We start from the raw sequence: 144,179 nt of genomic DNA on the forward strand, positions 1-144,179 counted from the left end.
GAAAATACATGATTAGTATTGTTTTAAGACACCACTCTACATCTCCTGGTTTTTTGTTATAGACCAAGAGACAATGCAGTGCTACTAATAAAAGTATGTATTTTAAGTGTTCTATTGACTGAACTAGTCACTTATAAATTGAAATCTTGTTTTCTACACAGAATTGGGTATATATATTCCGAGACAGGAAATTTAATATGAACTTTTCATTGAGAAATATGGGTTGTAGCTGTGATACAAATAATCTAAACTCCAACTTACACCAACTTTACTGCAGTGATATTTTCTATCAGGTTACAGCTCTGGAAATGGGAAACATGAAAACTATACCTTTCCTTTATACAGTACTGTAGTTCACAACTCATGACAACCTTTAACAAACATCATCTCAGTAAGTTGTTTACCATAAAGCTAACTGTATTAGTCTGTTCTCATGCTGCTGATAAAGATATACCCAAGACTGGGTAATTTATAGAGAAAAAGAGGTTTAATAGACTCTCAGTTCCATATGGCTAGGAAGGCCTCACAATCATGGCAGAAGCCAAAGGAGGACCAAAGTCACGTCTTACCTGGTGGCAGGTAAGAGAGAGAGCATGTGCGGGGAAACTCCTATTTATAAAACCATCAGGTCTTGTAGACTTATTCACTACCATGAGAAAGACCCACCTCAATGATTCAGTTACCTCCCACTGGGTCCCTCCCATGACACGTGGGAATATTGGAGCTACAATTCAAAATGAGATTTGGATGTGAACACAGCAATACTATATCACTAACAAAGCTTTAGCTTCTGAGCTTTTCAATGGTACTAGCCCCTTTCAATGGAAAACACTGCTAGCAATGTATTCATATAGTCTGCAGTTTTTGGTAAAATTTGCAAAAGTAGGCATTTAGCTGTGGTTTGTTAAGACAACTTTCTTTACTTCAACTTCCTCTCTATCATGTTCCTCCCCCTGGCTGCTGGCTTTGGTGTGAGCACAGGTATTTTTGGCAAGTGGCTAAGATAAATTTGAGCTGGGAGTACAGTTTTGGCTTGTTGTTGTTTTAGTTTGTTGTTGTTGTTGTTGTTTGAAGGGGGGTTACAGGATTTTTCATAATGTATTATGATTTCTTTTCATATTCTAAATTTCTATCTCTATATCTTTTTTTTTTTATAATTTTGTGATCTTTTTTCTTAAAGAGGGTGTCCCAAATTCTGTTAGTTTCAGGCTTCACAGAACCTGAACTTTCTCTGATCACCTTTTGCTATAATTGCAATAGCCCTGTGAGGTTACTAAGGAAAATGCTATTAACCCAGTTTTACAATGAGAAAACCAAGATTCTAAAATTCCCAATGACTCATCCAAAGACATGTAGTTTGTAAGAAACAAAGAGAAGATTCAAACTGCATACCTCTGATTTTTGGTTCAATTCTCTTTCCACCAACCCACTCTACTGGAAGCATGTGTTCGCTCTTCTGCTTCCTTTAATTTCCAACAAAACTGATCTATCCTATGTCCCATTCTTCCCTGCACCTTGGTCTCTTTTATGATTAATATGATAACGTGATTCAGTTCAATTAACTACAAAAAATTGGAAATATTTAAGATCTTCCTTCAAAGTTATAACCTTTGAAATGACTGGTGTGGGGATTTCAGGCACCAGAGCAGACTCACATCATTTACATTTTAAGTGCAGGAGTTTTCCCAGTGCTCAAGAATCACATAATCCACCTGTACCTCAGACTAGAAAAGGGAATTCTAGGCAGAGGGTACACCAAGTGCAAAGTCAGGAAGGTCTGATGATACTGGGCTGTAGTTTCCTAAAAGAGTCATGGGAGGTATAGCATAAATAATGTCCCCCTGAAGATGATTTGGTTGAACCATTTTAACACTGCCTCAGGGAATTGCCCCTCAGCTTCACATGCCCTTAAGCTGAACAAGCCGTCCCTCAATGAGTGTCATGGCATCTTCCCAGAATCCCTCCTGCTCTGGCTTCTCATGAGAAAGCATAGACCCCAATTCTGCATTCCAGTGAAAACACAGTTGGTTTTGTAAGCTGAATTATTAATACATCATTGAGGCCTCTTGTATTTTTGTAACAGAGCTAGCAAATCTGAACCCTGTTTGTTGACTCAGATGTGGGAAGAGATAAAGTTTTCCCAAGGGCAAAACAAAACTGGGCAGAGTTGAGGCACTGGAACAATTGATTTCAATTAGTCTTAAATAGTAATAATGGATGCTCAAAAGAACTCTTCCCAAAATGTCCTTCAGCTGATAATTTATTTCCACTCCTTTCCCTCTTCAGAGGCAAAACTTTAATGGACTGTCTTTTTGCAGCAAATCTTAATATAACAGTTAATATGCAGACAAAGTGACCGAGTCCCCTTGACACATATGTCTGATTTCCATTTAGCAGGAATGGGGGGGAGACAAGGAGGAGGAAGTACTTAAGTGAGATGCGATCCCCTCCTCCACTGCAAAGTGCAATGCCTGTCTGTGTCATTAAGATTCTTCCATTAGTTTCTTACACATCTCTCCAAACCCAGCAAATTGTGGGGCCATCATATTCAATTCTGCTTATGGCATCTGAGCTAAACTATAATTTCTTCATTTGCTATCGTGAATATTACTTGCAGTTGATATTTTCTATTATGTAATATTTTAGTCATTTCATTTAATCTGTTTCATGTTAAACAATGAAGAAAATGGCAATAATTTGACTAGCTCTTTTTTCTTCATTTTATATCTAAAATATCCTAACTGGGCCCTTCTCCTGTCTTTCCTTTGCTTTATCTACAATTTCCTAATAAGCCACTCATTAAAATCCCCCATTAATCGGCACATCATTTGGGTCTAAGCCTTTTTGTCCCCTTCACTTCTTAATTTTCCCAGGATTCCACATCTTGTTGATAACGGTTTTTTATTTTCTTCCTTTCTTTCTATAAAGAGGTTTGTATTCTAGGGAGATGCCCTCAGAGAGAAGTGAGCAATCAGACCTGGATGGACTGGATGTTCTGTGTGCTGGAAACTGCTGCAGGTCAGCTACATGGCCGCAAGTGCCAGAGCTTGGGGAAGGAAATAGGACGTGAGAAAGGCAAGAGAAGTGAATGAAGGGAATAGTTGAGAGATGATGTGGCACCAAGTGGACCCAGACAAGAGAATCTGGGAGAGGAGATTTGTAAGTAGCCCTCATGAAGACTTCAGCAAGATGGGCACAAGAAATTTCAGTATGCTTTGCTGTGATTTGTTGTGTTCCTTTTTCAAGAAAACCTAGAGTAAAGAAATACTTTATTCTCTAAATTTTTCTGTAACTGAGTTGTGTGTGTGTGTGTGTGTGTGTGTGTGTGTGTGTGTGTGTGTGTGTCTGAATTGTGTAGGGGATTCAGAGACACAACTATCAGCTTTGAGGTAGCCTAGAAACATTTGGGGACAGCTCTCTCCCAGATCTTCCTTCACAGCCTTTACTCAATTTCACTTACAAAAAAGCCCCAACCACTTTCATAAGAAAAGGAAAAGATTCCCCAGTAGACAGGACTGGCCTTGGGTTGCACTTCCATTGAGAGTTTATTGTAGTGACATGGTATTATTGATGGCTCAGGGCACCATGGTTGTATTGGCTTTGACTTCTGGCAACAGGTGAGACATCCTTGCTGCAATAAGGAAGTTGTTTACAATATTTAGAAGTGAGTGGGAATGACCAAGCTGCAGGTCATGAGTGTGATATCTCAAGTTTCACAGCCATGAGGACTCCCTCATTCACACCCAGGGATTCTTTCTTTTCTCAGGCAAAAGTCTTGTAAATGCTGGTTGCTAACCATCACAGCCCATGTGCCAATTTGACCACTTCTATTTCTGGAGCAAAGCTGTAGTCTTTCTCCTCATCAGTCTTCATGAACAAAATAAATAGGAAAATTAGTTACAATTGTGTGTTCTGGGGTGTGTGTGTGTGTGTGTGTGTGTGTGTCACCCTCTTCCCCTGCTGTAAACAGTTGCTTTGAAAAGACCTTAGAGAAAGAATCCTGAGCCACCTACAATCTCAGCATCATTCATTGGTTAGTTTCAAGGAAAGGACTTTATGCATTGAATTGACTTCAAGAACAGGAAAGAATTTCAGGAGGTATCTGGTTAGTGATGTGGATATATCTAGCTGATAAACTCTTTTGTCAAACAAAATTCTTAAGCCAGATCCTGATATGTGAGGTTGAAGCTGCCAACTGGTTGTGACACCTGATCCCTGTTCCAGGTTTCTCCTTACTACCCTTCCCAGCCCCCTTCCCCTCATCACACAGCTGGGTGACCTTGGGCAAGGTCTGACCTTGCTGAGTATCTTCCAGAGTCTTCCTCTGCCAAAGAGGAAAGATAGTAGGACCTGCTGCATAGAGTTGCTGTAAGGATTAAACAAGAGGGTACTTGGGAAACCCTTAGCACCATGCCTGGAAAACAGCAATCCCTAATAAATGTTGCCATGACAGTTATTATTATTAACGGCACAATGAAGACTAGAGACCTTCTGACTCCTCATTTGTGCTCTTACATTTCTCTACACTGAAACACATGCACAATCTGTGTTAGCTTTACTTTTGGTAATCCTGTGGTGCATTTTTGCTTTCCTGTTGTTTTCATTAGTCCCTCACTTGCCAGTTCCTGGTTATATCACTGCCTGCAGCACAGGACAGCTTTAAGCTGTCTTATCTCTCAGTGCTGTTTGTCAGGTCTCCCTCTCCAGCAGTGTCACTTTCTGTCTCAGCCTCAGTCTTGGCCTCTTCCCCTTCACCTTTTAGGATGAGATTTTCTCTCTCCTCCTTCTCCCTCCACTTTAAAAACTTTTTCTGCCTTTTCCTCCCCTTGCTTCCCTTACAAGCTTCTTTTGCCTCCCTTGTCTTTCCTCTCTCCCACTCCTGCCTCCTTTCTGACAGACGAGCCTACTTAATGCTGTGTCTGGTTCTATTTTATTCATTGTGCCCAGTGAGTTTCCTCAGCCCCTGCCTTGTTCTGGGGGCATTCCGTTCAGAAATGGAAATGTCATGCTAATGCTTGCGGCAGTGCCATTGTCTCATAGCAGGTCTGAAGGCCACAGCAGGGCCCTGCTGGAATAGATACCAGGGACCACAGGTGGCACCAGGAAGAGGACCCTAAGCCTCATCCAAGGGCTTTACAAGACCACCGTGATTTACTGCCAGATGAATGAGTGCCATCTGCATACTGCAGGTCTGGCGAGGAGGGCAGTAAAGTCATGGTGCTCGGTATTTAATTTTAATTTCCCCTGAAAAATTCAAAGTGAATTTTGTAATTCACAATATTGTGAATTTTGTCAAAATGTGGGGAAGTATAAACACTGTTTATCCAGTGCACTCTGGCTAATCACACCCTGACTGTCCTTCTGATTGCAGATTCATTTTGTTCATTCTTACAAGGAAAGAAATGTATTCCAGAGAAAACATTCGTCTAGATGGGCTTTGAAGACAAAGCAAAGGCTGAACTACTAAGGATAATTGGGTTCAGAGTTAAAATGTGCTGCTTCCAGGGGAAAGTAAAGTTATGAATACCAAAGGAGTTAATTTCTTGGGTATAACAGGGATAAATCAATGAGCCTTGAAGTTAAATTTACTTTCCCAGACTCCCTGGTCATTCAAGGTAATTATTTCTCCATCATATCTTCTATTGACCAATGACCAAACTAGATTCTTTTACCAAAAATTCTGTCAACTAGAAAATTCTATTCACCAGAAATTTCTATTATTGGTCATTTGCTATGTATACTTTTTAATGTAATATGTTATATATAATATATAATAGATATAATTATATGATATATAAGCAGATATTGATATAATCTATATCATATAAATAATCTATATCATATGGAATGTATATACTGCATGTGTAACATATAATTATTGTATTTTGCCAGTAAAATTAGATATGTAATAAGTATGATGTAATGTGTGTAAAGAACTCTTGGTTTCATTAAATTATAAGCCACATCTCTAATAATTTAATAAATTTATCCATCATTTTGACAAATATTTAGGAAATTTCTGTAGGTGTGATAGGATGTGGAATACAAAATTGTGGTCATTTAGTTTCCATGTTAAGAATATTTTATTTCATTTTAATCATTTAAAGATTTATGTGCATATAGAGGATCCAGTTTGGTTTTCCTTTCTTCTTGAATGCCACATATTGCATGATAGAGATGATTCCATATATAATCTGTGCAAAGGACATATGCTTCCTTTGTCTGCCCAGCATGTCTTTCTTCTTCATGTGAATAGTACACCCATGTATCTTTGGGGAACTACCTCTGCCCCACTGCAAAAAGTGAAATAATATGTATTTAAAGGGCATATATTTAATCAAATAGCTTCCACAGATAATTTACTTATTTTTCCTCTTTGATTATTTGCAAATCAAGTGGTTCCCTTTTGTTTCCTCTTCAATACTTTCCATCTTCCCCACAAATCAATTACATTGAGGCCACTGGGGCAATGTTTTTCCCAAATTTATAATCCAAATGGTTTTCTTTTGTCTCTGCCCCTCCCCATAACGTCCCCTTCCTGAGAGCTCATGATTTCAACTGTATTTGATTTTCTGGGGTCTCTGTGGCTTATAGGCTCCTCAGTCAGAAGAGCAGAGAACAAAGGGAGTTAATAGGAGCATGTTGAACAGGCATATATACCACTGTGTCTCACCTCTTCTGCAATGTTTAGATGAGTTTAAGGATATACTTGAGGTCTTTTTCCTCTCCAAGCTGGGAGATTCAGCCATCAGCTAGCCTGAAGGACCTCATTATAACAGTGCCCCCCATAACCTAAGCCCACGGCCTGGACCCAAGAACTGCGTAATAGAATGAGGTAGCAGCATCATGAATAAATGGGAAAAGCTTGAAGCTTTAATAACATTTGCAAGTTTTACATCCCAGTGACTTTTTGGAGGATTAACTACAGTTTTCTCTAAGAGCAAACTGTGAAACTTAGTAGCTCACCCGACTTTCCTGCGGAGATGATTCTCATTTGGCTAAAATTAATAATTTAAATAGGTAACCCAGGAGCCCAGGTAGCTTAAGAACTGCCTGGATCCTCCTTACAGCCAAGTTATGTGCTGCGAACTCCTGTTAGAGAAACCACCTGTGACTGGGATGCTGCAGAGACTGCTTCTCATATTTACTTCATTAATTCTTTCCTTCTCCTTCTCCCAGTAAAAACCTGACAATTCGGTGGCCTGTGTGGGTAGATGACAATGATATTCCTGTTTAGGAAGTCCACCGAGGTGTTTTGCCATTCCTCTATCAATGAACCACATTTCTTTCAATTTTCCTGATGTGATATATTTGCCACTCTAATTCTTTCCTCTCCTATTTACATATTTCTCACATTGTTTACTATATAAGATCTTGGGGGAAAAAGAGAAGGCATATGTGTTGTTGCCTTGGTTGAAAAGCACCTGGTTTGAGTGAGAAGATAATTACCTCCCACCCACCCATCCCACCAGCCTACACTCTACTTACTGTTTCTTACTGAGAATTGCTTCACCTGAACTAATTTTGATGTCTGTAGAAAAGTGAATGTTTTTGTATCATCTATCTCTAAACGAAAAGCTTCTTTATGTATCCATTGCACTGCATCATCAATGAATTCTTGAAATAAATATTGATTTAATCTAATTGTCTAATTTTCTAGATCGAATGATTTGGAATCAGACACCATGCCTTTAAATTTGAACTCTGCCCCTTAACTGTGTAACCTTGCTCAGGCTATTTATCTCTCTGTACCTCAGTTTTCTCATCTGTAAGATGGAGACTGATAATAATGGTACCAATCTCAGCGGGCGTTATGATGAGGACTAAGTAAGGCAACCTGTGAAAGTGCTTACCCCACATCTGTACCTGGTAAGTATTCAATTAATGTTAGGTATTAAGTTGCTACAGGAAAGATCACTGTAACTGGGCCTGCATCCTTTCTCTACTCAAACATTCACCAAGCATCTACTGTTCAGGTCTTTCTTGTCTCTGGGCAACAATGATGAATAAAATACAATTCTTATCCTTAAGGAGAAAACAGTCAGTCCAGGGAGACGAACTGCTTTCTCCTTGAGGATAAAAATTGTATTTCTTATCAGTTACGTGTCCTATGATATGGTTAGAGAGAGTAATAACCATTAACATTTATTGACTCTTTAATACTGTGCTGGATTACTTTATTTAATATTTTTAGAAACTTATGAGGTAGGCACTATTATTTTACTATTGTTCAGATAAAGAAACTGCAGCTTAGAAAAATTAAGTTCAACTCTGTCAGACTCCAAAACTATGATTTTCACCATTTTTTTAACTGGGTGTTAACATATGAATACGTAACCATGTGCAATGGGTGCCCACAAATAGAGAAGATAATGCTGTGTTTTGAGAACATGTGAAGTGGCAGTGATATATGATACAGGTATTGATGGAAAAAGGGAAACTTGGCTGGGCGCAGTGGCTCACGTCTGTAATCCCAGCACTTTGGGAGGCCGAGGCAGATGGATCACAAGGTCAGGAGATTGAGACCATCCTGGCCAACATGGTGAAACCCCATTTCTACTAAAATACAAAAAGTTAGCTGGGCATGGTGGTGGGAGCCTGTAGTCCCAGATACTCCAGAGGCTGAGGCAGGAAAATCGCTTGAACCTGGGAGGTAGAGGTTGCAGTGAGCCGAGATCGCGCCACTGCACTCCAGCCTGGTGACAGACTAAGACTCCGTCTCAAGAGAAAAAAAAAAAGGAAAAAGGGAAACTTACCAAAAGAATGAGGGCATGAGGGAAGGCAGTTTACACCATGTGGTGTGGCCAGAAGCATGGCAGGACAGAGGGTGCAGAGGAGGGGAAGGAGATGAAAGGGGGTCGGGCCATTGAGAGTGCCCTGGTGTACAGTGCTAAGGAACTTGGATTCTGGTCACATGCTCAATAGTTTTTAAGAAATGAGAACACAGGATCAAAAAAGAAAAAAAGTTTGCCAATGCCTGGCCTATGGGAGACACTTGAACAAACCTCAAGAATAAAATAGAGGTGTGAGTCCTCTGGTATGGAGAGGAGGTGTGCGGAGAGTGTTGGGCAGCATATTTATCGGGGTGGTTATTTACTGACTTTCTATTTCCACCTCTGGACTGTAGATTTTATAAATGCAGTGCCCATGTTAGTTTTGCTCATGATTTTAGTATTAGAACTGAACACAGTACTGGTACTTAATAGACGCCCTATAAATGTATATTGCTTATGTTTTTGGATGACGGAAAACTCACAAGAGGGATCAGACATCATCCGTGGTCAGGCAATCAAAATTTGGGGATTCTTGGGCTGGGCCTTCAAGGGCAGTTAGACACTAACAGGCAAATTATGGCAAAGAGAGATATGTTGGAGAAGAAAGATCATTGATCCCAGGTGTGGAGGCACAACAGGGTATAGTGCATCCAGAGAACTCCAAGTAAGTTAGTCTGGCTAGAGTAGGGTTTTTCAGCCTCAACATTATCAACATTTGGGGTTGGATAATTCTTTGCTGTGTGCAGCAGTCCTCTACATTGTAGGATGTTTAGCAGCATCCCTGGTCACTCAATGCCAGTAGTTTCTCCCTCCCCTAGTTGTGACAACCAGAGGTGTTTCCAGACATGCCAGTTGTAATCCAAGGGGCAAACTCCTTCCCCTCCACACCTAATTCAGGACCATCGTCAGGGGTTTGCAAGAGAAGGAAACAAGTATGAGGACATAACACAATATGCTGCTAGAGAGAAATGCAGAGGGGAGATTATAAAAGACATATGTGTCATGACCAAAGAGGATGGGCATTTGCTGAGACCAGTGGAAAATTCCTAAGAGATTCAAGCAGGGCAATGCCATTGTGTTTCAGGAAAATCTCTAGGCCTTTGTGGTCTGCAGAAGGTCAGAGTTACCTACAAGGAGAATGGGTGTTCCAGTCTTCCAGGCAAGAAAAGATGAATGTCAGAACCACGTGGTCACTGCAGGGGAATGGGAGTGGGGCTGAGAGATACCTTGGAGATGGAGCCAAGATAACTTGGTCCTGAAGAAAAGTGATGGTGTCAGCATAGACGAAATGAAAGGAACCCTTTCAGGCATGAAGGGAAAACTAACCAAGAGCTCACTCTGTGGAAGCTAAACAGTTAATTCGCAAAAGGAAGCTGCTAATCAAATGAACAAGCATAAAATGAAAATGCCAACCCCAGTGAAGACGCCGCCAAAGCTAGCAAAGGCAAATGGAGAAAACGCAGGCAGCATCAGTGAGCTGTTCCTGGAAATGGAGTCTAACTACATTAACGCATTCAGACAGAGGGAAACAGATGGTCGGTGTGATGTCCTCAGTCACTTCACAAGCTGGATAAATAATTGTTGCGAGGGAAGGAATAATAAAAGCAAGATTTTGCCAACATGAGCTGTTGCCCTGGACTTTGGTTCCGGGAGTGCTTCTGGAGGCGAGGAAAAAGAAAATAAATCGAGAGTGAAGGGAAATCAATTAGCCCCTCACAGATGGGCCTCTGACATCCTAGTGACTCTTATTGTCACTAATAGGAGAGGTTAAGGAAGATGGGAAGAGAAATAACATGGAGAGCGTTGTATCCAGGGCTTTGTGAGATAAACTCACAGCAGCAGGAGCACCCAAAGTGCTCGTGGAACAGCTGTGGAGGACAGGGCAGGGACCAAGCCAGTCAAGCCAAGCTCCCCTGAGGGTGTGGAAAGTCAGGTTGACAGGAATGGCCTGAATCCGTGATGGATCCCCAAAATTCCACTGACTGGAGAAACCCACAACGTATATATGGGGTTCTAGTGTGGGGAGAAGATAAGTTGATTTTCTAAACACAGGCTGTTTCCTTCCAATTAAATATATTACTTACAAAAGTGTATATTATGCAAATTTATATTTTGAGGTAAATATTCAGCACAACTGGCTTGATCAGGGAACAGAAAGAGTATAGAAAAAAGAATAACACGTAATTAAAGGTGAAGAATTATATAAGAGACATGCTAGACTCTGGCTTTAGGAAATGCTTAACAAATTGAGATGGAGAAGGAGGGAGAAGAAAGAGGGAAGAAGGAAAGAAGAAAGTAAAACAGGATGAAAGAGGGGAAGGAGGAAGAGAAGAGAAGATGAGGGAAAAAAAGATGAAAGAAAAATCATATTTTTTTTCTAACCAGAGAGAGTATTTATCAAGCCAGAGCCTGGGGCAATAATTTGAGATTTTGCTAATGGCTCTTTTATCATGCATATTTGAAATGTTATTGACATTTCTTTGGCATCTGAAGATGAGTTTATTTTCATCTTTTCTGAATTTGATATCAATAATACACATGAAGTCACACAGTGCCTAAATGAAACTTCAAGAGCAGTTGCTGTAAATAAAGGAATTATTTGCATTTTTTACGCCTTCTTTACATGATTTTTTTTTTGATCCTGACAACAGTCTGGTGAGGGAGGTGGGAGAGGTGTGATTAGCCTTCATTTTTTTGTCGGCAGATACTGCAATACAGTCTTACAAAGCCTAGCGAGTCTTCCAAGCTTCTCCAGCCTGTTGTGTTAGGGTTAGGATGAAAAATCAGGTCTTTTAATTCTTGGTCTAGTGTTCTTTCCACTACACCATGATGCTTGCTAAAGAAGACAGATTTACACGTTAGAATCACAAACCCAGAGCAACTGTGAGACTTCCTTTGTCAATTACCTGGTTGCATCTTTTGATGATTAATGTGAAGTCCCATTTCTCACTCAATCAATTTGCCTTTCAAGCAATTCATCACCACTAAAACCATTCCAGCACCTAATGTACTCTATCTGAGTGTCCCTGGTAGCTCATATCCCTGCCTTAAGACCAATACAGCTCATTTCTTCTGGTAAGTTATCTTTGACTAATTCTATCTTAGTTAACCCACTTTCAGACTAAAAGTTTCTTAATTCTTTGCTTACACCATGTTTGGTTATGCTTTTTTTAAAGTAGTAATTTTTGCTACAGTAAAGCCTTTTGATAAACTTTTATGTTGGTAAAAAAGGTTTAAAAAATTAGTTGAACAATTTGAAATTGCTATTTTGTAGGTAAAAAGGGTTGAATACTGGCAGTTTCATATGGTTTAGCTTAATCTTAGCTATGATTTTTGTGGAGATTGTTTTCTTCCAATTTTCCTTTCCTCTCATTCAAGCAACTATGCTAGCCTGAGCTAATTGCTTGCCTAGGCCCCAAAATAAAAAGTGGTAACGGAGAGGAAAATGAATCTTTTCTGCCTTTTTTAGATTTCAAAAACCTGGGCCTCTAAGAGAAGAAAATGGAATAAAGGAACAGATAAAGGTTTAGGAAAAAACATTTTGTGTAAGATCCTGACCTTTTTACCCACTTGGCTGGGGGAAGAAAAATGATTCATCAGAATAGAGAGAAGATGAGAGAGGGAACACAGATGAGGGGGGATTAGAGCAAGCTCTGTGACTCTGTGTGGATTAGCCCATTTAAAATGGTCTAAGACAAGAGGGCTGGATCTGAAGGGACCATGGTTATGAGATCTAGGTGTACAGATCACCTGCACACCTCTCAAGAGAACACTGCAATCATCAGTGAATGGAAGCCACAGGGAAGCCGAGACAGCACCTGGCATTTGCTGGGCTGGCAAACACCCAATGGTGTCTGAATTAGGGCTGTATTTACAGTCCTTTGATGGCCACCAGTATGATGCTTCTTGATCATCCACAAAGGAATGACTGCACTCTGTTCCCTGGGACCCTGCATGGCCCCTATCTATCGTCCTACAGGCAACAGGCCCTTTCACTCAGCACTCCAGCCTAAGCATTGTCTTCATACTTTTGCAATGTGCTTGAACAATTCACCCAAGGAAGAAATGTCTTTCAGGGACACTATTCCCACCTTACACTTGCATATGAACTTACAAACCCAGAACCACTTTTCTATCCAATCTTTCTTTAGGTTTTTCCAACAGACTTTTCAAGGAAGCAAAAAAGACAGAAAATTACTAAGAACGAAATTCTCTTTTTAATTTTTCCCACTGAGTCTTCATCAAGGGATAATCCCTATCTATCAGGACATGTGACAGTTCTCCCTCATTTCAATGTTGTATTCATAAAAGGGAAGAAACGTAATGAAAATTTTATTCTAGGCACTTCAGGAAGATAATCTGACATTGATGGGCTACCCTGATGAAGTGAAGGGAACCCAGATCTGGGGAGGTTTTTGCAGTCGTTCCGGTATGTGGTGATGCAGTACCTCTTCAAAGGGGCACTATTGCACCAGGCTTTGTTATCTAAACCTGAGCTAGTCACTAAAACAAATAATTTATTCATAGAGTTCTCATTCTTTGGGACCCTAAAAATGTTAGGCTAGAAAATATTTATGAGACACATTTAAAGGCCCAAAACAGATTGTTGAAAGAAAGAAAGATTAATTTCATGGAGATTGCTTCCTCTTCACTAATGTGGCCTCTCTCCTCTTTAAACTCCTTCCCATGTGTTATCTTAGCAGCAAAGTCAGAACCTTCATTTGAAATGGAATTATAAAGGACTCTGGCTGCAATGTTATTTGTTGATAAAGCAAAAATTGATTTTCAACAGAAGTTAGAATGAGGAAAGTCAAATGTGGAGGACGGTGCAAAACCTCTAACATTTTCATGAGCTTTAAAGGTAGACTCTGCTGTTCAGAGATTGCTCAAGACTGAACTGGTCCCTGCCCAGGTATCAGTGGACTGTGAGCAGAACCCAATTTACAAAGCACTTGCACATTGTTTATCTTGATTTGTATTTTTCTCTTTACTGCCCAGTTGCTCAAGCCAGAAATTGGACATTATCCTCATTTCTCTTTCTCTCCTTCAATCTGCACATCCAATCACCAATTTCCATAGCTCGATGGCTTTCAAATTTTAGCATGCATCAAAATTACTTGGTGGGCTTGTTAAAGTACAAATTGCATGGCCTCAGCTTCAGAGTTTCTGGGATAGGGTCTGAGAATTTAAATTTCCAACAAATTCCCAAGTGATGCTGTTGATTCAGAGACCACATTTTGAAAACCACTGGTGTAGATGGATTCCTTAGCATCTTTCACATTCATCCATTTCTATTTCTATGATGACTAATTTGAGTCATCATGGTACATCACCTGTGTTATTGCAGTGACCTCCTTGGAAACACAAATCAGTTAATTCAGGCCCCTGCTTAAGACTTCAGTGGCCCTCTGGAGCCCAAAGGATGATATCCACACAGACCATCCATAATTAGTCCTAGACTTACTTCTCTAAACTCAACTCTTGCTAGATCTGCCCTAAACTCCCACAGTAGTAGTGGGTGTGTTCTCCCAATGGCCTGGAGCTCTGTCACACCTCCAAGCCTCTATTCTATGCCATTTTCTCTGGAATATTTTCCCCACTGTCTTCTGCACAACCCCCAAGGGTCCTTCTGATCTCAGATTTCAAGTCATCTTTCATACAATACTATCTGCAATTTCTAGGGCTTCTGTAACAAACTACCACAAACTGGGTAGCTTAAAACAACTGAAATGTATTGTTTCTCAGTTTGGAAGCTAGAAGTCCAAAATCAAGGTGTCTTCAGGGCCATGGTACATCTGAAGGCTCTTTCTTGCCTCTTCAGTTTCTGGTGGTTGCCAGCAATCTTTGGCATGCCTTCATTTCACTCCAGTCTCTGCCTCTGTTTTCATATGACCTTTGCTGTGCGTCTCTGTGTCTCTCTCTTCTTACAGGAACCAGTCACTGGTGCTAGGGTCTATCCCATGCTGATATGACCTCCTACTAGTTTATTACATTTGCAAAGACCTAATTTCCAAATTAGGTCAAATTTACAAGTAGTAGGGGTTAGGACTTGAACATGTTTTGCGGGGGAGCAAAATTTAACCCACTACAGATGTCTTCAATCTATCCTCTAGGCTGGGTTAGGTCATCTATGATGGAGCACATTACTTTAATTGCCTATTTGCTTGCCTGTTGTCTCCACTAGACTACAAGCTTCTTGAGGATCGTCAGTCTTATTATTATTGTATCTCCAAAGGTCAGCACATGCTATATGTCATAAATATAAGCAGATTTTGATCAATGAACTAAGAAATTTGTTTGTGTGAACTTCTGCAAACTGTTTAAGACTAGCGGAAGTAGAACTTGCCAGAAATTGACAAGTGATAAATTATTAAGATTTTTTGAATAGCGAAACTTGTATTTTATAATTTATAGGACACAGTTTGAAAACTGATCCGATATTATATTTCTGGCACATGTGTTGTTTAGACTCAATAAATGTGTGTGTGTATGTGTGTGTATATATGCGTGTGAGTGTGTGTCAATTAAGCAGAGGTTGGAAACCTAAAAAATAAAGCATCAAACACATATTTTGGTTAAGAACATAAATATTAGCACACATAGTTTCCCATTTCTTTGTTTGTAAAGTAACAAAATGAAGTTTACTTAAGATACACTCAGAAGATGAAGCAAAGGGAAAATAAGGTAAGATCAAGAATAAGGTTGCTAAATAAAATGTAGTTTATTTATTTCACCATCGTCATCCTTTCTGCACTAATCCAGCACCACTGAAGAGAACATACTTTTTTTTTTTTTTTTTTTTTTTTTTTTGAGAGGGAGTCTCACTCTGTTGCCAGATTGGAGTGCAGTGGCGTGATCTTTGCTTACTGCAACCTCCAACTCCTGAGTTCAAGCGATTCTGCCTCAGCTTCCCAAGTAGCTGAGACTACAGGTATGTGGTGCCACCATGCCCAGCTAATTTTTTTATTTTTAGTAGAGATGGGGTTTCACCATGTTGGCCAGGATGGTCTCAATCTCTTGAAATTGAAATGAACATTCTTTTATATGTCTTCTTGTATACCTACTAAATAATTCCTCTGTTATGGAAAGTCATGGAAACATAACTTCAGCTGTACTGGGTATTGTCAAGTTGTACCCTAAAGTAGTTGGGACACTATTCACTCCTCACTCCTGACTGTAAATGGCAAGCTTTTGTGGTTTAGCTACTATTTGGAATTTTTGCCATGAGCAAACATTTATGGTGTTGAATTCTATCAGATTTTTAAGTGTTCATTGAGTTGATAATTTAGTTTTAATTTGTAACAAAGTTATATATGCATATAGTTTGAAGAGTCAAATATTTCTACACTTTTTTTTTTAAGCCACAGTTGCTTTCCTACCCCTCACATCTTTCCTACCCCCATCCTTCCTCAGAGACAAAATTTTAATCCTTTACTTGATTTTTTTATAGCCCTACGTTTTGAAATAATACACTTGAATTACTATTTTTTACATGTCTAGTTTTAGACATTATCAATTGAACTACTACTATTGAAGGTAAGAACTTACCTCTCTGTAGAGTTACAACCCTTTGTAAATCCTACACATCCTCCATTCTCTCATTATAATCCTTTTGGTTAACAATAATATTCAGTGTTTGTATATTATGACTATGTAAATGCCATTCACAGTCCATCTACCTATAATAATTTTGTTTCCTGAACAACTTTTTGTTTTCCTTACAACTAATAATTTCCTAGGCTTTGTTTGCTTAATTTTGTATATACTTGTTAGAATTCAACCCCAAACTTTGCCACGTGTTTAAATCTCATCCTAAGAAATTCTATTATTTTATTTTTCTAAGTGAGTTTATCTTGGAGCCTTCTGACTTGCTGCTTTCTGGACAGGTGCCTTCTACTTATAGCTGCTATCCTGGCATCTCCCTAAATAATAGTTCCTGGGTTCTCTTCATGTCTGTTTCATGTGTGATTTTCTGTTTACTGTATCTGTTGTATGCTTTTCCCCAGATTTTCTTGGTAGCTTTTGTGAAGTATATTCTCCCGTAGTTTTTAGGAAAAGGTTACATGGAAAATAAATTTATTGACATCTTATATGTCAAAAAATGTTTTTATTCTTTGTTTAATAGTCTGGCTTAGTATCAAATTTGAAGATGAAAATAATTTCCCTTTAGATTTTTGAAGGTGCTTTTCTGTTGCCTTTGAGTTGTCAGTATTTCTTTTGATGATCTTTTATTTTCTTCTGGAAATTTATAGGATGGTTTCTTTGTCCCCAGTGTTCTGAGATTTCTCTATGACGGACCTTAGTGTGAGCCTGTTTTAGTCATTGAGTTAGGTACTTGATGATTCCTTCTATCTAAAAACTGATATATTTCACTTTTGAAAATTTTAACTATTATATTAATAATTTTATGCCTTTCAGGTTTCTATGTTCACTTTTCGTGCAACTCTTAAGTTTTTATGTATATTTATACATCTATACACCTACATACTGAAAACATTAAAAATAATTTTCCAAATGCATGTATAAAAAAAAGGAAAGAATGAAAATCGATAAAGAGTGCTTATATGTACATATATATTTTATACACACACACACAAATGTATGTTTGAATCCAGTAACATGGTTTTTCTTTGGGATTTTTGCATTGTAGTCATTCACATGTGAAGTTTTGCCTAATTGTTTCTTTTTTCATACTGCCCTTGTCCAATTTAGAAATCAAAATTTTACTATACTTTAGAATGGATGAGAGTTATATTAGTTTCTTGTGGCTGCTGTAACAAATTACCACAAACTTGGTGGCTTAAAACAACAGAAATGAAGAAGTATGAAATCCAAGCATTGGCAGGATCATGCTCCCTCCTCTCTAGAGGAAAATTAGCTTTCTGACTCTTCCAGCTTCTGGTGGCTACAGGCAGCTGTTGATTTGTGGTCATATCACTCTAATCTCTGCCTCTGTGATCACCTCACTTTCCCCCTTCTGTCTCAAAAGTCTTTCTGCCTCTGTCTTATAAAAATAAATCTGATTGCTTGACCAATTAGACATAATAGATGTCTACAGAATACTCCACCCATCAATCACAGAATATACATTCCTCTCCTCTTCATATGGAACATACTCCAAATCAACCACATGCTCAGCCATAAAACAAGTCTTAATAATTAAAAAAAAAATGAAATCATACCAACTGTATTTATTCCTGGAACACAATGGATTAAAACTAAAAATCAATACCAAAAGATCTCTCAAAACCACACGATTACATGGAAATTAAATAACTTGCTCCTGAATGACTATTGGGTAAACAATAAAATCAAAGCAAATATAAAAAAATTTGAAATAAATTAAAACAGACACACAATATACCAAAATTTCTGGGATGTAGCAAAAGTCACTATCTTTTTAAGAGGAAACTTTATAGTGCTAAATGCCTATCTCAAAAAGTTAGAAAGATCTCAAATTAGCAATCTAACATCACACCTAGAGGAACCAGAAAAACAAGAACAAACTAACCCCAGAGGTAGCAGAAGAAGATAACTAAAATCTGGGAAGAACTGAATAAAATTGAGACCCCAAAATCTATATAAAGATCAAGAAAACAAGAAGTTGGTTACTTAAAAAGATAAACAAGATTGAAGGACCACTAGCATTAACAAAGAAAAAGAGAGAAGATCCAAATAAGCACAATGAGAAACCACAAAGGTGACATTTACAATTGATCCCACAGAAATACAAAAGATCCTCAGAGACAGTTAGGAACACCTCTATGCAAACAAACTAGAAAATCAAGAGGAAATGGATAAATTCCTGGAAACACACCATATTCCAGGACTGAATCAGCAATAAATTAAAACAGAGAAGACCAATATCGAGTTCTGAAATTGAATCAGCAATAAAAACATATCAATGAATAAAAGCCCTAGACCACATGGATTCACAGCCAAATTCTACCATATATACATAGAAGGGCTGGTACCAATTCTACTGAAACTATTCTGAAAATTGAGGAGAGACTCCTCCCTAACCATTCTATGAAGCTGGCGTTACCCTGATAGCAAAACCTTGCAAATACATAATGAATAAAGAAAACTACAGGCCAATATCACTGATGAACCTGGAAGCAAAAATCCTCAACAAAATACTAGCCAACTGAATTCAACAGCAGGTCAAAAAGTTAAATCACTATGATCAAGTAGACTTCATTCCTAAGAAGCAAGGTTGGCTCAATGTATGCCAATCAATAAATGTGATTCATCATATAAACAGAATTGAAAACAAAAATTATAGGATCATCTCCAAAGATGCAGAAAAAGCTTTCAATAAAATCTACCATCTATTCATGATAAAAATCCTCAAGAAACCAGGATCAAAAGAACATACCTCAAAATAATAAGAGACATCTAGGACAAACCCATAGCTAACATCATACTGACTTGACAAAAACTGGAAGCATTCCCTTTGAGAACTGGAAAAAGATAGCGATGCCCACTCTCACCACTCCTATTCAACATAGTATTAGACATGCTAGCCAGAGCAATCAGGCAAGAGAAAGCAATAAAAGGCATCTAAACAGAAAAAGAATAAGTCAAACTATTTCTCTTCATAGACAATATGATTTTACAGCTAGAAAACCCTGAAGACTCCACCAAAAGGCTCCTGGAACTTATAAATGACTTCAGTAAAGTTTTGGAATAAAAAAATCAATGTACAAAAACCAGTGGCATTTCTACATATCAATAATGCTCAAGCTGAGAGTCAAATAAAGAAGGAAATCCCATTTACAATAGCCACAAAAGGTACCTAGGAATACATCTAATCAAGTAGGTAAAAGATCTCTACAAGGAGAACTACAAAACACTGATAAAATAAATCATAAATGACACAAATGAAAAGACATTCCATGCTCATGGGTTGGAAAAATCAATACTGTTAAAATGACCATACTGTCTAAATAAATCTACAAATTCAATGCTATTCCTATCAAACTACCAACATCATTTTTCACAGAACTAGAACAAATCTATTCTAAAATTCTTATGAAACCAAAAGGAGCCCAAATAGTCAAAGAAATCCTAAGCAAAAAGAACAAACCTGGAGTCATGGCATTATCTGACTTCAAACTATACTATAAGGCTACAGTAACCAAATCATCATGGTACTGGTACAAAAACAGACACATAGACCAATGGAACAGAACAGATAACCCAGGAATAAAACTGCACACCTACAGCCATCTACCTTTAACAAAGTTGACAAAAATAAGCAATGGGGAAAGGTTTCCCTATTCAATAAATTGTGCTGGTATTGTTGGTGAGCCATATGCAGAAGAATGAAATTGGACCCCTACATTTTGCCATATGCAAAAGTTAACTCAAGATGGATTAAAGCTTTTTTGTAAGACCTCAAACTCTAAGAATCCTAGAAGACTAACTAGGAAACACCAAGGGCTTTGGGAAAATATTTATGACTAATTCCTCAAAAATAATTGCAACAAAACCAAAAATTGACAAGTGGGACCTAGTCAAATAAAAGAGCTTCTGCACAGCAAAAGAAACTATCAACAGAGTACACAGATGACCTACAGAATGGGAGAAAATATTCACAAACTATGCCTCCAATGAGCTCTAATATCCAGAATCTATAAGGAACTTAAAGCAACAAGCAAAACCAAATAACCCCATTAAAAAGTGGGCAGAGGACATGAACAGACACTTCTGTTGTTGTTGTTGTTGTTTTTTTTTTTTTTTTTTGAGATGGAGTCTCGCTCTGTCACCCAGGCTGGAGTGCAGTGGCCGGATCTCAGCTCACTGCAAGCTCCGCCTCCCGGGTTTATGCCATTCTCCTGCTTCAGCCTCCCGAGCAGCTGGGACTACAGGCGCCCGCCACCTCACCCGGCTAGTTTTTTTTTTTTTTTTTTTTTTGTATTTTTTAGTAGAGACGGGGTTTCACCGTGTTAGCCAGGATGGTCTAGATCTCCTGACCTCGTGATCCGCCCGTGTCGGCCTCCCAAAGTGCTGGGATTACAGGCTTGAGCCACCGCGCCCGGCCAGAACAGACACTTCTCAAAAGAAGACATGCAAGCGGCCAAGAAACATACGAAAAATGCATCACATCATTACTCATCAGAGAAATGCAAAATCAGAAGTCGATAACCTCACACCTGTCAAAATGGCATTATTAAAGAGTCAAAAAACAACAGATGCTGGCAAGACTGTGCAGAAAAGGGAAGGCATATACGACATTGGTGGGGATGTAAATTAGTTCAGCCACTGTGGAAAGCAGTTTGTAAATTTATCAAAGAATTTAAAACAGAAGTATCACTTAATTCAACAACCCTATTACTGAGCATATATCCAAAATATAAAAAACTATTAGATCCCATTTGTCAGTTTTAGCTTTTGTTGACATTGCTTTTGGTATTTTAGTCATGAAGTCTTTGCCCATGCCTATGTCCTAAATGGTATTGCCTAGGTTTTCCTCCAGGGTTTTTATGGTTTTAGGTCTTACGTTTAAGTCTTGAATCCATCTTGAGTTAATTTTTGTATAAGATGTAAGGAAAGGGTGCAGTTTCAGTTTTCTGCATATGGCTAGCCAGTTTTCCCACCACCATTTATTAAATAGGGAATCCTTTCCCCATTGCTTGTTTTTGTCAGGTTTGTCAAAGATCAGATGGTTGTAGATGTGTGGCATGATTTCTGAGGCCTCTGTTCCATTCCATTGGTCTACATATCTGTTTTGGTACCAGTACTGTGCTGTTTTGGTTATTGTAGCCTTGTAGTATAGTATGAAGTCAGGTAGCGTAATGCCTCCAGCTTTGTTCTTTGTTCTTTTTGCTAATTAAACTAAAGAGCATCTCCACAGCAAAAGAAACTATCATCAGAGTGAACAGGCAACCTACAGAATAGGAGAAAATTTTTGCAATCTATCCATCTGACAAAGGGCCAATATCCAGAATCTACAAGGAACTTAAACAAATTTACAAGAGAAAAAAAAAAAAAAACACCCATCAAAAAGTGGGCAAAGGATATGAAAAGACACTTCTCAAAAGAAGACATTTATGCAGCCAACAAACATATAAAAAAGCTCATCATCACTGGTCCTTAGAGAAATGCAAATCAAAACCACAGTGAGATACCATCTCATGCCAGTCAGAATGGTAATCATTAAAAAGTCAGGAAACAACAGATGCTGGAGAGGATGTGGAGAAATAGGTACACTTTTACACTGTTGGTGGGTGTGTACATTTACTCAACCATTGTGGAAGGCAGTGTGACGACTCCTCAAGGATCTAGAACTGGAAATACCATTTGACCCAGCAATCCCATTACGGAGTATATACCCAAAAGATTACAAATCATTCTACTATAAAGATAAGTGCACATGTATGTTTATTGCAGCACTATTCACAATAGCAAAGACTTGGAACCAACCCAAATGCCCATCAATGATAGACTGGATAAAGAAAATGTGGCACATATACACCATAGAATACTATGCAGCCATAAAGAAATAGTTCTTTACTGAACTATTTCATTTATATTCCAAACCTCAGCATCACTCAATATACCCAAGTAATAAAGCTGTTCATGTACCCCTGAATCTAAAATAAAACTCAAAACAAAATTTTTTTTTACTAAGAATCCTTAAAAAGTGTGTGGAGAAATTGGAACTCTTTTGCACCATGGTGGTGCAACCACTATGAAAAAGAGTATGGCAGTTCTACAAAATATTAAAAATAGAATTACCATATGATCCAGCCATTCTACTTTTGGATATATAGCCACAAAAAATGTTAATGCTGGATCTTGAGGACATATTTTCATACCCATGTTTATAGCAGCATTATTCAAAATAGCCAAAAGGTGGAAGCAACTCAAATGTCCATTGACTGATGAATAGATAAAACAAAATGTGGAATATACACACAGTGGTATATTACTCAACCTTACATGATAAGGAAATTCTGACTCACGCTGTAACATGAATGAGCCTTGAAAATGAGCCTTTCACTTATGCTAAATGAAATAAGTAAGTGACAAAGAGACAAATATCATATATTTCTACTTATAGGAGGTATCAAGAATAGTCAGACTCATAGAAATGTAAAATAGAGTGGAGGCTGCCAAGAGCTCGGGGAAGGGTGAAGTGGAGAGTTGTTGTTTAATGAACATCGTTTCAGTTTTGCAAGATAAAAAAGTCCTGGAAATTGCTTGAACAACAATGTGAATTTACTGAACACTACTGAACTGTATACTTACATGGCTAAGATACTAGATTTTACATTATATGCGTTTTATCACAATTGTAAAAGTTTTTTTAACATAAAATGAAAATTAGATCCTTCTATTTCAACACACACACACACGTGCACACACACACTAAAGATCTATGTGATTGGGTTTAGAGTCCACCCAAATAATCCAGGATAAACCCTTCCTCTCAAAATTCTTAAATTAATTACATATTTTGCCACGTACAAGGTCATACTCACTGTTTTGCTATGTCAGGTAATATTCATAGGTTCCAGGGATTAGAACTTGCAAATATTTTGAGGGGACCACTCTTCAACCTATTGCAAAGAAATTTAGCTCTTTTTTTTTTTCAATATTCTGGAGTAATTTTTATAAAATTGAGATCAACTATTCCATGAAAATTCCTGTAAAATCCCCCACACACTTTATTTTTATAGCCAATTTTAATAAATTATTTTAACTATTCAATTTCTTTAATGTTTACAAATGTAATCTAATTTTCCTTCTGATCTTGAATTGGTTTTGGCTAGTTTTGTTGTCCTAGGAAATAGTTCAGTTTCTCTAAGTTTTAAGATTTATTGGCATAATGGTATTTGGAATATTTGGTAATGGATTTTTCCATTGCCACTGCATCTCCAGTGTTTTGTCCTTTTCATGCCAAATGCTATTTATGAGAATTTGTTATAATTTATAGATAACTGTTGTCTAGGATGTATTCACTTTATCACTCTAGTGGATAAAACAAGTTCACTTGTTTTAATCCCCTATTGCATCTTTGTTTGCAATATTATAAATTTCACTCTCATAACTATTATTTTTCTCTTTCTACTTTATTGAATTATTTGGCTGTTCATTTTTTAGTATCTTGGATTATGATTCCTATTCCATTGATGTCATCCTTTCATTTTTTCTAATACATGCATTTAAAACTATTCATTTATCCCTAGCTGACTTAACCGCATTTGGAAAATGTTGACATGTAATGGTTTTACTATTTTTCCGTTTTAAATATTATGTCTTCCACAACCCATGATTTAGAAGTACATTTTAAATTTTCCAAATACATTTTTGCAATAGAATTCTAATTTTATTGCTTTGTCATTAGAGAATGTGATCCATATGATAGGAATTGCTTGACATCTTGTTAAGTATATTGTGGACTAATTTTCAGGTAATTGTTGAAAATCATCCCTATATAATTGAGCATAATATGCATTGTCTAATTTTTATGTCAATCTAGCCTCTTTTCTTTCAATTTTATTTTTTTGTTATTGTTCAACCCTATATCTTATTTTGTTGTTCAATTTTTATCCTTACTAGTTTTTTGATTGCTTGATTTATATATTACAAAAAGAAGGTTATTAAAAGTCTCTCGTTATGATTATGGATTTGTGATTATCCCTTTCTTCTTCTTATTCTATTAATATTTGCTTTTCATATTTTGAGTCTGTTGTTAGGTGTGCATAAGTTCAATATTGATATATATTTTTACTGAACTATTTCTTCCACTATTTTATGTTTATCCCTAACATTTCTTTTTTTGGCCGCAAGTAATTATTCTAATATTAACAGAGCCACGTCAACCTTATTTATGCCTTTTCCAGGCATATTTTAAAATGATATATTTCAATACTTTGGGATTGTATTGACATTTTCATAAAAAGGATATAGTTCTCTACATATATTTATAATTGTTACTGATCAATGTGGATGTATTTCTCTTATCACATATTGAACTTTTTCCACACTTTTTTCTCCTTGTTTTCTATCTTCTATTAAAATGTTACACTCTCCTTATTCATTTATTCTTCTTTCACAATGGTTTGGAAGTTTTATCATTTACAATGCATTTCTATTTAGATTTTAACTTTTTCACATTGGGCAAGTTACCTAATCTATGTATGAGTTTTCATATCTGTAGAAATGAGTTGATGAGAAAAATATTTTTTTTAAAATTATACTTTAAGTTCTAGGGTACATGTGCACAACGTGCAGGTTTGTTACATATGTATACATGTGCCATGTTGGTGTGCTGTGCCCATTAACTCATCATTTACATTAGGTATATCTCCTAATGCTATCCCTCCCCTCTTACCCCACCCCACAACCAGTTCCGGTGTGTGATGTTTCCCTTCCTGTGTCCAGGTGTTCTCATTGTTCAATTCCCACCTATGAGTGAGAATGTGCCGTGTTTGGTTTTTTGTCCTTGCAATAGTTTGCTGAGAATGATGGTTTCCAGCTTCATCCGTGTCCCTAAAAAAGACATGAACTCATCCTTTTTTATGGCTGCATAGTATTCCATGGTGTTTATGTGCCACGTTTTCTTAATCCAGTCTACTATTGATGGACATTTGAGTTGATTCCAAGTCTCTGCTATTGTGAATAGCGCCGCAATAAACATACATGTGCATGTGTCTTTATAGCAGCATGATTTATAATCCTCTGGGTGTATACCCAGTAATGGGATGGCTAGGTCAAATGGTATTTCTAGTTCTAGATCCTTGAGGAATCACCACACTGTCTTCCACAATGGTTGAACTAGTTTAAGTCCCGCCAACATTGTAAAAGTGTTCCTATTTCTCCACATCCTCTCCAGCGCCTGTTGTTTCCTGACTTTTTAATGATTGCCATTCTAACTGGTGTGAGATGGTATCTTATTGTGGTTTTGATTTGCATTTCTCTGATGGCCAGTGATGATGAGCATTTTTTCATGTGTCTGTTGGCTGCATAAATGTCTTATTTTGAGAAGTGTCTGTTCATATCCTTTGCCTACTTTTTGATGGGGTTGTGTTTTTCTTGTAAATTTGTTTGAGTTCTTTGTAGATTCTGGATATCAGCCCTTTTTGTCAGATGAGTAGATTGCAAAAATATTTTCCCCATTCTGTAAGTTGCCTTTTCACTCTGATGGTAGTTTCTTTTGCTGTGCAGAAGCTCTTTAATTTAATTAGATCCCATTTGTCAATTTTGGCTTTTGTTGCCATTGCTTTTGGTGTTTTAGATATGAAGTCCTTGCCCATGCCTATGTCCTGAATGGTATTGCCTAAGTTTTCTTCTAGGGTATTTATGGTTTTAGGTCTAACATTTAAGTCTTTAATCCATCTTGAATTAATTTTTGTATAGGGTGTAAGGAAGGGATCCAGTTTCAGCTTTCTGCATACGGCTAGCCAGTTTTCCCAGCACCATTTATTAAATAGGGAATCCTTTCCCCATTTCTTGTTTTTGTCAGGTTTGTCAAAGATCAGATGGTTGTAGATGTGTGGTATTATTTCTGAGGGCTCTGTTCTGTTCCATTGGTCTATATCTCTGTTTTGGTACCAGTACCATGCTGTTTTGGTTACTGTAGCCTTGTAGTATAGTTTGAAGTCAGGTAGCATGATGCCTCCAGCTTTGTTCTTTTGGCTTAGGATTGACTTGGCAATGCGGGCTCTTTTTTGGTTCCATATGAACTTTAAAGTATATTTTCCAATTTTGTGAAGAAAGTCATTGGTAGCTTGATGGGGATGGCATTGAATCTATAAATTACCTTGGACAGTATGGCCATTTTCATGATATTGATTCTTCCTATCCATGAGCATGGTATGTTCTTCCATTTGTTTGTGTCCTCTTTTATTTCATTGAGCAGTGGTTTGTAGTTCTCCTTGAAGAGGTCCTTCACATCCCCTGTAAGTTGGATTCCTAGGTATTTTATTCCCTTTGAAGCACTTGTGAATGGGAGTTCACTCATGATTTGGCTCTCTGTTTGTCTGTTATTGGTGTGTAAGAATGCTTGTGATTTTTGCACATTGATTTTGTATCCTGAGACTTTGCTGAAGTTGCTTATTAGCTTAAGGAGATTTTGGGCTGAGACGATGGGGTTTTCTAAATATACAATCATGTCATCTGCAAACAGGGACAATTTGACTTCCTATTTTCCTATTTGAATACTCTTTATTTACTTCTCCTGCCTGATTGCCCTGGCCAGAACTTCCAACACTACGTTGAATAGGAGTGGTGAGAGAGGGCATCCCTGTCTTGTGCCAGTTTTCAAAGGGAATTTTTCCAGTTTTTGCCCATTCAGTATGATATTGGCTGTGGGTTTGTCATAAATAGCTCTTATTATTTTGAGATAAATCCCATCAATACCTAATTTATTGAGAGATTTTAACATGAAGGGCTGCTGAATTTTGTCAAAGGTCTTTTCTGCATCTATTGAGATAATCATGTGGTTTTTGTCTTTGGTTCTGTTTATATGCTGGATTATGTTTATTGATTTGTATATGTTGAACCAGCCTTGCATCCCTGGGATGAAGCCCACTTGATCATGGTGGATAAGGTTTTGATGTGCTGCTGGATTCGGTTTGCCAGTATTTTATTGAGGATTTTTGCATCGATGTTCATCAGGGATATTGGTCTAAAATTCTCTTTTTTTGTTGTGTCTCTGCCAGGCTTTGGTATCAGGATGATGCTGTCCTCATAAAATGGGTTAGGGAGGATTCCCCCTTTTTCTACTGATTGGAATAGTTTCAGAAGGAATGGTACCAGCTCCTCCTTGCACCTCAGGTAGAATTCAGCTGTGAATCCATCTAGTCCTGGACTTTTCTTGGTTGGTAAGCTATTAATTATTGCCTCAATTTCAGAGCCTGTTATTGGTCTATTCAGAGATTCAGCTTCTTCCTGGTTTCGTCTTGGGAGGGTATATGTTTCCAGGAATTTATCCATTTCTTCTAGATTTTCTAGTTTATTTGTGTAGAGGTGTTTATAGTATTCTGTGATGGTAGTTTGTATTTCTGTGGAATCGGTGGTGATATCCCCTTTATCATTTTTAATTGTATCTATTTGATTCTTCTTTCTTTTCTTCTTATTAGCTTTGCTAGCAGTCTATCAATTTTGTCGATCTTTTCAAAAAACCAGCTCCTGGATTCATTGATTTTTTGAAGGATTTTTTGTGTCTCTTTCTCCTTCACTTCTGCTTTGATCTTAGTTATTTCTTGCCTTCTGCTATTTTTTGAATGTGTTTGCTCTTTCTTCTCTAGTTCTTTTAATTGTCAATTTTACGGAAACTGAACAACCTGCACCTGAATAACTACTGGGTACATAACGAAATGAAGACAGATATAAAGATATTCTTTGAAACCAATGAGAACAAAGACACACATATGAGAATCTCTGGTACACATTTAAAGCAGTGTGTAGAGGGAAATTTATAGCACTAAATGCCCACAAGAGAAAGCAGGAAAGAGAAAAAAATTCTTAACTGAGTTTCTGTTAGAATTAAATCAGATAATATAGCTAACACATTCAGATATTTAGCATATTGTCTGACTCACAGTAAACAATCAAAGTAGATTGTCATGATGATGATGATGATTAATATTTTGAACCTTTGCCAAAAATGATCTGAAAATCTTTCCAGACATTCAACTAATAGACAATGTTTGAGAACTAGATTGTATATTCTAGTGCGATAGTGTAGTTTATTAGTGTGCAGGGAGTTTAATTATGTGCCTTCCTGCTAAAGCCTTTAGTGGGAAGCTGAAATATCAGCACTGTGGGAAATTGATTGATTAACTCAATCAAGATCATTCTCAAAGATGACTCCAAAAATATATCTGACAGCTTGTGGCTGAGGAAATCAGCCAGGCTTCAGGAGTAGGAGGAGACAGGTAGAGAGATCATTTTCTTTTAATTATTAGTTCTGTACAAGAGGGATGGCATTTGATAACCCCATGTGAAGAGTCCTTCCTTTTGCATGTGGAGTCTTGAATATATCTTTTTAAAATTCACTCCAAGAAGATTTTTGTTTCAACCTCTGGGGCTTACCGGTATTTATTTGCCCTTCAGGATGTATTTTTTAACATAGAATATATACGACAAAATAAACTATAATTTTAGTGGAAGTGTACTGCAGAAAGGTCATTATGAAGCACTGAAATAGAGAAGGGTCTATTTCACATAAACATGTAATGGAGGCACAGATCACTGCCCATGCTTTCCAGTCCTGAGATAATAATTACAGATACCTACGTAATGTACCCGGGGCAACTGCAGGGCAGGGCATCCTTCTTTCTCTCCCCTTGTGCTTGACAAAGTGGCTTACCAATTAGATTTATGAAAAGAACTGAAAAAAGACCTCTGGTGGGTACTCCATTTTTCACCTCTAGCAAATGTGCATGTGCACGTGTGTACAAGCCCACTCTCTCTCTCTCTCTTTGCTCCTCTCAGTTTCTATTTCAACTGTCAGTGTCAAGAAGAAAGTTGCCACCTCACAAGTCACTTCATTCCATTCTAGGGCTGCTCTAACAGTTAAAAAGATAAAATCCTAATGCTGTCATTCCAAATCTTAGATCTTAGACCTAACCACTTATGTCATCAACTTTTTTTTTTTTTTTTTTTTTTTTTGAGACGGAGTCTTGCTCTGTCGCCCAGGCTGGAGTGCAGTGGCCGGATCTCAGCTCACTGCAAGCTCCGCCTCCCAGGTTCATGCCATTCTCCTGCCTCAGCCTCCCGAGTAGCTGGGACTACAGGCGCCTGCCACCTCGCCCGGCTAGTTTTTTGTATTTTTTAGTAGAGACGGGGTTTCACCGTGTTAGCCAGGATGGTCTCGATCTCCTGACCTCGTGATCCGCCCGTCTCGGCCTCCCAAAGTGCTGGGATTACAGGCTTGAGCCACCGCGCCCGGCCTATGTCATCAACTTTTTATCAGCATGCCTTCTGTGTGCTCATTCAAGACCCTGAGAAAATTTTAGACAGGATAGAATTCAGAGCAGAACTTGCAATACATCATTAAAGTCATGTTTGTTAATCTATATGCTTTGTGTATATTCATTGTAAGAAGCTAAAATTTAAAGGAAACATTGGAATGTTTCATTGAAAACATTTCAGTGGCTCTATGTCATCTCCATCAGTGTCACCTAAAGTGTGGTCTATGGGCTGGCGTTGGACTGCAGCTGTTCATTTTCATTCAAAAACAAGATAAGTACAGAAATGAAGAATAAGTATAGTTACTTGGAAGAGTGAGTTTATGTATTTTAATCTCATAATTAAAGATTTGGGTACTGTGTCATTATTTTTTTTAATTATTCATTTTAATGTGTTTTACAAAAAGATTGGCCTGTGAAAGAATAAAAGTTAAAAAGAAAAATGAATCTTTTGCCAAAGCAGTTTGCTAAATGTTGAACTATAGGGTTAAGTCCCAGATCTTGGTATAATCCACAAAGTCACTGATATCCTGGTCCCCGCTCAATTCTCCAACCTTAGCACCTGCCTCTTGCTCTCCCATTCATAGCACTGCGATCTCACCATATAAAGTCACACACTCTGGTCTTTTAGAAATTCTGGTCCCTCTGCCTAGAATGCCTTTTATATTCTTAGCTGGCCACTAGATTTCTACTTATCAGTTGAGCCTAACCTTTCTGTGTGAGTCAAGGCCCTTAGCTGCAAGTGATAGACACAACTCAAACTATTTAAACAGGAAGGAAATCATGGACAGAGATGGGGTTGGCTTCACACTCTACAGGATCCAGGTACTAGAACTACAAGAAGTATTTCAGTTATCTCTCTCTGTGGGTGTTTCTTCTCCTCACACTCTCTCTTTCTGACAACCCTACCATTCTCTTAGTATTACTGTTTCACTCAGTTGTACAGTAGACAGGCTTGCCCCATATGGCAGAAGACATCGTAGAACCAGCTATGTCAACCTAACTTAACAATGCAAGAAGAAAGAGAAGATGTCTTCCTTGGCTTCAGAATAAAATCATTCTAGAAAGGATTCATCTTGTTTTCAATTGTATTAAGTGCTCACTTTTGGCCTTTGGAAGGATTTCTGTGACCAAAGAGAAGGGACATTTTCTGCAGTTTAATTTCCACCCTTCCACTGCAGAGATTGTTTTAAATTTACAATTTTATCTCTCTCCATCTTTTAGCCCTCTTTTTCTTCTGCATCTACAGGAAGAAAATTCTAGATATTTTGTACTGTGCAAGCAAGGTTTGCTGTTTCCCACCACTTTTACTGGAGGAGTAAAAAAAGTGCAACCATTTCTTGAATCTGTGTCTTTCATATGCTGAAATAGCCTTCTCCCAATGGTTCAGGTCGCGAATCTCTAAGCGTCTCTTAAAACTGACTGCGATGTCACCTTCTCAGCAGATTTTCTCTGATTGTCTCTAAATAAAGGTACTAATTACTCATGGAGACTGTTTTACACTTCATATACTTTTGTTGGTGTACCTCCAATGTTCTACTATAATAACATGTCTTTCTTTTATAATACATTTTCTACTAAACTCTGAGCTTATCCACAGTGTCTAGCATAATGTTTGGCATATAGTAAATGTCAATTTTATGTTTGTTGAAATAAATTATAGCACTGATTCTTTTTGTATTACAGATGCCTGTTTATATACCTTCCTTTCATACTAAAGTCTGAATGTGTAGTAGTCATCATTGCATCCTCAGGAATTCACACACTGTTTAACACATGGTAACTGAAAAGAAATAAAAAATGAATAATTAAATGAATAAATTAAGTGGAAAATGAGTATATTTGGATTGTCCTTAACGACTCTACCAAGGCTTCATGTGCTAAAGACAGTGGCTGGTCTTGTGGGATCACATGGGCCTTGTTTTTGAGTCTCCCTTCTTTATAACTTATCATATGATATTGGGTACAAGACAGGTGAGCAGGGGCTACTTAGCTTACAGAGACAGAATTGGTCACTGGACACTGGGCCATAGCTGAGGCCCATGACTACATCCTAGTTCTACTCAATGTTTGTTAAATAACTCCTCAGGTCAACTCACTTCCTTTGTAGTCCCTGGGGTCTAAAAGGCAGGGATCTTCTACTCTAAATTATTGGCTAGCTACAAAGAAACATACACCTCTAGCTGAGCTGTTTATACAGATTCTCTTAAGGCATAAACAGCCAGCTAGTGATCTGGTTCTGCCAATATTTGCCTCAGGAAATGTGTGTATATCTTACATATGGGGTTAAAGTGGGCAGCACAGAAGGGAGGAGCCACGGGAAGGGTGGCTAACCATTGTAAATAAGAACAAAGTCTGACCATGATAACCATTGCCATGGTGACAGCCATTCCTGTCTCTCTAGAGCACACGTAACTTATCATTAGCTGTCCCTTCCACAGTGTCAGGCTGACACAACCAGAGGAGTCTTTAATGTCTCAAAGCTGCACACATGAGAGGGTTATACCTTAGCTGTTCATTTCTGTTAAGCAAAAGCTAAGAACAATCTCTTATGTCCTTGTTTTCCGGGATTCCTCATCACGTTGGGAGACTGGAAAGCAGACATATTTGGTGTAGGGCCTTGATGTGTCTTGTTTGAAAAAATGCCACGATCTGATTAGAAATAATCACTTTGGAAGGGACTTTTCAGAGTAAGATATTTTTGCTATTCTTGAGCATTCTATCTTTTATACAAATGCTTGATACTTAATACTTGATAATTTGTTGATCTCCTGTAAAATCCTCTAGAGAAGGTCCCTGTTAAGTTCAGTCTTTGATCAATGCATAAATGGGCACAGGTCTGTTTCAAAATATGTTTATTGTGTTAGCATGATTGTGCATTAGAATTTGCTAGAATGATCGTGACCTCCACAATAAAATTGCATAGCAGAAACATTATTTAAAACTTTGGAACATTTAGCTGCTATTATTCATTTACCTCTTATGAGTACAATTATGAGATTTGACTATATTAATAGGATCAGACTTGCTATGTTGCCTAACACATAGTTGATACTCAAAAACATTTATGAATAAATAAGTAAATTAACAACAACAAACCTGTAGGTGTGTGATTATAAATGCAGTGACTGGAGTGAAATCCTGAGAAACAGAAAATGAAGACAAACACTATATCCGATCTCAAATATTTGCTATTTTTCAAATATGTCAGGCTGCTCAACCTTCAACATCTTGGAGCATGTTATTCTTTCTGCCTTGAATGTCCTTCTGCACTTTGTCCACCTAATAAACTCCTACATAATCAATCCTGTGCTCACCTGTCCCCAACCTCAGCCTCTCTTACCATCTCATCTAATGGAAGAATTAGTGATTCTTTCCTGCACGTCACACTATAAATTGTAACTTCCTATCAGTGTTGATTCCACTAACCACATGGGACAGGACTGTCATGACATCTGCATTTAGAACTTCATCCAGCTCTCTCAAGGCCAAATATGTCTTACTTAGCTTTGTATTTTCAAGGACTGCATAGAGTTAGGACACAATAAATGTTTCTTTGAAAAAATAATTTCAGTATACAGATGAGAATAAGATTCACATGCACCCAGAATTCATACACTGGAGATAGAGGAGCATTGACTCAAATCCAAATTATTTGAAGTCACATAGCACATAAGTGGTGGCCTCTGAAGGCCTGCTAAGATTGGAAACCGGCTCTAATGTCAAAACCCATGTTCTTTTTGCCATGTTGTGAAGTACGTCTGGGGCTGTGGAAGTGGACTGGAGCAAACATTCCTGAAGTAGGTCATTACATTTAACATCTGTGAGTGCCTAGGATGGCGCTGGTCCAGAGAAATGATCACAGAAGCAGGGAGAAATGGAAATACAATGCCATTCCTCTAGGCTCCATAATGCCTAGATTTCACACGCCAGGAGAGGATTCCTGGTATACCTCTTCAAATCATTCTCCACAACTAGTAAAAGAAGCAAAGGCATGCACTCTATTTTGAAACAAGACTGTAGTAAACCCTGAGAGAAATTCAAGTTTTGCTTCCCACCACATTCAGGCACATAGAGGCACTTAAATACTTAGTGAACAAATATGTGGCTGGACTAACATTTCTAGCTCTCCTTACGAAGTTGTAGTATCTCAAATTTTAGTTGGGTTTAGTTTTACCTTAGAGTTAGGGGAGGTGATGGAGGTAAAAACAGAACTTCTCTGAAGGAATGTGATATGGCTTGGCTGTGTCCTCACCCAAATCTCATCTTGAATTGTACTCCCATAATTCCCAAGTGTTGTGGGAGGGACCTGGTGGTAGATAATTGAATCATGGGGGTGGTTCCCCCATACTGTTCTCATGGTAGTGAATAAGTTTCATGAGATATGATGGTTTTATCAGGGGTTTCCACTTTTGCATCTTCCTCATTCTCTCTTTGCCTGCTGCCATCCATGTAAGATGTGATTTGCTCCTCCTTGCCTTCTGCCATGATTATGAGGCTTCCCCAGACACATGGAACTGTAAGTCCAATTAACAATCTTTCTTTTGTAAATTGCCCAGTCTTGGGTATGTCTTTATCAGCAGCATGAAAAAGAATGGTGCTTGTTTTGAATATTATTCCTACCATTTGATGTAGTGAAAAGGAATTTTTCAAGAGTTCCCTTAAATACTTCACATCTCCAGGCAGTGGTACTTTAATATCTTTTAAAATATTAAAAGCTTTTCCCCCACAGTCTTCCACCTGGCTCTATCCCCAGGGTGACTTGCTGAACTGCAGAGCATCTCTGCTGCACCTGTGTTTGATCTTGCAAGCACTGAACTGCAGTCCTTGGGCCTTGGACTAAAGACAACTTCCAGCACTTACATAAAGCTGCTTTGAGCACTCTGCCAAGGACTTGGGAGTCACTTTTTTCAAATAAACAAATACATTTGGTTTCTGGAGTTAGCAGAAGGCCAGGCCAATTTTTTTTCCTGCCTTTTCTTTTTCTCTGTCTCAGTCTGAGATATAACTAATTATATACAGGGGCTAAGGGAGAAGCCACCAAAATCACTTCTTCGCACAGACTATGGGCTACAAGGAAATCTAGGTCAGCACTGTCATCCAGAAATGCAAATTAAAATAATAGCCTCTGTCTGCATGATCAGGGATTACAAGCTTGAAAATACGGTGGCAATACAGGAAGTACAGTTCACAAGCTCACAACTGGAAAAAATGTACTCTTTCTTCTTGGATGATATAAATCTATTTTCTGAGGCTTTGAGCATTGTCCCAGAATGCCTTCAATGTTAAATCTCTGAAGTGTCTACAGAAAACAAGAAGGTCTCGGTGCCTGGAATGAACTTTCTTTGGCCTTGAAGACAGGCTGAATGTCTGGTTTCCTAATAGCAGCATTGCAGTCAATTCCAGGGCAGAAGCTATACTCAATTGCATGCTGCATCCTAGATGTACATAAGCAGACTGTGTTACTAAATTTAATCCATGCACCAAGGTTGGTCAACATCTACGAATATAAAGGCATATATCTGGTAGAATTTTGTATAGCCTTAGTGGAATCAGTTCATGTAGGAATTAATATAAATGGAGAAATCTTCAATGGACTCTCTCCTCTACCTACTGGCATCCTGATACTTTTCCTAGCCTGATAGTGGAGGTCATCCTAGCCTAGTAGTATCTCATTACACATTTTTTTTTCTGATCTCACATTACATTTCAAATTGCATAACTTTTAAATAACTCTCTGCATGTGTACATGTGATCAACAGTCTACTAAGAGCTTTACAAATATTTTTTATATTCCTCATTCTTCAGAAACTATTTATTGAGCACCTACCATATGCCATGCATTGCTTTAGGCTGTGGTGATAAAGTTTCGCGAAGCTTGTGTGCAAGTGCAGGGACACAGAAAATATCAATGTGTAGCTCATTAATTCCAGAACAAAAGTGATAATGAGACAATAAATTCAAGTAAGGCAAAATAAGTTGTAGGGAGAGGCATTTAATGAGGGTGTTTGGAAAAGCCTCTCTGAACGGCCATCTGAATTATCAAAGGCATGAGTCATGCAAACATCTGGAAATAGACTCTTCCAAGCAAAGAGGACAAGGAGACCAAAGCTTTTACTTGGCTCCTATTTGGTGCATTTGAGAAATGACTCAAAACAAGTGAGTAGAAAAGTAACAGGAGATGAGGTCAAAAACCTAAACATGTTGGGCTTTGGAGACCATGGTAAGGAGTTTGCATTTTATTCTAAAGATAATGGAAAGCCTACCTGTACATTTTATTTTATTTTATACTTTAAAAAAATTGAGATAAAATATGCACATGAAATTTACTGTCTTTACAATTTAGCTGTGTATTTTAAATATTACTCTGGCCATGGAGTGGAAAATCAATTACAGAAGGCAAGAGTAGAAAGAGACAGTTAGGAGGCTCTTGCAATTCAGGTCAGAGGTGATGGAGTAGTGAGGTGAATTTGGGATGTCTTTGAAGGCATAGCTAGTGAGTCATGCTCATTTGATCATGCAGTAATTCTTTCAGATGAAGACACTGAGATGGTGGGGTAGAGTTGAATCTAATAAGTTAACCTTATAATAACCCAGAGAGGTGAAAAATAACTGATAATAAGGAAGTAAGCCTCTATTGCAAATTCAGGAGAGGAGTTGGGGCAGCTAGGTAGTTAATTTGTGTGAAAACCTCTCATAACCATTTTCTTCAATTACTATCTGGAAATTTCCAAGAAAAGTTTCTATTTTGGCTGATTCTTGCAGACAAAGGCAACATCATTCCTTCACTTGATGTCTTTTTACCCTGAGGAACACTCAGAAACTCCATAGTTTGTTTCTTACTTATTTTGATTGTTCACTTTTCTGTTTGATGCTTGTTTCTCTCTCCTTTGCTGATGAGTCACCAGAAAAAAATGCTTTTACAAACTTCTATAGCTGCCTTTTTTGCTCTGTGTTGACAAAGAGAGAATGCTGTTGGGCAAAATTTGATGTAGCTGACTGTTTGTTTTCTTGGAGGACCCAAAGGTGAATAAATAATTTAAAATAGCCTTCATGATCAATGTGTCAGTATCTGGGTGACAAAATTAAAGGAATCAAGCTGAAATACAAGAAAAAGAAATATAAAAGATTTGAAGGAAAACATAAGATTTGATTTGGCATAACACACATTTATTCAGCACTCAATGTTCAAGAGCCACAAAAAAGAGCTAAAGGCCTACACATACTGAGTGCCATGTGCCTATATAGACTTGAATCCTGAAAAGACAATGCAATGGGTATAATTATTATCATTATTTTCTACACGAGGAAATGAGCAAGTTTAGAGAGGTTAGAGCAATTACTCCAACCTTATATTCAGAAAATGGCAGATTGGGCCTTGGCTTCTGATGGCCTGATTCTAAGGTCCTGTTCTCAATGACCTGAGGGTATGCTTCTCAAATAAGAGGCTCTTTAGGAATTCACTATCTGGTGGTGCAGGATAAAAGAAAGCTATTGTATTAGTCTGTTTTCACACTACTATAAATAACTTTCTGAGACTAAGTAATTTATAAAGAAAAGAGGCTTAATTGACTCACAGTTCTGCATGGCTGAGGAGGCCTCAGGAAACTTACAATCATGGCAGAAGGTGAAGGAGAAGTAAGTACCTTCTTCACAAGGCAGAAGGAAAGGGGGAGGATAAGTGCCACACTTTTAAACCATCAGATCTTGTGAGAATTTTATTACAAGAACAGCAAGGGGGAAATTGCCTCCACAATCCAATCACCTCCCACCAGGTCCCTCCCTCCACACATAGGGATTATGAGAATTACAATTCAAGATGAGATTTGGGTGGGGACACAGAGCCAAACCACAGTATTCTGCCCTGGCCTCTCCCAAATCTCATGTCTCCACATTTCAAGACACAATTATGCATTCCCAACAGTCCCCTAAAGTCTTAACTCATTGCAGATTTAATCCAAAAGTCCATGTCCAAAGTCTCACCTGGGTCAAGGCAAGTCCTTTCTTCCTATGAGCCTGTAAAATCAGAAGCAAGTTAGCTACTTCCAAGATAGAGTGGGGGTACAGGCATTGGGTAAATATTCCCATTCCAAGTGGGAGGAATTGGCCAAAACAAAGGGACCACAGGCCTCATCCAAGTCTGAAACCTGGCAAGGCACTCAGTAAGTTTTAAAGCTCCAAAATAACCTTCCTTGACTCCATATCTCACATTCAGGGCATGGTGATGCAAGGGGTGGGCTCCCAAGGCCTTGGAAAGCTCTGGTCCTGTGGATCTGCAGGGTTCAGCTCCAGCACCTGCTTTCACAGGCTGGTGTTGAATGCTTGAGGCTTTTCCAGGTGCATAGTGCAAGCTGTCAGTGGATCTACCATTCTGTGGTCTGGAGGACAGTGGACCTCTTCTCACAGCTTCACTAGGCAGTACCCCAGTGGGGACTCTGTATGGGGGCTCCAAACCCATATTTCCCCTCTACCTTGCCCTAGTAGTGGTTCTCCATGAGGGATCCTCCTCTGAAGCAGACTTCTGCCTGGACATCCAGGCATTTTCATACACCCTCTGAATGCTAGGCAGAGGCTCCCAAAGCTCAGCTCTTGTCTTCTGTACACCCATATCCCAATATCATGTGGAAGCCACCAAGGCTTAGAGCTTGTACCCTCTGAAGCCATGGCCCGAGCTGTACCTTGGCCCCTTTTAGCCACAACTAAAGCTGGAGCAGCTGGGTCACAGGACACCATGTCCTGAGACCGCACAAAGAAGTGGGGCCCTGGGCCCAGCTCATGAAACCATTTTTTCCGCCTAGGCCTCTGGGCCTGTGATGGGCCATGAAGATCACTGAAATGCCTTGGAGACATTTTCCCTATTGTCTTGGCTATTAACATTTAGCTTCTCTTTACTTATGCAAATTTCTGCAGCCCGCTTGAATTTGTCCCCCCAAAATGGGGTTTTCTTTTCTACCACATGGTCTGTCTGCAAATTTTCCAAAGTTTTGTGCAGTGCTTCCCTTTTAAACATAAGTTCCAATTTCAGAAATCTTTTTGTGAACTCATATGACTGCATGCTTTTAGAGAAAGCCCAGTCAAATCTTGAACACTTTGCTGCCTAGGCATTTCTTCTGCCAGATACCCTAAATAATCTCACTCAAGTTCAAAGTTCCACAGATCTCTAGGGCAGAGGAAAAATGCCACCAGTCTTTTTGCTAAAGCATAGCAAGAGTCACCTTTATTCCTGTTCCCAATAAGTTCCTTATCTCCACCTGAGACTACCTCAGCCTGGACTTAATTGTCCATATCACCATCAGCATGTTTGTCAAAGCCATTCAATAAGTCTCTAGGAAGTTCCAAACTTTCCTCATCTTCCCGTCTTCTTCTAAGCCTTCCAAACCGTTCTGATTTCTGCTGGTTACCCAGTTCCAAAGTTGCTTTCACATTCTCAGGTATCTTTATAGCAATGCCCCACCACCTTGGTACCAATTTACTGTATTAGTCTGTTTTCACACTGCTATAAAGAACTACCTGAGACTGGGTAATTTATAAAAGAAAGAAGTTTAATTGACCACAGTTCTGCATTGCTGGGGAGGCCTCAGGAAACTTACAAACATGGTGGAAGGTGAAGGGGAAGCAAGCATCTTCATAAAGTGGCAGGAGAGAGAGGGTAGGGAAAGTGCCACACTTTTAAACTAATGAGAAATCTATCACAAAAACAGCAAGGGGAAAACTGCCTCCATGAGCTAATCACCTCTCACCAGGTCCATCCCTCCTCACATGGGGATTATAATTCTGGATAAGATTTGGGTGAAAACACAGAGCCAAACCATATCAGCTATTAACAGCCAGGAGTGATTTGAGGGTCCTTGAGCAAAGTTATCTGGAAGAGCTGTCATTTATGGTGGGATTGGAACAAAGTATACGATTTAAATAAGAAGAAGTTATACCTTATCTTAGGCCAATGGATAAAAAGTAAGGAATCCAGAGTATTGTATAATGATTTTTTGTCTCTGGGTTGTCAAAGAATAAGTTTTGCATATTTATTTGTTTTAACCTTTATATAGAATCTATAAGAGGATGTATATTAGGCACATAAAAGCATTATTATATATAATATATGAGACATTATTTAATAGTAAATATAGGTTATATATACTTGATATAGATATACAAACAACTTTACATACTATAATTCTATATTTTTATATTTAAACATTTGTGATCTGCAACATATTAATATTCTGTTTCACCATGTATACTGTATATATATTACATATAAATACACACACACACACACACACACACACACACACATCTTTCCTAGGTTTGACTAGTTGACTTGGTTTAAATGACTGAAGTTAGGAGTTACGAGTTTCCATAATTTTTGTTAAGTCCCTTGATTTCTCAGTTCTCATGTGCCTTCTCTAAACCATGAAAAGGCTGAACTAAATAAATATTTCTAGGATCTTGAATTTGACATTTATCAAAAAAAACATACAAATGGCCAACACATATATGGAAAAATGCTTGACATCACTAATTACAAGAGAAATGCAAATTAAAATCACAATGAGAGATCATCTTACATCTGTTAGAATGGCTATTATCAATAAGACAAAAGATAACAACTGTTGGGGAGAATGTAGTGTACAAGGAAATTAGTATAGCCATTATGGGAAACAGTATGAAAGTTCAGTTACCGTTCCTAGACCATGAGCTTTCTAAGATATGGATTGATGTCTTACTCACTTTTAACTCTAACATCTAGCCTATAGTAGAGGCCCGATAAGTGAAATACTGTTTCTCTTGTAAAATATTCTGTTTTAGATTATTCCATCTCAATATTTATTGAAAAATATCACTCAATATATGCTTCAGTCCTCATTATTTCAAAATGGTTCATTTCCAACTTGATAAAAATAAACGGTTCTTGTTAATTGAGGTTTCGATTGAAATCCCTTGTTGGAATGTTGCTTAAAAGGCTTCATAATTACTACATATTTATCCTTTCAACAAGAAATCTCAAACAATTTACTAAGAAAGCTATTACTTCATATTTTAGGCTGAGGTACAAAGAGATCAGCAACTTATTAAAGGTTAATAAATTATTCACTGATTGGGACTTGAGCTCCTGAGCCCCAGCCTCACAACTTTCTGTATAAACCCCCAAAGAGCAGGCAAAGGAAATGGTGTTCAGAGATTCTGTGTACCCAGTGTACTTAGCATAATCAGTTCACCTGTGTCAATTTCATTACCGTTTATAAATAGGGATGCTGCCTCATGGGAAAAGAAAAGCTTCCCTACTCTTTTTCCATCTTCAAGCAGGGTAATTCGCTATTCAAATCGATTCTGAAAGGGTACAGAATTTATTTCAGTAGGCTCTGAGAAAGCAAAGAGCTCCCTGCAGAAACAGTCACTTTGGGGTTTGATGGGGTTGAAAGTATCCTAGGTTGGGTGTTACACGTCCCTCAACCATTCATTTTGGCTGCCTTCTTCATCAGAACCGTGTTTGAAAATCCCTTTATCTCCCTTTGACCCTGCTAGGCTGCTACCCAAAGGAATACACTCTAATCCTCTCAGCCTGTCTGGAGAGATTTAGCTCTCAGTCAAAGGGCTTTCAAAGAAAAGAGTTTCAGCAGTCCTGGAAGGGAAACATATTGTTTATAAAGAAATTGGTCAATTTACTTGTTTTTGTGAGTGACTTGGAGATGCTTTGGGAAATTTATATATGTAATATATACGCATCTATATCATATACATATTAAACATGTATATAAAAAATATATGGCATTATCACTTCAATATTTCACTATTTCAGGGAGAAGATAAGTCATAAATTTGTATAGACTTGAATAAAGCCAACTTCTTGTTCCAGAAGAGCTTGAATTAGGGGATATTCACACCAAAAAATGCTCTTTTGTTACTTTCCAACACAGAAGTGACTCAGATTAAAGAAATTGTGCCTAATGAAAATCCTAAGGAAATTTGCTTTCATGCATAGAAAAGAATTGTTTAAAATTAGGTAGGTTGACTGAATGATAATATAGAACAAATTTTCTTGAGGATATTTTAAAATTTTACTTATCCTGTTTCTTTATCATTTGAAATATTTCTTTCACAAACATATTTACACTTTTAAATTGCACAAAGCTTGTGTCTAAGAAAAGAAACAAATTGTGTCCTAGAAATAAAACACACTTTGGAATCATACTTCATTGCAATTCCCACCTGGCCACTTGCTGGTTGGATGTACTTGGAGTGTTTTGTAACCTCTCAGAAACCTCAGATTCCTTTTCTGTAAGAATGATGAGAAAATGCTTTTCTTGAGAGATTGTTGTGTGAATAAGATAACTAATGCACGCTGCCTGGCAGTTGGTAGAAATTTTAAAAATGTTGCTTTCCATTTCTAAGCCAAGTCATGTCCCAGTTTCCCTAAATGCCAAAATAATTGAATTAAGAAGTTATTTACTCTGTGTTATTTATCTCTTCCTGTGCTCACTTATCTCCTTCTGTGTTTTCCCCATGGTCTAGGCATTTTGTATATCTCTAATTATGTTTCTCTAATGTTCAGTTTTTAAATTTGAATTGTGGTAAATTAGAAAAGAGTTAACTTTTGTATTTTTCTTTGGGAGGAAGAAATGTCAAATTACAATTACTGGAAAGCAGTCACTTTTTACCCCTAACTCCAACACTATTACTAATTTACAGACATTTAAACTCACAGTTGTATGAGTCAAATGGTAGAGACATACATGAATTTGGGGATTAATACGATGAAATAAAGCATATTAAATTTTTCCCATCCCAATAAATTTCTTGTTTATCAGCTGTGAGACTTGAAATAAAACATCTGAATTCTCTGAGAATCTAGTTCTTCAATAACAAAATGAGGAAGTATTATTATAGGGATTGAAATCTGAAATCACTGCAGGGACCAGACAGACATTAATGAGATAAGTGGGCCGGTTGAGTATAATATTAGTTGCTAGCAGCTAATTCAAATTATTTTTTTAAAAGTGGCCCAAACAGTGACCTCCACTTTAGAGGTTCTTGTCGGTTCTTCCTGCTAGGATTTAAACCTTATTAGAAACAGACTTTAATAGTTTCCCTTTCACAGAGCTCAATTTGTCTAATATTACAGGGGTCTTGTGAGAATCAAAAATTCTTGAACAGAATTTTTGAACAGTGGAGATGATCAAAGATGTAGTGTATCTATACAAAACCATAAGAAGGAGAGTGATAATGGAATGTTTCTGAAAGGTCATTTTGAGTTCATAAACTACATTGCATTCCTTTCAAGGAGGAAACTTCAGTTCTTTGATATTGGTGACTCCCTGGAACTCTTCCCTGGACTTAGGAAACTCAGCGTTACGTGCACAAATAACCAATTTGTCTTGATCCTCTCTTCTTTCTCCAAAGGGACGTATTACTCTATGCATCTTTAAATGAGAAAATATACATAATTTGAATATCTAATTGGCTGTCCTGTCTTCTGAACTAGAGAAAGTGTAGAACCTGTATACTTTTATAGGCTTTATTATTCCCAGTAATATTGCACTTAAAATTTTTTAAGTGAATACTTGATTTTTGGTGATTTAAAACCTGTGTATCTTTTTCTGTGAAGTGTGTTTATACGCACATAATTACTCTCATTCAGTGACATTAGAACTTACAGAAAACGAAATATATCACCCTGTCCTGACTAAACAAACAATAATAGCTGGCTTGGAAACTCCATTAACTGAGCAACACTGTAATATAACTTTCGAAGCCAATTTGTTTAATAAGACAAGACAGAAAAATGCACTTTTCAAGTATTCTTGCTGGTGGTAAGAGAGCGTCTAGGAAACTAATAAAGCTATAATACAGTAACAATCACTTTATTATTAGATGTTAAAGAACATCAAGGAAGATTTATATCTTCTTTTAACTTTACCCTGAGACAATTTCAAATTCAGTTGCTAGGTTGTTTTAGAGTAAAACAGAAGTTCAAGAGGAGAATGCCTTTGAACAGGCTTATGATAATTTGGAGTAGGTTTAATCATCTTCTGCTTTCTCCCAGAAGATTACTGACATGACTTAAGCAGCAGCATGTACACTGATTTCATCCTCAGAGAGCAGGAGAGATACTAAAAGCTCATTATGAACAAATGCATTCGCATCAGCCTGCTTCACATTCAGACTGAGTGCAGATGCACAACGCAGAATCTGAAACAGAGCATTTAGAATGTAGAACATGGTGTGGCTTCTAATGTAATAAACAGAATTCTTAGAGCCTCAAGGCTGTTAGCATAAATGAGCTATTTCGTAACTGCAAACTTAACGCCCATATTAAATAACTTTAAAATCTGCATGTGTATATGAGTAAGTAGTTTTTGAGTGAAAACCAGTGGATTCCTCTGTTTGGGGATTTATGTGCAATGTTTTTATTTTCTGAATATAGTCCATCTCTCGCTTCTTTGCTTTTCACATCCTGATTTCCAACCAAGCAAGACTATTTCCAATTCCCTACACACTGAATTTGTTTTACCCTTACTTTGAGCCATTGATAACACTTTCTTATATTTCTAGAATGCCCTTCCTACACATTCAGTAAGCTTAAGTCTTAATTATCCTTTAAGGCCCAATTCAAGTGTTAACTGCTTCTGAAAAACTTCACTAATCTTTGCAAATGGAAGTAGTATAACTCTTTTTGAACTTTAATAGATTTAATATGTGCATAACAATGCCACTTTCTGTTTCATAGTACAGGTATATATATTAATACATCATATTTCTTATTTCCCTTACTCGCTCCTCAAAGGCAAGACTCCAATTCAAGTTTCTATCTTTCACAGTACTGAAAACATCCTTTTATCCTTAATAGATTTCTCTGAAAATTCATCAGACGGACTTAAAATTTCAATCACTGTTATTCTTTGGTATGCAAAAAAAAAAATCTTACGTGATGGTAAGTTTTAATTTATTTATTCCACAAATATTTATTGGATGCCTGCTGGGTACCAAACTCTGTACTAGCACTGGGAATACACAGATGAACAAGATCACTTACATTCTACTGAATAAATAAACATGAAAACAAATAGAGTTGTAAATAGTACCCCAAATTAAAATAAGGTAATGTGATGGTAATGACAAAAGGAAGCAGTCTGTTATCTAAAACATCAGGGAACAAACATAACATTACAAGAAGAAAGATGAAGATGAAAGAAAGGTATAAGGCATAAAATTTGACATATGTATTAGTCAGGGTTTGGACAGGGAAGTAGAAATCATTCCAGATATTTCAAGCAGAAAGGGATTTAATACAGGGAATTAGAGGCTTTGAAACCCTTTGAAAAGGCTGGGGGATCAAAAGTTAGAGATTGCACCATCTAGCATTTGGAAAACCAACACTTAGAGGATTCAAAGGAAACTGACAATAAAATGTGTAACTCTCAGGCGGACACCTAAAAGCAAATACAGGTGATGTTACAACAGGCTTCTATACTGATGGAAATGATCCAGGAGATAGGAATATACTGAGACTACAGAGAGAAAGGTGTAAAATTTCAGATGTATATTCCCTGCAAAGTCTACAAGGTATGGGACCTAGAGCACAAGTGGAGGTGCTGACCTTTGATGAGAGTGAAGACATTTCATCTAGAGGTACACAAGAGTAGGCAGAGGATACTGGAATAGATGCAGGTGGTGTTGTAAGTTATGGAGTAGAGAGAGGAGTGTGTTCCTTTCTGGCAGGTTCTATCTTATTTCCATGATGTATGTGAGGATGTGTGGAGGATGGTATGTCCCTGAACATTTTAAGGAAGTCAGAGACTTTATGAAGCTTCTGGAATAAAAAGACCCCTCCCTGTTCTTGCTTGTGATTCAAGCTTTCCATGTGTCTTCTTGTACTGTTTCTTGTTTATCTATTAAGACGAATAAAGATTTGAGTACATTCAAAAGTAACTTAAAAATCAGTAAAGGCCAGTATAAAGTAGACAAGACAGTAGAAAATGGATTCTGATTTATTTTTAAAATGTTTTAAAGACCAATAGAGTCCTTTTACTTAACCTGAAAGACCTGAAATAAATTAACAATGCCCTGTGCATAAAAAGAAAACCTTTTGCCTTGCCCCTTCGCAAGAGTTTGAATTACAACGATGATGATAATTAAAATGATGACGATTATGATGCTGATGATGACTTTTTTTGAGCACCCACTATGTGTCAAGCACTTCATATAGAATTAATTTTCCATTTAATTATCTCAATGATCTATTTTATAGATGAAGAAACCGAAACACAGAGAAGTTAAGTAACTTATCCAAGTAAATAAAGCTGGTAAGCTTAAAACTCTAGACATTTTGACTCCAGAGGTCCCCCCTCTTAGTGACTACAATTTATTAGCTCCCATTTCCATGTGTGCCTGTATCATAGACCCACAAAGCCATCTGTTCATCTGACCTGCAAGTCAAGTCAGTCTTTCTTGTCAGCTAACTGGAGACTGACCAGACAAGGGTTATGCTGGAAAAAAACAAAGCCACAGGATTCATGCAGACCAGGGTAAGAATTACAGATTGGCCACATACTCACCACCCATCTTGAGAAAATTATTTAATTTTTTTGAGTCTCAGTTTTCTTAGCCGTAAAGATGGAGAAAATATCAATGCACTTACTAGCATTAATGGAAAGATGAAATGAGACAACCTTTGTGCAGCTTATGGAAGATTTGTTCCTTTCTTGTCAATGTGAAGAAAATGGGTCCTATTCATCTTTATGTTACCTAAATAATCTGCTAAACACCTTGCAGATAATGAGTGCTTAATAAATATGAGACAATGGATGAATGGATAGATTAATGGATCATCATCTTAAGGTTATGGTAGCTTAAAAAAAGAAATAAAAGAAAAGTATAGGTGTGGAAGAGGTATATTGACTCACTGACTATCATTGACTATCTATTATGCCTGCTCTAGCTTCACATTTCTTAGCCCTTTGCAGTAGGGCAGCACAGTATGATCAGTTTTGGTCAATGAGCTGTAACCACAATGATGTGTGTGACTTCTGGCCGAGATATTTAGGAGCCAGTGACTGATTATTATAGATTTCTCTTGCTTTGCTGCAGCAATTGTGGAGTACCCGATTTAGATCAAACAGCCACAGGATGGGAGCAGCCAGGATAATTGAATCACTATGGGAAAAAACTGGCCCTGTAGTTAAAGGACTCCCAGACTTTGAATAAGCTATGACTTTATTGAGCTAATTTGTTTCTGCAGCATAACCAACCTTATCTTGCCCCATATAAAAAGCTAGGTTTGTTTTGGGGGGGGGCACAAAATCATCTTTCTGACATACCAAATTGTTGAATTTCAAACTTAACTTAAAATAAATAGAAATAATGTCAATGATAAAATAAATAAATAAAATTGCAACAGAGCAAATGATTTGGATAAAATTTGATGGTCTCAATAGCTTAATAGAAGTTACTGATGCTGTATAAAAACACAATTTAAATGGTGTCATCTAATTAGCTATAGAATTCATATTTTGGGGTATCAGAATATTTTGTTGGGCTCCATCTTATTATAGACTTCAGAATCTCAGGTATAAAGAAATCTCAAAGGACCTAGAGTATGACCTCTTCATCTTACCGATGAAAACACTTGAGACTTTAGAGTGGTTAATCAAGTTCTCATGGTGACTCAGCAACTCAGGGGCAGGGCTGAGCTAAATACCCATCTGTGACCCCTCACCATCATTTCAGCTCTACACTGGAGGCTTTTTCCATTGTTTTGATTGCCTCATGATATCTGTGTGCCCTGAAAGAGTTAATGTGCCTTCCAAAGGGTTATTTTTCTTAAGCTCTGCAGAGAGCCAAACTGGATAAAAGCCAGCAGAGAATTCTGTTCCATCCTTCTTGAGGGTTCTCATCCAGAAAATGATAGATGGAAGTTATCCAGATGGGGTCTCAGTGAAATACTTGTAGGAGAAAAATAAAAAAGAATTCTAGCTACCCAATTTAGAAATTTACATAAGTCTTTCGAATATTGATGTCAGTGAAGTCAGCAGTTCTCTCAGGAGGATAATGGGATCATGCCTTAATTCTCTTCATTTTTTATTTTTGAAGTTCCACCACTTGATATATCCGAGTGAGTCAGCAGAAAGTGAATCTTGTTAAAGAGATGGTCTGTGAAATGCAGTGTTTATCACATGGTGATTACTTATCCGTTTGGAGCACTTTTCAAAGTTTTCTGAAGTGCCTAACTTTCTCTTCCCTGATTCTCCCTGCTTCCTTAAGAAAATTGTTATAAGGCCCCTACCTAAAGTACCAAGCATATGCCTTCAAAAAACTCCAGAGATTTGATTATGTACGATAATAGGAACAGGTGTTAATTCTACATATTTGTCACACTTCAGATTTTCAGAAACTCCTGATTAATTCTGGTCTTTGGAATAGCACATGTCTTATGTGTAAAAATAAAGCAAAAAAATAGCCTGTGGTTACAAATGTTGTCTCCATGAAGGCATCCATAATCATGAGAGGAAGTATCTAACGAATAGCAAAAAGCTGTAGTTTCCCAGGAGAGTATGGAATAACCATTATAAGTATGTTAGATTTTTGTGTTTTGTTGTAGCTTTCTTATGTAGTTATGGGTTTATCAATGAAAAACTATCACTTAATTTCAACAGATAGAGAAAAATTAATATGGCTCTTTCAATAATTATCACTGGAATTTCCAAATCATTGCACACTGTTTAATTCCTGAGAATCCAATTGAGGCTTTCCTATCTCTGAGTCAAACAAGGACGTGTATTCACATCCTAACGTAATTCTGCTATCAAACTTTTGAATGTTTGCAAATTAAAAAGATGAAAGTATCTCAAAGCTTTCATTTGCTCTGATTATTAGCGATATTAAGTTAGCGCTATTAAGCATTGTTTTGTATGGGTGTGTGGCCATTGTGTTTTGTCTTCTTTGATTTGCCTTCTCCTGATTTATTTCTTACCTCTTTGGCTTGTTCTTTTTCCATTGATTTATAGGATTTCTTTAAACATCATCACCTTCTTTATGGGTAGGTGGCAAATCTTTTTCCCCAAGTAGGCATTCACATTTTAACTTCATGTGTGGCTTCTTTGACTACGTCAAGGTTCTTGTTTGTCATATAGCCAAATATGTCAATTTTTTCTTTTATGGCTTCTGGGTTTGGTTCATGCTTAGAAAGACCTTCCCCATCTCAAGATAGATAAATATTCTTTTAAATTTTCTTCTGGTATTTTCCCAGATTTCTCTGGTGCCAACCCTGTGCATATCCAAATGACCACATGACAGACTGTAAACCACATTAGTAAAGAATACAAACTCCAGAGCCAGGTTGCTTTGATTCACATGCCAGCTTCAGTGATTACTAACTGTGCAACCTTGAACATCTGGAAAGGGCCAATAGTAGTTCATATATCCTGAAGTTGTGGTGAGAATTAATAAATTTTCATTGATATATTTAGAATAGTGTTCCATAAGCATTAGCTATGTAAAGGTACAGAATATCATTTATTTCTCGGAGCCTAGTGCAAGCATGCTTTCTGGCATATAGTTCAAAACTCTGATAATAAAAGATTAATCAATTTATTCAAACTATGTTTACCCCTTCTGCCTTTTCATAAATTATTTATTACTAAATCTATCTGGCCACAGTCCACATAACCATTTCAATAACTCTTAGCATAAATAGTTGTTCTGATTCTCAGTTGATCTTAGGGCTCTTAGATGCAACATATGAAATTGCTTTGCAGAAAGATTTAAACCAACCTATAGGAGACTAAATGTGAACTTTCCTCACATACCCATCATGGCCATAATTCTTTGAAAGGCAATGAATATTTGTTAGCCTGAAGGCATAAATAAGGATCTTACATCTTTCTTTCTCAAGTTTTATTGATGTATTTTCATCTTGCAATCTCTACCCAGTAGCTCAATGATGATTCCCATGGTTATTGGAAATATACTCCCCATTCTTTGGTACTGATAATTCAGAAGCCAAACCATGGGGTATGGGAAGTTTGTTTTTTTTGTTTTTTGTTTTTTATTTTGCCCTGGAGGATCTTACAGCTTTACAAGAAAGAGAAAATGAAATTGAAAAGACATAAAATACAAAACCTCAAAACTCTATGTGACATAGTTGTTGATGTTATTCACAGAATAGAAGCCAGGGACCAGGGCAGCATATCCCTCAATTTATCAGATATCTTTCTTACAACTCGTGTCTGAATTATACAGACTTAACTGATTGCTTTAGCTCCATGTGCCATTCACTTTTCACGAGCCACTAACGCTACAAAAAATGGGCTTTTCCCTCTTTCACTGTTGTATATTCTTTCCAGCCAGGGCAACAAAGCACATGGGCTAGTTATCATAGAACTCACTCCATTTGTCCTGTGAGTTTTGATCTTTTTACTAATAGATAGAAACTAGGAGAATTTTGAAAACTTTTTCCTGCTCAGAAAACCTGACCGCAAGCTCTTTTCCTACTGATAATTTCTATCGTGAATGTCAGAAGTTCAACATTACCTTGTTCTTCTCAATTATTTCTTAGGGTAAAATTTTATTTTCTCTTGGTGGATGGATGCCTTAACCTCACTAGAGGGAATATCATGAACCTAAAAATGCAAAGGAGATAAGGGCATTCATATTTTTCCAAAACATTATCTTGACTAAAAATGTATAGTGGCTCTGAGGCAACTATCAGGGACGTTGTATGAAGTGCACAGTAACTGAGAGGGTCAGGAAGTCAGAGCAGTGTTGTGGGAAAAACAATTTGATAAGAACCTTGAGGCCTAGGAGGAAGCATTTTACTTTAATTTGATGGAAAACTAGAAGCTTTTTGGAAATTTTTTATAAGAAGGGGTATTCTGACCAAAATGACACCTTGGAACAGGAATCTAATACTTCGTATAAAAACAGGGCATGCAATGTTAAGGGTAAGAATGAAACATAGTAAAAAGAAGTAGAATAACTAAGAGTCTCATAAAATTATTCTGGAAAAATATAAGTGGTTCTGGCCTGGACAAGCTTGCAGATCACATGGAGGAATGGGCAAAAGATTATTGCACCACTGGAAAGCAATAATTAATAAACTAACATATACCTCAAAGACTATATCTATGTCACAGAGTTACTAAAGTTATATGGAAAACTGAAGTCAGGAAAAGAGCAGTATAATTCTCAATTCATCTGCTATACTCCCCTACCTTTATCACATCCCTTTTTCTTAGTGACCAGTAAATGGTAGTGATTGTGTGAGGTAGGTACTATGATCATCCCCATTTTACGGATGCATGGAAGAAGCCTGGGGAGTTTAAATAATTTGGTCAGGGTCATAGACTTAGGAAGTGGCAAGGCCAGGATTTGGTCAAGACTCTCTGACTCTGGAGACTGTACATTAAACTACTGGTCCTTCAGGTCTCTGTAGATACCTTCTCTGATTAAAGAAGAAATTAGGGACTTGGGATGAATTGACTGCAATGGACAGTAAGGAAAAAGATTTGAGATGACATCAATGTTACTAATTGAATGGGAGTGCCAAGGATGGAGACAGAGAATTGATAGTTTCATAGGGGAAATATTTAAGCTCTTCAGTATTTCAACAGTCATTTCTTGAGGACCTACCAGGTACCAGCATCCACCAAGCATTGTGCAGGTTTATGGAGATAAGAAGGTAAAGGAGAAGGTTTCCCATCTTCAAGGAACTCAAACTAGCAGGACGGTTAAACTGTGTATTTTATTTATCACAATAATGAATTTGTTTAAATTTAATACCTCATGCAAAGCATGCAGATCAAGGAAAACATCTAGGGTACTATCAGTGCTCAGAGGAATGTGCCTACCTGGGAGAGGGATCAGTTAGACTTCTTAGATAAAGTGATGCACAAGGTAAGTCATAATGTATAGTAAATGACATTAGATGGCAAGGTTGGTACATCCTCCTGAACAGGAGAATATGCCAGGAGCAGGGATGGCATGTACAAAGGGACATAGGTAAGTTGGACTGTGCAGGGTGACCATGGCACAATCTTGGGTTTCATCCAGAAGAGAACAAAGCCCCATCACAGAGTTTTAAGCAAGTCAGGCTCATGGTTGGTTTTACATTTGGGCTAGATCTCTCTGACAAATGTGTAGATGCTGTATTTGAGTGGGATAATATGAGGAGTAGGGAGGCACATTGAGAAGTTCTTGTACAAGTCCAGAAAAGATAACAATAGCTTGAAACCAGAGAAGTAGCAAATGACTTTGGAGAAGAAGGCTAGAAGGGAGAATTAATCAGATATAAAGTTTGGCAATTGGTTGGGTGAGGGAGCCAATGGTGGGGGTGAAGTCAAGGATAACAAGCTGTGTTGTCTATGTGATAGTGGTGTCACAAAATAAGTTAGAAAGTGTGGGCAGAGAAAGGCATTCATAGAATCAAATGACTAGTTCAGTTTGAGATATTGGATTAGTTAATATCTAGGGCTGCCATAACAAATTACTACAAACTTGGTGGTTTAAAATAATAAAATTTTATTCCCACAAAGTTTCTGAAGGCCAGAAGTCCAAAGTGAAGGTGTCAACAGGGTTGTATTTTTCTTGAAGACATGAGGGAGACTTCGTTCCATATCTCTCTTCTACCTTTTGCTGGCTGCCAGCAATTCTTAGTGTTCCTTGGCTTGGAGATGGAGCTTTCCAATCTGTGCCTGTCTTCACATGGTCTTCTCCCCTATGTCTGTGTGTCTTCTTTTTTTTCTTTCCTGTAAGGATATCTGTCATTGAATTTAGGTCACACCCTAATCCAGGATGATCTCCTCTCAAGAACATTACCTCAATTCCACCTACAAGGACCCTTATTCCACATAAAGTCATGTTCTGAGTTTCTGGGGGGCATATCATTTTCATAGCAGCAGGAGGCAGTCAAACGCCCAGATAGGTAGGGAAAGGTCCCCGGTGAAACTCCACCTTCAAGCAAAAGACAGTTGAAAGCCTGAATGCCAAGCTACAAGTCAAATCCACAGACCAGATTGAGAATACCTCTTCCTGTTTGGTGTGCTTTCTTCTGATTGATCCTCAGCCTTTACCTATTTACATATACCTACGCTTCCCTAATTGTTTTTTTCACATTGTTGTGCTCACCTTTGAGTGGTGTCTTCATTTTAGCTTTTTTGCATACTCACAAACCAATCAGCGTGCACTCTTCCATTCTGAGCCCACAAAAGTCCTGGACCCAGCCATACTGGGGGAAGAGACCACCTGACTTTGAGTGGAGGAATCACCCTTGCATCCCCTCTCCACTGAGAGCTGTTCTGTCGCTCAATAAAATTCTTCTCCACCCTCCTCACCCTTCAATTGTGAGCATAATCCCATTATTCTTGAACATGAGACAAGGTCTCAGGAACCACTGAATGTGGGTATGAGCTATAACACAGGTGGGCTTGGGCATACCTGACCCAGCCAAGGGGCTGAGCGAGGATCCTGTGATAAGTGCAGGATCCAGGCTGGTGTGCAAGCCATGCACAGCACAGTGGGCCTAGTTGACAGGGTGCCTCCTGTGGCAGGCCTGGGGCCAAGCACGACCTGGGTGGGGACGTCGCCAGCCACGGAGATCCCCAGCTGGAAAAGTGACCAGGAAAAGTCCTGCAGCATTTTGGGGGTTCACTATTCAACTCACTACAGATACTTTGGAGATACTCAGGGGTGAGTCTGAAGCTGAAGAACCCCAGGAGTGAGTCTGAAATCTGAGTCTGAAGTATGAGCTCAGAGGCATCATCATTTGAGTGCTAACTGAAACCAAGATAATGGATGAGAAACACAGAATAAAGAGATCAGTGAGCCAATAATGAAACCTGGACACATTCATATTTACTTGACAGGTGGGAAACAAAGTTTTCTGCAGGGGCAAAAAGAAAGCATGCACATGTTGTTTCAATAAGAATCAAAGCATTTTACGGTTTTTATATATCTACAAATGATTGAGCACTTATCATGTTCTAGTTCTTTAGATCAATGTTCCCAAACAGGTTGTTCACAATAGGTGTTTTCATCTCTATTTTATACATGAAGAGACTAAGGCTTGGGCATTTTAAATAACCTGAGCAGGATCCAAGAGCTAATTAGTCACGAACTCAGTATTTGTCTGAGTTCACCTTTGTCGCATTCCGAAGCTTCAGTTCCTTTTTCTCATTGTTGTCTTTTTAGCATTTCAACAAAGGGAGCATTTGAGGATAGAAGAAATGGTTTAAGATATTATGGCAGTAACTATGAGTTGCCTACTCAAATTCATTGTTACCTTTTATCTTTTTGACAGAATCCTTTTTTTTTTTAAGGTGGTAATATGCCAAGTTTTAAAGGATTCTTGTCTTTCCTTGCAGATAGGGCTGGCCATGCAACAGAATGCTGACCAGTGAGATATAAGCAGAAATTGTTGGGTCCAGGAAATCTCCTTTAAAAGATGACTAAGTGGAAAGATATCTTTTGGACTTGTTTTCTCCTTTCCTCCTCCCTACCTCCAGGCATGTGGACACGATGGCTAGAGTTACAGTCCCATTTTTATTTAATACCATGAGGCAAGTCTTTGGATGAAAGTTAAGTGTTAAGTAACGAGAAACAGAAGAATCAAAGACACCTGGGCCACTGTTGTCACTACAGAGCTTCTGCACCAGCTCTACCTAAGTAGAATATCTCTTCCTAATCTTAGTGATATGTAGGAAAAGAACTCTCTATCTTGTTTAAGCCATTTTTTTTTCCCTAGACTCTCTTATAAGCAGCAAATAAGTCCCAATGTGGTGGTCCCTTCCCATAGCCTCTAAAATGGATTAGAGGGCAGAAGTGGATATAGATGAATTTTGGCAGGACAGTTAAGGGACATCAAACTCAATGGCTGCAACTTTAGGATGAAGTAAAAGGCAGCAGTTACTAAGATTGAGTGTGGCAGGATTTGGAGTAGGGAGGTTTTAAGCACTTTAATGTGGTGCTAAAATGAGATATTGTACTAACTGCTGATCCAATGTAGCTTGCCTACTTTGTGCTGTAACCTGCCTGTGAAAAAAAGTGGAATAGCATTTCTCCCATTCTGAACACAGAGAACATTTGGGTTTTGTAATTGTGCAGACTAATTCCATTTTGGAAACTCATCACAAACCTTTTCGATTTTTTAGTGGCAGTATAATAACCTGCAAGCTGGTTCAACCTGAAGAATATTCTTCTGTTTTTATACTTCAAAAGGGCTACTAGAACTTACTTGACCTTAAAAAAAGTCTTCAAAGTGGATCTGGAGGTGGTCAGACAACAAGGGAAACACAGGGTAAAGCTTAGCACTTACCTGAAAGAGCCTCTTCTTGAAAGACAGTGATTGAGATAAGATGATTTCTGGGAAAGACTAAAGTTTGCTAATGTTTTTTCCTCTTCCTAGGGTATTTAATTAATTTCTTAAGTCAATTTTCAGTGTACCTAGAATAATCAATATTCTGAGATTTTTATCGCTAACTTCTTGGCTACAGTCCCTAAATTCACTGCATCTTGATCTATGCTCAAGTGTGGGTAGTTGTGAGATGAATTTTTATTTTTATCAAGATTTGCTTTAATTATAAGATCCCATGGTGTTTTCATTTTCACAGCCAGGATTCATATTCACAGGAACATGCCCTTTTAAGAGAAAATGATTTTATTCTTCAAAGTCCTTTTTTAGTGACAATTCAACCTGAGATTTTAACACATTTTAACCGATGCCACATTGAAATAACATGAGAGACAGAGAGAGAGAATCATTGCAAAATATGCAACATCACTATCAAATAAGATGACACACACATATACGCACATGCTGAGACAGGAGAAGACAAATGTTAAGATTACTGGGTTCATCTGACTTTAATTTTTCAATCTTATTTGTTTGTGTGTCTGTTCTTTCTTGTCCTCTGTGAGCTACCAGAGAGCACAGATGATGTCTCCATCATCCTTATGTCCACAATGTCAAGAAAGCACAATTCTCATCACATAGCAAGTCCTCCAGAAATGTAAGTTGGGTGAATTATTAAATAACTGATTGAATAAATAATAGATGTCTAACACACAATTCCTTCAACAAGCATTTCATGTGCAACTCCCATGGTCCAAGTATAGCATTAGGCACTGGGAATGGGATCAAAGACTGAGAAACCATAGGCTCTACCCAGAGTTCACATACACATGTGCAAATCCACACATATAACACCATGTGACTAGTGCTTCAATACAAGTAATTACCAAGTGCAAAGAGGGATATAGTAGGAAACAAGTGGAAGTCAAATTGTTAGAATTTGGAAGCCAATGGGGTAAAGGAAGTACAAGGAGAATAGAGTCCATAATGATTCTGAGATTCAGGCTTAAACTGGTAGCGACTGGTGGTGCCCTTAACCAACACATGGAATATGAAAGGAAAAGCAAGTATAGGGAAAAAATGCATTGAGTTTTGGACACATTGAAGTTAAAGTTCTCATGTTAGAGATATGCAGTAGGAAACAGAATGTGAATCTTCTGTAGAGAGAGGATGGACTAGAAACATAAAGCATGCCATCATTAACACATAGAGAGAGGATTTGAAATTGTAGCAATAAAAGAACTAACCTAGGAGGAACGTGTAGAAACTGAAGACAAAGCAAAAATGGCATGGCCCCAGTCACATACTCCTCTTCTGTACATGGATTGGACAGCTATTTATTTCTTCAAATAATGTACCATCCTTAATGATACAAGCATGGCCACCAAACCCACACTCTCTCTCCTCTCTGAATTACGAATGCCATGATGTTCTAACCAGGTTTTTTACAGATAGGGCACATGCTTCTTCATGACTCCACATCTAACACAGTCCTTTTTGCAGATAAGCACTCAATAAATGCTTGTGGATAAGAATGATGACTACCTGTTTTGACCAGTAGATGATGCAGTCTAATAATAGACAAGAGACTTTATCAGGTGGGACACCAAAATCACTGTCCTCCCAAACATCACTTTGTTTATTAAGAAAAAAGAAGTGTTTTGAATTATTCATACACCGACCTTAGTCACAGCAGCAGAGATGCCGTAAAAGAAACCAGACATTTTTTATGAATTTTATCAAAGTTCCCAGCTAGGTAGACCAGTTTTTCCTTAAGATAGGTTTTATTATACAACTTCAAATGCTATGTGGAAATTCTGTGAGTAAAACTCTTTCTCGTTAACTTATTCAGGAATCCAAACTTAATTAAACCCTCAGTCACTTTTCCTGGAACTGAGATGATGTGATGAGATTTGGTGATCTGTAATTTCTGGAATCTTCTTTCATTTCCTCTGTTTTTCCCCTGGGTGTGGCATTAGCAATTTTTCCTCCAACCTTCAGGAGAGTTGCTACTTATAGAGAGAATTTATTACATCCTTACTGGCAGTGCAACTATTTCACAGTTTATTTCCCTCAGAATTCTCAGATGAATATCAAGGAATACTAGTGATTTACTATATTTGAGTTCCTCAAAGTTGCTCAAGAAGTACATCCTTAAAGACTGCAACACATTTGAATTTCCCATAAGGAATATTTTTGCTATAGAAATGCAAGTATTTTAACCTCTACTCAGCCAGTTAGAACACAATAACAAACAAGATTTTCTTTTTCCAAATGGAATCTCTTTTATGACTTTTGGCTATAATTTATAAAATTAAAATAATAGAAAACATATCTTCTTCTTATTTCATATGATTTTCTGTATTTGAAGATCATTTAGAACCCAAATGTGCAGATCCGTACTCAGTAAATGTTTGTGGATAAGAAACTCTGAATCTTGTTCAGAGTCCAGACTTGTGTTTACTGTTTAGATGCTATCTCTCAAGTTGGCAAGATAAATTCTGTTGACTGTAAGAACAATAACTTCCAGAATACAACAGGGCTCCAACACTTTTACAATAATAGTAATCACTCTTTGCTCAACCCGAATAATGAGCAGATGTGTTTTTGTTGTTTGTATCTTCCCAGCATCCATTTAATCTTCTTCTGGAAATACCATCTCAATGTGAGAACATCACCCTCATCCTAGTTTCAGTCCATGTAGTTCAGATGGGGTCAAATTCACCATCTGGCCTCAGAAATAGGATAACCTAAGATGGGTCAATTAAAGCATTGCATAGTGACTAATTTAAGAATGGCACATTACCCAAGCCAGACTAATAACTTTCAGCCCTGGTTTATTGTTGGGAATTCCTCTCGACTACCCTTCAGGATGATCATTTTAAAAAAGGGTAACATCATATCACTTGGCTAACTTCCAATAACTTTCACTGTAACAAGGATTAAATCCAAACTCCTTACCATGGTCCATAAAGTTATTATAATCTAATTTCTACCTACATGATTTATCTCATCATTTGTTATTTCTTCATATTCACTTCACTCTATACCTCAAATAGGCTATGTTGGTTCACATCTCAGGAGCCATGCACTTGTCATTCTTTCCATTTGCAATATTTTTTTCTTGCATCATTCTCTTGCTGCCTTTTCTCCATAATCATTTTTGTCTTAAGCCAAATGTCTGCTACACAGATAGGCCGTCCTGGATAACCAAAAAAAGCATCCATCACATAGTCTTTACTGCATTCTCCTGTATTATCTTTTTCATATTAATTTCAGGGTCCCAAATTATTTTACTTGTTCACATCTTTATTGGGTCTCTCATTTAACCAGAGTGTAAGCTGTTTGGGGGCAGGCACATTAGTTATCTAGTTCATCATTGTATATATCCCATATTCCCTAAGTATCAGGCTTTCAATAATTATTTACTGGCTGATGGAGGAACTATCTTTTTGCTGTGCTTGCTAACCTGGCAGAATATAAGCCAAGAGCTGCTAATGTCAAATTGTCGGCCAAGGCCAATGCAGGGGTAAGGAGAGCTGAAAAATGAAGAGAGATGGATTCCCCACCACATAACTGAAGCCAGATACCAGAGATGTTGTTTATATAAGCCAGTCATTCTTAATTCACTTAGAGCTAGGTTTCTGTCTTTTGTACCAACAAGAGTCCTGATGGAAAAGTATGTAAAAGAACTTCTGGAGAGCCAAGTACCACACTTATATAAGTGCTGTGTTCTTGGACAATATCCATATCCTGTCACTTACACCACATCTCTTTCCTTTTTTTTTTCCTGCTTTTGGCCAAAATTATAGCTAGCTAAAAGGGTTAAAGGTCTTATTTGAAAATATTCAGGTAATTTATCAGTGAAAAGTTATTTGAGATTTATCTGCAAAAACGACCTATGTATTAAGGTAACCAGAACACTTGACTTTATTGTATGGCAATGGTATTTTTATTGTTGTATTTAGTTGAAAAAGTGAATTGCTTGGGTATCTGTGTATCTAAGCATGGTAGAGTAACTTTACTAGACTTGATCTCCCACTAAAAATAATTATAAATTTAAAAAAGAAAATAAACAGTCAATAAAAATAGATAAAATATGTGAGGCAACTTTTTAAAGCATTGAACAACAGACAGCACAGTACTGCAATCTTTGAAAGAAGAAAAACAGAGAATATAGGGGCCATAATAATATCATGATCACTCAGACTTCTCTGCTGCAGACCAGGAAGAAAAGCTCAAGCAGAATTGGGGTCTCACTAAGGTAAGAAGGCAGAAGTTGTAATTACAAATTTCTGATGTGACTGGAATTTGTAAGGCAGGATATCTGAGAAGCAAGCACTGCAAAGGAATAGTGGGAGTAGAGTAGATAAAGACTGCATTGAGATTAAATAATTGTATAAAATGTAAATGGACTAATTACTTCCATTAAAAGGCAGAGATTTTCCAGTAAAAACACAAAATCCAATGGTTATCCTCTATAAGAAATTTGCTTTTAATATGAAAAGAGTCTGAAAATAAAAGGATAGGAAAAGATATACCAAGAAAGCAGTAAGTATTAGAAAGTTGGAGTAACCATTTTTAATATTAGGCAAAACAGACTTTGCAACAAGGAGTATCACCAGAGACATCCTTAAATTTGCAACCATGAGTTTATTTAGCAATATTAAATTTTTATACAAACCCACAAGGTACCTTCCATTCTTCCTCCTTTCCATATTTCTAACTTCTTTCTCAGAGCGAAAAACCTGGGTACCATTCTCCACAATATATCACTCATTTTCTCAAACCTACATAGAATATAGTTTTGGAATTACTAACAAATACTATTGTGAAAAGCAAGCTTACTGGGGAAGGAAATATACAACACAAGCCTGAAGCATCTTACAGTGCCAGAAACTAAGGAAGTGCTCAAAAACCAATCAACCCAAATGAAATTGATATGGGAATGTCAAAGGGACAGAGGAGCCAACTGAAAGAGCTCTCAATGTCCAAAGCAAAACCCATTAATTTTTGCAACAAAATAAATTAAGTAGTGTTGGATTATAACTCAAAGTATAACATAAATATTCATGAGGTCATATTGATATGAATAAATGAATAAGTAAATGAGAGAGAAGAGACAAAGCTCCCAGGCAGAAGAATTCCAAATAATTTATGGAAATACTTGGCTCTTAAGGAGGGAAGCACAGTGTGGGCTTCCAGTAGTGATCTCCCTGTAAAGAGTACAGTATAAAAAGGTGGGGATGGGAGAGAGTGACTTTACAGTGGAGAAACCTGATAAACACACTGGCAAAGTGACCCAGATCAATTTCAACAGTAGTAAATCCTGTTGATAATATATATTCCTAATATGATGTGCTTAAGTTGGCCTTTACTTCTGTGGTCTTCTTCCAAAAAACACACAATCCCAGTATAACCATAAGAGTAACATCAGCTGGGCGCAGTGGTTCACGCCTGTAATCCCAGCACTTTGGGAGGCCAAGGTGGGTGGATTACGGGGTCAGGAGTTTGAGACCGGCCTGACCAACATGGTGAAACCCCATCTCTACTAAAAATACAAAAATTAGCTTGGTGTGGTGGTGCGCACCTGTAATCCCAGCTACTCAGGAGGCTGAGGCAGGAGAATCGCTTGAACCCAGGAGGCAGAGCTTGCAGTGAGCCAAGATAGCACCACTGCACTCCAGCCTGGGCAACAGAGGGAGACTCCGTCTCTCCAAAAAAAAAAAAAAAAAAAAAAAAAAGGTCAATAGTAAAATATCCTATACTCTTCAAAACTGTCAAGGTCATAAAAACAAGGAAAGTCTGAGAAACTATTGCAGTGAAAAGGAGCCTAAAGAGCTGTAACAACTACATGTAACATGGTATTCTAGATGGAACCCAGGAAAAGAACATCAAGTAAAGCTAAGGAAGTCCAAATTAACTATCTGCTCAACTTTTCTGTAATCTTGTAATCTAAAGTTGTCCTAAAAAATTGTGTCTATTTAAAAATACGATTCAATATTGATTGAATAAAGCTCCTTCAACACAAAGGCCACAAAAGTGACACCAGAAGCAATAAGCACAGCTATGACTAGTTTCTAAATCACATTCTCCTCTGAAAACCAATAGGGTGACTATAGTCAATAGTAGCTTAGTTGTATATTTTAAAATAACTTAAACAATGTAATTGGATTGTCTGTAACACAAAGGATAAATGCTTGAGGGGGTGATACCCCCCATTCTCCACAGTGTACTTATTTCACATTGCTTGCCTGTATCAAAACAGCTCATGTACTCCATAAATATATATACCTACTATGTAGCCACAAAAAATTTAAAAAATAATAATAATATTTTAAAAACCCAATAGGCCTCTTTGGAGAAAAAGTTGTTTTTAGGGTTTAAATACAAGCTAAGCCTGCAACATTTTCCTGTACCAAAAAATTAGAAAGTACTCAGAGATGATGAGGACATATCAACAGGGCAGGAGAACAAGTTGAAAGGTCCCCCAGTGGCCACATCTGGGTCAAGTTGAACTTTACTATAAGTAAATACATAAATGATTATATTTAGTAAAATAAGAATCTATGAGTTCATATTGACATAAATAAATATATAAACCAGGTCTTCCTTATAGTAGGGTGCTATAAGATGCTTTAATGTGGAGAAAATTATGGAGTTTAAAATATCAACCCTGGATGCTAAAATTAGTTTGATGAGGAACATATATTTACATAAAATAGTAATTCCCCATAAATTACTTACAGTAATTCCCCATAAATTACTTACAAAGGGGAACATAGACATTTTGCAGTGGAGAAAACTGGAAGACAACATAGTAACCAAATGATGGAAGCAAATATCACCAATATTGGAACAAATCAACATCATAGGCCTCCTGATGTGATGCACCGTGGAGGAGGACACAACATTGTGTCTCTAGCATTCCTGAGAAAAATACTTAAATTTAATCAGGAAATAAAAATCAAAATTAAGGAACATTCTGGAAATAACTGGTCTATGATCTTAAAAAAGGTGTCAGTGTCAAGAAAGATAAAGAAAAGCTAAAGAACTACTACAGACTAAAGAAGATTAAAGGAGCATGACAAATAAAGGCAACGTGATTCTGGATAGGATCCTTGGCTGGGGAAGAAAATAGCTATAATAGGTCTGTTGGCAGAAATGATCAAACTTGAATATTATAGTGGATGATGTAATGGTATTTTATTAATTCTGAATTTTCATATTTTGATAATTGCACTGCAGTTATGTAAAAGAATATCCTTATACTGAATTCTGTCAACAATGTGAGTTTGGAAGTGAATTTCTCCCCAGACCCTCCCAATAAGAACCTGGCCCGTTTGACACTTTGATTTCAGTCCTGTGTGTTGTAAGCTGAGCCTGTTCAGATTTTTGACCTACAGAACTCCCAGCTAATAAATGGGTGTTGCTTTAAGCCATTAAAGTTGCTATAATTAGTTCTGTGGTAAAAATAAAGGAATACAATCCCTCACCTACCCATACACACTAAACACACACATAATGCATACGTATGCATTGTCATACACGCAAAAAACCTACTGATAAGGATGAAATATATATCTAATAAAGTGTTGAAATAAAGATGTAGTTATGGATGAAAATCAAACCAACAGATAAAAATTGGGGTGGTTAAAACATGGCTCCCTTCAAGACAGATTGCTTTGAATAACATTCAATTTGAGGTGGAATTTCTGTGGTGATAGAAGATAGCTCCCAGAAGGAGAGGAGCCAAGAGCACACATCTCTTCTTGATCCTAAACACACAAAATAAGATGTCCTGAGAGCACTTACGATGACACATTCAAAGCTATGCTTGGAACCAGAGACTTTTAGAGAAGGCGAGAGACAGAAAGGAGATGAGTGTAGGAAGTTTGAATTCAAATGAGAGGCTAATTTAGGCTATGGTCAAATTAGATAAGTAAAAGAAATTTTGATTTATTCTGCATTCTCTTCCCAGGGGTTCAAAATGATATCCTAGCTGTTACTGCATTTATCCTCATAATGACCCTGTAGTCATTCATTCCTTCTTAAAAACCTAATTTAAACCAATGTTGGCTGTCCCTTATTCACAGGATAAAATCCAAACCTCTTTCAGGTCAAAGAAATTTTACACCAAAAGAATTTTACACCAACTTGCCTCTCTAGTCTCATATTCCTGCTGCCACCCACCTTCACTGTGTAGTTTCACACCATAGGACATAGCCTTCTTCCATGATTATTTTGATGATTAATACCTTTTTGCCTTTTTTGTGGATTATACTTTTTTTTTTTTTTTTTTTTTTTTTGAGATGGAGTCTCGTTCTGTCATCCAGGCTGAAGTGCAGTGGTGCAATCTCGGCTCACTGCAACCTCCCTGGTTCATGTGATTCTCATGCCTCAGTCTCCTGAGTGGCTGGGATTTCAGATGTGCACTACCACACCCAGCTAATTTTTGTATCTTTAGTAGAGATGGGGTTTCACTACGTTGGCCAGGCTGGTCTCAAATTCCTGACCTCAGGTGATCTACCTGCCTGGGCCTCCCAAAGTGTTGGGATTACAGGCATAAGCCACTACGCCCAGACTGTAACTCTTATAACTGAGTTATAATCTGTCCTTCAATAAGTCCACAAAAATGCTCCTCTCCATATTAACACCCTGGCAAATCCAAATCCTCACTGATCCTTCATTGATGCAGGCAACAGAAGTTCGGATTTGCATCATGTCTCCTGTAGAGTGATGGTTGCAAGTATGGAATGAGCTCCTCTTTTCTTCTACATTATTATGCTACCCAGTCTAGATTAGATTGCTGCTCACAGCAGGAAAGTGAAAAAAAAAAAAAGCATTTAGAAAAACGAATCTTAACATGCTTTGAAAACTGGTAACAAAAATGAATAAATAAAGTAAGTAAATGCATCTAGTAAGAAGACAATATTGGGATAAAGACTTTGGATGGTAAGTTGAGTTTTGATCATTCAATCTTTCAGCACATTTAGAGTTGATGCTGAAATGTTAAAGATTCTTTCTAGCCTTATGTAATATGTTCTTCCATCTGGATGACTTACTATTTCTCAATTTTCTTTTTATAAACAGCTTTACTGAGATATAGTCCACATTCCATACAATTCACTCATTTAGTTTGTAGAATCCATTGATTTTCAATATATGCATAGAGTTGTGCAGCCATCCCCACAACTTAATTATAGAATATTCTCAATTCCCTTTTGTGCTTATCCTACTCTTTACTTTTCATTCATTCACTCATTTATTCAACCACTTAGAACATATTTCTCCAGTCAATGTAAATTCTGTGGATACCATGATAAATACAAGATGGTCCTGCTCTCAATGAGATCCTGAGAGAGGCACACGTTAAAGAAGCAATTACAATACAGGGTGATAAATCCTATCATGGGCAAAGTGCAGGATGCCGTGCTAGGACATACGTGGGGGTACCTGACCCACTGATGGTCAGAGAAGTGATTCTGGAAGGAAGCAAGTTCTGTGCTGAGACAGGAAGAGTGAGATGGAGATTTTCAGTTGACAGTGGAAATGGGAGCACAGATGAGGCGTTCAAAGGAGAGGGTTCCAAACATAAAGAATGGTGAATGCTAAGACCCAGAGTAAGACGGAAATGGATTCCTGGTGCTAAAAAGGATTCAGCCTTTTCTGCCTGTCAAAATCCAAGCCATCATTCTGTTTAGATATGAATGTTCGTAGCAGCTTTATTGGGTAATATTCAAAAACTGAAAACAACTGAAGTGCCTGTCATCAGGCAAATGAATGAACTGTTGTACATCATACAATGGAATAATAGCCAGCAATGGAAAGGAATGAACTATTGGTGCGTGCAAGAACATGGAGTGAATAAAACCTGACAAAAAAAGAGTAAACACTGCACAATTCCATCTGCATAAAATTCTAGAAAACACAAGCTAATCTGTAGTGACAGAAGGCAGATTAGTGGTTGCCTGGTAGGTAGTAGGGACAGATTATGAAGAGGCAAGAAGAAACTTTCAGGAGTGACAGAGATGTTCGTTATCTTGATTGTGGTGATGGCTTCATTGGTGAATACATACATTAACCATTATCAAATTGCATATACTAAACATATATAGTTTATTGTATGTCAGTATACCCCATCAAGTTGTTTTTTAAAAAGGCATCTCTGTTTTGACAACCAGTTATGTGATCTCCCTGTTAACAAAAGACCCGGCACCTAGTAAGTGCTCAGTGAGTATTGGGCATTAATTTTGGTGTCAGTGTTAAAATATGAGTATTAGTATGATCCTACTTGCCATGGTCAGAAAGGCCGAGGAAACAAATGAGGTCTGATCTGCCCATTGGCCCAGACAGTAGACTTGGGAGTGGAAACTGGGACTAGCCAGGAAGTCCAGAGCCGAGACCTAGAGTTGGGGGGACGAACTGAAGGATTAAAATCCTCCCTCTGCCACTTACTAGCCCAACTCAAATGTTGCCTCCCCTCAGAAGCCTTACTTGATTCAGATTTATTTATTTATTTATTTATTTATTTATTTATTTATTTAATTTATTTGAGATGGAGTCTTGCTCTGTTGCTCAGGCTCTAGCGCAGTGGCATAATCTCAGCTCACTGCAAGCTCCGCCTCTCGGGTTCAAGCAATTCTCCTGCCTCAGCCTCCCGAGTCACTGGGATTACAGGTGCTCAGCACCATGCCCAGCTAATTTTTGTATTTTTAGTAGAGACGGGGTTTCACCATGTTGGCCAGGCTAGTCTTTTTTTGAGACGGAGTCTCGCTCTGTCGCCCCGGCTGGAGTGCTGTGGCCGGATCTCAGCTCACTGCAAGCTTCGCCTCCCGGGTTCACGCCATTCTCCTGCCTCAGCCTCCCGAGTAGCTGGGACTACAGGCGCCCACCACCTCGCCTGGCTAATTTTTTTGTATTTTTTAGTAGAGACGGGGTTTCACCGTGTTAGCCAGGATGGTCTCGATCTCCTGACCTCGTGATCCGCCCGTCTCGGCCTCCCAAAGTGCTGGGATTACAGGCTTGAGCCACCGCGCCCGGCCCAGGCTAGTCTTGAAACTCCTCTCAGGTGATCTACCCGCCTCGGCCTCCCAAAGTGCAGGGATTATAGGCATGAGCCACCACGCCTGGCCCTGATTCAGATTTAGTTACGTCCTCTTCTGTGTTTCCTTAGCCTTTTGGGAACATCTCAATACACTATTTTCCTTCTCACAAAACACATCTTTAAATCAAACACTAATTTTAACCCAAACTTTGAGTAGTCCACACAGACTGTAAGATAAAGTTAGGAAACAATAAAGTAAGATGAAAAAAATGTTAATAACCACTATGAAATGTGAAATGGCATGCAGTTATAGGAATGACTAAAGTCGTGAAAAACTATCTTTAATTCCCCTGTTTATCTGAAAACTATTAATTCTTTATTATGTTATTGCCCCCAAAAGCCTACTTGTTATAACCTGTAGTTATAAATATTACAGAAACATCCAATTAAAAAAAAATCAAAAGGGTCCTTTTTCCTATACCCCCAGAGAGTGTGGGTGAATCGCTATTCACACATTCAGTTGTCTCAATCCTTACCAGAAGACTGATCACATTCAGAAGAAAACAGAAATAATCCAGAAAATGGAGGGCTCAAATCCTTTAGGAATAAGAAAATAAACGACTGTTTCTTATGATGAATAATTTAAGTAAATGTCACACTGAAGTAATTGCAAATAACATATAACACCTTTGAGTTAATGACAGTGGAATTAGGAAAGCTTTTTCTAATCGTTATCATCTTTTAAAAGTTCACAGTTTTCAGTTCAATAAAAAAATGTAAGATGACTTTTCATCATTTTCCAATCCTGGAATGAAGCTCTTTAATATTTTTGCACAGAATTTCTTACAAATGTATAAGTGAACCATCACACTTAGAAATGGAATGCTTTTTTCTAGGAGATAGTCCATACCAACTCATTAAATTGATTTGTCCACCTCAACGGTTCTTAAAAATTGTTAGAGTTACAAAATTTTAAAGTAGAGAAGAAATCATATATATTATTTATCCCAAACTTTCTATTTTACAGATGAAATTAGGTCCTAGAGAGAAAATGTTCTCATCAAATTCACACGGCAAGTAGTCACAATTCTTAGTCTACAATCCTAGCTTCCTACTACCCAGGTTCAGTGCCTCTTCTCAACAAGATACCTCTTTCGCAGAACAGGTTCCTGAACCTGGAACAAGAATTAAGTTTTTTCACAAGGCCCTGTTTGATTGGGAAACTGATTTAAATGCAGCTAGACACCTACTCAAGCTTTTTGTTTTGAGCCTGTTCTAGTTACTATTGCTCCACAATGTAGTGATAGAAGATACCTATCATTCCATTTTGCTCACCATTTTGCCAGTCAAGAATTAGAGAAGGGTTTATCCGAAGAGATGGTACTAAGAGTCTGTCATGCAGTTGCAGTCAAATATGGGCTGGCATTGCAGTCATCTGAAGGCTGTAGCAGGTAGGACATCCAGAAGGGCTCACTCACATGGTGGCAGTTGGTGCTGGATTCTACATGCTGGAAGCTAAGCTAGATTTGCTGACTGGAGTGCCTACACAGGGCCTGTGCAGCATAGTGGTCTCAGGGGCTCTCACATGGTGTCTGGCTTTCCCCAGAGCGAGTGTCCTCAGAAATCCAAGCAGAAGCTGCCAGGCCTTTCCAGACTTAGTCTCTGAAGTTACGCAGCTGCATTCCACTCTTTACAAGAAAGTTACTAAGGCGGGCTTAGATATTAGTACAAGGGAGGAGACAGAACTCACCTCTCAGTGTGCAAAGTTTCAAATAATTCATAGACATGTTTTAAAACTGCCACATGGCCACAGAGGGAGAAATCTCAGGTAAGCTAGAAGATATGACATAAGTGTAGAAGAATTGATCAGTCACTCACTCATCAAAGAAACTTTTGAAAATAGAATCCATATTCCTCTCTTTGTTTATCTCCCTGACACCCTACAATAGAAAAATGTAACTAAGAGTTTTCAATCTCAGATTTGCCCAGTTTCCAAGACAATGAAATTGATATTCAAGATAAAGTTGCAGGAAGATGACCTAGAAGGCAAAATAATAATCTTCAAAGTCAGGATCTTGAGTTGCAAATCAAGTATTTAATATTTGAGTTAATGAAGGACCAAAGAGATCTTTTATTGTTCCCCCAATCAGCATGTGGAATTAAATTTTATTGAACTTCTTAGAGAGTTGTGACTCTGTCTTTTAAACTTGATTTGTATGGCATTCCACAGAACCCAATGCAGAGATTAATGCTTCACAAATTTCAAATGATAGATGATGATTTAATTTAGAGTAGTCCATAAATATCTTATGAATATATAGACATCACAGAGACTGTGGTATAGACTGTTCTGTGATTCCAATAGTCAGGATGAATAGCACTATTTTTAAGCATCCATGATTATAGAAAATAAGAAATTGGAACAATTTCCAATGACACTGATAGGGGCCACAAGTACCTCTTAGCATTCAAAATTATTTCAAGAAAAGAGACATAGAGATTCAGAGAAGCAACTGAATATTTACTAGAGAATCACTAGGATATTGAATTGAAAATCCTTTCCATCTCTTATTTCTTAACCTTTTCAGAAAGGAGGTAATATTTATAGATAAGCTGGAAAATATAATGTGTGTTTATAATGTAAGAAAGGTATGAATTCTCATACCATGAGGAGAGGGACAATTTGAAGAAGTTGTAAAGCTATTTCTCTTCTTCAAAATTTTACTGTTGCCAATAAAGATATAAAATTTCAGCTTTCCAAAAGGTTGACTGAAATTATTGTACAAATAAATTATTTAAATTAGAGTTTGTGGATTATATGTCCCAAATCCAAAAGAAGTTACAAATGAATTTTGTGTTAGTGTTTGTAATTTTAGAGTATGGCTTTTTCTTTTGCTGATCCCATGTGGGTTCTCTGGCATGGCTCCATTCTGGACTGGGGTTGAAAAGTCAGGCTGGCCTCATTCACCTATCTGGTATGTCCGCGCGGGCTCCGGAATGAAGCTCCTTGTTTCTCCTGTATTTGACCTCAGTGGTAGATAGAAAAATGGTTCCCAAAAGATGTGCATGCTCTTATCTTCAAAATTTGTGAGTACGAATATGTGATGTCACATGATGAATGAAACGTTGCAGATGGGGAGTAAGTTAAGGATCTTGAAATGGGGAGATTATCCTGAATTTTCGAGGTGGGCCCAATCTAATCACAAAGAACCTTTTGAGAAGGAGGCAGAAGAGTCTGGGTCAGAGGAGATGTGATAACAAAAAGCATGGTTGGAGCCATGTGAGGAAGAGACCACCAGAAAGAATCCCAGCGGTGGGTAGAAGCTGGAAAGGGCATCGAGGTGAATTCTCCCCTAAAGTCTCCAGAAGGAATGCTGTCTTGCTGACTGATATAGATTGGATATTTGTCCCCACCCAAATTTCATGTTGAATTGCAATCCCCAGTGCTGAAGATAGAACCTGGTGGGAGTGTCTGGATCACAAGGACAGATCCCTCATGGCTTGGTGCTGTCTTCACAATAGTGAGTTCTTGCCAGATCTAGCCATTTAAAGTAAATAGCACCTCCCACCTCAACTCTCACTCGCTCCCTCCTCCTTCCACTATGTGATGCACCTACTCCCCATTTGCCTTCCACTACAATTGTAAGCTTCCTGAGGTCTCTTTAGAAGCTGAGCAGATGTCAACAGCATGCTTCCTGGAAAGCCTGCAGAACCATGAGACAATTAAACCTCTTTTCTTTATAAATTACCCAGTCTCGGGTATTTCTTCACAGCACTGCAAGAACAGCCTAATACACTGACCCATTTTAGGCTTCTGACCTTGAGAACTATGGGAAAATAAGTATGTGGCATTTTAAGTCACTGAGTTCATGATAATTTGTTACAGTAGCAACACGGAACCAATTCAGCCCCTCATATCTTTCAATAGACTAGAACAGGTCTCAAGTAGTGTTCCCAGAGAGGCAGCCCTTTTGCACACACATGCTTTTCAAGCTTCTGTGTCACCGGTGCAGAGGTCCCATTTGCTGAAACATGTTATATGTTTGGCAGAGTCCATGTGAGAGGGGCTTTGTCTGACTACACCTTGGGATAGGAAAAGTGACAAAATCTCATTGCTTGAGTATGGGGATGGGAGAAATTTGTGGCCATTTATAAATTTGTTACAGGGGTTGTAATATGCTTTATGTGGCTTGTGCTTTGAAAACCGAACCCCCTTGAATCATTGCCTTAGCCTGATGCCCACAGTGGAGACAATCTATCAAATATTCCATAATGCTTAACCCAGTCACCACCCTGTCTTGCCCGAGGTTCTGGTTGATTATGACTTTTCCTTCTCTCCTTCTACCTGTCTTCTGCCCTCTGCTCCCCACCGCTGTCCCCTTCCCATTCTTTTCCATTTTAGCCCCACTTCCAAATGGAACTTCTCAGACTGCTGAGCCATCAGAAAAGTGTTTTATTGAGCCTACAATGTTTTCAAGCCCTTCTTTTTCTTGGAGAAAGTTACTTCACATGCACTTTTATGTGGCACAGAGTTTCTGTGACTCAGTCCTGAGATATTCATTTGCAAAAAATACAATGCCAACTGCCAAGGCCAAGTAGCAAATGTTATTAGGCATTTTTTTTTTTTTTTTTGGTGTGCACTTCAACTTGAAGGATGGCACTTGTTCCAGGTATTTTAAAAGGCAGAAAGAAAACTCCTTCAATGTTCTTCAAATTTGCATTTTGCTTCATGTTTTAACTGAGAAGTAAAATACATTAGAACTCTCACATCATTAACAGAAGTGTGTGGGTAAACTTAGAATTTGCATTTAAATACATTCAAAAGCAGACTTCCACAGAACTTGCAAGCAGATCAGTGGAAGATGCCAGTGAGAAGCGAAAATGAATAGTACTTTTTTGCCAAAAAAAAAAAAAAAATCATCAAAATTGAATTTGTATATGTTTTGATTGTCACATTTGTTTACTTTTAAAGTTTGTATTGGTCCAAACAGACTTTGAATTTCTTGAATAATTTGCTTTTGTGATCAGTCTTCTGCATTGGTTATATATTTTACAAATTAGCTTATTTGGCTAACTGATAAAACTTCGTGTGGGTTCATCAAAGCCAAAGGGGAAAAAAAAAAAGCACTTTGAGGCAATGTTTATGGCCAGGTCAGACTGACCAATAAGAAACTCTCGGAGGGCGTGATCTTGGAATGAATTATATAACCAGGGACCGAATCCTCCGGCTTACAGTTTCAGAAACTGGATTTTAGCTGTTTCCAGTGACCCCAAACTTCTTACTGGCTATCTTCTTTCCTGGTCTTGGTGAACTTAGTCACTGAATTAAAAGGCCCCATTAAGCATAGAATTTGAGCAAAGAAAAGCAGATGCTCAAGGGTCCTGATGCCACAATGAAGCCTGATCAAATATGCCTGCCCCTCAACCGCATTCACCTGCCTACAGACCTGAATGTCAGGGCCTACCAGATTCAGGAATGCGGTGGTCCCTAACCTAGGTTGCTTCTCTGATCCTTGTGTTTCCAGACATTCATCTCAACTTTTTCATGTCTTATTTAAATATGTCAATATTATTGATTAAGCCATGGTATAGTGAAAGGTTAACAAATGCATGCTATGTGTCACTCCCCCCCCCGCCCCACTTCCTAAGCAATTGTTCATTTGAAAAACAATCCCTCTTTCCCTACTGCTCAGCAGGGACTCCAGGCAGCCACTCCAAATCAATTCAAATTGATAAATGAGATGAAGCCTAGTACGTTTGCCACCTCTGGTGCAGAGGCTTTTTCTAACAACCTGGAGATAACCTATCTCTTCTCATTAGGTGCTTATTTCATTTGACCATGAATGGCTGAATTCTAGCTCTGTAATGATGATCGAGGCAATGGATTCACACCCTCATGTTTGTTTTTCCCTGTCTCACAAGCATTATTACATATTTCCTCCAGAAATGTGTGATCATGAGCAAAAAACCTCTTGGTGGGTTAACACAGGTTCATAGTCATTATGGGAATATAGTATGTGTGTATTTTCTTGTCTAAGATCTGTTGTCCTCACTAGATCTTAAGCATCATGAGAAGAGGGACTGTGCCTATTTTGTTAACTCTGTTATCAGCAGTGCCTAGTGTACTGCCACCACACAGGACCTCAGCAAATGTTTACCAAGGACATACAAACAGTGGGTCATTGCTGTATACATATTTAATGTAAGGTTTCCTAGCTATTAGGGATACTATCAATAATATATCCAATTCTCACATTATAGAACCTAATCACTCTCCTATTTTTCAGCTCTGCTTGCTTGCAATATTATGAGAATGTATCCAGAAGGAGAGCATTTTAGATGAAACTCAACCTAATTATTTTTTTTCTCTTTTTTAAAAAAATTTTCATAGTATCAATGGTAAGAGAGTCCTAAACTATGTGTCAAAAGTAGCTTTGGAAATCATAAAAATTATAGTTGTATTGCATTTTATTCAACAAATATTTTCAAACAGCTTTTTGTGGAGGTATCAATGTTATGGTTGCTGACCTGACCCCAAGCTAATTTTTCTCTAGGTGAAGTGAAGAGGCTTATATAAAAATGACTTTTTTTTTTTTTTTTTTTTTTTGAGACGGAGTCTCGCTCTATCGCCCAGGCTGGAGTGCAGTGGCTGGATCTCAGCTCACTGCAAGCACCGCCTCCTGGGTTTACGCCATTCTCCTGCCTCAGCCTCCCGAGTAGCTGAGATTACAGGCACCCACCACCTCGCCCGGCTAGTTTTTTGTATTTTTTAGTAGAGACGGGGTTTCACGGTGTTAGCCAGGATGGTCTCAATCTCCTGACATCGTGATCCACCCATCTCGGCCTCCCAAAGTGCTGGGATTACAGGCTTGAGCCACCGCGCCCGGCCAAAAATGACTTTTAAAAATAATATATGTAGTCAAAATTCAAAATATATAATAGAAGCAAAAAAAAAAATCAACAGAAATCATCTATTAAGAAGAAAAAAATGTTCTTGAAGCCCCCTGAAGATTGGAAAACAGTAACTTTCTGGCATCCTGTTGTATGCAGACCTGGCATATTGCCTTATGAAAAGTAGATGATCCATTAATGTTGTTTGAACGAATGAATTGAATTAATGAATATTCATTAAATAACCATAGTTTCATGTTATTTACATTCTAACAAAGTATATTGCATGTTATCAGGGTTTAGTATTAACTTTCTGCCTAGTATTACACTCAGTTAATGGCAAAATAATGGTTGTAGTTTCCTCAGGTGAAGGCCAAGAGGTTATTCTTGAGAATACAGTTAGTCCTCACTTAATGTCATCACTAGATTCCTGGAAACTGTGACTTGAAGTAACATAACACATAACGGAACAATTCCTTTTCCTCATCAACATTTTAACAAACTATGTTGGACAAAAGTATGTTATTAGAGGACCTGTTGTGTCACTTGAAGTTGCAGTTTCCAAGAACCTATCAACGCCCTCACGTGAGGACTTCCTGTATTGCTCTCTTACCCCACATATATAATTAAATCTCTAGGTATCCTTTCTATTTGCCTAATAACCCTTTTCCATTGACCAGCTTCTCTCTATCCCCTGGCCACTCTTTAGTTGTGGCTTAACTTGCTCCCCTCTTGCCTCCCTCTAACCTGTTCTCTAATTGCCATCAGAATGACATGTCTAAAGAGCAAATGTGACCAGGATATTGCATATCGGCTTTCTTGGCTCCCCATGGATACAGTACATTTAGGCTAATGCAAGACCCTTATCTGGTACTTGCTCTCCTTCCCTGCTCCTCCATGGTCATCACTGTCTGTATTTCAGCTAGACAACTTCTTAAGTCCTCAAGTGACAGCACTCTCACTCATTTTAGTTGGGTTATATTCTTCTCATCTCTAGGTTGGACTCTTGGTTAGAATTTTCCTTTCCTGACTATTTGCCTGGCTCACTCTTAGTTGTCCTTGAGGTGTCCTTGTGGTCTTCAACCCCATGAGAAAGTTTATCTGTGATGCTAAAGAGTCCTGTATCCTAATTGTAGCAATGATCGCCTGTCTTAATTGCCTATCTGCTGTGTCTCTCACACCTCAATTGTAAGCTTCTTTCAGGGCCTATGTCTCATTTATGGTTGTATCCCTAGAGCCTATTTCATGGTAGGAACTAGTAACAAGGCAATTGTATTAAGATATACACTGAAGGCCGGGCGCGGTGGCTCACGCCTGTAATCCCAACACTTTGGGAGGCCGAGGCAGGTGGATCACGAGGTCAGGAGATGGAGACCATCCTGGCCAACATGGTGAAAACCCATCTCTACTAAACATACAAAACCTTAGCCAGGTGCAGTGGTGCATGCCTGTAATCCCAGATACTTGGGAGGCTGAGGCAGGAGAATGGCTTGAACCCTGGAGGTGGAGGTTGCAATGAGTCGAGATTGCGCCACTTGCACTCCAGCCTGGGCGACAGAGTGAGACTCCATAAAACAAAAACAAAAACAAAGATATACACTTAAGGGAAGGGTAAATGAATGAGCAAATACAATCGTGGCAGAGAATAGGATTTATTTATTACAAGTAGCCTTGATCTCTTGTATTGTTCCCAATAGAAGCCAAGACTCCCAAACCCAGGCATATTTAGGACGTTCTTCAAACAATTGCCAGTACCAGGGTGCTGGGGAAAAACAAAACAAACAAACAAACAAAACAAAACCTTTCAGCCACCTTAAACTAAAGCTGCTCTGTCATCTTGCAGACCCACCCTGGAGTCCAATAGGACAGTTTTCAAAGCCACCCATCCTGGCAGAGTGCTTGAGAAGCTGCAGGAGAACAGCATCCAGGATTGCAATTAGAGTTGGAAGAGAGGAGGAGGAGACAAGGGTCACTGGGCCAATCAATAGTCAGCTACCTTCTCCCCCACCCCCTCACCGCCAAGTGTTCAGAGAAATGCCAAAGCTTGCTGCTTAATCGCGGTTCCCATTTTAGGTAGTGCACTCCTGCCATCTAGTGGTTCCCCCACGCTCTCCACAACGCCTTCAGCAGAGGTGGATTTCATGTGCTGAAAACCCAGCAAAGGCAGAACCAAACCAAAAAGCCAGACTTAAAAGAGTGCCCTAAAATAGTGCCCAAGTGCAATCAAAATCCACCTAGAGAACCACAATAGCATTTGGGTTCCTTTGTGACTGTTGAGAAGTGATTATCTTAACCGGTGTGGAATGCAATAGAAAGTCCAAGCCTTGAATCATGGTGTCAAACTGGTAATCAGATTTGAAAACTGTTTTTTATTTCACTAGGAAATAGGAAATGATTTTAGTTCATCATGGATTGAATGTGTCTTTTTGCCCTTCTTCTCCTAAATGATTCTAAATGTGTTGTGAACTGCTTAGAAGTCATTCTTACCCAACAGTGAACTAGAGAATTGCAAAACTGAAGGAGAAAAAAAAAAAAAAAAAAAAAAAAAGCTAAGAATGTCTCTGCTACTCTCAGCATAGAAGTGCCAAAAAAAGCCAAAGATGACACAGCTGAGATTTAACAAGAAAAACATTTCAGGGAGCAGGATTGACAATGGATGAAAATGTTCCTATTTCAGAGTCCCTGAGGGAAGCTGGCACTCTTACTGTTTTTTTCATGGTACTCCTGAGGTAATTCATTAAAACATTAATAGTCTCTGTTGGCCTGGGGCCATGAACTGGGACCCATCCAGCTGCACAGGAGCACATCAACATGCAGAAGATATCCACCTCTTGTGCACATACTGTATGGCTGAGAAAACCGGTCTTGAAATAATTCTGAAAACAGAGAAGTAGTCAGCCTGGCCCCAGAGAAACAATAGCCTTCACCAACAGTTTTACAGGAACAGAATTTCTCAGGCAGAAAATATATTCTTATGCACATATATATATATAAAACACATTAACTTATAATGTAAGTTTAATATGTATATAATATACTTAACATATATACTTAATATATACATATTATATACTTAAAATATACATATTAAACTTACATGCCTCAATAAAATAACCAATAGCCACAGGAAGTGATAGGGGCCATTACAAAATATTGAGAGGTCTTGCATGTGATTTAAACTTTTTTTTCCTCTTTCTAAATGCTCCAAATATATATAATCACAGCTTCTGATATTGTAATGTGACCGTCAGCTGAAACTTGGGACAACTAACATTTACAACCCCCACTTAGGAATTTCACAAGATTCCTGTTTTCTTCTGCATTCTATGCCAAGATATGTTTGCTGTTTATTTAGATAAACATGTAATGTGTAAGGGATGAGACCCTGTCTATTTTTTAACTCAATTTTCCAGTTGGGTTAAAAAATAGACAGATTTCTGAAGGAAGAAAAATCAGTTAATCTAAGTATTTGATGTTATGTAAGTACAATCAATTAACTTACACATTAAAAAAATTTTCATCAGCTGTTTTTATCATGGTGAGACAGCCTTGTCATAAAGAACTACCTTTAGGTTAGCTACTAGCTGAGAATGAAACTACATTTAGTATACAAAACAAAGACATACAATTGTTAGACAAATTATCTGCTTTATCTTTGTGGACAAAAAAGACGATTGATGATACTTAGGTTTAAAAAAATTCATGTTCACAAAATATCTTCTTGGAGAAAGTTTCATTTTTATAAAGTTATAAATGTATACAAAAATATAAATCAACCATTGATTTTAGGGGGTAATAGTCCTTAAACAGCTTACTACTGAAGATCTGTACTGCTTGCCACTAAGCAAGAATGACAGAAGGAAATTCGGTAAGAATATAAAGATTGGGTTAAGATTTTTAGGGAAATAGAAAAATAAAAACGTTACTTAAATAACAAACTTCCGGCCGGGCGCAGTGGCTCACGCCTGTAATCCCAGCACTTTGGGAGACCGAGGCGGGCAGATCATGAGGTCAGGAGATAGAGATCATCCTGGCTAACATGGTGAAACCCAGTCTCTACTAAAAATACAAAAAATTAGCTGGGCGAGGTGGCAGGCGCCTGTAGTCCCGGCAACTTGGGAGGCTGAGGCAGGAGAATGGCGTGAACCCGGGAGGCGGAGCTTGCAGTGAGCCGAGATCTAGCCACTGTACTCCAGCCTGGTGAAAAAGCGAGACTCTGTCTCAAAAAAAAAAAAAAAAAAAAAAAAACCTTCCTAGATGCAAAGCTTTAGGCTCCTTGGTTAATTCTGCAATAGCAAGTAATTGACAAGTGGCTTAAAATACAGTTTTATTAAAATGACATTCTCAACTAGCAGGCTGTCAGGCATGATGTCTGAAGGCTTTTGCTGTGATGAGAGTGGTCTTCAAAGAGTCAGCAGGATTCCTCTGGTGAGACTGGCCACTCCATCCCTCCCCCATGACATCCTTGTCATCTGCATTAGGTGCCCAGCCTCCCAGGTCACACCTAGTTAACAGTGGTTAACCTAGTCAGACTGATTTAGATTTGAATAATACCAATTCCAGTACCAATTAGCTGTTTATCCTTGGGCAAATTACTGATGTTCTCTGAGTCTGTTTTTCTTATTTGCAAAATGAAGATAACAATTATTAAGTTAAAATGCAGTTTTTATATGTCAAAATCTATCAAATAACAGCAATGTTATTGCTTCCACAATAAAGTCACAATTTTCAAGACCTAGGAAGCAGTGGAAAAAGTAGAGCGTGACCTAGACCTATATGCTTGTTTCTAACTAGCTGATGGACAGATTGTGAGAAAGCTTACTCAGGCAAGAAGGTCCCAGAAAGACAGGCCCACACCAATTTATCTGTCAGGATCTTTGTCGGCTGTGTCAAAGGGCTATGTAAGAACACAAATACATGAATTTTTCAGTGCCCTGCACTGGAAGGGTGAAAAATCATTTTAGAGAATCTACAGAAGCAAGATTTGCTTAGAGAACATGTTACAGTGGTTAGCGTGTTGGATTTGACTTAGGTGAGAACTGCTTCTCTGCGATGAACTAAACTAGCTATGTGAACCTGGCATCGGTCTCACCTCTTAGATTTTTTTGCTTTCTCATTTATATGATGGAAATACTAACTGGAGCCCTAAATGCCACAGAGGTGATAATAACTATCATTCATTCTGCACTTGTTATATGCTGGGCACTTTATGCTAATTATCACATTAACTTCCCACAGCAACCATATGGGGAAGGTATTGTTACTGAAATTCCCAGTTCAGAATGAGGACACTGGGGCTTAAAAACAGTAAGTACAAGATCACACAGAAATTAAAAGGTGGAACTGGGATCCGAACCCCAGCAGTTTAATTCTAGAGCTTTCTTGCCTACGAACATGCTATACTGCTTTTAATCAGAAGGCCTAAATTCTAGTCCAGGTTCTATCATTCATTTGTTTCACTGGACTTTGATTTCCTCTTAAGCTAAATGAGGGGATTGTACTTGAATCAGGTTCTAAATGATTTGTGTCAAATATCCACCCTGGTCATTTCTGATAGAAGTTTCTAGGAGCATAGCATTCAGAAAGATTGTAAAAGCTGTCTTGGTTCAGTGGGAAATAGTGCTGTGATTAACTAGTGATGTCTGCCAAGGGCATGGCACATGAGAGACATGGAAGCACTTGTAACATGTTTTGCATCCCTGGGAGAAATAAGGACACTTCTGGCTGTTATATTTTATTATTCTGTTTATGTGTTTTCTCTTAGTAGCTGCCAAGAGGGCAACCAATGGTAGTCTGGTCAGGCAAGGGCTACACTGTAGGACAGGGATGCCTAATAGAATTTTCTACTAGGATGGAAATGTCCAGTACAGTAGCTACTAGACACATGTGACTATCAAGTACTTGAAATCTGGCTGAGTAGCTCTATATTAAATTTTTTAAACTTTTCACTTCAAAAGTATAAATTCAAATAGACTTATGTGGCTAGTGGCTACTATATTGGTCAGGCCTAGGACAAAGTTCAGTTGGCTGTGGATGAACACCATGGGCATGAAAACTGGGAGGGAATTTGCCTGGCAGGCTGAAAGTCAGGGAAAGGTAATCAGGGTTTGACCAAAGGGGATGCTATGGAAGGATGTGGATATCAAAGCTGACAAGTGATGCCAAATTTAAAGGTAGGCATGGAGAGCAAGTAGTTGGGGAGAGATAGGAGGCAAAAGACTAATTGTCTGACTTCCTAGCTGTGTAAATCCTGCACTAGGGTGTCCTCGCTGATTCTGAAATGAACAGAGCCTGGGCTTTGATCATTTGAATGCAAATTGCCATGATGTTCTCTTATTAATGGCATAACTTGCCTCAGCATCCCTGCCTGTTCCTAACTATCCTTCAGAATCTTCCCAAATCCCCACTATTCCTCAAAGTCTTCTTATCAATGTCCATCCACTGGCTAGATGAAATAGTCCCAACTGCTTAGCATTACTGCCAAGTGAATTGTTAGCACACTTTGTAGGCACTCCAATAGTTTGGCTCTTTGTTACCAAAATTCAAATTTAGTTAGCTTAATCAAAATGAGGAATAAACAGGGAGAGTATTAGAGCATTCTCGTACAAGAATTGAGGATCCAAGCCACAGGAATGGATACTGCTAAACTTCTGCAAGAAATAGGATTCAGTCAGAATCTTCTATCTCTCATGTTAGGACTTTGTCCTCCACTCTGTCTTTCTATACATTAGCTACCCATGCTTTGCCTTGCTGCATGGTGGAAAACATGCCTGCCAAGGACTTCAGCCAGTAAGGAAAGGCAGCGTGAGGCTCTCTATGTTCCCAAGTGTTAAAATATCAGGGAAGGAACTCTGACCCATCCTGATTCTAGTGCCCACCCCTTGATCTGTAGTGAAGAGAAACAAGGAGCAAGAACATGTTCAATTATTGGCATTTATACTGAAAACCATAAAGTTGGAATTTGGGGGAAGAAAGAACAATTCTCAGAAGACAGCAGGTGCTGTCCCAGGAAAAAAAAAGCAAGAGGAGTTAGAAAAACAAAATGGTAAGTTTCCATTGGATAAATAATAGGATAACATAACACAGATAACAGATATTCATTAGCTAAGGCTATTTTTTTCTTTATAAAGCAGTCCAAGAATGATATGAAACTTTGCCATCTGCAGAACTTGATGATTTTTCCCCACTTATTAGGATCCAAAAGGAAAGCAACCAGATGCTTTAATTACTTTGATTGTGGAGGTGAAGGAAAGTCTTGCTTTTAAACGAACACTGTATTCATCCATTAATTGTGTCAGGAAATTGAAGGGACGGTTTGGCTTTATATTTGATTATCTCAATATCTATTGAATAAAAGAAATTTTTGCTTCATTAGCAGTAAAATATACAGGAATCTTGATGGATCATGCTAAGTATTATTTCCTTATTTCTGGTCTTAATCACTATATTTAATAAGGAAAGGCCAGGTTCAATAAAGAATGCATCTGGCTTCAAATGATTAATCGATTTTTATAGAACTCACATGCTGGCGATTCTTTAGGAAACTAGAAAAGACACCATGAATCACAACTCCCTACACACCCTCCCCTCCAGCTTTGGTTTTACTAATCAGCCTCAATTGACTATCTTGGGGCATTTTTACAAAGGTACATCTTTTGTCTCTCACATCCTGAATTAATGCTGTAGGTAATTAGCTTCTGAGGCTGAGGTCTCTTTCATCCCCATGCAAGTCAACTAAATGGTTTTTCTTTTCAGCTTGAAATGTGAGTCTCTTCCTTTCATTCCCTCTTTGACTCTTCTCTCTGGTTACTTTAATTGAGATGTCAAATTGCATCATTCTGTAGGAAGCTGAACTTTTTGAAATTGGTCCAGGACAGAGTTTTCTGAGTCAGGGGGCAGTTTTTCTTTGTAATGTCATTTCCAATTCCTTAAGGCAGGAGATGAATTAGTCTTGCTCATTAACAACAAGGAGTGAGGCTGTGGCCGGCTGCCGATGCTGAAGATCCGGATGCAAACATGAAATAGGTAAGAGAAAAATACAAGTACACGCCAAGATCGGCAGAGTTGGCTTGAAAGACTGAAGGACATTTTTTGGAAAGGGAATCTGAGCCTCAAAATTAAATTAAATTAAATTAAATCCTGTGAATTCTTGTTGCCAGGGAATTTAACTACTTAAAGATATGCATGCGTCTTATTTACTGCTGTATCTCTAAAGACTGGAACACAGATAGCAAATACCTGCTGTGTTTGCTGCCACTACTACTTAATCCTTCCTCTATAGTTGGCATTGCTAATCACTCATGACACTTTCCTGCTGAGCCCACATGTAGACTCAGACGGCTACAGGCAGTAACCACCAATTGATCAGAGCTGGTACACAAGATGGAACCTATTTGCAATCCCTGGTCTAGAACACTGTTAAGTATTTAATGAATACTTGTTGAATGAAGTAAATGAAGACATGTTTCTAGAGATTATGGGACTTTGTGTTATTCCCTTCCCTTGCATTTAAAGTGCACTTTTTAGCTCAGATGGCCCCTAAGGAGTCAAATCTGATATTATTTCATAATTTATGCTCGCCACATTACCCTCCAACTTTGTCTAAAGCAGAGATAGAAATAATTGCCTTCAAGCCATATTTATTCTAACATGCAGGCACATCTGGGCATGTCTGAAGACCCGGTGAAGTGGGTCTGAGAATTTCATCCCACAGCGTGAGAGCTAAGCACATGGATTAGGCTCTACAGCAAGGGGCCAGAATGGAAGGGAGGTAATCACGGGTATCAAATGTCACACTCTGATAATTTGCCAGCTTAGTCACATGCCTGCTTCTGAGGACAAGTGGGCTACAGGAGGTCGGTTAAAAACTACAAAAAGCTGTCAATAAAGTGGTCATAATGTGGTGCAAGTATGAGGCACTGGGCAGTGATAGGAAATGCCATCCTTATCAACCTCTTCAACACTGCTCCTTTGGCAGCATGAGCGCACAGGACGATGTTTAGCAGCAGCTTTTCGGCATCATTATCCTAAACAGGTACCATCTCTACTGAGCTGCTGCTTTGGGATTGACTTTACCAGGACATTCAACACGGGGGTTGGAGTATTCCTAGAAGGCGAATAAATGGCAGAGCCCATGTGGCATCCAAGAGGACAAGGTTTGTCACTCATAGGTGAAACACCACTTAGGGACTCTCAGAATTACTTGGGGGAAATATTGAGGTAGTGCACAAGAATCCCTGTCACACATGTGCGGAGAGGTGAGAAGTGGTATTATGATACCCTGATCCCAATTTACCTTCTAGGAGCTAAAAGACTCTGGTTGAAAGCATTTTAAGGACTTTGCTATCTCAAGGACTTTGGGTAAAAAAGGACTCAGGATGGAATACTGACACAAATATTTCTGAAGAGAAATATTTTCTTCAGAGCAGCTTGATCACCGAAATACATTAATTTAATACCTAATGACATGCAGCAATTAGCTTGCTACAAAGGGAATTCCACAGAATTCAGACACAGCCCTCCAGGAGAGTATACAAATCAAGAATACCCATACACACTATAATGGTCACATGAAAAGCTCAAAGCAATGCAAGGATTGTTGGTGCAACATTTCTATCACATAATAGGTCATTTTTCTAAGAGGATTGCAAACTGCTTTAAAGCACATGAGAGTATTATCCAATTTTCTCTACAAAAATAAAGGCTCAGAAATTCAAAATGACAGGAGCCAGGTCTGTATGACTGTAGGAAAATCAAAGGAGTCTAGAAAATTAGATTAACTCAATTTGTCCCAGTTCCTTAGGGAGGCTTCAGAAACCAAAATTACTATTTAATAGTCCAGGTAGTAAAGTTGGACAGACAAGATCTTTCTGACTTTTCTGCGATTGTTTTTGAGACACAGTCTTAACTGAAATGTCAGAACCAAGGGAAGAGGAAACATGACAACATTATTGAGCTTCCAAAATACAAAAATGTTTCTATCACCTCTAAACCTCCACCTTGGCCAAAATCAGAAAGCAATAAAAACAAGGATGTCCTAGAAAACTTTGATGTCTTTGAATCAGCCTTAATCATCCTTGATTTTTCTGCAGAATGAAATAATGTGAGCCAGTGTGACATAAAGCAGTTCTTAGCTTTTGATTTTCATTAAAATCACCTGGAGAGTTTGTTTTAACAGAGACTGCCAGGCCCCAACCCCAAAATTTCTGATTTAATTGGTTTGGGTTGGAAACCAAATAGTTTCACGTCTAACAAATTCCTGGGTGATGTTTATGCTGCTGCATAGGGGCATAGCACAATTTTGTAAGCCACTTATGAAATCATTGATCACTACTGTCTGATTCTGTTATTTCATTGGGCTTGTAAAATGATGACTTTCAAGTCTGTATCTTTGTATTTTTTAGTGGGAACTACTCTGTATAGAAGAACTTTCCTTTCACAGTTTCCATGAAAACTATGTGATGACTTCTGAAACACAGATCAAACCAGAAAGGTAAGATAACTGTTTCATTTTCTTCCTTTGGTTATTAAATTTCAGAGTAATGATTATAGCTTAGCCATCTCCAGTGGCATTCGACGAGTTCTTTCTACAAATTCAAGCATCAGACAAGTCAGTCCTCTCTATAAGACCTAGAGGTAAGGAGTGTTATACTAATGGATGCGTGTGTGTGTGTGTGTGTGTGTGTGTGTGTGTGTGCCTGTCTGTCTGTTTCCCTCTCTCTAACCCCTTCTCTAATTAGATTAGCAAATGCAAGTCGATTGTCTATTTTCTTGATTTTCCAAAAAATCAGCTTTGTGTTTTTATTATTAAATCTATGGTATTTTTGTTTTGTTATAAACTTGTGCTTTCATTTTTAAAAGTTTCCTTCTTTCTGCTTGTTTAAAATTGTATTTTCTGCTTTTCTTTGTTGGAGACTTAACTAATTTTTTACTGACTTTGATATTTAAAGCTATGGATACCAAAGCTACGGATTTGATATGATTTAATATTTAAAGCTACAGATTTACTTTTTAGTGCTACCTTTTTTCTCTCAGTTCTTCAGATTGGATAATTTCTATCAATCTATCTTCAGATTCACTGTATTTTTTTCTGCTGTCTTCCAACCACTCTTTCGCTCACCTAGGAAATTTTTTATTTCATTTATTTTTCAGATCTAGAATTATCATTTGATTCTGTGGGGGATTTCTATTATCTGTTGAAATTTTCTACTTGTTCAATCATCAAAGCTATATACTTTTAAAAATAATTTGATTATGCTTTCTTTTAATTATTTGAAGACATTTTAAACCGTTACTTTTAATCTTTATAAAATCCAACCAGGGCTCTCTCAAAGTCTGTTTCTGAAGACTTACTTTTTCTTAAGTATGGTTTATACTTCCTAATTTGTTTGTCTGATAATTTCAGTTGAAAATTGTACCTTTTAGGGAATATCTTGAAGCAATTTTGGATTCTGGTATGAGCTTCTGAGGAATTTGGTGTTTTGTGCCAACACACTAAATTAACTTTAGACAGTTAATTTACTTGGACTAAAAGCTATAAAGTCTGTCTCTCCAATACAGTGCTCTTTCCACCATAGATTTCAGATTTATTTTGAGTCTGGAAAGTTTTTTAATCTGTAGTTGTAAACACTGGCTCTGCCCCATTGATGTTTTGCGCATTTGGAAACTCTAGTTACACATATGTTGCTTCTATTCTGTATTTCAGATTTCCTTGAATGATTTGTCCCCTTATTTTCATTTCTTTATTTTCAGTTTCCCCTATAACATGTATTTCCCACATTAAACTTTCTATAATGTCTACTTGACTTTGAATTCTTTCTAATTCATTCTTTTTATCCTGAATTTTTCTAGTCCATGCTTTATTTCCTTCAGCTCGCTTTTCATCTCTTTCTAGTGTCCAACTATCTCAATTTCTAAAAGAGTTTGTTACTGCTATTCTTTCACTGCCTTGGTCATTTTCTTTACTTCTTTTTACTGAAAGTGAAATATGTGGCTTCAATTTCCATCTTCTTTGTAAACAAAAATGTGAGTTTTTCCATGTTTTTATTGTCCATAATAATTGAGTTGGATGTTTTAATCTTATAATAGCTTTTCATATGTTTCAATTCTTTGCTTAAATGAGACTATCAAAAGACAGATCTTTTGTGGAGGTTGAAGGCAGGCCAAGGAAGCAATCCCAGATCCACATCTAAAGGTGTCCTTCCTCTCTGGCTACTAGGGAGTATTGAAACTAGGACATTTTTGTTTATCTCCTTCTTTGCCTCTCTGGGCTAAGCCTGATTCTGCAGGGGTCCCTGTTTCTATTATTTTCTTCATTAGATATCTATGGACTTTGCCCTCCAAACTGTTATCCTCACTTGTGTTTTGCTTTTACAGTTGGTTTCTTCTCCTCCTCCTTTTCTTCTTCTTCTCGTTCTCCTCCTCCTCCTTCTTCTCCTTCCTTATTCTTCTTTTCCTCCTTTCCCTTCTCTTTCCTCTTCTTCTTTCTTATTTTTCTTCCTCCTCATCCTCCTCTTCCTCTTCTTCTTTTTCCTTCTCCTTCTTTTGTCTATATCCCCTGGAACTTACCCTTTCTCACAAGTATTTGAACCTTCACTGTAACTGGGATCAACAGAGTTTCCTTGGTCAACATAAATTCTGTTTCAAGTAGTTATTTTAAGGATAGGTCTCTATGCTACTGATAGAATATTTCTGGGATCCTTGAGGCATGGGCTACTGAAGCACTGTTTGAATGTTCTGGGGTTTCTTTAATGGTTCTCTACAGCTATTTTGCATTTACCAGTGCAATGACCCTAATTGCTCTTTCTTTTTTTATTTTTATTTTTTGTCCTTCTTTAATTTTCTTCCAATTGTTCTTAGATTCATTTTTACTACACAGTTTTCTCCTTTGGGAATAAATTGACAATTTTTGCTTTCAAGGCTCATAGGATCCTTTTATCCTGCTATTTCTTTTTGTCATTAATGCCACAGAGTTGCTGGTCCCTAAAGTTACTGATCATTTGGGTTGAAAAATTAACTACTGACAAGTACTCAAGAAAGGCTGCAACTAGATCCCATTAAATAGAAATTTCTGAGGCAAGTCACATAACATGTATGGCACAGAGAACACCCCAAACCTGCAAATGAGCTTTTATCTTTTTATGTAAAATTCTATCCATCATTCAAGGCCCAGTGCAAATGTTCCCTCAGGAAGCTTTTCTTTTCCTGCCTACGTATCTACCTAAATTTAATCTTTTCCTCTGCATTCTCATCATATCTCCTCTTACTTACCTGTTACTTACCTGTTCTATCACCTCTGTTATAGACCTTTTTATCTTTTTTGTAATTTTTCTGCTTATATAACTATTCAGGACTAGATTTTAAGCTACTCCAAGACATGTATATATTCCAATATTTTTTCATATCACCAAAGCCTATACTTTGGTGAAGTATAGGCTTCACCTATACTTTTGAGAAGACCCTCAAGTATTTAATTAAATTTATTATCAAATATCAAATATTTATGAGTACTTCCTATGGATTAGGCACTGCTATGGAAGCTAAAATTTCAAAAGTGAATAAAACTGCATCCATGTGGACAGACCTAGAGCAGTTACTGTTTGCTGCTAAGGTTTCCACTACAGATGCAAGTTTTTAAAAAAGTCCTTGTGCTTTCTATCTCATTGTGGCAGCCAATCTTGAATGGGGGAACACAGGAAGAAACATGATAATACAGGGAAAAACATGAAAAGTAAAAAGCATTTTTGCAATTCATAAAAATTTTCGTAAATCATAAAGAGCCTGTTTTACCAAAAACAGAATAAAAAATTTGAGTTTAAAGTATGTAAAGAAAAAATAAGCTCTGCCCTCTTAGAACTTTCATTCTAGTGTTGTAATAACAGATAACACCAAATTAAATGTCAGACAGTGGTCTAAGAGCATCAGGCATATGTTAACATGTGTAATCTTCATAACAATCATACAAAAATAGATACAACTATTGTTTTAGTTTAGATTCTCCAGAAGCAGTCCTGACATAAGAATTTATGTGCCAATAGTTTATTTGAGTAGCTATCCCAGGAAACATGATAGGCGGTGGGTGAGATAGGGGAGAAAAAAAGATAATAAAATACAGGTTGTCAAGTGAGTTATCATAATATGTAACTGGAGCTTAATCTCATTGAGAAACAATAAAATAGAGGCAGAATAAACCTTAGCATTATATCAAACTAGGGGTGAGGAAGATGAGATATTTATCTACTATCTCTGTGCCTACTATTGGTTGAGTGCTCCTCCTGAATCCTCTGGGTGGGCTGACCGTACTTCTATGACCAGAGGAAAAAAAGAAAGAAAAGAAAAGCTCTTCAGTAGAGATTCGTAAGAGTTTTATTGTTAGCAGCCTTCAGGACATACAGGCAAATGCTAAAGGGATGTGGAGGGGCAACAATTTTTGTTGAAATTATGTTATTCCATTTTACAAATGAACAAACTGAGGCACACGGAGGTTAAATGACTTACTAGAAATATACACCTAAAAACTGATAGAGCCAAGAGTTTAAATCCTTGAAGTCTTGCTCCAGAGTATGTGTTCTTAACCATTATACTGTGCCCCATCACAGTATAGAGAGGAAAGAAAAATGAAAGGAAGGAAAGAAGAGAGGAAGGGAAGGGTTATAGTTCCTCATGAACACATTTTATTTCTACTACTAGGCTTATACTTCTAGAGAGTAGAACTCAAATTTTTTCATCTTTATTTCTCCCCTTATCTGTCCTTCAGCCAATCCTTCAACCTACCCTGAACACTGCCAAAAAATGTCTTGCACAATACCTAACTTCTATCTAAAGAGATAATTATAAGGCCCTTATCACTAGGATTTTATTATTAAAAGCTATATTTTTAATTCATTATACAGTGTAGACTAGCAGGCTTTGTAGTCAGAAAGACTTGTATGAATAATTTATTCTCAACATTTCTCCTTCCACAGTTCATAATGGGTGCTTACTAAATGGTTTCCTATTTGTAATATTACATGACATTTTACAGTTTACAAAAACAGTTTCTACTTCCTTATTCTATTTATCTCTCCATGAGTTACTTCATGTGCATATTCCTATTTTCACTCTCAGTTGCCCTAAATTGTATAGAAGAGAAAAATAAAGGTCATAGTCTATAAAAATAAAAATAAAGGTGTGTTTTATTAGATTGTTTTTTAGCAAATATTTGCTGTCTCTCTCTCTCTCCCATGAGGTAGAGTATATTTTCCTGGTCCAATGACTTGAGAACATGTGATTTGTTTTGACCAAAGGAATATGAACAAAAGTGGTAATGTGCCAATTCCTAGATGAGGCTTTAAAAATCACAGCTAGGCCAGGCGTGGTGGCTGACACCTGTAATCCCAGCACTTTGGGAGGCCAAGGCGGGTGGATCATGAGGTCGGGAGATCCAGACCATCCTGGCTAACACAGTGAAACCCCATCTCTACTAAAAAAAAAAAAAAATACAAAAACATTAGCCGGGCATGGTGGCAGATGCCTGTAGTCCCAGCTACTGAGGAGGCTGAGGCAGGAGAATGGCATGAACCTGGGAGGCAGAGTTTACAGTGAGCCGAGATGGCACCACTGTACTCCAGCCTGGATGATAGAGTGAGACTCTGCCTCAAAAAAAAAAAAAAAAAAAAAAAAGGAAAGAAAAAAAAAATCACAGCTAGTTTTCTCTAGCCCTAGCCCTATTGTGTTTCTGCATTTTGCCATGGGATGAACATGACCATGATTCTGCATCTTGATCTTGGGTTCTGGCAGGAAAGGTACAAGCTGCTGACATGAACCTGACCTTTAACCTGAAGCAGACAGAGTTGGGCCCAGCTGGCCCGCAGTCCTGTGAGCAGGAAATTGATGTACATACTCATGAGTAAACCATAAACATTTGCTGTTATAACCCAGAAAGATTCGGGAGTTGATTTTTATGTGCTGTTATGGCAACAATTGTTGATGAATGTGGGTATACAGTATTGGAAGTTCTCATGTGTCTTTGATGGCCAGCCTCTCAGTACTTACAGAGCTCCTCGGCCTCACCAGATACTCCCCACTTGAATAATGAAGTTGTATGTTTGGGAATAGACATTTTGCCTATTTGGGTCTATAGGTTTAGGACCCTTGGAGGATTCAAGACTGGTAGAAAACCACAGCATGGTCCAAGATGCAGGTGTTCATGCCTGCAGGTAAGTAGATGCATCATTAACTTCAATAACAATAAATAAAATTTAAAGAGATTTTTCGATTATCATATACTGAATGAACTAAGATTAACTTTCTAACAAACAGCCACAAATTTCTAGTGTGTTTATCTTTCCCATATGCTTCCCAGCTCTGCTAAGTTGGAAGCCTCAAATCCATCAACCAATAAATCATTCTTTGGGTTTCACTTTAGGGACCAATTAAAACTATCAACATGTTTTCTTCCATTACACTGGGAGTTTTATCTCCAGCTGTTGGGATCTGAGCTTCTAAAAGTATGAAGCATGACTACCCAGGGAGAAAGCACTTGAGACAACTGGAGGAAAACAGATTCTATTGAAAGCTAGTTTATGCAAGCTTAGTGCTTCCACCCCCTCACTTCATTCAGAGGGCACATGCTTTACTAAACATGTGGTAAATAATACAGCTGGCACCACAGCAGGAAAGGTGCTGCCCCCAAACCTGGAGGGAGAGCTCCTGGCAGATAATCCAAGGGCTCGTAATTTATCATTTATGCAAACACAGCACCTCTTGTGGGTCTCCTTTTACATCTCCTGTTCTGTGAAACGTTCCACTGAAGACTTGGATAAATGTTTTCCAGATGGTATCAATCATGGTGTTACCTACTAATAGGAATCCAGGAAAAGTCATTGAATTAATTAGCAAGTCCAACAGGAAAGGAAGAAGGACTATGCTTGAAAGTAGAAAAAGAAGAGACCCCTTGGAACTATCTAATCATCTAAAAACAAAGTCATTCAGGAAAAGGGGGCTTGATTAAGCATCAGGAAACCTGACACCCGGTCGACAGCCTGGTTCCTCCAAATCACAGGCTTTGGAGTCTAACAGATAGAGGTTAGAATCTCAGCTCAGTCTCTATGCATAGCGGGCAAGTTACTTGGCCTCTCTGAGCCTCTGTTTCCTCATATGCTAAGGGAACAAATGATAAAATAATGCAAACTATATAATACCATTTTACAGACCTAGATGTGTAGCATGTGAAGCACTTAGCAAAGTGGCCACCAATAGGCGGCACTTAAAAAAATTCTTTACTCTCACCTGTGATCAGTTAAATCACTGGCAAACTATTCACCCCTGTCTGAAACTACACCATTGCCGTGACCACATCTTGAGCAGAGTGCACTTTCCCACTCCTTGCTTTGGGCTGACTACATGACTTGCTTAGACCAATAAATGTGGGTGGAAGTGACAATGGGCTCGTTTTTAGACCAGGACTGAAGAGGCATTATGTTTCTACTTGCCCTTTGCACCTGCCCCATCACCATAAGAAAAATATACCTAGGCTGTCTTGCTGGTCCAAGAAGGAGGATAAAAGACACATGAAGCAAAGCTGCCAACCCGGAGCTTCCAAACCCCACCCAACACGAAGATATGTGAGTGATAATAAATAATGGTTGTTTTTAGCCACTGAGTTTTGACGTGGATTAATTTCAGCTGCAGTATCTCACAGATGATGTTATCTCACATTCCTTCTCTGGGTTCTAACTGCATATCTGCTCAGGACTTATTGAATGAATGTCTTTTGCAATGCTGATATTAGAGATAAGGCCCAGAAAATGGCAAGCTAAAATATCCCAGAAACTTATACTGTATAGTGGGTTTAAATCTTAAACTCCAAACTTAGATGTGTAAGAAAAGTAATTTAACTTGTTATGACAAGACCTTTTTATTTTTTAACAGTTTTATTACAAATCCCCTATTCTGCCGGTTAGCAGAAAAATCTCTAAGTCAATTCAGGGTTTCTCCTCCCTTAAGGACTGGGTTTAATTTTAGGAGACTTTGCATGATGAGGAGGTGGAAGGTGTTGGGAGGGAGAACCAGGGCACTGTTGTTCCTGTTGTTGATCTCTGCAGTTCTCTCTCTTGGTCTATGTAAGTGAGGATCTAAAGTCTGATTCATTCTTGGCTAATCTTCTTTTAGAAGCCCATGATTAGACTCAACTGGAGGAATTTTGGAGCTTCTCTCAGACATGTAAGAATTGTTCTGAAGAATCTGCATCTTGTTGGGTGAAGGACTTCAAAATGTGCAATAAAAATGCACTGGTCTTGGACCTATATAGCTGGAAGGAACTGGTGGATAAGCTCTTACTGCTTCTCCAGGTTCTCACAAGAAAGCAGGCATGGATTCCTTTTGTACAGATCCTCCAGGCTTTCTGGGCCCTGTCATTCCTTCTTCTATCTTCTGGGTTGAGCAACATGCAATCTTCCCTTGTGCAGAAGCCCAAATAGCTACTGAAAATGTTTTCCTCTCTGACTTTCCCCATTTCTTTAACTCTGAGAGACTTTTTGTAGTATCAGTTCTGAGGAGCATTGCTATTTTCCTTCCTATCATCGGGAAGACCTAGACTTTAAAACTCAAAACCTGGGAAAAACTTCCTTTTTTCTCTCTTTTGTCTGGATCATCACTACCTTAAAATACTAAATTAGCAAAGTCCTAACTAGAAACTGAATTGGCTAAAGAGTCAAGGAGCAACAGGTAATTCCAAGAAAAACAACAGGAAACTTACATCAGTTAACATTTCAAAGCTATTTTCCTTTGGAATTTTATGTATCTGTTTTTATGGAATGCAACAGATAATAGGCTAAATGCTATTTTGCATATGTGTTATGTTGGATTTCTCACATATTCTACTACTTAACTCAAGATGTTGAGTAAATAAATTAGTTAATAAACTGGAATTTCTATATCAGTTCGTGGTTCTAGTTATGTTTTGTTTGTTTTGGATTTTTTTTTTCTTTTTGAATGCTTATTCACTGGCCCAGCTGTATTTATGCCCAGATTAACCAGAGACATTGCCAGCTGTGATTTGCAGATGTGCTCCAGCTCCACAATGCCAGAAAAATTCAATTATGCCTACTAAGGTCATCGCTATAAATCACAACCGCACTGACATTTTATGGTGAATAGTGGCAATCGAAATACTTAGCCAGCAGCAGATTGTAACTGCTTATATTACGATGGCCAAAATAACCATGTGTGAAACCATTATATTAGTTATATTTACAGCCAAATCAAGCCAGGCAGTGGTCCAAGCAATGGGTTGGCAATCAGCCCGATTCAAGCTGAGCAAGGGTGATTTCATGCTGCAAAATGTGAACAAAAGCATGAGCCACTACAGCATGTATTGAGAGTTCAAATGGAATAGAACCTCTCAGAGAGAGTAGACATTCGAATGAATAAGCTGGCTCCCAAATATTTACCTCAATTTGCAAGTGTGTGTTAGGTACAAGACTGGATTCTCAGATGCACTACCTCCCTATGGGACAGTCTTAGAGAGATATTTTCAATATATTATGGTCCTTAGAATATTAGTGTCCATAAAGTACTTCATAACTTTTATTTTAGGCCATGATCGAGTATGAGGGAAAGGATTTACCTTGTTACCTTAAAAAAACTAAGCAAACAAGCAAAATATATGAAATAATGGTTTTCAGACATTTGGAAAGAGGCTATGCAAGAGAATGAGACAACAGAAACGGATGAGAGGAGGCTTATATATTTCCAATTTACTAGCTGGAGAGAGTTTTTACATTGTTTTGCAGGAAAGGGAAATCCAAACAGTGCCTGACAGTCTCCCTGAGGTGACCAGAGAAAGTTGAGAACTTGTACATTCCAAGGTGGCTTTGACTTATAGAGACAACAACCAGACATGAAATTGCTTCACAGATAAGAGAGGCCTGCACAGATAGAGTGCTCTGGGGATTTGCAGAAAGTGCCTTTGGAGACTTTGATTGAATATTACTCAGTGCATATATGTGAGGAAACTAACTAGGACTAGAAAAGGAATCAACAGCAAGGATTCAAAGGAACAATCTCTGGGATTCCCACAGAGCCTGGAAGAGTTAATGCTCCTACCTGCTAAAGTTGAATGAACATTGTAATACAAGGGAGCATCAGCTAGAGTACTCTAAGTATCGCCTGAGCACTGGGGCAGAATTAGCCTTTGACTAAAGTCCTCTGATACCACCTTAAAATCAAGCCTTGAAAGGATCAACCAATTTCCAAGTAACTTAATTGTGCCCCAGAACAAAGATCTAGAATATTTAAAGGTACACAAAACTAGCAACAAGGTAACTTGTACAATGTCAGGCAGCCAATAAAAATTATCAAGCAGGCAAAGAAGCAGGAAAATATGATCCATCATGAGAAGAAAAATCAATCAGTAAAACAGATTCTTGAAACATGCTAAAAATAGCAGACAACATTGAAATATCTCTTATAACTATATTGCAGATAATCAGAAAGGTAGAATAAATATGAGGATATTAAACAGAGACATGGGAGGTATAAAAAGCCCCAGTATAAACTTGTAGAGATGAAAAATAAAATGTCTGAAATGAAGAATGAGATGAATAGCAGATAAACAATGGAGGAAAAATGTTAATAAATACACAATTAAAACTGCATGTGAATGTTCACTGCAGCACTACTCACAATAGTAAAGACATGGAATCAACCTAAAAGCCCATCAATGACAGATTGGATAAAGAAAATGTGGTTGATATACACCATGGGATACTATGCAGCCATAAAAAAGAATGAGATCATGTCTTTTGTGGGAACATGGGTGGAGCTGGAGGCTGTTATCCATAGCAAACTAACTGAGGAATGGAAAACCAAATACCGCATGTTTTCACTTATAAGTGGGACCTAAATGATAAGAACACATGGACACGAAGGAAACAACAGACACTGGGGTCTACTTGAGTGGGGACGGTAGTAGGAGGGAGAAGAGAAGGAAGATAACTGGGCTTACTACATGGGTAATGGGCTACTAGTATGTACTGGGCTTACTACATGGGTGATGAAATAGCATGTGCTAAAAACATCCATGACATGTGTTTACCTCTGTAACAAACCTTCACTTGTACCCTCAAACCTAAAATAAAAGAAAAAATAAACTGCTCGAAATTAAATAGACAAAAATGACTTAAAAATACAGTAAAGCAATGTGAACTGTGGACAGCTTTAAGATGCCTAATATGTATGTAATTGAAATCTCTGACATGGGAATGATTACCACAAAAAGTATTGGAAGAAATGCCAATTTTTCTTCTAAATTGGATGAAAACTACAAACCCAGAGATACAGGAAACCCAGTATACACTCTGAGCACAATAAAACTACTCCAAGGTACATCCTAAGAAAATTATTAAAACCAATCATCAATGGGAGCCTTAAAAACAGACAGAATACAGACATTTGAAGCAGAAAAACAAAACACACAAACAAAAAACAGAAAAAAATGACTATAGACTTCTTGTTGGAAAGAAATGTAAACCTGACAGTAGTGGGGCAATATTTTTAAAGACCTCCAAAAGTTTTGACTTAGAGCTCTATTTCCGGTTGTGTTAGTCCATTTCCATGCTGCTAATAAAGACATACCCAAGACTGGGCAGTATAAAAAAGAAAGAGGTTTAATGGACTTACAATTCCATGTGGCTGGGAAGCCCTCACAATCGTGGTGGAAGGCAAGGAGGAGCAAGTCATGTCTTACATGAATGGCGGCAGACAAAGAGAGCTTGTGCAGGGAAACTTCCATTTTTAAAACCATCAGATGGGTTCCTCCCATGACAGTGGGAATTATGGGAGTTACAATTCAAGATGAGATTTGGGGGCGGGGATACAGCCAAACCATATCACCAGTGAAAATACCTTTTAAAACTAATGGTGAAATAAAGACTTTGTGAGACATATGAAAACAGAAAGGGTTCATTATCAATAAACCTCAAGTATATGAAATGTTAAAGGAAGTCCCTTAAAGGGAAGAAGAGTGATATCAGATGAAAATCTGGATTTACACAAAGATGAAGAAAACTAGCATATATTGAAAACATAGGTAAAGATAAAACATTCTTTTTAATTTTATGATAATTTACTACTTAAATAAAAATAATAAGTTGTGGGTTATAAAGAGAAACAAATCATTCTACTAAAAAGACACTTGCATTTATATGTTGAAAACAGCACTGTTCATAATAGCAAAGACATGGAATCAACCAAGATGCCCAATAATGGTCTGGATAAAGAAAATGGGGAACATATACACCACAAAATACTACACAGCCATTAAAATGAGCTTATGTCCTTTACAACAACATAGATTTAGCTGGAGGCCATTATCCTAAGTGCACTAATGTGGGACCAGAAAACCAAATACTGCATGTTCTCACTTATAACTGGGCACTATATATACATATATACATATATATACACATATATACACATAATATATATAATTTGAGACAGTCTCAAATATATATATACACATATGTGTATATATACCATAAGCGTGTGTGTGTGTATATATATACACATATATGTGTGTGTGTGTGTGTGTGTGTGTATATATTTGAGACAGAGTCTTGCTCTGTCACCCAGGCTATAGTGCAGTGGCATGATCTTGACTCACTGCAACCTCTGCCTCCCAGATTCAAGTGATTCTCCTGCCTCAATCTTCTGAGTTGCTGGGATTACAGGCACGTGCCACCACACCCAGTTAATTTTTGTATTTTTAGTAGAGCTGGGGCTTCTCCATGTTCCCCTGGCTGATACTGAACTCCTGACTTCACGTGATCCACCTGCCTCAGCCTCCCTCAGTGCTGGGATTACAGGCGTGATCCACAGCACCCAGCCAGGGCGTTACATATTGAATACACAGGGAAGCAAAGATAAGAACAATAGAACTGGAGACTACTTGAGAGGGGAGGGTGAGAAAGGGACATGGGTTGGAAAGCTTCATACTGGGTACCATGATCACTACCTTGGTGATGGGATCATTTGCACACGAAGTCTCAGTGACACACAATTTATCCCCTGGACCTAAAATAAAAGTAGAAAAAAAAAATCATGGGCTAGAGAAAATGTAAAAGTAAAATGCACATCAAATACTGCACAAAAGTCTATTTAAAAGGGGAAAATTGAAACAAACTGTCTTAAGTTTCTTTTACTATATAGAAAGTTATATAATATTACTGGAACACAGAAAAGTTTATTGAATAAACCCTAAAGCAACCATTATAAGAACAAAACTGTTCACCTGGTAAGCCAAGAAAGGAGAGAAGGTAAGACCATAAAATATACTCAATTATTCTAACAGAAAGCAAAAAGAGGACAAAGGGACCAAAAAACAGATTAGAAAAATATAAAACTGATAGCAAAATGTTATAAATTTAATCAATAATCACATTAAATGTAAATCATTTAAATCTGCCAATTATAGGGCAGAGATGGTCATATTGAAAGTATATATACATAAAAAGTCAAGACCCAACAATGTGCTACCTCTAAGTCATACTCTAAAGAAAGTGACACAAATAGGTTGAAAGGAAGTAAAAAGATATTCTAATGTAAGTTTGGTTCAACAGCTGAAAAACAATTCAACGTATTTCACCATATTAAGAAACTAAGAAAAAATGATAATTTCAATCAATGTTAACAAAACAAAATGTTCACAGCAGATTCATTTGTAATAGAAAAAACTGGGAGAATCCCATTCACTTGAATGCATAATCAAACTGTAACATATCTGTGTAATAGAATATTACTTAATGTATTAGGATTCTCTAGAGAGGCAGAAAATATAATATATGTATTTATGAGAATATTTATTATAGGAATTGATTCACATGATTATGGAGACTGAGAAGTCCCACAATCTGCCATCTGCAAGCCGGAGGAAAAAGTAATTATATAGGTAAATGTAAAAACAGTATAGTATTTTTTTTGTGTTTTTAACTCTTTCTTTTGTTTCAATTAAAAGAGAATTACATAAAAGCAGTAATTACACAATACATAAACATATAGTTTTTCTGACTAACAACACAAAGGCAGAAAGGCGGACAGAGCTATAATGGAGGAAATATTTTGCATACTGTTGAAATCATGATGGTATTAATCCAAATTAGATTATTATAAACTAAATTATTAATTGTAATCCTCAAGAAAATCACTAAGAAAATAACCCAAAATAATTCACCAAAGTTGAAATGAAGGAAAAAATCTTAAGGGCAGCCAGAGAGAAAGGTCAGGTTACCACAAAGGGAAGCCCATCAGACTAACAGCAGATCTCTCGGCAGAAACTCTACAAGCCAGAAGAGAGTGGGGGCCAATATTCAACGTTCTTAAAGAAAAGAATTTTAAACCCAGAATTTCATATCCAGCCAAACTCAGTTTCATAAGTGAAGGAGAAATAAATCCTTTACAGATAAGCAAATGCTTAGAGATTTTGTCACCACCAGGCCTGCCTTACAAGAGACCCTGAAGGAAGCCCTAAACATGGAAAGGAACAACCGGTACCAGCCATTGCAAAAACATGCCAAAATGTAAAGACCATCGAGGCTAGGAAGAAACTGCATCAACTAACGAGCAAAAAAACCAGTTAATATCATAATGGCAGAATCAAGTTCACACATAACAATATTAACCTTAAATGTAAATGGACTAAATGCTCCAATTAAAAGACACAGACTGGCAAACTGGATAAAGAGTCAAGACCCATCAGTCTGCTGTATTCAGGAGACCCATCTCACATGCAGAGACATACATAGGCTCAAAATAAAGGGATGGAGGAAGATCTACCAAGCAAATGGAGAACAAAAAAAAGCAGGGGTTGCAATCCTAGTCTCTGATAAAACAGACTTTAAACCATCAAAGATCAAAAGAGACAAAGAAGGCCATTACATAATGGTAAAGGGATCAATTCAACAGGAAGAGCTAACTATCCTAAATATATATGCACCCAATACAGGAGCACCCAGATTCATAAAGCAAGTCCTTAGAGACTTACAAAGAGACTTAGGCTCCCATACAATAATAAGGGAGACTTCAACACTCCACTGTCAACATTAGACAGATCAACGAGACAGAAAGTTAACAAGGATATCCAGGAATTGAACTCATCTCTGCACCAAGCGGACCTAATAGACATCTATAGAACTCTCCACCCCAAATCAACAGAATATACATTCTTCTCAGCACCACATCGCACTTACTCCAAAATTGACCACATAATTGGAAGTAAAGCACTCCTCAGCAAATGCAAAAGAACAGAAATTATAACAAACTGTCTCTCAGACCACAGTGCAATCAAACTAGAACTCAGGACTAAGAAACTCAATCGAAACCGCTCAACTACATGGAAACTGAACAACCTGCTCCTGAATGACTACTGGGTACATAACGAAATGAAAGCAGAAATAAAGATGTTCTTTGAAACCAATGAGAACAAAGATACAACATACCAGAATCTCTGGGACACATTTAAAGCAGTGTGTAGATGGAAATTTATAGCACTAAATGCCCACAAGAGAAAGCAGGAAAGATCTAAAATTGACACTCTAACATCACAATTAAAAGAACTAGAGAGGCAAGAGCAAACACATTCAAAACCTAGCAGAAGGCAAGAAATAACTAAGATCAGAGCAGAACTGAAGGAGATAGAGACACAAAAAACCCTCCAAAAAATCAGTGAATCCAGGAGTTGGTTTTTTGAAAAGATCCACAAAATTGACAGACCGCTAGCAAGACTAATAAAGAAGAAAAGAGAGAGGAATCAAATAGATGCAATAAAAAATGATAAAGGGGATATCACCACCGACCCCACAGAAATACAAACTACCATCAGAGAATACTATAAACGCCTCTACGCAAATCAACTAGAAAATCTAGAAGAAATGGATAATTTCCTGGACACTTACACTCTCCCAAGACTAAACCAGGAAGAAGTTGAATCCCTGAATAGACCAATAGCAGGCTCTGAAATTGAGGCAACAATTAATAGCCTACCCACCAAAAAAAGTCCAGGACCAGATGGATTCACAGCTGAATTCTACCAGAGGTACAAGGAGGAGCTGGTACCATTCCTTCTGAAACTATTCCAATCAATAGAAAAAGAGGGAATCCTCCCTAACTCTTTTTATGAGGCCAACATCATCCTGATACCAAAGCCTGGCAGAGACACAACAAAAAAAGAGAATTTTAGACCAATATCCCTGATGAACATCGATGCAAAAATCCTCAATAAAATACTGGCAAACCGGATTCAGCAGCACATCAAAAAGCTTATCCACCATGATCAAGTGGGCTTCATCCCTGGGATGCAAGGCTGGTTCAACATTCGCAAATCAATAAACATAATCCAGCATATAAACAGAACCAAAGTCAAGAACCACATGATTATCTCAATAGATGCAGAAAAGGCTTTTGACAAAATTCAACAGCCCTTCATGCTAAAAACGCTCAATAAATTCGGTATTGATGGAACATACCTCAAAATAATAAGAGCTATTCATGACAAACCCACAGCTAATATCATACTGAATGGGCAAAAACTGGAAAAATTCCCTTTGAAAACTGGTACAAGACAGGGATGCCCTCTCTCACCACTCCTATTCAACATAGTGTTGGAAGTTCTGGCTAGGGCAATCAGGCAAGAGAAAGAAATCAAGGGTATGCAGTTAGGAAAAGAAGAAGTCAAATTGTCCCTGTTTGCCGATGACATGATTGTATATTTAGAAAACCCCATCGTCTCAGCCCAAAATCTCCTTAAGCTGATAAGCAAGTTCAACAAAGTCTCAGGATACAAAATTAATGTGCAAAAATCACAAGCATTCTTATACACCAGTAACAGACAAGCAGAGAGCCAAGTCAGGAATGAACTTCCATTCACAGTTGCTTCAAAGAGAATAAAATACCTAGGAATCCAACTTACAAGGGATGTAAAGGACCTCTTCAAGGAGAACTACAAACCACTGCTCAGTGAAATCAAAGAGGACACAAACAAATGGAAGAACATACCATGCTCATGGATAGGAAGAATCAATATCGTGAAAATGGCCATACTGCCCAAGGTTATTTATAGATTCAATGCCATCCCCATCAAGCTACCAATGAGTTTCTTCACAGAATTGGAAAAAACTGCTTTAAAGTTCATATGGAACCAAAAAAGAGCCCGCATTGCCAAGACAATCCTAAGTCAAAAGGACAAAGCTGGAGGCATCACGCTACCTGACTTCAAACTATACTACAAGGCTACAGTAACCAAAACAGCATGGTACTGGTACCAAAACAGAGATATAGACCAATGGAACAGAACAGAGCCCTCAGAAATAATACCACACATCTACAGCCATCTGATCTTTGACAAACATGAGAGAAACAAGAAATGGGGAAAGGATTCCCTATTTAATAAATGGTGCTGGGAAAATTGGCTAGCCATAAGTAGACAGCTGAAACTGGATCCTTTCCTTACTCCTTATACGAAGATTAATTCAAGATGGATTAGAGACTTAAATGTTAGACCTAATACCATAAAAACCCTAGAAGAAAATCTAGGTAGTACCATTCAGGACATAGGCATGGGCAAGGACTTCATGTCTAAAACACCAAAAGCAATGGCAGCAAAAGCCAAAATTGACAAATGGGATCTAATTAAACTAAAGAGCTTCTGCACAACAAAAGAAACTACCATCAGAGTGAACAGGCAACCTACAGAATGCGAGAAAATTTTTGCAATCTACTCATCTGACAAAGGGCTAATATCCAGAATCTACAAAGAACTCAAACAAATATACAAGAAAAAAAACAAACAACCCCATCAAAAATTGGGGAAAGGATATGAACAGACATTTCTCAAAAGAAGACATTCATACAGCCAACAGACACATGAAAAAATGCTCATCATCACTCGCCATCAGAGAAATGCAAATCAAAACCACAATGAGATACCATCTCACACCAGTTAGAATGGCAATCATTAAAAAATCAGGAAACAACAGTTGTTGGAGAGGATGTGGAGAAATAGGAACACTTTTACACTGTTGGTGGGATTGTAAACTAGTTCAACCATTATGGAAAACAGTATGGCAATTCCTCAAGGATCTAGAACTAGATGTACCATATGACCCAGCCATCCCACTACTGGGTATATACCCAAAGGATTATAAATTATTCTACTACAAAGACACATGCACACGTATGTTTATTGCAGCACTATTCACAATAGCAAAGACTTGGAATCAACCCAAATGTCCATCTGTGACAGACTGGATTAAGAAAATGTGGCACATATACACCATGGAATACTATGCAGCCATAAAAAAGGATGAGTTTGCGTCCTTTGTAGGGACATGGATGCAGCTGGAAACCATCCTTCTTAGCAAACTATCACAAGAAGAGAAAACCAAACACCGCATGTTCTCACTCATAGGTGGGAACTGAACAATGAGATCAGTTGGACTCGGGAAGGGGAACATCACACACCGGGGCCTATCATGGGGAGGGGGGAGGGGGAAGGGATTGCATTGGGGAGTTATACATGATATAAATGATGAATTGATGGGTGCTGACGAGTTGATGGGTGCAGCACACCAACATGGCACAAATATACATATGTAACAAACCTGCATGTTATGCACATGTACCCTAGAACTTAAAGTATAATTAAAAAAAAAAAAAACCCAAAATACATAATAAAAGAAATAACATTGGCATTAAATGGTGCAACAATGGAATTAAGTTAAATAGTACACAACAATGAAATTAAAAGAAAACTATCTAACATAAGTTCGTAATGGAAGAATAGAGGGAAAAAATAAGACATATAAAATACAAATAGCAAAATGACAGACATAAATTGTATCACTTCAGTAATACATTAAGTGTAAATTGATTAAATACCCTAATCCAAAAGTAGAGATTGGTAGAATGAATAAAGAAAAAACAATTCTATTTCTAATGTATGTAAAAAGGATAAAATGCTTAAGAATAAATGTAACAAAAGAAGTGCACAACTTGTGTATTGATAAATGCTCCAACACAGATGAACCTTGAAAATGTTATGCTAAGTGAAAGAAGCCAGACACAGAAGGCCAGATATTATATGATTCCACTTACAGGAAATGTTCAAAATAGGCAAATCCCTAAAGACAGAAAGTAGATTAGTAATTTCTAGGGAGTGGTAGGAAGGGAAGGATTGAGGATTAACAGCCAATGGGCATCAGGTTTCATTTGGAGGTAAGTAAAATATTGCAGAATTAGATGGTCATATGGTTTTACATTCTAAAACTCTGAATATACTAAAAACCACTGAAATGTACACTTTAAAAGGATGAATTTCATGGTATACAAAGCAAACAAATTAATTATTAATGAAAAATAATCAGGTATTTTAAAGTAGATTTATAGGGGAATAGTGAAAATAAAGAGATCAAGTGTTTTACAGAGTTGGAAAGGCTGTTTCTGGATTCCCGATAGTAAGATTCCAAACTGAAAAAAGTCTTAAGCATAAGAAGCTCAATATGATTCTCAGCTAATAACTCCCTCTGAGACAAAGACCAGTTAAAAGAGTTACTCCCTCAGCAAATCGCATGTTTTGGGTAGCTAACAAGCAGTTTCCACTAAGATGAGAGAAAATAAGAAAGCATGGGAAAGAGAAAAAGGCATTGGAGTAAAGGAGAAATAAGGCAGGACTAAGAATTTATCTAGAAAAAAAAAGATTTGACTGTGATTATTGATAAATAAAAGTAAACGGAAACATTTAGATTAGAAACTGCCAAGTTTTGGAAATCTTTTATTGCAGAAGAATCCCAAGCCAAGTCTAATAATCTTGTGATTATTTGCTAGGCTTTAAAACTGCCATGGTAGATCCAAACTAGCATGGGCAGGAACACCAGCTTCAAGTATGAATAAAGAAGAAATTTGTAAAGGGTGGAGTCAGGAGCGCCAGGAAAGTTTACACTGTAGTTATCCTATATAATCTTCATTATTTTATATTTGAGTGTTTTGGAGCAGAAGTGTATAGGGTAACTTATCTCTAGTTTTACAGGTTGCTGGGCCAAAAGGAACCACATCTGTGCATAGTAGAATGACTGTACATCACCTATAGATCCTGGTCATGGAGTGCATTGAATGGATGGGACTTAAAATGTTTACCTTGATAGAAAGTCTATTCTGTTTCTTGGAGAAAGAATGTGCCAATAAAAGTCAGTAATTGCTATGTTCATCCAAGCCAATTTTCGTTTCCTCCTAAGTTAGACTACATTTCCAAATCTTCCTTACAGTTAGGTGTGGCCAAATAACCCATGGAATGTGGGCAGGCATGATAAGTGCTTTCCATATGCTTTCTAAAAAACTCCTCATTGTCCTCCACTCTTTTTTTTTTTTTTTTTTTTCAATCATCTGCCCACTGAAGGGAGAGACCAAGGACCTACAGGAGGGCAGAGCAATAAGATCGAAAGTGCCTGGGTCTGTGAGTCACCACATGGAGAAGAGTAGATCAGTAGATCTCCCAGACTAGGGGGGACCTCATCAGGTTGCTGCATGAGAAAGAAATTTTATTGTGTTAAGTGACTGACATTTGGGGTTCTTTGTGATAACAGATGGTATTGCCTTAACTAACGGTTTTATAGGTTAATAAATTTTGAAAATGCTAGTCTTACAAAGAAAAACTGATTTGCATCAGCCTTTGATTTGCTGCTGGGTATGATAACGTTTTCACAGCAAAGAGGTCATAGAGAGTATTTTCCTAGCTATATGATCACAAGACCTATTTTTCACTTAGCCTCCAGAATGACCATGAAATTTCTCCTCAAGAGAGAAAGGGGAAATTGACTGGGTTCAAATTTTTAGAAAATACACACATTTAGGAAATAGAAGGAAATAAAGTACTGAAAAAATAAAGAAAAGAAACAGAGAGGAAGAAGAAGTACAAGTGTTAGTACAAAGGTTCTCTAGTGGGAGAGTTTTAAAGGGAAGCAAACATTACCTAACAATGCCAAATGTTAACAGAGATCAAGACCGATGGGAGGTCACTAAGACCCTGTGAGTGAATAGAAATACTACGTGCATTTCAGGTTTCATTCAGAACCCAGAGCATACAACGATGATGAACTCTAGACAAGATTTTGCCTGAACTAACAGCTGGCTCCTTTGAACTTGGACATCTCTTAATTTCTTCACATCTTGTTTCTAATATCTGTAAGAACAGAAATGAGTCCTTAAACTCTCTGAGCTTCAGTTTCCCCATCCATGAAACAGAGAAAATATTAATATTCTGCTTCCTGACTTCATAAAAAAGCTTGCAAGAGATCTTTGAAAACTATTTAATCCACACCTGCCATTCTTACCCACAGCATATACACAGGCTCACATTGGTGCACAGGCACACACACACACACAGCCCAGATTCCATAAATCGTAACACATATTATAACATTTTTCTTTTTATCAGAAACAGCCAAGCATTTCTCATCTTTAACAGATTAAAGAAATTTTTATTGGTTACAATGTCATTTCTGAAGCTTGAAATTAACATCAGCCCACTGTCAGTTTAATCCCTTTCCATTTGTCAGATGTTCAATACCATTCCAGTTTCAAAGGGAAGTGAAAATAAAACTAGCTGAATGTGTGTGGCCCTATTGTGCGTGGTTATTGAAACACTGAGACCACATCGGGCTGACAGGCAGCTGCCTCGGCTGCTGCTAGGATTATTGGAGCAGCTTATAGATTGCTTGTAAGCATCTCTCCAACATGCATGCTCATCTGGGATTTAACTTCTTAAAAAATTTCTGGGAATATATTGAAGTAGAGCTGGGGATGGGGAAAGTGGTAGTTTGGAAAATGAAGAAACAAACACTCGACTGTGATTAGAGATTTGTTTTCAAGTCAAAATTATAGGCCACTCCAGCCAATTTTAACAAAATAAACATCTGCTCTTTAAGGAATCCAAGGAAAAAGTTGCCATTAAATTTTACTCCTGCTGCCCTGGTTTCTCAGGCATTGCTATATCCTTGTAGTAGAGATATTTTGTTGGCTCAAATTCCTACCCTCTGTAGTTAAAACAAAGGTATTCTCTATAACTTAGCCAAACTGTGAATGCCATTTGTCTTCTGTGATGATTTCCACAAGGAATTAAAAATATCTGAGGTTCCTCTAAGGTCAGACTGGACTGAACTTGCGTTAGGAACCAGAATGGTGACCAATGTTTGTCTGGAATCTGGATCCAGAAATTTGTCTGTTTCCTTCTTATAATAAAGAGGTGCTAAATGTTTTACCCATGTTATCTCCAGATTATCAAAAAGCCCTCTGTGGCTGGTAATATTGCTCCAATTTTACAAACCATGATTCATATTATTTTACAATTTGTCCATATTTATATAGCTAGTAAGTAGCTAAGCTGAGATCTGAATGTATTTCATCTGATTCTGAGTGACCCTAGACACTCTGCCACTTGCTCCAAGATGACATATGCGCATCCATTTTCCATATGAACATATGTTAAATGAAGATAAAGGCTCTGACTTATCTCATGTTACTTACAATTATTTAAAAAATATTTACTGTTCAAAAATAAGACACATCGCTTCAAGACCATTCACTAGAAATGTAGAACCAGAAAAATATGTTATTAACCTCTTCCACAAAAAAAAAAGCGTTCTCTCCAAAGATTTCTAAATATTACTTGCTTCCATGGGACAGTAACTCATCCCAAAAAGCTACTGTACCTTGTGACGATAAATGTTTTTGAACTCGATAAACAGATCTGGAAAATACAACCTATTAAGAACAACTACATTATTGGTTTACAAATCTTTCAGTTGCAGGGCATCTAACAAAGAAAAAGTCGACGATTCTGTTTTCTGATTTTAAAAAAGAAGAAAATTCATAAATAGGCCAAGTAAATTTGACCATGAAGCAACAGCTCCTCCTACAGCATCTGAGAATGTAGCATTTCAAAGATTTCTTGTTAGGTTCGTTTCTAGAAAATTAACCAGGCAAAAATGAGGTGCTCTGTTTTCCTGGTCTACTTTCATGCCTCTATCCCAGTTCAAATATGTTGATTCTTCTTCCCCTATTTCCCAGGAATCTCCTCGTTTTATCAGAAACTCTGTCAGGACTGGATTTTAAGCTCACTCACACTAAGTGGAAGGAAGGTGGCTTTTTAAAGCCTAATGACAAGGTAAGGGGATTGAGGCCAGGAGTTCAACAAAAGCCTGGACAACATAGAAAGACCCTGTCTCTACAAAAAATAAACTTAGCCGTGCATAGTGGCACTCACCTGTAGCCCCAGCTACTTAGGAGGCTGAGGTGGGAGGATCACTTGAGGCCAGGACTTGGAGGCTACAGTGAGCTATGTTCATGCCACTGCACTTTTGCCTGGGCAACAAAGCGAGACCCTGTCTTTAAACAAACAAACAAAAAACTTACACAAATCTGCATAAGTGAAAAGCTAGCCTGAGGTATTAGTGAGAGGGATCTGATCCCCCCATCCCACCCTTGCATAAGAGAAACTTGGGGATTCTAACTCAACTGATTTTGCCCAACTATTTGGAAATCCCAGACCAGACACTTCAAATGTTGGCCGTTTTGTCGGCTACCTGTTCATTTCTAGACTTAATTTCCAGAGTGGCCACAAGATGGCACTACTCTCCAACGGTTACCATACTGCACCAAGCAAGGACCCCAGGGAGCATCGACACACAGTAGGCGAAAACCAAACCTTGGTAAAAACACAAGGAGCATTCCCTCACATCCCCATCCCCTTCCACCACCATCCTTTGTGTGTGTGTGTGTGTGTGTGTGTGTGTGTGTGTGTGTGTGGCCAACGATATATTAAGTCAGCAAACTCTGCTTTTAAAGGAAGCTACAGATCTAAGTGAAATTAAATACCCGGATTAGGAGCAACTTCATCCTACACTTCAGTCAATATTTAGGCATAGATCCTTTAATACATGGCAACAGAAACTATCACTACTTAAAAAATAATAATACTGCAAGCCATTTTTGAAAAGCTTTTATTCGGTTTTACTGTATCAAAAATGATGAAAAAATAATAAAGCTTTTTCTCTTAAAAAATATCTCCATGCTTGTAATGTTTTTACTTATTTGTTTTTTCTTACAGGGCTGAAGCGATTGGCAGAATTTCTGCTATGGATTTGTAGCTGATCTCAATCACTGATGCAGAGCACACACACTCAGTACGCACACACATACAATTCTCACATGTGCACAGAGATGCAGAGATGCACACGTGAACACATGTGCACGTGCATGACTACTCTTCCAGTAACATCAATTGTAACACGCTGTGCTCCGTTTCCCATGGCAGGGCCTGATGAAGGCCTCCGTCTAACCCCTCTCTCCTGAAACTGCTGGCAGGCAAAGCCTCCGTCTTCATCAAAGCCTCCGTCTTCATCAAAGCCAGTGCTCATGCTGCTTTCTTAGCTGTCTCCTACCCTCTTTAGCACATGAGGTTAAAGTTACCAGGCCAATACTTCGAACATCACTGGTAAATGTCACAAGGAAACTTGTTTCTCATACACACAGTTCAGAAAATCATGTAACTCCAGCAAAAAACGCACTTTCCCCAGAAAAAAAAAAGCTTTCTCATGTGTGGAAAACAAATGATAGAAAGGAATGCATGTTGCATAGTTATGAACTTACTCTAGACAGCCCACATTTTCTATCTTTCAAAAGACAGTTGGCCAAAGTGATGTCATTTGAAAGAAATATGTGTTTTTGTTTAGTTTTGTTTAATCTCCCTCCCACGCCCAAATCTGCATCTTCTCTCCTCCTCCCCGTACACACCTCAGCCTTCTTCATCTGGTCTGTGTCTCCAGCAAGCAGACAGGCTCCAGCTGTGCATGAAGCGTGAGCTCCCCCTACCGACAGCTGGGAAGAAAGACAGGCTCTCTCAAACCTAGTCTGAGATTTTTTTCCTAAGCTTAAGTCCAAGTTGTGCAAAACTACTTAAATGTGCACACTCACACACACACACGCACACATGTAAACAAAGTGATACTTGAAACCTTGTGTATTTGGAGGAAGCATTTGGTTTAATTTGCTGCAAAAGTATTTTCACCAGTGGATCGATAATGCAAATGTATGCTATGGTAAGATCAGCTTTCTATTAAGCTGTGCTGGGGTCTTATTGGGTGGGTTTTTAAAAGTGTTGAAAGACTATCCTGCAACTTACTTATCTCTGCTGGTTCTGATAAAATGCATGAAATTTCCTAATCCATTCCCTAACAAGGCAGTAAGCATTTCCTTTTTCTTATGTCTGCTGTACTGGACCTCGGAGATTAAAGAATAGGTCCCAGGCAGGGTCACAGGAGGCAATTTGTGAGTGGCTGGCACCTGAAGGGAACCACACACTACAGTAAGTCAAAAATTGGATTTTTTTTCCTCTTGTTCTATATTGAGCTGACTCTGAGATGGTTACTCTCCCTTTTTTTTCTTTAATCTTACTATGAATTGATGGTTTTGTCCAAATTCTTACAATTTGCGAGACATTGTTCGGAATTACTCCAGCATTCTCTTATTGTTTGGCACATTCATTTGACAAATGCTTATGTGCTCTGACACTGTTCTTAGATTCTCAGTTATTAAGATAAAGAAAACACAGTTGCCACCCTCAAGACTCAAAGCCTCGGTCAGGAAACAAGCAAAGAATAGAGGATAGTGTGTAGCTTGTGTTCCACTTCCCCGAACATGGGGATTTTAAAGGCATTTCAGAACAACTTAAAACACAGAAAGGTGCCACGCTGACTTTACCCAGAGTAGCAAGGTTTTAGGGAAAGCCTGAGCATGCCTCAAACGATACAGCCCACAGCAGCATTGGGTAAAGAGAACATCAGCTGGACTGATGGACCAAAAGGCCAGGGAAATAAGGCTGCACAGGTAAGGGCTTTGTAGCTGGAGCTGATGGCAGAATGCCTGGCTACCAGCAATGGATGTCAGCATAGCATCCAACAGACAGGCGGGCCAGTGGCTTCTTAGGGACAACAATCTAGATGCTAGGAATCAAAAAAGGACTTGAGACTTCTCACCGGAGCCACAGATGAGCTAGAGGCAGTCCCAGCCCTGGAGCCCATGGATCTTCTTTGCTGATTTACGCATACCCAGGTGATGGCTTCAAAAGGTGGAAGCGGAATGAGAAGCCCTGAAAGACTGAAACTGTTCTGTTAGGGGCGTTCAACCTTAGATCGAATATATATAATCTCTCTATATGTTTCATGTGTGGAAAAGAAATTATAGAAACGAATGCATGTTGCATAGCTATAGACTCACCCTAGACAGCACACATTTTCTCCCTCTCCCTCTCCTTCTCCTGAGAGATTCCTGGCAACCTAGGATGCCTCAAAAAGGACTTGGGACTTTTTGATTCCTGGCACCCTAGATTGGTGACCCTAAAGAGCCACTGGCCCACCTGTCTGTTGAATCTTACACTCCTGAGAAGGAGAGTGGCATGATGGGCTGGCTTGCTTTGCTAGTGAAGGCCAATTGCGTGCTCTCCTCCCAGTTGCACATTCAGTATAATCACGCTGGTAACTTGAAATTGACCATAGTGAGAATATTTACATCATAGAAATTGAAAAGTGCTGCAAACTAGGAGTTCCCTGTCCCAGAAAGCTGATTGTGAAACATTGACCAGCACACCACTAAATTTATATACGTATGTATGTGTGTATACACATATACATTATGTACACCTATACACATAGATATACATATATGGTATATGTGTATATTGAGAGAGTATATTAAACTAAGAGACTAAGTTACTTTTATTACACATCTTTCTTATGTCTCAGTCTCCAAACAGACACACACACACACACACACACACACACACACACACACACACACACAGAATCATCAGGAATGAGAATTTTGAAGCAAGATAAGACCTGTTATTTAAAAGGAAAAGTTACAGTTCTTGCACATCTGAGCCGTGAAGAGTAAATTTCAACCCTATGCGTAATAAGGAGAAATCTCTCCTTTGGGTCATTATTGGAAATGTCAGCTGCTCCTGTCCCTGTCATCATACAGTTGACAGAGCAGATGCTTTGGATTCAAGTAAATTTGCATTGGACTTTCAGCTCAACCACTGACTATGTGATCCTGGGTAAGTTATTCGACCTCTGAGTTTCCATTTCCTCATCTGCAAAACTTGGAGACAAAATATCCCTACCTAGTATAGTAGTTCAGAAGAGCAGAGAGATGCTAAGTGCCTGTCAACATTCAGCTTAATAAACAATGACTACTGATAAAGGAAAATTAACCCAGTTAATTAGAACAGATATTTTCTCTCATTGATCTGCTGATCGACTGGAGAGAACCCACTGGGAATGGGTGAGGGGGAATCACCCTCTGCAACAAAAGTAAATCATTGCTTATGAGTTTGCAGGTGATTAGGTGGCAAAGGGTGGTCCCCTAGAGAATGTGGAAAAGGGAGCCTCACTGCGGAGGTGCAGCAGGACATATGACAGCTGATTAAATGTGTGTTTTCTCCACTCATTAGGCATAAACTGCTAAGGCTGAGCACGGAGGCTGGTTTTCACTTTCTTGAAACAAAAGCAAAAGAGCTTAGAACAAGCTTGCTTGCACATACAGCTCCTTGAATGCAAAATATTTATAGGGCCAAATGGTAGAACAACACCAGCTGGTACTGAGCGGGGAGCAAGGGCTGAAACGGTATAAGGCTGAATTCGTTCACACGCCTCCCCCCAGGAAACAGAAAGGGAGGTGAAAAAAATCCTGGAGAGGTGAACAAGAGCATGAAAGGCCTTTTTTATTCCCAATTAAGTGTGGCATGAAAGGATACGATCCGTGTGAAAGGGAACAAGTCTGCTGATGGCAGAGAGGCAAATACGGAGCAGGGTTTTAATATTTGCTGTCTGTCACTAGGAAGGAAGAGGCTGGATAATTGCCCAAATCTCATAACCTTTAATTACCCACCTTCCTGAGGACAAATTAAAGAATGTGCCAATAATACCTGAAACAAAGGTTAGAGGTTCTAGAAGCTGTCAGACACCAGCTCAGTAGGAACGGAAGAATTTTCTTTGATATTTTCACCCCCTGTGGGGTAGTGGAGAAAGGATTTGAGGGTCGCGGTGGGCTTGCCAAGCTCTGTCTAGCCTTTTTCTTCACACATCCCTCCTCCCCATTTTCCCCCACCAAGTCCCTCCAGCCTGCCACCTACTTCCCCAAAACAGCCCCAAACACACAAACACATCTGAGGCTGTGAAGTAACTGGCATAACATTACAAAAACAGTGAGGGATCTCGAGGGAAAGATTCTGAGCAGTCACACTTACAATGTAGTTTAGAGGATCAAAGGGAAGAATAGTTGCCATGGCCTGGCTTTCCTACCCTTCACAGTCTTCTTTGTTAGAATTCTTTGAAGATGTGACATGGTTCTCCTGGGGCGGGCCTTCTTTAGTTAAGGTTTCAAGAGGTGCTTGATAAGTCTTCAATGCCCGAAAAGGATGTATAAAACATGAGGAATTGGAGTAAGTAGATAAGATGGAAGCTGAAATTGATGGCAGAGAGGGAGCTGGTACAATGGAGAATCTGAGCACTATGAGGATGCGCTAAAACAAGAGAGGAGGAAGCCACTTTTCGTTATCTGCCCAAGATCTGCATAAACAAGCTGCATTTTAAGCTACAGATCTGCAGTGGAAAGTGCCTCAGTATCTCCTGTGGGAACCAAGCAAGCCTTCATTTGCATTAGGGAATTAGGGAAATGGAGTTAGAGAAACTGCTCAGCATGTTAAAAGTCCCAAAGCAGGACTTCCCTACTGTCACATACACAAACACATGTCATTGTTGTTGTCCTTTAGTTGATCAATCAACTCATGCGTATTTATGAGCACCTGCCTTGTTTCATCACTATGCTGGGCATAAGGGTTATAGGAGATGGTCCCTGGACTCAAGACACATGAAGCTGGATGGCAAAGGTGAGTCCAACATCAACAGCAAAATCCCACACAGGATGAAATGTTACATAAATAAACAAATTCATGGAACCTAAAAAGAAGTAGCTACTTGTTCTTCTAAAAATTCCCTGAGAGCAAGGAAGATAATCTTACTCTTCAGTTTATCTTTAGCACTGTATTAGGGTTCTCCAGAGAAACAGAACCAATAGCATCTAGATATTTACAAATATACACAAGAAGAGAATTATTATAGGTGTTGGCTCATGCGGTGATGGAGGCTGAGAAGTCCCACAATCTGCTGCCTGCAAGCTGGAGAACCAGTAAAACCAGTGGTATTATATAGTGCCAGTCTGAAGGCCTTAGAATCAATGTGCCAATATAAGTCCCACTCTGGGTCCAAAAGTCTAAAAACCAGGAACACCAATGTCCAAAGTCAAGGAGAATATGAATGTCTCAGCTCCAGCAGAGAGACTGAATTTATCCTTCATCAGCATTTTTGTTCTATTTGGGTCTTTAACAGATTGGATGATACCCACCCACCTTGGTGAGGGTGGATCTTTTTTACTTAGTCTCCTGATTGAAATGCTAATTTCTTCCAGCAACACCCTCACAGACACACCCAGAAATAATGTCTTACTAGTCATGTGGGCATCATTTGGTCAAGTTGACGTATAAAATTAACCATCAAAAGCACTTATCATTATACCGGGCACAAAATAACCCTACAAATGTTGCTGTAATCAACTTACATCTCCCATTTGTGGGAGATAAAGGACACCTGGAAAGTTTATGCTAGAAATGCTCTTTCCTGATGGTGCAGGAGGCAGTACTCAGTGGTGGAAAGATAACGAATTTTAGCTTGGAACACTTTGTTCAGGGTCTTCCTCCACTAGTGCTTACTGTGTGTCCTCGGGCAAGCTGCTTTAACTCTCTGCTTTAGTTTTGTCATTTGTACAATTGGGATAAATATAATTTTTATCAGGCTCTATTTTGAGGATAAGATGAGAGTATACAAATAAAGTGCTTTGCAAAATCAAAACAAGGCATGAGTAATGAGTTATAGTAATGATGATACTATCTATAGTAAGCTTTCCCAACTCTGGGCTAAGCATTGCTTTCTTTAACTGTAAATCACCTTGGGAAATGGTAGCAGCAGTATTTCCGTCTCCTCTGTGTGAATGAGGACAGCATATTCCTCTGGAAATTGATCAGGTATAGTGGCCTGGGCAACAATGCCTTCCCTCACTGGATTGAGATTCACAGGAGAAGAAGGTCTCAAGAAGGAAATAGAAGGAAGAAATGTTTCAGTGCTTGTTGCAAACCTAAATCTTCATATCACATGGGAGAGAAGTGTCCTGGAGATGCTGCTTCAAATCAATGACAGCCAAGGTCAAGTGTGAGACCAGCATCAATCAAATTTCTGGTGTCTTCCACCTCAGTGTCTTTACAGGTCTTCTGGTGGTGGGAGTGCCCAAGCATTGTAGGAGAAACAAGGGAGACAGTCCTGTCTTCAGTGAACACACAACTGTCCTTTGGAAACCTTTGCTATAGGGTAGCAGACAGCAAGTCCTCCTTTCTTTTCCTCTCTAGCCCTTTAACTCTAGGCTGGGTCAGGACTAGGTAAGGCAAATGAGGTAACTAGGGTCAGAATTTAAAGAGGCAATCACCCTCAAGGTTGTGCATTCCCAGGGTGACATTTGCTAGAAAAGGAACATCAAAGGCTTCCTTAAATAGGGAATGAAACGGGAAGAGCCAACGATTAGCCTGAGGATAACTATGAAGAAAAAGGGGGTCAGGGAAGCCACTTTCTCTTGAACAGGTGTGCTTTATATATAAGACTTAGACACCTGTAATACTGACTAATAGAGCTACTACCCCTATTCTTGCTGCCTTCCCTGATTCACTAACCATCTGTCACTGCAGACTCACAGGACCTCAGAAGTGCTAAGGTCAGGGAAATTTTCTACTTTGCTTTGTCTCACTCTGGAGGTGCTAAGGAGGGAATCTTGTAAGTTGTTCCATCCTCAGTATCCCCAAAGTACTCTTTGCCAGCATCTCATTTATCAGTGAGATTCGGCTTCTTTGATTGGCACTTTGATAGTGTTTAATATGTTTCATGAAATATAACAAATGTTCAAATTCACTTCCAAACAACATCTATTAAGGCTGTACAATTATTCTAGTCTTCAGTGGAGGGACTCATTGGCTGCTGTTCTTGGGGCAAAGTTTCCTGATAAACATGGAGTGTATTTAGGAACACAAACTAGAAAGCCTTTGTATTAAAAAATAATAATAATAATATAGGAAGAAATGGGGGAATAAAAGTATTACTACAAAAAAGCCAGCAAAGGTGTGAAAAAAAAAAAGTCTGCAATGTGGTATTTGATTTAAGCCAGGAATTGTCTTGACAGCATTTGGCTGGCTGATTTTTCTAGGCTGGATTAGTTTTAAAAAATTGGTTGAAGTTAAGATAGCAAGCAAAAATATTTTTGCCTTATTGGGTGGAAAATTTGCCTGGACCCTAAGGTGACAGTATTGGGGGAAAACAAAGAAAAAAAAAAAACAAAAAACAAAACAAACAAAAAACCATTTCTACCAGTATTTGAAGAAAGTCAATGCTAAAATATTTGATATTGTTCCTGCACTGAGCCTATACCTACAACAGAAGTTCTTAATGAGGGATCAAAAAATGGGCATTAAGGCCCCAGAACTCCCTGAAAATATATGCAAAATGTTCTAAGGAAACATACATGTCTTGTGCGCATGTGGGTGCACATACAAGCACTGCCAAAATTAAAAACACTTATGCCAGTCAGGATTTTTTTAATCTGTTAAATAAATATTACAATTTTATAGTGGAAAGAATATTACCTGAGAGCTAAAAGGTCCAGTGACCTACAAATATCCAAAGAAAAGACCATAAATGAAGTCATTTAACTACATTGCAGTTCAGTTTTCTGTTTTTTTCTTTTTTTTTTTTTTTTTTTTTTTCCTGAGACAGGGTCTTTCTCTGTTGCCAGACTGGAGTGCAGTGGCTCAATCTCAGCTCACTGCAACCTCTGCCTCCTGGGTTCAGGTGATTCTCCTGCCTCAGTCCCCCGAGTAGCTGAGACTACAGGTATGCACCACCACACCCAGCTAATTTGTGTGTGTGTGTGTGTGTGTGTGTGTGTGTGTGTGTGTACATTTTTAGTAGAGACAGGGTTTCACCATGTTGGCCAGGATGGTCTTGATATCTTGATTTCGTGATCCACCGGCCTTGGCCTCCAAAAGTGCTGGGATTATAGGCATGAGCCACTGCGCCCAGCCTGAAGCTAAGTATTATTATCAAGTGATACAATAAAGGCCTCCCAATTTAAGATGAATATTAACAACAATCAACAACGTCTCCCTTAATCTCCGATGATGAAATAGTAAATGTACTAGGGCTTAATTCCAGGGTCCAAGTAGTCTCTTCTCATAGATAAAATGGAGTGAAGAAATTGTGCATTCTTTGGTATAAATCCTAGGAATGTTTTATCTACTGTTGCCAACACTGACAATTTCTCCAAGGAGCCTTTAAAATAGTGCAAAAATTTGACAAGACAGATACCTGGACAGTTTCTTCTCTAAGAAATAAAATAAGACATCTAGATAAAGAAAGTTAAGGGTCAAGGTTTAGAATTCATACCCCATGAATTTCATACCCTACCCTCAAAAAAGAAAAAAAGACCCCAAGAATGTGGCCAAGAAATGTGTGTTAGTCTGCTTGTGCTGCTGTAACAAAATGGTGGAGACTGAGTAATTCATAAATAATACAAATTTATTCCTCACAGTTCTGGAGGCTGAGAAGTCCAAGATCAATGTGCCAGGAAATTCAGTATGTGGTGAAGGACTGTTTCTTGTAGATGGGCCACCTACGTGTCATCACTTGGCAAAAGGGATGGAAAGAACAAAAGGGGATGAGCGTTGTGTTCTCACATGGCAGAAGAGTGGAAGACAGTGAATCTACTCCCTCAACTCCCTTAAAATGGTGCTAATCCCATCCTTGAGAGTTGCACCCTCATGATATAATTACCTTAAAAAGGTCCTATCTCTTAATATTATCACATTGATCATTATGCTTCATTGATTTATTTATTTATTTTTATTTTACTTTAAGTTCTAGGGTACATGTGCACAACGTGCAGGTTTGTTACATATGTGTACATGTGCCATGTTGGTGTGCTGCACCCGTTAACTCATCATTTACATTAGGTATGTTGGTATTTACATTAGGTAAGGTATGTTGGTATTTACATTAGGTATATTAGGTATATCTCCTAATGTTAATGAGTTAACGGGTGCAGCACACCAAGATGGCACATGTACACATATGTAACAAACCTGCACGTTGTGCACATGTACCCTAGAACTTAAAGTATAATAAAAATAAATAAATTAGGACATTATGTTTCAACATATAAATTTTTGGGGACATGTTCAGACCATAGCAAATATAGGTAATTAAAACAGAGACATGGATACTCCCTCTATGAATCTGGATAAAACCAAGGGTTAGTCTGAACTGATAACAATTTAACCTTGATCACTTGCACAAATTATACACTTTTACACTGCCCTCCCCACAATTTGTTTTTGATGACATACTTTGTATATTTTATAGTTTGTGTCCCTTAACAAATTATTGTAGCTATAGTTGTTTTTAATATTTGTATCTTTTAATTTTTATAGAGATATAATTGATGTTCACATCACCACTACAGTATAGGAGTGTTTTCAGTTTGGCTATATGCTTACTTTTAAGTGACCTTGTCCCTCAGCTTGAAGGACTACTTTTAGTATTTCTTGTAAGGCAAGTATAGTGGTAATAGATTCCCCTCAACTTCTGTGTGTCTGAGAAAGGTTTTATCTCCCCTTGGTTTTTAAAGCATAGGACTGTTAGGTATTGTATTCCTGCTTGGCAGAATTTTTTTTCTTTCAGCTTTATGAATATCTTATCCCATTCCCTCTGACATGCAGATTTTCTGTTAGAAACTCTAATTTTTGCATGTAACTTGTATGTAACATGATTCTGTATGTAACTTGTATCTAACAAGTTGCTTTTCCCATGCAACTTTCAATATCCTCTTTTCGTTTTTAACTTTTGACAATTTGATTTTAATGTGTTTTGGCATGAGTCTGTTTAAATTTATCCTTATCAGGTGTCCATTGAACTTCCTGGATCCAGATTTCTATTTTCCTCAGACTTCAAAAGTTGTCTGTCATTATTTCTTTGAATACATTTTCCATCTCTTTCTCTCTCTCCTCTTCTGGTGTAAATTTGATGGTGTACCATAAGTACTTTAGGTTGCCTTTACTTTTTTATTATTTTGACTTTTTATTCCTCAGATTGTATTATTTCTGTGACCTATTTTCAAATTAGCTAAATTTTTCTCCTACTTAATCTAGTCTGCTGTCGAATCCCTCTATTGAATTTTTGAGTTCAATTATTGTATTATTCAGCTCAGTGATTTATGTTTGGTACTTTTATATATTTTCTATTTCTTTGTTGAAATTCTCAGTTTGTTCACACATTGCTTTCCTTACCTCAGTAAATATATTTATGACTATCATTTTGGATTTCCTGTCAGGTAAATTGCATATCTCTATTGCATATTTATCTTGTTCTTTTATTTGGAACATATTTCCATTTCTTTACTTTCTTTGACTCTATGTTGGCTTCTTCACATAAGATAAAAAACACCTCTCCCACTCTTGTCAGACTGGTCTCGTACAGAAGATGTTTCTCTCAAATCAGCTCAGCCAAAGATTCTAGATGCCTCTAAATTCTTTGTCCTTGTCCAATCTCCTGTGTTTGTTCTTACTGCCTCCCAAGGAATTAGAAAGTATTGAGTTATGTTATTGCCTCAAGAGAGATGGGATAGAAGCCAGTCCCTTGGGGTATAGCTAGGGAGGTTGGGGTTACAGATGTGTGTTACAGTTACTTCTTTCCTTGGCGAGAAGATGAGAGCCAGAGTTTATCTCCCAAACATTCTACCCTACACCAAGAAGAGGGTGTGAGGCATATGCCTGTACTCTGTTTCAGACTGCTCACTTTAAACCTGAGGACACAGCTGATGAAAGTTTGCAAGTTTAAATGTCACTTTTTTATTCTGTGTGGTTTAGTAGACTCAAGAGGACAGAGCCCCATCAACTCCTAGAGTTGCATAATTTAAGAGTCATTTCCTCAGGTGAAGACTGTAAAAGTTGAGGGTATGCAATGCATGTGGAAACAACATCCAGGGAATGTCTACAGATTTGGACTTATTGCTGCAGTATGCCAGCGAAGAAGGCACAGGGAGTGCCTTCTCTCTTGTTCTAGCAAGCAGAAGTCTCATACCCTCCTAGCAGAAGACTTCTGTCTGGTCTTGCTATCCCTAAAGCAAGCCAGGGAGGAAGTCATAGAAAGCACCCACTTTCCTTTCAGGCAAGGAGAGATCCCCCAGCCTCCTTCTAATGAGAGATTGTAGGAGTTTGTCTCAAGAGAATGCCAAGGATGAGGGTGTAAAGAGTGTCATCCCTTCTATTCTTGCAGGCAGAGGCCTTCAACCTCTTTTCCTAAAGAGATTTCAGGGCTGGAATTATCACCAGAGCAAGCTGGGGAAGGGGGCACAGGGAGTACATGTTTTCCTATTTAAGCAAGCGGAACTTTTACACCTTCTTTGTAAGGGGAGCACTCTAGTCTGAAGGTAATGCTGAAGCAAGCCATGGATGAAGGCATAGGGAATGCCTCTTTTCTCTCATAAGCATGAGTGGTCCCCTAGCTTCTCTCTAATGAGAGATTGCAAGAATTTATTGGGGAATGTAAAAATGTAAATTAGTAGAGCTATTTTGGAAAATAGTTTGAAGGTTCCTCAAAAACCTAAAAATAGAACTATCATATGATCCAATGATCCCACTTCTCAGTACATATTCAAAGGAAATGAAATTGGTATGTTAAAAAGATACCTGCACTCCCATGTTCATTGCAGCATTATTAACAATAGTCAAGATATAGAATCAACCAATGTATCCATCAATAGGTGAATGGATAAAGAAAAGGTGGTATATATACAATGAAATACTATATAGCCTTTAAAAAAGAAGGAAATTCTGTCACTCATGTCGATATGGATAGAAATGGAGGATACTATGCTAAGTGAAATGAACCAAAAGACAAATTCTGTATGATCTCACTTATATGTGGAATCTTAAAAAAGTTGATCTCGTATAAACAGAGAATAGAAAGGTGGTTACCAGAGGCTAAGAGGAAGGAGGAGGGACTGAGGAAGGGAAGATGTTGATCAAAGATTATGAAATTTCAATTAGATCACAGAATAAGTTTTAGTGATCTATTGCACTGCATAGTGACCACTGTTAATTATAATATGCTGTATATTTCAAATTGCTAATAGATTTTTAACATTCTCACCACAAAAAAAAAAAAAAATGACAAGTTGTGAGGTGATGGATATGTTAATTAACTTGATTTAATCTTTCTACATTGTATACATAGATCAAAACGTTACATCGAATGCCATAAATCTGCACAATTATTATTTGTCAATTTATAAATTACATTAAAATATCCAAGGATTAGTTAACTTCAGAAAATTTCACCTTGAGACAATAACATCAACTTCTTTTACAGACTAGGTATGACCAAAAACTGTCAGAATTTGAGTTATTAAAACTCAATCTGTTTAAATATTTAAGTGCATCAAACATTAAAAGATATGAAGATTATAAGGATAAGAAAATCATGACTTAATAGTCTTAGCTCTGGAAAGAAAGAAATTTTCCTAATCCCTCTCTCTCATTTTGAGAATACTGCAAAGATAAGCTTAAATATATAATCTGAGACAAAGGAAGGGTGAAAAAAATCATAGTATCAAAACTTGTTCTGAATTCTTGTGCTCCCTAGGCTGGAAAGTTAACATAATGGTCATTTTGTTAATGAAAATACCTGACAGGATCTTTCCAGCTGAGAAAAGCAAGCTCCATGGGCCAAATTTCCAGAAGTGGTTCCCAACTGGGTGCGTATTAAAATTAGTGGGGAATTTTAAAAAATAGAAATAGAGGTTCCCAGTTTCACCAGGAAATTCTGATCTTCTTGGGTTTAGTTGAGGCCCAGGAAGTAGAATTTATATAAAAGTTTCTTTTGGTGATTCTAATGAGCAGCCGGAATTTAAAAACCACTATTCTAGAAGGATAAGACTGAGGAGAAAAATCTAAGTTGATCTGCTTAATCAAGTTACGCTGGAGTGCAGTGGCGTGATCTCGGCTCACTGCAACCTCTGCCTCCCAGGTTCAAGTGATTCTCCTGCTTCAGCCTCCCGAGTAGCTGGGATTATAGGCACCCGCCACCACGCCTGGCTAATTTTTGCATTTTTAGTAGAGATGGCGTTTCGTCATGTTGGCCAGACTGGTCTTAAACTCCTTACCTCAGGTGATCCGCCCACCTCAGCCTCCCAAAGTACTGGGATTACAGGCATGAGCCACTGCACCCTGCCAAGAATTATTAATTTGTAGTTGATAGCTTAAGGAAGACGGATTGGGGATTATGCAATTGGATAAATAATGGAAATAGGAAAAGGGATAAGAAAAGGAGAATGAATGAATCCCAAAGGATGGCTCACACTCGGGCCGCTGTAGGACAGATGTATAGTAAAAAATTCCCTGCCAGGAATAGTCCAGTATCTTTAAGGCTGTTGATGTCAAGTCTTCTATTTGATGTCCCTACTTGTCATCTGATATGGTGTAATGTTACTTAAACTGACAACATATTACCAATTTTTAGTAATACACTGTCACACAAAATACATTGCCTTGCTGATTTTGTGGAGAATGGATGAAAGAAATAACAGTAATTCAGACCAAGATGTACCTTAGGAGTGGAGATAGGCGAAGAAAAAAATCAAGAAAATTTAAGTATACCCCACAGAAAATTTGGATAAACTTAAGAGAAACTCTTGAAAGATCGTGGAATGAGAACTTCAGATTCTTTGTTCAACAATTACTCTTTTTTCTGACAATAATGAGAACTTGATACTTTAATACCCATTTCGCATCAATAGCTAGAAAACTGGACAAAATTTATTTGAAAGAAATTCAGTCACTAGATAAAGAACAGCAAAGGAGTGTAATTCCCAATAAAGGAAAACAAAAGCGGTAAGCTCTAGATTCTTTCCAACTTTCCAGTTGAATAATATAAAGGACTCTGGAGTGGGGAGAGTTAATTCAAGCAGTGGTAGTCTCTCTGAACTTACATGACAGAGATCAAGTTTGGAAAAACTGAGGTACCTGAAAGTTTTAGGGTAACATACCAGAAATAAGTAACAGAGGAAAATAGCTCTGTAAAATAAAACTGTAGATATTTGTCTAAATATTAAGCTGCACGTGCACAGGTTGAAGCTCTATGAGACCAGGGTTTCAGGGTTTTTGATGAAGACAATAAAGATGGAAAGAACTATTAGGGACTTATAAGCAAAACAACAAATCTGGCTTATACGAGGTTAAGAAAATTTTGAGTTTTTACCAACAAGAGTTGGGAGACCTCATTGAACACCCAGGACATTTAGCAGAGATGTTATAATGACCATACAATGAGAACAGTGCTATAGGGAGTGATTCCAGAAAGATAGTGAAATAGGAGTTTTCTGTCATCATCTCCATGTAGAAGCATGGATGCTGACAACCATCCATGGATGAGAGTACCTTTGTGGGGGCACAAGAATCCAGCAGGGAAGTTTGAGCACATCACTGGAGCAAAAAATCTAACATATTGGAGAAAGTAAAAGGAGTAGCTTTACTTTACCTATATCAGCCCTCCCACAAGGTGGCAAAGCTCAGTGCCAAGACAGACACCATGGGCCTGTGATTTCTCCTACAGGGAAAAGTGAGAGTGTCGTAAGTGAACACCTGACTCCCTCAGCCATGTGGGATGCTGCTCACGAGACCCACGTCTTTCTCATCCCACCCAGGATACTGGTGACTGGCACAGTCGAGTGGTTGAAAGGGGCTGGGATCAGCAAAGTGAGCAGGGTACTCAAAGCAACCAGAGCTCAGAAAACAACAAGGGATCATGAATCCTACTAACTAATTTGTGGATTTCATCAGGAAGTCCATCCATGAAGCTCTTGGAATGCCTTGCCTATGGACCACTGTAACTGAACCAAAAGCACCCATGACATTTGACACACCTTGCCAAATCTCTCTTTCCCCACCCCACATTTGCCTCTGTGAATGACAAGTATGAGACTCTGCAGATGGCTCATGAGCAGATGCAGACAGCTGGCCCAACCCTGCAGGATTGGGAGACAGCACACAAGCAAGGATTGTAGGACACCAGCCTAGGAAAAACAAACGGGAGCTCCCAGTACCCAGCTTGGTTTCCAGCATCAAGAGAAGGTGTGTAATCACAATTGCTCCCCAAGAGGGAACACAAAGTGTAGTGTGCATGCATCCAGAGAAAAGATCTAAGAGAGACTCAGAATTCCTATCCAGGCTAACAGGTGAAGGTGTTTATCCCCTGAAGCTATTCAGTAAGAACTGGAGAAGTTGATTGTGTCTCCAAATGCAGCAATTCAAGATTTTTTAAAAACATGAAAAATCAACTAAACATGACATCAACAAAAAATACAATTATTCTAGTAACCAATCCCAAAGAAATAGGCACAAATAAGTTGCCTGATAAAGAATTCAAAACAATTGTCTTAAAGAAGCTCAGTGAGCTAAAAGAGAACATAGACAACTCAATGAAGTCAGGCAAATAATACACGAACAAAATAAGAAGTTGCACAAAGGGATAAACATTTTTATAAAAATAGAAACTCTGGAGCTGAAATACGCAATGAAAAATTGAAAAATGCAGTCGAGTGTCAACAGGAGATTTGATCAAGCAAAACCAAAGAGTCTGTGAACTCAAAGATGGGTCACTTGAAATTATCCAGTAAGAGGAGAAAAAAAAGATTAAAAAGGAACGAGGAAAGCCTATAGGATGTATGAGAAGCTGCTTTAAATGAAACTCTATCAGCTTAGCTGTTAACTACTCTTCTCAGCAACTGAGAGGTTCAGACAAAAGAGCACCAGAAGGGGATCCACCTGCATGGGTCCTTTGGGGCAGCCTCACCATCAGGGATTTGGGTTGGACTGTGGGAGCAACTTCAATGACACAACCACAATGTGAAAATTTAAGAGTTTTTAGTATTTATAGATCCTGGAGGACACACAGCACCCCTGAAGGCCACACATACACAGAAGCCGTGGAGCACAAGCAGAAAGAGAGAAGGGACCCGTAAGTCAATGCATTTATTGAGTCCAGGGTGTTATAGAAACACGTTTCCCCTAGGATGCCATAATTTGTGGGTTAAAGCAAGCAGGCACTACTTCCAGGAGGTCATGCTGTAACCAAGAAGTGGTCCCTTTAAGTTCATTGGAAAATGTCTGAATGGTCCATTTAAGGATGCAGCAGGAAAGTAGGGAGATCAGCCTGTGAAGCAAAAAAGATGCCTCTAAATGGTCCATTTAAAGGAGGCAGCAGGAAAGTAGGGAGATCAGCCTGTGAGGCAAGAAAGATGCCTCTAAGATTTATCTCTGGCTACAGAAACCATCTGAGTGGGGTATAGTATTAGAAACTGTGCAAGGCTGGTTGAGCCCTGCTCCTGATGTGAGAAAATTACACATACTTTAAAATGGATGCTGAGGCAACATAAAATTACAAGCACTAACTACAGACACCATTCAGAGAAATGATATAAAATTAGGAGTATCCCACAAGAAGAATGGAGAAAGAAACAGAAAACTTGTTTAAAGAAATAATGGCTGAAAACATCTCAAAGCTGGGGAGACAGATATACATCCAGATATGTGAAGTACAAAAATTTCCAGAGTTTCAACCCAAAAAGGACTTCAGTAGATACATTATAATCAAATTGTCAAAAATCAAAGAGAATTTTTGAAAGTAGCAAGAGAGATTTATTGCTTACAACAAAACCCTCATAAGATTTTCAACAGTTTTTTTTTTTTTTTTTTTTTTTTTTAAGCAAAACCTTACAGGTTAGGAGAAAGTGAGATAATATGTTCAAAGTGCTGAAGGGAAAAAAAAAACAGTAAGAATAATTTATCTGGTAAAGCTGTCTTTCAGAAATGAAGGAGCAATAATGAATTTCTCAGACAAATAAAAATTGAGGAAGTTCATCACCACTAGACCTTTTTAAATAAGAAATAATGAAGGGAGCTTTTTAAGCTGAAATGAAAGAATGCTAATTAGTAATATAAAACATATGAAATAATAAAACGTGCTGGTAAAGTTAAGTATCCCTTTACCCTATTACTGTAATGGTGGTGAGTGACTCACCTTTAACTTTAGTAGAAAGGTTAAAAGACAAAATTATTAAAAATCTATAGTTACAGTAACTTGTTAATGGATTCACAAGATCCACAATGTAAAAATATACGAACTGTGAATCAACAACAGAGAATTTGGGGGAGCAAAAGTTTACAGTTTTTATATGCAATTAAAGTTATTATGAGCTTAAAATAGACTGTTAGAAGATCTTTTATGTAAACCTCATGGTTTAAAGCCAAAATCCTATAGGAGATACACAAAAGATAAGGAGGAAGAAAACAAAGCATGCCATTCCAAAAAATCATCAAATATACAAAAGAAGACAGAAAGGGAAGGAGAAACAAAGGAACAACAAAACAGCCAAAAAAAAATTAATAAAATGTCAGTAAGTTCCTGCCTATCAATAATCACTTTAAATGTAAATGGGTTAAATTCTCCAATCAAAAGACATAGGGTGGTTAAATTGATTTTTTTTTTTTTAAAAAAAGCTCCAAGTATATGTTGTTTACATGAGACTCAATTCAACTTTAAAGACATACATTGGCTGAAAATGAAGAAATACAAAAAGATTTTCTATGCAAATGTAAACCAAGAGAGGATAAGTAGCTGTATTAACACCAGCGAAAATAGACTTTAGGTCAAAAACTGTAACAAAAGACAATAAAAGTCATTATATAATAATTATGGGATCAGTTTATCAAGATGATAAAACAATTGTAAACATACATTCATTTAACCTTGGAAGAAAAGAATTCCTAACCAATGATTCCTTACCCAAATACGTAAAGCAAACAACAGATCTGAAAGGAGAAATACATAGCAATACAATAATAGAAGGGGATTTCAATGCCCCAGTTTTAATGAATACATCATCCAGACAGAAAATTAATAAGAAAACAGTGGTGGTGATATGGTTTGGCTGTGTCCCCACCCAAATCTCATCTTGAATTGTAGTTCTCATAATCCCCACATGTTGTGGGAGGGAACCGACAGGAGGTAATTGAATCATGGAAGTTGTTTTCCCCATGCTATTTTCATGATACTGAGTAAGTTCTCATGAGATCTGATGGTTTTATAAAGGGTTTCACCCTTCACACAGCTCTCATTCTTCTCTTTCCTGCTGTCATGTGAAGACGGACGTGCTTGTTTCCCCTTCTGCCATGACTGTAAGTCTAATGAGGCCTTCCAACCCTGCAGAACTCTGAGTCAATTAAACCTCTTACCTTTATAATTTGCCCAGTCTCAGGCAGTTCTTAATAGCAGCCTGAGAACGGACTAATACAGGTGGTATGAAACTAGATGTGAATGACAGGAGAAAAACTGTAAAATTCACAAAAATGACATACTTCTGAATAACTATAAGGTTAAAGAAGAAATCAAAAGGGAAATCAAAAATATCTTGGGAAAAATAAAAATGCAAATCCAACATACCAAAACTTAAGGTATAAAGAAAAAGCAGTTAAGTTTATAGTGATAAATGCCTACATTAAGAAAAAAGAAAAATCTCAAATAAACAAGCTAACTTTACATGTAAGGAACTAGAGAAAGGCAGACAAATGAAGTACAAAGTTAGCAGAAAGAAGGAAAACAAAGACCAGAGAATGAATAAATAAAACTGAAAGTAGAAAAACAATAGAAAAGATCACTGAAACTGGTTGATATTTTGAAAAGATAAAAATTTTAAAATCTTTAACTAGACTAAATAAAAAAGAAAAACTCAAACATTGTAAATGAAAAGGAGATATTACAACTAGCGCTACAGAAATACAAAGGACCATAAGAGACTATTATGAACAATTATATGTCAACAAATTGGATAAACTAGAAGAAATGAACAAATTTCTATAAACATACAACCTTCTAATACTAAATCATGAAGAATTAGGAAATCTGAATGTATCAATAATGAGTAAGGAGATTAAAGTATGAATTAAAAACCTGAACAAAGCTAAGCATAGGACCTAATAGCTTCACTGCTGAATTCTATCAAACATTTAAAGAGAGAATTAATATCAATCCTTATGAAACTCTTCCCAAAAAGCAAAGAGGAGAAAATACTTCCAAACTCATTTTACAAGCATAGCATTAACCTAATATCAAAGCCAGATTTGGACACTACAAGAAAAGAAAATTACAGGCCAATATCCCTGATAAACATATGTACAAAAATTCTCAACAAAATACTAGCAATTGAAACAATACCACATTAAAAGTATTGTGTACCATGATCAAGTGTGATTTATCCCTGGGATGCAAAAATGGTTCAACACATGGAAATCAATAAATGATATGCCACATTAACAGAATGAAGAATAAATATAATACAATCATCTCCATAGATGAAGAAAAAGCATTTTACATTTTCAACATACTTTCATGATAAAAACTATCAATATATTAGATATAGAAGGAATATATCTGAATATAATAAAGGTCACATATGACAAGCTCTCAGCTAACATCATACTCAATGATGAAAAGGTGAAAGCTTTTCTTCTCAGATAAGGAGCAAGTGAAGGATGTCCATCTCATCACTTCTGCTCGACGTAGTACTAGAAGTCCTAGCCAGAAAAATTAGAAAAAAAAAAGAGACATTCAAATAATAAAAGTGGAAGGTAGGCCGGGTTGTGGTGGCTTATGCTGGTAATTCCAGCACTTTGGGTGGCCAAGTTGGGTGGATCGCTTGAGGTTAGGAGTTCGTGACCAGCTTGGCCAACATGGTAAAACCCTATTTCTACTAAAAATACAAAAATTAGCTGGGAGTGGTGGCATGCCTGTAATCCCAGCTACTTAGGAGGCTGAGGCAGGAGAATCGCTTGAACCTGGGAGGCTGAGGTTGCAGTGAGTTGAGATGGCACCACTGCACTCCAGCCTGGGCAACAAAGAAAGAACTTGTCTCAAAAAAAAAAAAAAAGTAGAAGGTAACTTGTGTGTTTGCAGATGGCATAATATTATATATAGAAAATCCTAAAGACTCAACCAAAAAATATACTGTTAGAACTAGTAAATTCAGTGATGTTTCCAGATAAAAAATCAACATACAAAAATCAGTCTTATTTCTGTACACTAACAACAAACCATCTGAAAAAAAATAAGAAAACAATGTCATTTACAATAGCATCAAAAAAATATGTAAGAATAAATTAACCAAGGAGATGAAAGATTTGTACACTGAAAACTATAAAACATTGACAAAATATATGAAAGAAGACACAAATCAGTGAAAAAATACTCCTTGTTCATGGATTGAAAGAATTATTATTAAAATGTTCATGCTACTTAAAGCAATCTCTAGATTCAATGTAACCCCCATCAAAATTACAGTAGCATTTTTCACAGAAATAGAAAAAAAATTCTAAAATTTGCATGGTACCACCAAAGACCCTGAATAACAAAAGAAATCTTGGACAAGAAGATGAGAGCTGAAAGCACCATACCGCCTGATTTCAATTTCTATTACAAAACTATAAAACTTAAAATAGCATGGTATTGACATATAAACAGACGCATAAATCAATGGAACAGAATCGAGAGCCCAGAAATATGCCCATGGATATCTTGGCAAAGAGGCCATGAATACAAAATGGGAAATGGATAGTTCTTATTAAATGGTGGTGGGAAAACTGAATAGCCACATACAAAAGAATGAAATGGACCCTTATCTTACACCAGACACAAAAAACAACTATGAATGGATTAAATATGTAAATGTAAGACATAAAACCATAAAACTCATAAAAGAAGAAAGCATGGAGTAAAAGACCTTCTTGATATTGTTCTTGGCAATGATTTTTTGGATATGACCCCAAAAGCTCAGGTAACAAAAGCAAAAATAAACAAGTAGGTCATGCAACTCAAAAGTGGAAAAACAAATACCTGATTTAAAAATGGGCAAAGGATCTGAATAGACATTTTTCCAAAGAAAATGCCAACAGATACATGAAAAGGTTCACATAACCATTCAACAGGGAAATGCAAATCAAAACCACAGGGAGATACCACTTCACACCTGCTAGGATGGCTTTATCAGAAAAGCAAAAGACAAGTGTTGGTGAGATTGTAGAGAAATAAGAACCCTTGTACACTGTTGGTGGGTATGTAAAATGGTGCAGACACCATGCAAAACAGTATAAAAGTATTCCAACATATGAAAAATAGAACTACCATATAACAATCTCACTTGCGCATATACCTCTAAAGGAAGTGAAATAAGTATGCTGAGGTATTTGCACTCCCATGTTCATCACAGCATTATTTACAATATAATTGTTTGTGTATATATATACAGACACACACAATGGATTATTATTCAACCTTAAGAAAGAAGCTGGAGAAATGGCTGGGTGTAGTGGCTCATGCCTGTCATTCTAGTTGTGATTAGTTTGGAGGCAAAGGCAGGAGGATTGCTTGAGACAAGCCTTGGCAACATAGCGCAACCCCTGTATCTACCAAAAATTTAAAAATTAGCCAGGCATGGTGGCACATACCTGTCGTTCCAGCTACCTGTAGTCCCAGCTACTTGGGAGGCTGAGGTGAGAGAATCGCTTGAGCCCAGGAGTGAGGCTGTGGTAAGTTATGATTATGCTGCTGCACTCCAGCCTGAATGACAGCAAGACCTTGTCTCAAGAAAAAAGGAAAGAGCCTGGAAGACATTACACTATGTGAAATAAAACAGACACTGAAAGTCAAACTTTGCATGATCTCACATATGTTGAAATTTGAAAAGTTGAACTCACAGAAACTGAGTAGAATGGTGGTTGCTTGGGTTGGGGGTATTGGTAAGGGGGTCATGTTGGTCAAAGGGTGCAAACTGTCAGTTACAAGTTGAATAAGTTCTGGAGATCTAAAGTATAACATGGTGACTGGGATTCATATTAAGTTAAAATATACTTAAAATTCTCTAAGGGAGGAAATCTCAAGTATTCTTACCACACACACAAATAACTGTTAGGTGATTGATATGTTAATTAGCTTTATTGTGGTAACCATTTCACAATGTATACACATGTCAAAACATCACATTGTACCCCTTAAATATGTAGGATTTTTATTCAATAGTGATAGCCCAGTAAAGTTCGAATTAACACAAAACAGTGTTGCACCAGTTGAAGAGTTTATACTTCTCTGTACAAGCTTATACAAAGCTTTAAAACAAGACTGGAAGGGTGATGGCAGCCTAGATGCAAACTAATTGACTCTCAGAAAAAAGAAAAAAAAATGACACTGTTTTTAGGAAGAAAACAAAATCCAGATACTCACCCAGGTAACAGTTACAATACTGAACATCTGATCTAAAATTACCAGGCATGTAAAGAGACAGAGTCAAGATCCAAAAATTGGGTAAAGTTTGTGAATACAAAGCTTAAAAAATGACAGATGGCTGGGCATGGTGGCTCACACCTGTAATTCCAGCACTTTGGGAGGCCAAGTCAGGTGGATCACTTGAGGCCAGGAGTTCGAGACCAGCCCGGCCAACATGGCAAAACCCCATCTCTACTAAAAATACAAAAATTAGCTGGGCATGGTGGTACACATCTGTAGTCCCAGCTACTCAAGAGGCTGAGGCACAAGAATTGCCTGAATCTGGGAGGTGGAGGTCACGATTAGCAGAGATTGTGCCACTGCACTCCAGCCTGTCCAGCAGAGCAAGACTCTGTTTCAAAACAAACAAAAAAATAAAAAATCGAAGAAATGACTAATATTATGGAATAGAAAGGATTTTAAAAATGTTATTTTAAGTATGTTCAATGGTGTAAAAGAAAAATGAACATAAGAAAGAGAGAAATGAAAAGTATAAAAAAGAATGAAATGACATTTCTGGAGTTGAAAAATACAACACCAAATTGAAAAACTAACCAGATGCACTTAACAAGGGACTGGACACCACAGAAGAAAAGATCAGAAAACTGAAAGCAGAACAGAAGAAATTATTAAAACTAAAGCACAGAGATATGAAAGACAGAATACATTTAATATAGCCTCACTGACCATAGGACAATAGCAAGTGATCTAACATAAGTATAATTGGAATCCACTATTCAGCGTTGTACTGGTGGTCCTAGTCAGTCTAATAAGGCAAGACAAAGAAACAAAAAGCATACAGACTGGAAAGAAAGAAGTAAAAATGTCTTTATTCACAGAGAGCAGAAAAGTCCAATAATCTACCAAAAGTTACTAGAACTACTTCATGAGTTTAGCAACTAAATAAAATGTAACCAGATGTACAAAAATCAATTGTATTTCTATATCCTATGGAGAGATCATTGAAATACTATGAAACACTTAAAGATAAGTTTAACAAAAATTACCTAAGATTCATAAACTGAATACAACAGAATACTGCTAGGAGAAATTAAAGAATACTTAAAGGAAGAAATATATTATATATATGGATCATAAAATACAGTATGTTAAAAGGTGAATTCTACTCAAATTGCTATATCAATAACAATTTCAACAGACTCTTTTTGTTTAGAAATTAACTAGTCAATTAGAAAATTTGATTAGATTTGCAAAAGACCATAGAAAAGTCAAAAGAATTTTGAGAAAGAACAATGTAGGAGGACTTACACTTCCTAATTTTAAGACTTATTATAAAACTATAGTAGTTAAAAGATTGTGGTAGGGACACAAGCATAGTAATACAGATCAGTAGAAAAGAATACTGATTTTGGAGACAGTTTCAGATAATTTAATGGAAAAAGAATACTCCTTTCAACAAGTTGGGCTGGGGGCAGCCGAATAACAATATAAAAAAAAGTGAACCACGATTTTTACTTCAAACTATAGACAAAAAATAACTCAAAATTGATTAAATCTAAATTTAAAAATATAAAACCACATTATTTCTAAAAGAAAGCATAGAAGATAAAAATCTTCATAATCTTTGGGCAGGCAAGATTTATTTGATAACAAAAATCACTCACCGTAGAAGAAGATAACCAACAAATTAAAACTTTATGAAAATTAAATCCTCCTCTTTAAAATACACTATTTAGAAAATGAGGAGGGAAGCTGCAGACTGATAAAGAATATTTACAAACTATATTGAGATATCTAACAAAGAACATTTTGAAAATATGTAAATTAAATTTGACATCTCATTAATTAGAGAAAAAAGCCAATAACAAGTTGGCAAAAAATTGAACAAATATTTCACAGAAGAGATATTCAAATGGCCAATAGGCATAAGAAGAAATGTTCTACATCATTATGCATCAAATAATGCAAATAAAGTTATGATGAGATACCACCACACACTACACTATTTAGTTTAGCTAAAATTTAAAAAGAATGACAATACTATGTGTAGGTAGAGATGTAAAGTTATTTGAACTTTCAGCCTGCCAGTGGGAGTGTTAAATGGGACAACTACTTTGAGAAACAACTCGGAAGTTTCTTCTATAGTTAAACATACACTTACTGTATTACCCAGAAATTTCATTCCAAGAGAAAAGCAAACATAGGTCCACACAAAGGTTTGTACACAAATGTTCACAGCAGCTTCATTTATAATAACCACAAACTGGGAACAACACACATACGCATCAAGAGACTAACAGATCAACAGATTGTGATTTATTCATATAACAGATATTATTCATCAATATTAATACATCCAACATGACTTAATCACAAACACAGCATACTGAGGCAGGTACAACATCATTGTGTGATTCCACCTATTAAAAAATGAATCCTTACATATAGAAAATAGTTTAGTGATGTCTGGATTGGAATTTGAGAAGGGGATTGGTTGCAAAGAAACATGAGGGAAAAATTAAGGATAATGAAAATATTTTTTGTTTTTATTGCACTGAAATAACCAAACACATTTCTCAAACCCCATTAAACTGTATGAATAAATTTGTATCACTGTATTGTATACAAATTTTACCTCAATAAAACTGATAACAACCAATTATGCAGAGAGAGGTTGTCTATAAACTGAGCACAAAATGCAATAGACAATCTAGTAGCTTCAAATTCTTAAAAATTCAATCAGTGAGATAATTTGCATCAGAAACAAAACAGATATTTATTAGCCTGGCTGTGACTTTGTTTTCTCATGGTAAAATCAGAATCATACAAGTATCTCTTACCTAGGATGGCACTCAAGATCAAATTAATAAATATATGTAAAGCATGTAGAATAAATCCTGGCAGATATTAAGAATTCAGCAAAGGCTGGCTATAGTTATCATTGTTACCACCAAGAGTTGGAGGCTATATCAAACCTGGGGAGGGCTACAATGATAAGCAATGTTGCCCCCTGGGGAGGCTTAGGTTTTTGTGAGAAACAAGGCCAGTCAATTCTCCTCAATCCACAAAAGGATGCTGTATTAGTTGGTTCTCATGCTGCTCATAAAGACATACCCAAGACTCAGTAATTTAGAAAGGAAAGAAGTTTTATGGACTCACAGTTCCACATGGTTACGGAGGCCTCATAATTATGGTGGAAGATGAAGGAAGAGCAAAGGGATGTCTTACATGGCAGCAGGCAAGAGGATATGTGCAGGAGAACTCCCCTCTATAAAACCATCAGATCTTATGAGTCATATTCACTATCATGGGAAAAACCCATCCCCATAATTCAATTACCTCCCACTGGGTCCCCCCGACAACACCTGGGGATTATTACAGTTCAAGGTGAGATTTGGGTGGGGACACAGAGCCAAACCATATCAGGTGTTCTGGCAGACCTGTGGACAAGTTACACCTCACTGATACGGAATTTCCCTAACATGTCATCTAGCTATTTATTTTCTACCTTCTCTTTAAAAATCCAGGCGTGGAACTGGCAAATTGTGGCTGCTTCCTTATTGTTACATAATGTATTCTATTATCTGCATGCACATTTCTCAGAAGACAATTTATACAGGCTGAAAAAAATGTATTTCTTGAGAACTTTGTTTGAAATATTACTTGTTTGGTACTTTTATGTTGATCTTAGAGAAAAATGAGGGAATGTTTCTTAAAGGAGGTAACAAAATTACAATTGGAGTACAGCATGAGTTATCACCTGAGCCTGAGGAGGTATATTAAAAAGACCAGGACTCGGACTTAGAAGAAGTCTCTTGAACATACCCACTGGTCATGAGCTGATGGTAACCATTCCTGCCACCACCTTCTAAGACCAATGTGCCATAGGTATTAGCTTCCAGTGGCACCTATAACAAATTGCCATAAGCTAGGTGGCAGAAAGCAACAGAAATGTATTCTCTCAGCATTCAGGAGGCCAGAAATCCTAAATCCAGGTGTCAGCAGGACCACACTCTTCCTGGAGGCTCTGGGAAGAAAATCTATTTCATTTTCTTCTCTTAGCTTTTGATGGCTGCTGGTAATCCTTGGAACTCCTTGGCTTAGAGCTGCATCACTCCAATCTCTGCCTCTGTGTTCACATGGTCTCTGTCTCTTCTGTGTCTTCTTTTTTGTCTCTTATAAGGACACTTGTCATTGGAGTTGGAGCCCACTTGGGTAATCCAGGATGATCTCATCTTAAGACCCTTAACTATACCTGCAAGGACTACTTTTTCCAAATAAGGTCATATTCACAGGTTCCAGGAATTTGGATGTGGACGTATTTTCTTTTTTTGGTAGAATCAGGGAGAGTCACCATTCTACCCACTACACATGCCACCTTCCTACTATGCTTGGACTTTGGAGGTAATCCCACCTTCAACAGAGGACAGAAAAGCAGTTCAGGGAGTGCTGAATATTACTTGGCATTGCCCGAATGAGGGAATAAAGGAAAGAAAGAAATAATTAAATTTAAGATTCATGAGGGCAGAAACTGTGTATATTATTTATTCTTGTTCCACAGCACCTATAACAGTGCTTGGCATACAGAGATTTTTGATAGATGTTTATTAATTTTATGAATTAATGAATAACTCATAAATTAGTCTTCATCTCTCGGTGTCCTGAAAGAATCAAATTTGGCCTCACTTAATCACTGATACTTTGGTATCCCCAATCAAAAAGGCTATCACCAGAGAAACCTGATGCTGAGTCCTGGAAACTTGGGTTAGTGAAAATGTTCCTGGGAACCTGAGTTGGGCTAGGTTTGGTAGAAGAACGGGTCCTGGGGTGTGAGTACAGCTTCAGGGGCCAGAAGGGAAGCCAAGCTTCACTGTGGGTTCTAGAGAATAAGCATCCCTCTTTGGCAATTATAAATATCTCCTCTTCCCATGATTGTTTAGCATCTTCGTTTACAATAAAACAGCAGTTAAGAATGTGACTATATCTTTTTGAACCTTCCAATGACAGAAGGCCATAAATTTTAAAAAACAAAAACAACAAATACTCTTAATTCACGTGTTTTCCTGTAGAGAGAAAGGGAATAAAGGACTCCTAGGAGCATCCATTCTTTAAATTCTCTTCTGCTGGGTTTCCTCAAAGAATCTGATTAGCAGCCTTTCACCCAGAAACGATGAGCTGCAGGGAAGCTCAGTGATTAGAGCAAACAGATAGCAGTCAGGAAATTCTCCGAGTGACTCTCCGTGGCCTTCCAAAAGACACTTGACAATCCTGTGTCTCAATTATTGGCTAACTGGGGACAGTGATAGCAACACTTGCTTACACTTCAGGGATGCTGTAAGAGCCAATTAATCATGGGTGATGTCAGTGTAGATTGAGGAATGAGCACCATTAAATAGTTACAAAGCATTATTACTGAAGTGTGAATGGTGAATGGAAAGTAGAGGCTGAGCAAGGAAATTCATAGGTTTGCCTTGCAGCAGCTTCCTGATAAATTGCCAGTAGAGTCTTCCTAATTTATCTCATTCTGCCTGCATGGGGATTTGTATCTAACAGTCCCTACAGATGACAGAGAGAAAAAGCAAGGAAGCCAGATCAGGCACAAAACATTGACAACATGAAAGAAGCCACTGCTTCTTTCAGAAGGGGTTTTTCTAAAGCTGAATTTTAATCATCCTTTTAAATTATATCTAGAATGTGGACTGAGGAAGGGGCATGAGAGGAGTTTGACATGAAGTTGCAGAGGGAGCGATCAATTTTGAAGATGCATTTCATGTGGAATCTAGGGAGCCAAGATCCTAAGCAGTGACCTTCAGCATTTAAACTGGTGTTTACCAGATTGACTTGAGATCCTCTAGTAAGACATGGAACTTTGCAAACTGAGCTGCAAGGCCAGATAGTGCAGGCTGATACTCTGTATAACGTGTTAGCAATGTGTGAATCCCATTTGTGCAATACCAAAAAACTGCTTTAAAAATTGAAATAAAAATATATAAGCACTTACAAGGCTGCCGGGTTAATGATTCGGGGAGAAAGTCTGGAAAAATTAAAGATTGCCTTAAAATTGAAGCCAATATACCAATCTCCACCTGGGAACTTTGGCTCAATGCCAGCTTTGATGTGTTTATTACTAGCTCCTTGTGGTGAGCAAAAGAAAAAAAATCAATTTGCATAAGGAAAGAAGAAGAGGTCTTTAAACACTGAAACCTAGGCAGCTGGGGAAAAAAAATTCCTCAAAAGAAATGTAATCTGATTCTGCCAGTTGACCAAGAAGGAAATTTGGGAATTTAGGAGAAAATCCATAAATCTGGATTACCTTGGAGGGCTAACATATGTTGAAGCTGTTTAGAGATTGAGTAATCTTTTGGCCATGGGGTTTTAGGGATATTGGGAGTGGGAAGTGTTAATCTCACCATTGTTTGAATCCCACGAATTCCTTCTGCCTTTATATAGTTATCATTACTGTGCTCTTACTATACAGCAGACATTGTGCTAAATGGTTTAGATACATTAATATATTTAATTGTTGCAACATTCCCATAGAGACTGAAATTACTTTCATTTTAGACGTGAGCAATCTGAGACACAAGAGAGTTTACAAAATTTTCCCACGACCACACAGTTAACAAGCAGTGATCTAGGACTCAAACCCTGAGATTCTGACTCCACAGCCCTTGTTCTACCATTACTGTTGTTCCCTCTTACAAAACACCTGGAAGATATATACACATATGCAAACAGACACACACACAATTTTTTATATATATGTGTGTATATATATACGCACATATATGTATATATGTATATAGGTATACATATACATATCTGTCTGAGATAGATAAAATTTAAACTCTTATCCAGGCTTATAGCTCAGATGAAATGGGATAAGTGCCCTAAAAATGCTATTGAGAAGATGCTATGGGAGGTAGGTGAGGGAAGAGAGTAATTCTACTGAGCTTAGGGAAATGGGTGAAGTGAAACACTAGAGAGAGGAGGCAGTAAACTAATACAGACCAAAATTCTTGCTGGCTTTATTACATATTAAGTAGTTGTCGTCTCATGAAATCCCCCATAGCAGTCCTATGAAGTATGTAGTATCTTATCTATTTTACAAATGGGGGAATTATAGCAGAGAAAAGTGAAATAAACAATCGATAGTCATACATGGAATGGAAAGAATAATGGCTAGTGTGTCAAGTTAGAGTTTCTGAATACAAAAGCCCTTGTCCTTTACAAGAGTCTTGCTCTGTTGCCTAGGCTGGAGTGCAGTGACATGATCTCTGCTCACTGCCAACCTCCGTCTCCCAGGTTCAAACGATTCTCCTACCTTAGCCTCCCGAGTAGCTGGGACTACAGGCATGCACCACCATGCCTGGCTAATTTTTGTGTGTGTCGTTTTTTTTTTTTTTTTTTTTTTTTCTTTTTTTTTTTAAGTAGAGACAGGGTTTCACTAGGCTGACCAGGTTGGTCTCAAACTCCTGACCTCGTGATCTGCCTGCTTTGGACTCCCAAAGTGCTGACATTACAGGCGTGAGCCACCGCGCCTGGCCAGCCTTCATCCTTTCTATTAAATTATGTTGTTTCATGAAGTGCCAGTCAAGGTGGGAGATGCACAATGTCTCGGGTTTCCATAGCAGAATGGGAAAGATTTTCAAGATTTAAAAAAATGATGCATTTGAAAATGCAGAGGTGGAAAAGTACAGTGAAGTGTTGGAAAAGTATAAGTAGTCTAATTTAAATGAATATGAAAAATCAGAAGAGGCTGGGAAAGAATGGCTTACCAAATCTTGGATTTTGCCTTGTCTGAAGAGAATAAACCTCTATTCTGAAGGCAGTGAGAGTTACTGCAGGTGTTTTAGCTGAAGGGCGGTGCAACAACATCAATGTACAGACTGCATTCCTTCCCATGAATACAGCCCTGGAGGTTCCATGCAAGCAAAAAGAAGATTGAGGAATCTATTGAAATAAGAAATACAGCAACATCAGGGCAAAGAAAAGCAATGGGTTAGGTCCTTGCATAGCCTTTCAGTGGAATAAGGCGGAATAATCAACCCAGACATCTGATATGGAGCAGGGAAGCAATTTGCCACCTCTGGCAGCTATTTTCTCTCCTTGATATTGTCTTGAGATGATAATAATCTATGCAAATAAATAAATAAAAATAAATAAACAAACTACAAAGCAGAACAAGAGCAACCAGCCTACCCCCTATAGCGACAGCAGGGAAGTCTTGGGGTGCTGCTGAGTCCACCTGGGGTGAATAACGGCTTACCATAAGTGCAATGGGCCTGGTTAGCCTTTCAGTGTTCCCTCTCCTTCCTGCACATCCTCTCTATACATCAAGTGCTATGTGATTACATCTCAGGTTAAGAATTCTTGATCAAGAGCAGTGCCAACGTTGATATATAAGTAGTAATTTCAGAAGTTCCCTGCTACAAAGTGTTTACCCTCAAACACACACACACACACACACACACACACACACACACACACACACACACACACACCTCTTAACCCCTTATATTTACTATCAGGGACACATGCTAGCTTCCGGCTTTTTGCCCTTCCTGGCAACGTCACGTTTCCATAGAAGTAAACTAAGTTCCTGAAGGAATATAAATTTACGGAAAAAGATAAAGATAATTTCAGAGCATAACTGCAATGAAAGAAAGAAAACACATGGATTCAGCTATATCAAATAAAAGCAAAAGTAATGTATCCGAGTAAGAATTTAAAATAAATATGTTAGATTTTCTAAAATATGTAAGAAAAAATATTGGATCTATGCAGCAAACATGAAAAATCATAAGGAAGAATCAACTGGAGATATTAAGTAAGAAAAATGTTATGGTTGAGATAAATAACTGGACTGAATAGCAGAAGAATACATCTAAAAATCATTTTGTGAAATTCTCTCAGAAGACATCAGGATAGGATAAAGAGACAGAAATTTTTAAATTAAAAGACAAGGAGAGTAGAATCGGAAGTGTCAAAGTTCATATCAATGAAGTCCCAGATGGAGAGAGACAGAAACCTATGAGAAAAAACAAAAAGGATGAAAACTATTGATCAATAATGTTGAGATTACTTTTAAAAAATCAAGAATCGACTGGGCGTGGTGGCTCATGCCTGTAATCCTAGCACTTTGGGAGGCCAACATAGGTGGATCACCTGAGGTTAGGAGTTCGAGACAAGCCTGGCCAACATGGCAAACCCCCATCTCTAGTAAAAATACAAAAATTAGCTGGGCATGGTGGTGCATGCCTGTAATCCCAGCTACTCAGAGGGCTGAGGTAGGAGAATCGCTTGAACCCGGGAAGTGGAGGCTGCAGTGAGCTGAGATCACGCCACTTCACTGCAGCCTGGGCGAAAGAGCGAGACTGTCTCAAATTAAAAAAAAAAAAAAAAAGGAGAGAGAGAGAGAAAAGAAAAATCAAGACTCAGAGTGATGCTAAAATTTTTAATAACAACATAAAATATATAGAGCAAAATTTTAAAACGTATAAAAAACTCTAGCATTTAATCTAGAGATGTACGTCTAGGTAATCCATCATTAAAATCCAAGAATTAAGTAACGATACTCTCAGCTTCTCACAAAAACTTCCTCTGAAAAAATATTCTTGGATAAGTTATTTCTACAAAAAATGAAATCAGACTAAGGGGTTATAATAAGGCATGGGGAAATTGTGACTAAAGGAGTTAGTAAAACTTACTACTGAGTACAATTTGGTGAGAAAGGAGGTACCAGAGGGAGAACTTGCTTATGTATTTGTCCAGAAAGGGAGTTGGTGTGTGTGTGTGTGTGTGTGTGTGTGTGTGTGTGTGTGTGTGTGTGAGAGAGAGAGAGAGAGTGAGTTTGACAGGAAAAATATGCATAAATACGGCTCTCAATAAGTTAAGGGTAAACTTCAAAATTCTCCAAATAGACTGTGACCCTTAAAAAGCAGGAAAATAAAATTTGATATATCCAAATGAAAATTAAGATGGTGGTAAAGAAAATGAAAATAAAGTATGTAACATGGAAATTGTTAAATATTTAGATAAGAAATAACGATATTTGAAATAAATAAAAATTAAAGACACACTGGATTTAAAAAAAAGTAAAACAGTATGCTGTTTACTGGAAATACTCAAAAGAATGCATTTTGAAAAGAATGAAATGTAAGAATGTGTATCAGGCAAAATAATGCAAAAGACAGCTATGACAGCAGTTTTAATATCTGTCAAAATATATTTCTGCATCTGAATATCTGTAAAGATATACTTTAAAAAGCAATTATATACTGGTAACAGAAATAATATATCAAAAAATTGTAACAACCATGAACATATGTGTAACAGACAATAAACAGAGCCTCAAAATACATAAAGCAACAACTAAGAGTCAAATGAACACTAGATAAATTAATAATTTAGATATTTCAGCATGAACTTTTCAGAAACTGGTGGATTAAGATCATTAAGATAGGTTGGAAAGGGAGAGAAGCTGGAGGAGAAATAATAATTAGGATATGATTGAAATAATTTAGATTACAGTGATGATGATTCTGTGGTAGGGTGGGGATAGAGAGAGACTGTAGTTGTAGGACCAATGGGGATGAGTACATTTTGAAATTGTGGGGTGCCGTTATCAGATGAAAATAAGTTAAAGGAAGTGGGTTTGGGGGATGTAAGATAAATGAATTAAGATGTATCAATTATAATCCACTTCTTTAGAAGTTACAGATTGCCATTAGATCTCTGTGAGATATAACCCTATGCAGAAGACTAGAGTAGGATAACTTCCATCATCAGGGTTCCCAAGCCTCTTTAGAAATAGTCTTTCCTTTGGAGAAAGGCATTGAAGCCTTCTCAAATATTTTATCTGGAAGGGATTCATGCATTAGGCTCTCACTAGCCATTAACTCCTTAGCACAGGTAATTTTATCAGATTAGCCCTAGTAAAGAGAATGGAGCATTTCTATGACATGGACATGATACAGGAACATTCTGATGGGAGAGGAAAATGAAATAAGAAAAAGAAGGTAGACTCTTCTAAATGTTTTAAAAATACCATTCTCTCAGTCAATCTTTATCTTCATTATCAAAAATGCAAATTTGTGGTTCCCTCCTTTAGGCTCCCATAGCTCCTTTTCCAACAATTTATTGCCAAAAAAATGTCAACCACACAGCAAAGTTGAAATATTTTTTTCAGAAACAATTCTGTATATCCACCACCTAGATTCTATCATGAGCATTTTACTCTTTATTTGCTTGATCACATATCTAGCCATCTTTCTAGTCATTCATACATCCTTCTCATTTTTAATGCATTTAAACGATAGACAATGGTATACTTTATATTTTTCAGTATTTTCTTATAAAATTTACATACAATGAAACGCATATATCCTCACTATACATTTTCTGAGTTTCAACAAAGGCATACACCTCTATAAACCCAGTAAGACATTATTATCATCACAAAAATGTCCCTTCATGCCTCTTCCCAGTCCAACTCAGCCCTTACTTCCCAGAGGAGACTGTTCTAGAATATCTTATATATGAAATTATGCATGCAGTATGTACTCTTTTTGGCTAGTTTCCACTCAGTCTAACATGTTTTGGATTCATCTGTATTGTTGCATGTCACAGCTGTATATGAGTATAGTGCATACATTCACTTCCATTTGTTTCTTCATTCTCCGATTGGTGGACACCTGGATTATTTCTACTGCCTATTCAGTTCTTTCACAGTGTCTTGTGAGTGGGAGTTTTTGCTGTTGTCATTTGTTAGCTTATGAAGTCTAATTTATTATTTTTTTCTTTAATGGTTTTTCTGTAATCTAAGAAAGTTTTGCCTGCTGCCAAGTTATTTAGGGAGATGGTTCCTGTTTTCCTCCAAAAGCTTTATGGTTGGGTTTGGTGATCCTTTTGTTTTGTTTTGAGACAAGGTCTCTCTCTATTGCCCAGGCTGGAGTGCAGTGGTGCCATCGAGGCTCACTTTAACCTCTGTCTCCTAGGCTCAAGTGATCCTCCCATCTCAGCCTTCCGAGTAGCTAGTACTACAGGAGAGCCGCCACACTAGGCTAATTTTTTAAAAAAGTTTTTTGTAGAGACAAGGTCTCACTGTATTACTCAGGCTGTTCTCAAACTCCTGGGCGCAAATGATCTTCTTGCCTTGGTCTCTCAAAGTGCTGGGATTATAGACGTGAGCTACTGTGCCCAGCCTGGTGACCCATTTTTAATTTGTGCATATGTGTGTACGATATGAGAATCATCACAGCAAGGTTCATTTTTTTCCACATGAATATCCTGTTTATTCCAGAAATATTTGTTGAAAAAATTTTCCTTTTCCATTAGATTGTTTTGATGCTTCTGTCGAAAATTATACGACCATGTAAGTGTCTGTGTCTGGACTTTTTACTGCCAATGGTGTTGATCGAATAATGAATCCTGAATGCTAGTACCATATTTTCTTGATTATTTGAGAGGTACAATAAGTCTTAGAGATGGATTGTGAAAGGTCCTCCGATTTTGTTCTTCCAAGATTTCCTTGGATATTCTAGGTCCTTTACCTATATATTTCAGGATGAGCTGGTGTCAATTTCTAACAGAATATCTTCATGAATCTTGAGATTCATTGATTCTATAGATCATTCTGGGGAATATTGCCAACTTTAAAACACTGAATCTTCCAGTTCAGTAATACAGAATACCTATCCACTAACTTAGCAGCTTTGCAATTTCACTCAGCAAATTTTTTGCAGTTTTAAAAATATAGGTCTACATCATTCAGCTTTAAAAAGGAAGAAAATTTTGACATATGCTGCAATATGAATGAATCTTGAAGACATTATGCTAAGTGAAATAAATTAGTCATGAAAGGGCAAATCAATGGGTAGCAGTAATAGCAAGATCACTGCTGTTCAATCCAAGATTATCTTAACAGTCAGACTTGAGAGTAGTAGGATGGCTGTCTTGGAGAGTAGAGAATACCACATTTTTTTCTGCAAGGTTCCAGTGGAGGTGATAAAGCATCACTCATGTGGAATATTATTTAGCCTTGAGAAGAAAGGAAATTCTGACACATGCTACACATGGATGAACCTTGAGGACATTATGCCAAGTGAAATAAGCCAGTCACAAAAGGGCAAATGTTATATGATTCCACTTTTATGAGGTACCTAATGCATCCAAATTTATAGAGACAGAAAATCAAACAATGGTTTTCAGGGAGTAGTGGGAGGGAGAAAATGAGGAGTTATTGTCTAATTGGTAGAGTTTGAAGTTCTAGAGACGAATTGTGAAGATGGTTGCACAACGGTGTGAATGCACTTAATGCCAATAATCTATATACATACAATGATTAAAACTGAAAATTTTTCATTATGTCTGTTTGACCACAATTAAAAGTAGAAATTTTTTTCATTAGGTATACTTAACCACAGTAAAAAAGTAGAAGTCTTCATTTTTTAAAAGAAAACTTTTTCCTAAGCAGGAAAAGTTTTAGATACTATTTTGAAAAAAAAATTAATTTCTATGTTTTCTGATTTTGTTCTAGTATATAAAACCCACATTTTTATTTATACTAACATTGAATGCAGTGACCTTACTAAATTTACTTATTAATTCTATTATTTTTCAAAGTCCTTAGACTATTCCATGTAGGCAACGATATCAGCAGCAAATAGAAGGTTGTATTTCTTGTTCTAAAATTTATTTTTCTGATTTCAGTGCTTATTAACACCAGCAGTGAGCTGGAAATTTCTTGCCTTATTCCTGATTTTGGAAAGAAATCATTCAATATTTCACTGCTAAGTGATATGTTAGCTGTAGATGTTTTTTGATGCCCCTTATCAGATTGAGGAACTTTTCATTTATTTCTAGTTTAAATCTTTTAAATCATAAACAAGTCGTTAAATCAAGTTTAGCCTAAAGTTGCCACCACCTTACATATTTTAAGTTCACTCTACAAGTTTCTCCATACATAGTGAACTGTGACCTAACTGTATGTGTAAACAGACTAGAGCCTACTCTTACACCAATATCTGAGCTTCATTCAATCAAAGGCGACCAACTTTTCAAACCCTGTTTAAATAAGGCAAACACTGACCTGTAATTCAGTGTTTCTGTACCACACGTCCATTTTCTGTACATCACTTTGCATTTTCGATCCATAAATGCTCTCTGGCTATGTGGCAGTGCAGAATCTCTCTGAAACTATTCTAGTTTCAAAGGCTGCCTGATTTGTCAATTGTTCTTTGTTCAATTAAACTCTGTTAAATATAACCTGTCTAAAGTTGTTCTTTTAACAGTGTTAAATTTCATCAAATACTTTTTTCTGCATCAATTAAAATTGTCACATGATTTTTTTCTTTTATTCTATTGTTATGGTGAATTAAACTGACGTTGAAATGTTATACTAACCTTGCATTTCTAGGATAAACCCTACTTGGTCATGATATAAAATCCTTTTTATATAGGGCTAGAACTGATATTTTCTAAGGATTTCTGTATCCATGTTCAAGAGAGATATTGATCTGTAGTTTCATTTATTTATTTGTTTTGTAATTTCTTTGCTGGGTTTTGTATTAGAGTTTTGAAGGCCTCAAAATAAGTTGGGAAGTATTCTCTCTTTTTCTGCTTTCTGGAAGTGATTGC

This window comes from Rhinopithecus roxellana, chromosome 9 (assembly GCF_007565055.1).
Source record: "Rhinopithecus roxellana isolate Shanxi Qingling chromosome 9, ASM756505v1, whole genome shotgun sequence".
NCBI lineage: Eukaryota > Metazoa > Chordata > Mammalia > Primates > Cercopithecidae > Rhinopithecus > Rhinopithecus roxellana.